At 42.3% G+C, this 133615-nt stretch overlaps 4 protein-coding genes across 12 annotated transcripts; 2 read left to right on the plus strand and 2 right to left on the minus strand.

The window, feature by feature from the left end:
• Positions 1-13056: 13056 nt before the first annotated feature.
• mgmt (O-6-methylguanine-DNA methyltransferase) lies at positions 13057-32433 on the plus strand. The gene is made up of 5 exons (XM_071523379.1): positions 13057-13099; positions 15265-15413; positions 24211-24371; positions 28869-29008; positions 31901-32433. Exons 1-5 carry the CDS (start codon positions 13088-13090, stop codon positions 32027-32029), a joined length of 591 nt encoding a protein of 196 aa, XP_071379480.1. The 5' UTR covers positions 13057-13087; the 3' UTR covers positions 32030-32433.
• A 9512-nt stretch (positions 32434-41945) lies between these two features.
• Positions 41946-109875, minus strand: ebf3b (EBF transcription factor 3b). Of its 8 annotated transcripts, none has more exons than XM_071523365.1 (16): positions 109166-109875; positions 108721-108877; positions 108363-108426; positions 107995-108050; positions 106025-106098; positions 104257-104325; positions 69306-69387; positions 67081-67198; positions 62226-62356; positions 61827-61953; positions 50656-50744; positions 45554-45619; positions 45194-45365; positions 44530-44715; positions 44002-44091; positions 41946-42598 (listed from the first exon to the last, which is right to left on the minus strand). In XM_071523365.1, the coding sequence occupies exons 1-16, from the start codon at positions 109294-109296 to the stop codon at positions 42567-42569; spliced, it is 1644 nt and encodes a 547-aa protein (XP_071379466.1). In that variant the 5' UTR covers positions 109297-109875; the 3' UTR covers positions 41946-42566. The 8 variants fall into 8 exon arrangements, with proteins under 8 accessions (XP_071379466.1, XP_071379462.1, XP_071379465.1 ...); XM_071523361.1 differs by having other exon boundaries at positions 43924-44091; XM_071523364.1 differs by having other exon boundaries at positions 62226-62359.
• A 13321-nt stretch (positions 109876-123196) lies between these two features.
• LOC139647473 (serine/threonine-protein phosphatase 2A 55 kDa regulatory subunit B delta isoform) lies at positions 123197-126694 on the plus strand. Of its 2 annotated transcripts, none has more exons than XM_071523370.1 (10): positions 123197-123346; positions 123541-123615; positions 124154-124251; positions 124388-124553; positions 124678-124790; positions 124891-125068; positions 125209-125373; positions 125609-125778; positions 126138-126229; positions 126399-126694. In XM_071523370.1, exons 1-10 carry the CDS (start codon positions 123340-123342, stop codon positions 126676-126678), a joined length of 1344 nt encoding a protein of 447 aa, XP_071379471.1. In that variant the 5' UTR covers positions 123197-123339; the 3' UTR covers positions 126679-126694. The 2 variants fall into 2 exon arrangements, with proteins under 2 accessions (XP_071379471.1, XP_071379472.1); XM_071523371.1 differs by having other exon boundaries at positions 123340-123390; positions 123567-123615.
• Positions 126695-126840: 146 nt separating this feature from the next.
• bnip4 (BCL2 interacting protein 4) lies at positions 126841-131809 on the minus strand. Its single transcript, XM_071523372.1, has 6 exons — positions 131668-131809; positions 131011-131176; positions 130800-130860; positions 130486-130592; positions 129972-130121; positions 126841-128890 (listed from the first exon to the last, which is right to left on the minus strand). Exons 1-6 carry the CDS (start codon positions 131708-131710, stop codon positions 128848-128850), a joined length of 570 nt encoding a protein of 189 aa, XP_071379473.1. The 5' UTR covers positions 131711-131809; the 3' UTR covers positions 126841-128847.
• Between the last annotated feature and the right edge of the window lie 1806 nt (positions 131810-133615).

Here is a 133615-nt window from a genome sequence, read left to right on the forward strand (position 1 = left end):
AGCCTAATGAGGATAACATCGGGAGGCGTACTACTGCAAACATTATACATATAGAGACTATATGTATAGAGAAAATGGTTCAATATTAAACCTGAGTGCCAGAGAAGCGGGTACAACGTTAAGCTGCATGACCAAACCTGCAGTACAAAGGAAGAGCAGAGTTTCATAGTGTGGTTGATCAGCAGGGAGCAAAAGCCAATGTCCAGTAAAGTGCCCATCCTTGTCTTTTTGCCGCACATTTACTCTCAGACAGCTGATGCCCAGTACCTGTAAGGCCACCCATTCACTATTAAAGTCTTCCCTCAGCACCCCACAGTTTGGACAGTTTGGGGGCTCGGCAGGGGTGTGTGTCCATCTGTGTGTGGCTGCATGCTTGTGTGGTTGAGTGCTTGTGTGTGCGTGCATGTGTGCTGCATGCATTGTGTATGCGTGTGCATGAGAGTGGGGGTTTATGTTGCGGGGGGGGTGCAGCGGAGTTGGAAGGTGTTAAAAGTAGGAGTGCTGGTGGTGGTGGGGGGTGGCTCTTATTTGGCTGGGTGTAAAAAAATGCCCCCAGGTCTCCTGATGGAAGAGACAGGTATTAGCTCTGAGACCTCCATAGTCCCAGCTTGCCATTAGTTTCCTCTCCAGCTGCACCAGGATCCGGACTATGAATCTGCCATGGCTGGTCATTCATCAGTTTCACAGTCCGCACCAGCACACACACACATTCCAATAACAACACTGTGAAATAGTGAGTGAGTGAGTGAGTAAGAGGAAGAGAGGAAGAGAGAGAGAGAGAGAGAGAGAGAGAGAGAGAGAGAGAGAGAGAGAGAGAGAGAGAGAGAGTAAAAGTGTGAGAAAAATATCTTGTCATACAGAGACTTTTACTTCAGCAAGTGTGTATGACCACTACATACTGTACCTCTGACTCAAATGGGGGGTTACCAGTCCAGAGAGAGTGAGTGTGTGTGTGTATGTGTGTGTGTGTGTGTGTGTGTGTGTGTGTGTACGTGTGTTTGTGCACAAGCATGCATGCCGAAAAAGCACTGTGCTCAAATGTTTGTCTGTGCCTGATTGTGTACATATGTGGGTGCAGTCTTCCACAAAGAGGTGATGAGACATGATATAAATTAAAGCGGGGTTCTGCTCGCTGCCGTTTCGCACAGTTGAGCGCTACCCCCGATCCCACAGAGTGATGTGGAACTTCCTGTCAAACAGGAAGCGTTTAAATGTTGGCTGGAGAATTATGGAATTGCCTGTGGAAACATATTGGGGGAGGTCAAACGGAGAGGTCAGCACTCCAAGACTTTCCATGTCAAGGTCTTCTCTCGTCAGACCCTTCAAGTCTTCCTACTTAACCGCTTTTGTTTGCTTTAATAATAATATTCTGTGATTGGAAATCAAGCAGTGCAAAAAATTTCTGTGACATCATCGCTGACTACAACTCCATCTGCTGAAATTATGAAATTTACACAACTGTTATTGTTGCCGTTCGCAGTATTTCTTCCTGTATCAAAACAGGGAAAGTATGTGAAAACAAAACGAATCAATGGAAATATTCTGTTTCATCCGGAGGACCTACCAAAAGAACCTTTTTTTTTTCCTGCCCTGGGTGAGCGAAGGCCACTAGCTCTGTCATGTAGTGTATATGCTAACTCAAAAGGAAGGACAGGTCCTTGCGATTCGGTCGCTTGGGTTGATGTGACCAGGACATGGCCATGGCAGCAGTGAAAGCCCGGTTGAGCCATAGTGACACGTCGTCTCCATCCATCTTCAGTCTGAAACATTTTACGCTAACTGACAGAGCGTGGCGCTTGCTTACCCACCTCCCAGAGGAAATAGTCCAGACTGGTGTCTTCTTGACATGCACTAAAGAGTGAGCAGTCCAGAGGTCCAGAGGGGCATTGTGTATTCAGTCCAAGACGAAAGGTTAGATCCTCTGAAAAGAAAGAATAGTTCAGTATATATTGTTGAAAGTGACAATGACTTTTTTTTCAGTGTGATATTCATGCGAATAAACAATTCAGGCAGTCCTTTCAGGTTTTTTTGTTGTTGTTGTTGTTATTGTGCACAGTGAGCATGTGCAGGTATATGTGTGTATCTATATGTGAGTGTGTATCTCCTGTTTTGATCATGGTTTCATATTAAAAGGTAGATAAATTTTACATTCTGTTTGAATTATCAAAATGTAATGCCATAATGATATATGTGAAAAATATGTACAGTATATATGAAAAGAATAATAATCTAAAGTTTACATTTATTATATATTTTTCAGACATATTTTGGTAATTCAAGCAAGATGTTTAAATATTCAGAATTAAAATATTCCAGTACAGATAAACCCTGCTCACTGACATACTGAATTTTGTCTACAGTTCTGTTCATATGCTGTATCTCGGTCAGGTACCAAAAAAAAGGGGGGGAGGTAGAAAAGGAGAATTGAGCAGTGGCTGTAGTAATAAATCACAGGATCGCTGGTGACATTCATACAATACGGATACAGTGTTAACTCAATGAGTCGGACAGCCCTAGCCTGTTCCTCCATCCTGACCTTGCCTCCCTGTCGTAATCAATCATGTTGGCACGGCACACACGCTCCTTATTTATTATTACTCTGGACCCGCATGTACAGTAAACAATGAGTAGAATACATTGGAAAGAGTGAGAGACTGGGGTGCTATTATAAGAGAGGAGGTAAAGGTCCGGTGGAATAACCGGGGGGCATATGTGTCCGGCTGGCTGGTTAAAAGACTACTGAATAGGACGGTGAGCAGCCACCGTGGCCAATAGTCGGCTGTAACGTGTAGAAATGACCAATACTAAGTGCTCATTCCACCAAAAAGGTTACGGTATTGTCACCAGTTAAAATTTACGAGCAGTGCCGTTGATATTGTGATACAGCATAGTGTGATGTCTGTGTACTGCACTGTATTTGCCCCCACATAGTGAAGGGTTGTAACCGTGATATCTGGACCCCTACACTTTTCTGAGCAGATTTATAAGGCAATGCGGCGTTAAAACTGTTTTAATTTATTTCCAAGATCACATGAAGAAACCGCCAGACGGACGGTCAACAGAGGCTACATAGGCTACAGATTTCAGACTATTCTATGCCTTTTGACTGATTGCTTTTAAGAAATATTTTAATTTTACTTCAGTTATTCTCAGGTAGCAGGTGTATATCCTGAGTGCCAGACCATTTTCTTTGTACAACTAACAGCTTATAAAACCAGTGTAAATTAGCAATGACCCAATGTGAAGCCTTCATAACACCGCCATAACAGTCCGTGAAAGCCGGCCAAGCCAGACGTCATACAGCCCCATATGTAGCCTATGCAGGGGGCCTGTCTTGGCAACAAAACAGGGCCCCCATGTACAGCAGAGGGCCCCTCAACTCCTCATGAAGGATGGCTGGCTACGAGGAGGGCCGAGGGGGAGTCAGTTTAAAACACATACCATATGCAGTTAGGAAGAGCCTCATTTATCAGCCCCTGAAATTCCTGGGTTTTTACACCTCAGACCCCCCAGCACTTTCTCTCCTCCCCCAGGGGTTAGCCACCTCCTAACTGTACAACACAGATGACAGGTCGCTGAGACCTGGCTTTAACTGCGGACCGCAGCTCTGATTTGTCTCTGCATTGAAATAAGGGATGGATTATGTGAGTAATATAGTGGCTGGCTGTACAACAATAAGTACTTAAAATAAATATGACATGCAGTGAATTGTAATCATGTTGATTCATCTAAGACTGTCAAGTAAATTCATCGTCTTTTTCTTGTGTCTTGATAGGTTAATTCTATTTTATTAGACTAGTCTTGTAAAGTCCATCAAGCTCTCTTGTCTCTTTTGCCCTTCTTCTACCCTTCCTGTCCAAGCTCTTCTTCGCAGTTGGACATCATCTGGCCCGTGAATGGCACATTGTTATGCTCGTTCCTCAGTGGCCGGCTGAGCAGATGCCATGTGCAGCCACAACAGTAGTCCCAGCACAAGGCTGGTAGCTCACATTCAACACAAGGCTGTAAATTACATCCCATGAACACACAAACACTCTCTGCGCTCAACTGCGTTTCAGCAGTTTAGAGCACCATTTGAGGAAAGCATATCCTGATTTTGTTTGAGAGAACACCAGTTTCAGGCAGTGGGGGGAAGTGGCCCCGCGGCGCACGACCGTGGCCCAGACGAAGAGATCACGCACGGACAGCTGGGCTTTGAACTTCTTACCCCTGCGTTCCTGGGGTCAACAGCTTGGTGGCCGCAAGGGTCGACCAGCAGTAAGAGGCCGTCTTCTAGTGAACTGCCGGACTTGTTTTGACTGGGTCCCTGTGGCACGATTACCTCATGGTAGCTGGAGGTGGTACTCTTTGGAGGGATCAGGTGAAGCAGGATTTAGAAATAACATTTACATTATATGAATGGGCATTTCTGTGGTATATGGTGAGTAGAATATGCTACAAATAGCTTGCAGAATTAAACAAAGTTTGTTCAAATGAAGACTTAAAAACAATTACAAAAGACCTGCCAGTGATATGAGCATTTATCTGAACAAAACTTCAAACAAAATCATGGAGTTAAGCTCACTAGAGGTACAGTAAATAACACTATAGATCTAAGATGAGACACAATAAAGAATGATTTGTTATGGTCTTGGGAAATACATGGCTCAAAATCCAATCAAACATATCACCAAAGTCTGTTTGAGGAAGAATCATCCTTGTTGCTACTCGCTACAGACAATATTTACACACTCAAATCCCACGTCTAGTCAACGGATGCATAGTGGCTCGCTAAGATATATGGGTTACTTTATTCATAGCACTTCAATTACAAAATCATGTATTGGGGGAAGAATAAATTAATAATAAAACCCCCCTATCTGAACTTCTAATATTTTGCTTGGCGAAGGGAAACGAATTACCCTTTTCAGAACTGATGATGTATTACTAGCGTTTGATCCTTGGAGGTTTCACCATGCTCACATTCATTACTTTCAAGTGCTGAGGTGTATCTGCAATTAGAAGCACCTTGCAGTGGATTTCTGACACTCCCGCAGACTTGAAACACCAGATCATAGAATCATCACAGCATTATACTGCAGGAGAGGGGACGGTGTCTCCTTCGAATGGAGGCGAAGATGGGGGGTGGTGGTGTGGCGGTGGTGGGGGGCTTAATTTAACCATGTGCCCGTAAGTGAGGGGAGCCGGTAAGCAAATGAGGACCTTTCATTAAATCAAAGGTGATTTTTGTTCTGCTAATGGGCGCCCCAAAAATCTAGTACAGCAGCGAAACATGTGATCATTCTCGGTGGAGCCTGCTGTACCGCTGCAGACCGGTCAGGGCTATTCTTATTACAGTATGCATAATGTAATGAGCATGCTTGTTTAATTTAATCACACTGAGTGGACTGTGTTAGTATTTCTTTGAAATGACAACGCCATACAAGCATGTGGTCTGATAAGAAAGGGAATAAATAATACAATCACTCACCCGCCTTGTACGGTTAATGCACTTGCTATTTCACAAATGGTAGCCATTTACATGGTATGGTGGGTTCGTACTATGGAGTAGTCATGTGGCCCTCTGCAGTGTTTTTTTTTTCCCCACCATAGGGCTCAATTTTACATTTGACTGCTCAACTCTCAAATGTCTTTAGAATTATTGTCCTCAAGAATCGCTATCATCCTCAAGTCTTCCGCTGATTGGTCATGACAGGGCCAAAATGGCCACCGTGGTGAAACACCTCAGAGAAGCAAAGGAAGTTTAGCCAAAAAACACGCTGAGCCATTATGTTAAAGTAAACGACAGCACTTCCTAATGTCATTTGGCAGTGCTAGCACTCAGCAATTAGGGCCTCTCTTAATGCGACGCTGGGAGCATTTCTCCTCAAGGTTAGCGCCTCATTTCCCCACGATGGGTCTGCGGGGCCGCACCAGATGCATTGTGGGAGCTGGGGGGCACGAGTTAGGACAGGTGTCCGCCACCTTGGATATCTCCCCTCACAGCTGGCACCAGCTGGCACCCCCAGTGCCCCATCCGGACGGTCTGCTCTCCCTTCTCTGTGGAGGAGGAGGGGGAAGGGGGAGGGGGGGCATGTCAAGGGCAGACCTGGTACAAGCTCACTCACAGGGCACCCATGCCATGACATGACCTGGCCACTAGGGGACCTGCCAGCAGTGAGGGGTAGGAGTAATGTGGTGCAGCCGTGCCCGTTTGGAGACCTGCTCCAGCATCCCTAATGGACCGGCAATGATGAGGCCCAGCAGTGCCAGAGGGTCAGAGGCAGCTTCTGTGGAGGACGCTGCTCTGCCCACCAGAGAGCAGAGGATGTCATGTCTGAAGGTGGTCTCTCCGGATGCAGAGCAACCATTTTGCCGAGAGGTGAATGGGAGAAGAATCTTTGAATTACTGAATTACAGCGGGGTATAAGTATAAATTGAGAGAAAAAAAGATAGAGAGAGAAAGAGAGACAGAGAGAGATGTTGCATATATTGTATATATTATACTATATATACACACAAAAAGATAATATATTTTCTGCCTAAAATGGCATAAACACAGAGAGCAGTGCAGGGTTAAGACAAATTATGAATGTAAACTGGCTGAATTGTCTCCAGTCAGGAGAAATCACTGCACATTATAAGCACATTATGTCCCAGGCAATACCACACAGTGGTTCCCTACTCATGATGTGAGTTAATTCACTTAATATGTCTTTAATGGGGAAAGGCTTTTCTCTGTATAAAATGGTTTCCACACTGACCATTATCTGAAATCAAGCCTAATGATGGCTACGGTTTATGATAATGACCATTATCACAGAGACCACCATCATGTCTGCCAAATGATCAAATGATCTTGCATTTCTTACTTGCATTCTGAATTCGTTAGTCATGTAAATTTCAAAGCCCTTGATGAACCCCCCACCCAACCCCTCCACCACCTTTCCCTTCACACCCTCCTGCTGTATAATATTAGAAATGTGCTGCTTTTGCTACTATGTTTCAGTCCTTATATTGGATCAAGGCTGCTTTTTGAAGTTATTAGCATAAAGTGTATTGACATTGCCCTCGTCAGTTCTTAATGAAAGATAAAAAATTTAAAAAAACATGCATAGTCTCATAGTCTCCATAGTTAACATAGTCCTTAGCTTCAGCACATATAGGTAACTGAGAGGCAGTAATAATAATTTGTAATAACACACGCTGGCTCTTGGTGTCTGATGCCACATGGATCCTTTGAAGTGCAGACTGTTGATTACTGTAAATGAGAGCTGTTTCAGGGTGGATTGTGGGTAATTATATGCAGTGCACCCCAGGGAGCAGTGCTAGGACCCAGGGGACAGCGGTTCCACAGGAGAGTGAAGCACAGACAGAGCAACACATGCTGGGCCACCGATTCCCAGCATGAAACAAGTCAACAGGCCTGTCTTTTATTTCTAATGTCTGTGATTTACATGAAAGAACCACTGTCACCCAACCGCAACAAAGTGTTGTATACTGCAGCATGATTGACAGGATTTCATATTTCATATGTTCCTGCTCCCCACCCCCTCCCCAACAACTTAGTGCAATGATGATGATTGCAGCATTATAGCACAGAACATATTATCATTTTAGCTGCTATGCGATGCAACTCATCTTTATGTGGCATGTGGTTTGGATGGCAGTTTTACTCAATGTTTGATATTTGCCTTAACAGGGTATTTTATATTTGTTAGTCTAATTTAAATTAATAATATAAAAATATAAGAAAAGAGGATAGCCCATGGTTCTATTTTTTAAACAACCATCAAACGCAAGGAGAAAGAAAAACAAACAAAATTAAGATTTCATAAGTATATGTTTTATAATTGTCCTTATCTATCACATATACATTGAAAATTGAATTCAAATTAGGATGCAATGTGAGGCAAAGTTTCCAATCATGCTGGGAGCCCCGCAATCTCTTTCTCTTCACTTGAGCTCATTTCTCCACTAATGACTTTGCCCTCTGATGCAAGCCAAGGGATCGTCAAAGGTCCTTGAAACAAAAAGGGAAATATAGCAATTACTGGGACTTTCATCGGCAAGAAAGAGATTAAAAACCCTGTGGTTGTATAAGCACCCGGGTAGCAAACCCAGATTTGTTTCGCTATTAAACGTATATTCAAGCACTGCACTGAGATGTTATTCATCATAAACGTGTTCCTCCTTTCATTACCTTCATTCATTTTTTTTCTTGGATGATAATAGAATCAAATGTATTATGTATTACTAATCACATGATAAAAGCCTTTGGTGCTAGTAATGCATGTAGATTCCAAAATGCTGCGCATGTACAAGAAAAGTCATTGCCTTTTTAACAGTGGCCTGAGGGAATGGAATTGTCCCTTAGCCTCCATAACCATTGACACAAAAGGTCCCCAAACAATTTCAAATTACTACTTTATTTCTCTCTCTTATATAATCCACCCACATTATTAAATCTACCACCTTCTGGGACTTTACTGATACAATAATATTACAGTGCTAAGATGTTTACATTCGAGACTGCCAGCTTTACTTGTTATAAACATGTATGCCCTTAGGACTTGTACAATACGTATGCATACTACTTGGCCTAAATGAGGCACAGGTCATTTTGTTTTTAAGAGGGGTCAATATTACCTCAAGCAAGAGGCCAAGGCCAACAGCAGAACCTGACTGAGCAGAAAATGGCTCCTGATACTCACAGATGAGATCTATTATACATTAAACATGCATGTAAATATTCACTAGTCAGACCATTCAAATGGAAAATATGGTTTAGGTCAAAGGTCTATGAAAATGTTGTCTCCAGAGGAAGTCCCCCTAGAATAGAGGCAATGATGATAACAGGGCGAAACACCCATAGGGGACTAGGGAGAACATTAAGAGTTGTTTTACATGTTTGACTGTGGGACAGCGATGATACCGCAGAGATAAATGATGGGCACTTATCAGACCGGACTGACCTGGAGTTATGTACCATAGCTAATGGAATGTTACGCTCCCATCAATTATATACACCCAGGCTGAATTACAATGCATTAATGTCCAATAAGGTTTTCTAAATAATTTTGTTGAAGCGTTTTATCATTCATTAAGTTTATGAATAAAATACAGCACGAATATTTTGAATCCTAGAATAGGTATCATAAAGGTGTGGTGCTATTTGAATGCAGCAATACTAATCCTTATTGAAATCCTTATTGAAACCTATGAATAGCAAAGCACAAAAGGTACAGAATAATACGCAAACGTCAGTTTTATTAGCAGTTTGTCTCGCTGACAGGATCACATGGCTTGAAAATTATTTCATCATGTTCAAGTCCAACTGTGGGACTATGGTGTTATCTTCTATTTTTGTCTCTCTCGGCCGTATATTTCAGAGGCCAGGAACAATGTAGTCTGACAGACATATTCTTTATGAGGGGCTCGTGGTCTCTCTAATTTGACACAGTTGTCAGAGATAAAGCTCCTTAGAGAGTGTGGCCATGCTCTGGGTAAGAATGGGGATTAAATTAACACCCCCACCTTCACATCCTCTGACCCCAATACTGGAGAATAAAACATACATGGTGACTCACTTCAACACCGCACGTCCTCCTTCCAACTTCATTTTTTTAATGCTTGTGATTTTATTGCTAAATAAAACAATAATGCACTGCTTAATAATGTCCAGCTTCTTATTAGTGAAATCATTATTTAAAGACAGTTCTGAAAATTGACCAAGAACAATGACAAGCATGGGGATAATTTGGATAAAATCCAAAAGAATGATTATATCAAGAAACAATGCTGTTAATCAACAGCCAGCTTTACTGTAAATGTGTCCAATGAGAGAGAAATGAACAGCTTACACAATGTAACAATATACTCCCTCTCCTTGGTAGTTTCCTATCAAATGACCCAAGCACGTAAAATCAAATCAACACTGGAATGGATCATATCAAATTCTAATGAAAACATAATGTGCTCTTAAAATGTGTGTTGGCCCGGCAGCCAGTCATCCAGAGAGTCTCCCCCAGATGACGTGATGAATAGGGAACACCGATGGAATATGCATCAAAGTCGAGCTCATGATTTATGTAATAGCAGTCACTTGGACACTGATTAGCTGCTCTGTCAAGCGTGTAATACGAGAGGCACAACCCCTGGTTTATCAGTCATTTATCTGAAGTGCGTCCTGATATTATCACTGGATCCTAATGTCATCATTATGCCGCACAGCATGTGCGGGCCAGTGTGTCACGGTGCCGGCGACACTGCCTGTCAGGAGTTCAAGCCTCTTCATTTGCAAAGTGCTCAGACATTCATAGCACTATGTCAACAGTAAAATAGAGAAGCCACATCATATCAGAGATGGAGGGACAGAGGCACACAGGCACACTAAATAAGTGGGCACTAGAGGGTACAGAAAAATTTTGTCACGTCTTTGTGGTCGGGGCATTTCTTATATGATGATCAGGCTAATTCTGTTGAGAGGAATGGAATAACAAAGTGTCAAAGCACAAAGAACAAAATAACAGGTCGCTTTTGGGTTTTTTTCAGGACTGCTTCATGGTTTGATTTAGGGGAACAGACATAACATCTACTGTACACCGGGTATACACAATGAGAACACCCAGACCTCCTCGATGTGCAATGTGAGGCCCGCAGAGCCATTTCTCCTGATTAAAATGCACACTCACACACACCACTGTGTGAGAGGATGGTGGTTGTTCAGTCTGTCAGGACTTTCCTGCTCTCCTAGAGAATATCTGATATCATAAATGACTTCTACTCCTCCCACGCCAACATGAGAGTGAGATTGCGAACACAGGAAGAGGGAGACAGACAGACAGTATATGACTGAGCTATGACAATCATACATTAGCGGATGGGCAAAATTGCTCATAAACAATTTCTGTCATTATGAAAAAAGTTAGGGTTGTTATTCTCACAAACATCTGGTGCTATACACTAAAAGGAAGCTGTGCACTGTATAAGTCTATCAACACCTCACACAAACAAAAATAGTGAGGGAAACTGAACAGGAAAAGGAGCTCTTTGAGTCTCAAACAAAAGATATCAGCCTTGCTGCCAACACAGACAGGGCACCACACCTTGGCAATGATGCTGCTCACAATCAAAGGAACAGTCGTCATCAGTGGAACTGTGTTTTTAAAGGATATCTTAAAAAGATTGAAAATATGTGTCATTATGGAAAACAATTGAGTCTGGAGCCTTTGGTATACCAGCTAGGCATGTCATTCACACGCACTTCAGGCTGCGTATTTCACCCCACCATGGCCAAAGTATTTCCTGTTTTTATCAAATATTTGCTCTCGTTTGAATAAATATATATCACTGTGTATTGAAAACATAAAATGTGTGAGATTTGAAAAACAGCTTTAAAGTGACAATAGTGTCAGAGATTAATACAAAATAAAAATTACATTAAAAAAACGAAATCAAAAGCTGTCTTTGAATGTGTTTGATACTGCACATTTGAGCCACTTTTTCTTTGCTTAATGCAATAAAGTAAACAGCAGAAATATCCACTATTACTACCAGAGCTTAACATATGATAATTGTATGGCCACTGAAAATGCAGTATTAAAATGATTTCAAACAGTATGGCCCAGAAGATCCAGCAGAGGGGGCTGCTTACTGCAATCATATGCTGATTAATTGAGCTTGATTCTCCCCATGCTGTGAACATAAGTTGTCCCACACTGTAGGCTACATGTTGGTATGTGGGTAAAGGTTACAAGGCTTTACCTAAGTCACCTTTTACCACAGGTAGCCCTTCACATCATTTTTGATGAACATTAAGAAAACAGTGATTTTCTTATTATCCCTCATCAAGCCTAAATCAAACTAGGTTATGTTCATTTTTATTAATTGTGCATGTTCCTCTCTAATTAGCTAATGAGAGACAAAAAGCAGGTTTAGAGCAGCAAAATGCAAATGACTCTTAGAAAATAGCACAAAAAAGTAAATGGCAAGGCTGAGAATCATCCTTCATTGAAATGTCAGAGATAAATGGCTCAAATGTCACATCAATTAAAACGGGGGACAGTTAGTAGTTCATTAAAGAGAGAGCCATATTGCACCGTCGGGTACCGTTGCCAACCCTTACTATCTGGGGCAGACTGGCAGCGGGTCCAGATGGCACGGAAATCCTCACAGATTTCAAAATGGTCTCTGCAGGGGTGGCGTTTTCTCCCCCGCTCCCACCCTCACCACTGAGATGGGGTGTGGGCCACAGGCCCATGCCGGCCTACACATTCCAAACAGAGGCATGCAAAGAACTGAAGGCACCATGCAAGTAAAAATAAAGCTACAGGACAAAACAAACTTCTAAAATAATAGATTACTGCTGCCACACATTTGGTCAATGTGACTGTGAAGTATAATGTTTCAAGTAAACCTATGACTACACCAGGCAACATATGCCAACTTTCTCTCCTTTTAAGCTACATGGACTGATAAAACTAGTAAAGTAATTGTATACAGCATTAGTACAGATTTCTGCATAGTTCATAATAATATACTGACTTTATTGATTGTTGGCACATAAGATCTTATTGGTTGTTAGCCAATAAAATACTTTCTTCTGCAAAGGTTTGCAAACCTTTTCCTGCTTGGGACCCCTAAACAGCTGAAGAGCTCATTTGAGAAGCTGTCACTGGAGAGAGCTGCATGTGATTTAATACAGAAATGGTAACTGTCTTTTCTATAGGTGGAAAGATAACAGTGGATGCGTTGAAATTAATGATCAATCATTATATCCATTATCATACTTTTTTCATACTGTAAAAACTCCAAGCAAATCAAATATCTAAATCACCACTATTACTATTCTTCAGTTTACTGGGGACCCCCTGAAGGACCCCAAATCCCAACTTGAGACCTAAAGGCATTAGACAAACCTCCTCTCTGTCTCTGCCAGGGGAGGAGCGAAGACTTCTTTTCTGACCAATTACAGAGCGAGAGCGGACTTTTGCCTCTTGCGATTGGCCGCCTCAACCACGTTGTCGGGAGAAACAGGAAAAGATTTCCCTTCACATTGTTTTGCAAAATGAAGAGAAGACGACGGCAACTCACAGATACCGTGCGGATGCTATACACTGTAAGATGTAGGCTGCATAAACGGTGTTACATGTCTTAAAAATAGCGGACATAATCTGCAGTTAAGGAAACAAGACGTATATTTTTAAGCAGGCGAATTTAACAAAACGGTAATTTACCCAGTGATGCTGATTGTTTTTAACCAAATCTTTTTGATGTTGTGAATTTAGGCCAGAGGTTATACAGATGTTAAACCTGACGCCTTCTTAGAGGTTAATCCTCAAACTGTACGTCAGCCATGGCCTTTTCGCATAACGTGAGGAGTTGTCTCTGCACGAGGAGTTCAGTAGAGTTTTAACTACTAAACACACTCAACATGCACAGCAGCGGCGACCTTCGTGCCCGTTTCACTCCGCATGTTCTTCATTCAAAATTCAGTTGAGCAAAATTCCCGACCACGGGAGCACAAATTGTCTAGTTGAAGACGACACGTGTTGCATTTTCACACTTGCGCAGTGAGCTTTTCACTCAATCAATCACGCGCGGGCTTGACCGATAACCAGTCAGGTGATAGACGGGGACGATGCTGCCGCCACACTGACGTCGCCCAAGACGAGTTGGGAATGTCGGTGTAATGAATAAAAAGTGGGGATATTTGCTCTTCTCCACCGTGGGAACATTGGAGGGGCCGGTGGTCACAAGGAGAAGTCACTTAGACCAGTCGGGGAAACGTCTACTCCACAGAAAACAACAGAAAAAGATGGTAGCATTATTTTTAATCAGCGTAGACTATTAGCCGAGGCCATTATTGCCAAAGTCCATTATTCTATCTAGGTCTATTACCACCTTGCTAAATGGTAGGCGCTGTGTTCAGCGCTTATCCAAAGTGCACTGTACCATTGTTTGGCTCACAAACTCTCGCCTTCATTGTAAATTCAGGCAAACCCCCCACTGAATACAGTGGGAGCTGCAGGAGTATAAACTAGAAGTTGAACCAGACGCATTTGTGATTGCACACCATATAGGCTTACAATGGGCAGATGTGGTGTAGGCTATGTGTGTGTGTTTGTCTCCTAGTGCGCGCGTGTGTGTGTGTGGGGTGGGAGGTGCAAATTAAAGATCAAATGAAATACTGTAAATGCATTACTACTTTATAACACATTATCTTTGTTTGTCTTTATGAAATATGTGATCAGCACCACCTTCATCCCACTACCGACTTTGCTTTATTTTTTGGGGATTTTCTTGCACTTTCAAATTGACTGATTAACTGGTACAAAGGATTATGTGTATAATATAATGTGTATAAATTAAGTTGTAAGTGCACTTTGAAACTTACAATTTTTGGTATGTTTATTTTGCTAATAAACATTGGAGCTAAAGGGACCTTTTTAGAATTTGAATATTGCAGAGGTTATTTTCCTCCAGAAAGTGCTAAACACCACAACTCTGTTTAAATACACTCACAAATAATATATGCAAAAAAATGCTGCTTTAAATTTTGGTGGATTAAGAGGTCAAATAAAATCCAAAAATAGGGCTATTGTATAGGTAGCCTATAGCCAGTTTTCAGGTCAGAGTTCCAGAAAGGAATGATTCCTTGGTTGAAACCCTTACAATCAATGTGACCTTTATTTATTATAACCCCCATCTCTCAAAAACTCACATATAACATAGTCAATCATCTCTCCTTCCCTCAAAGTAAAAATAAAAAAGAAACTGCTGTCTGGTTATTGCCAGTATCCATCTCAGTCGTCAGAAAAGCTGCACGTTTTTGCTGTTGTTAAGGGCTGGAAACCAGAATCCCATCGGAGTTGCACCCTAAGGAACAAATTTAATGCTAGAAAAACATCCCGGCCATCAACCAAAAATGACGGATTGAAAATAATGTCGAGCTATCTTGGGAATCCCCCACCAGACAAGGGAACAGACTGCATTGTTTTTCTCATTTATGTGATATATAGAACAGAAAGGGGGAAAAAATGGGCGATTTATTGGTTAGATAGGCGTATTCTTTTCCATGCACAAAAGAAATATTGGATAGTAATGTAGGGATCAAGTCAAATCATGACATTGTTTGGAGGCTAGGTGTTCAAATATGTAACTCATCATCTGGCGGTGGCCCGCTAGGTTTTCAATAGATCATTCAATGCAAATAGTGTGGGAAATTCTGAAAGTTACCACATGAATATGTCAATGAACGCAGTGTAATTTGTGCTCCCTTAGCAGGGCAGTGAGATGAAGAAGCCGAGGGAGAGCCAGTGCACTCAGAAGACCATCTCATTGCTGAGCCCCCTGGGGAAGATCCAAGTCAGTGGATGTGAGAATGGTGTGCACACCATCCAGATCCTAATGGATGTCGCACCTGCTGAAAGGTACTGTACAACAGCCGGGCTGGTGACGTGATAAACAAAGGTGTGAAATTTACAGGCAGACAGAATCCACTCCCGTGATGGAGTGCCACCATTCCTCATCGGAAGCAGGGCATTTTTGTAGATCCCACAAGAAATATCCTGGAGAAAGTTGGGCAAATATGAGCAGGCACTAGAAATATGAGGGGCACTAGAATACAGTTGGGCTTGAAATTAGATTTCTGATGGCATGTGGTTGTGATTCTTCCAGCAGTATATTTGAAATTTCAGAAAAATAACTTGTTTATTATCCACAAGGGAGTTGATTAGAGCTCAAGTCTGTAGGGTCAGCAAAGGCCATGGGGAGCATGGTCTGTTCTTTCCTGTTTATTTATGTTTCTTCCAAGTTGTACACAGTAGTTTTGAGTGTCAACCAACACTCAGAAATCTAATATGTGATTGCATTTCATGCCCTCCCCATCCTTCAAAATTGTTAGAATGTTGACAGTTTTACTGAAGCGATTGGAACTGATTAAAATCAGCATTAATAAGTACTTATTCCTTATTTTTACAGGTCCACATCCTACATCTCAGATTAGTTTTGATTAGATTGAAATTAAATATCCATGTATCGCAGATTCGCATTTGATAAACTTGAATGGTTTGGGAAATTAAACCATTTTCAAATGCACCCGGATAGGAAGTTATCCTTTTGAAAATGTATGGCAAATTCTAATTTATGGAAACCCATTAATGACCTTGTATATTATACCTCAACATGTGTTTCCTTCTTGACTGTCTGCTATTTCCTAAAATTCATCAAGCAGTAAAAACATTCCACTTGTTGTTAATGAGTTGAAGTGAGAAAATTAATAATATGGAATTTTGATTATGGAAGATGTCCTGTAACCATGCGCAAGCACCTTTCTCCGTCTCCTTCTGAACAGGGTTTAATTTGTGTGTTCAGGTTCAGTAGGAATATGCAAATGAATTTAATGATTCGCATCAGTAGATCATTTCTCAGTTTAATATCATTTGCTATGTCGGTCATAAGTGTAGTTTCGATTACATTGCTCTCTGTATGTTCTCAAAGGTGTGAGCTAGAAATCATTAAACAAAATGTTTAGATTTTATCATGACCAGTTGAATATAATGTTATTGTCACAGGACAGGAAAACTATAGCCAGCTCAGATATATGGAGTAACGCAATGTAAACAGGCATTAAGGGAGGCGAGATAAAGTGACAAAATATAGGCTTATCTTTGCAACCGGCTTTACATGTAGATCTCACAAAAGCCTGCCTGTAGCAGTAATAGTTCAGATCAGCCATTTCCATTGATTTATTTATGACATACTAAACAAGGCTCTTTCCAGCTTTGGATGTGGTGTGATATAGGCTTAGGAAGTCAGTGTGATAAATGATCTCTGAGAGCATATTTTGAATAAAGGCAACAGATAATGTCTATGCATAACATACAGGCAGACCTAGATATCTAGAAGTGAGTCAAAGCTTTGAAAGCTTAGATGACTGTGTTTGCTTTCTGTGTTTTCAAAATTCACTCTCGGTTGGTGCCGAACAGCAGGAGCAGCAACAAAAGCATTCATGGCATTGATAGATAGTTATTGATAAATGCCATTATAGCTACATAAACGCCCTTGAAGCATTGCTTACACACCATGACCGTCAGCTCTTTCTAATAGAAACGTCTCAAGCCCCTTTTGCTTCCTAACTGATCTTAGGAACATTTCCTGAAATCAACCTCCTCTGCCAGTCTAACGACAGCCCTGAAGGCACCATCAGATGAACAAATTCATTACATCTCAACAACCCCTGTTGGGGCCCTACGCACCAGCCTCCCTGTTAACCAGCTTCCCCCCTTAGTTTAGCATGGCCACAGCGTTCACAGAAAAATGATACGCATTTTGTTTACAGGAGATTACTATTATCTGAAATATGATGCTTCTTGCCTCTTTCACACAGAGTACAGACACATAATACAGAGGAAATCATAGAGCACTTTTTTATTAGGGTGAAAAATGAAAAAAGGGCTGGACTCCTGCCCCGAGACATTTTGTGAGCATATTATTTTACAATGCTTTGATCAATTTGTCTGTCAAGCTAGCTGAGATGTGGGGGAGCTGGAAAAAAGCAATTTAGCTTGTGAGGTCCTCAATAGAAATGTACTACAGGAGCCTGTGTATGACATGTTGCATTAGAACCTGAGTAGCCTTTATTGCCTGATAATGTCGCAAGGCAATGCTGATATCAATCACTCTTTAACAGCCAGTATGATGTGTTTTTATGAAAAAAAAATAATGCATGAAGCATTTTTCAGAAAATAATTGATTTAATTCAGAGATATGGGATTTCTGTTTTTAACAACATAAAAATATTGTAGTGGAAAAAACAGGCACAAAATGTGTTAGAAGCTAAAAATGGTTAAGAATAAGCTCTTTGCATATGCTCCTATAGAAAATTGTAATTAATATTACACGGATAAACAATAAACATTCTGTCTCATTTGCATATAGATATAAACAATGTATTTGTGCATCTGAATTCCCAGCACACATGGGTCATGTGATCTGCCTAAAATCCTAAGTGGCTAAAACCGAAAATTATCATTATATTTCCCAGGCCATAAATCCGCCTTTTTTCTCTGACACAAAGCCTTATAAATCTGTGTCTGATTTTTCACATTGCACATTGTTTTTAGTTAATGATTTTCATCTGTTTGTTGTTCCTGTGATAGCGGGGAAATGTACCATATGCTCCGGCAAAAGACAAATGATTAGCAAATGAAATTCTGGACAGCTGTCTGACTGAAAGCGTTTGGTTGATAGCATTCTGCTACCATAATTAGCTTAAGCTTTGGGTTAATTAACTTTCTACCTGGATATGCATAATAATAGCATTCTGCAGAAAGCCAAGGAGCTTCCAGTATATCAGCAGCAAAGGCTGGCTTTTTATTTTGTATTTCGGCAGCATATTTCAATTTCAAGAGGCGATTTAGCTCGGGAGCATCGTCAAATATTGTAGATTTTACTCCCCAAGCCAGATAATTCTGAAACAATAGGGGTGTATTATGTGGCAGAAATGCCATTTCTGAATGTAATTAAAGCGGATGAAAGCAATCACCGATTTTTAAACGCTTTTGTCTAGCATGAGGCCTACTTGTAAAAAAAATACCCATCAAGAGGAGAAAAGAGGCAGGAGAACCCCCAAGTCCTTATATAAGAGGCCTTTGAGACTGAAGTGAAGTACAACAGTAATTAGTCTTTTGTATGAATTTGCTGGCCATGGTCATGATTAGTTAAGCATATGAGAGGACTGCAGGACTGCATTGCTCTTAAGAAGGAGGGTGTTAAAGTCTATTTATCACCAGTTATCCTCACAGCTTTCCATTATCACTGACAACACTGGATGGGGCCTGAGAACAGCCTAATTGTTCTGAGGTGGAGTGTTTTTGTGTCGAACCCGTCACCCCAGTCACATTGGCATTCATAAGCAGCCAGCCATTTTCCATCTATCTAGCCCTAATACCCAAGCTGTCACAACAGCTTTTACACACTACCAACACTAGTGTGAAATATCTGAGGTGATGCATTTATCGTTTTCTCACACTCACGTAGCGTTGTGAATCAATGTCCTGGTTCACACTGAATTGCAGTATGGTAAATGTGTTTCCTGTTCGGGGGCCTGTTTACGTGATGTGCTCACACACCGGGAACCATATCAACAACTTATTTCCCTCTTTTTTTTCTCCCATTTCTCTCTCTCTCTCTCTCTCTCTCTCGCTCTCTCTGTCTCTCACTCTCTCGTATTCAGTTGAAGGCATAATTTTAATTAATTTAGATGTGCTTTATTTTGATATTGTTTTAACATATATATATATATGGACACAGTTATGCCCTAAATAAACTGCTTACGATTGTAACTAAACTGTAGCAGTTGTAACTAAAGTGCTATGTCATACAAATGCTGAGACATTGAATGCAATCATCAATAAAGTAGGGGGAGAGTTTTTGACATAGTCCCTTTAGAAATGATATGAATTATTCATTGTGCAATGATATTCAGATGATTTTTGTGCTATTTTTTACTGCGGCCTTAGGATTGTGTTTTGCATGTTATGAAGTGTAGTACTCAGCTGCGTATTCATTAAGGTGCTGCTCCCACTGGCCCTTGGACCCATCTGTGCTCTATGTTTATGCCTCCGTCTCCCGGGACCGTCCCAATCAGGCTGCATGTGCCATTTCCTGTGTAAACCAACACCTGTGTAACACACTACCTGTAAACCGCCCCACGCAGACGAGACGCTGACATTCACTCATTCCTCAGATGAAAATTTGCAAATGTTGTGATTTCTGAAACGGAACCTCCAGGGTGATGATGAGCGTCGAGCGAGCGATGCCGCTCGGAGTAGAGAGGCAGCTAAAAGCAGCTACTGCATTTTTTCCGCCGTCTGCCGAGAAGTTTACAGCGTGAGGGTTGTGCTAGTTTGTTTCAGAACTTGATTGGATTCTATATCTGCAACATGCAGAAGTGTACAGTGTGTTACATACTAAGGCAATATGCAGAGAGATGATTCCGCTCTGACATCTTGGAGAGGAGTACGAGTCAATTATGCCCAAGTGTTGTTCTTGCTTATCTTCCTGCGGCACCAAACAAGGATTTAGTCAAGGATTTAGGGGTGAGGGGGCGGTGGTGGGGATCATGGTAAGCGGTTCACAACAAAACACTCAAAACTCTTGGGAGCGGGCACTGATTTAAAAATAAATTACAGAAGACGAAGCGCTAACACTCAAGGGCCCTCAGCAGTGCTGGCGTACACAGGTGAAGATTAGCCTCCTCGCTAATCAGAGGAACAAGGCAGTAATTTGCTCTGAACACAGACAGTAATTAGGACTTGGTGACACTGGATTCCCATAATGCCTTTGTGCTTGACGTGGTCAAATTTTGACAGAGGCTATCCATGCAGGGTCACTGTCCCCCCAGTCTCTCGGCCCTCTTCAGTTGAGGCTCTAAAAGGTCCCTGCAGTTACAGGGGATCCCTAATGTACTTTATGCCTCCCTCACTGGCTCCTTACCATTCGAGTAATTGGAATCTCTTACTGTGGCACTTGAGAATAGAGGCTAAAAACGCTATTTGAAACTGCTCAGTAGTCTGTTGTAGATAAACATTGCTGTGTCGGGGTGTGGATACACTACATAATGGAGTAAGAGTTAAGGCTCTCGTAATACATGCCTTCACTGACTCCTGTGGCTAGCCAGTTGGGAGAAGACCTAATTGTTGTGTGCTTTGTTGCCTACTCTGCAGTATTTTACCACCACCTTTATGTATTGGATTGAGTGTTGTGGCCTCTTTGGTGGACATTCGCTAATAAGAGTTGTTGGATGTCTAGAGAGCGGTTAATCTGGCCCCTGTTGTTTTTATTCTGAAATACGGGAACACAGAACGGGGCGCTGCAGAACGGAATAGGAAGCATTCCTTACAGCTTACCACTCCAAAAGCTCTCGACTTTAGTGCTGCAGTAGCTAGATAGGCATCTGAATGATCTTCAAATGGTTGAACGAGCTGCACTGAGCAAGTGGCTTACAATTGTATCACAGCCTTTGGCTCAGAGACCATCAGAATCTTGACATTCATAGAGACATGCTGTATTTTTTTCCCTTTTTAGACAGTCATTTTAGGCTTTTTTCATGCTCTCTTGAGTCTTTGACGTCTCTGAGTTAAGTATCTGTGGCTATAAGGCTGAGGAAAATATTGGACTGGTCTTGGCCTTTTCTATTTCATCCTCTGACCCGCCATGTTACCCATGATCGGTGAAGGAGAACTCTGGCAGGCAGTGTCAAAAGTGACAGCCGATCGAGTTAGGATGAGCGCCATCACGCTTCACAGGATGGAGGCATGAGTTCTGAGTTTTTCCCCTTTTTGTGCACTATACCATTACACCCTTCGCCAGATTGCTATGATTCCTTTCAATTAGATCTTGTGGTTAACCTGTTTCATTCTTATGTCTGAAGTTGATAGAAAAAGTCATACTGAAGAATTGTGCAACTAGAGACACGGAATATGCCAAAAGAAATTGACAAAATCAATGTCAGCTTTTTTTCCCCCCTTTATTTTCCCTTATACAGCATTGCTCATCTCCTTTTCCTTTTGTCTCTTTTGATTGTTTCTTCCAGGATGAATGAAATAACCCCCGAACAGTTATAGAAATGCTTAATTCATTCTTTATATTAGAGTTAGAAAATAGGTAGAACTCCAAATGACTCCCACTTTACACAGCAATGATTTATGGTAATTGGAAATTGATTGTGACAGGAGCACAATATTAGAAATTTTCTCAAATCACAATCTTCTATCAAGGGAAATATTCTTTTTACTGCAGCAAATGCTACCTAGTTTAGAATTAGTTTCTTATTTCCTTACCTGTGATAAAATACTGAATGCCTACAGGATAATGAAAATAGTATTATTCTAACCAGTCAAAAGATAGGTTAATAAAAAAACATTTCTTTATCATTTAGTGAAACACAATTATTCAACACATTTAAAAAAAAAAAAAAAACTGTTTATGATTGATATTGTTTATAATTGCTGGTTTTCACACACAGGGAAAAATCACAAAGCATTGCAATCATCTCAAGACAATATGAATATTGCCTCTCCTTTGAGAGTTTTATTGTAATTGGACTGACATTTATTAGACATCTCTAATCTCTCACTTCAAGGGCACAATTTCTAATCTGCCAATTTGGTTTCTATAAAGATCATATGATGCAGGTTGATTTGTGCTTTGTTGCAGCAACACTAGAAACATTGCCAATGCAGGAGCTAAACCTCCGCTGCCCAACTGCTCTTTAAAAACAATCCCCTGTTGCAGCCAGTGGTGACAGACTTCAGCGAAACTGATGTTGTTCCATTTTTTTTGTGTTGTTTACTGGCCATAACATGTACTGCATTGCATTAACTTTTACTACTGTCAATGTTGTATCACTCAAACACCTTTAAAGTGGGAGCATCCATAACGGAGGACTGAGGGGAGGAAAATTAGCCACAGTGACAAGTCTGAAGTGTGAGTTGGAGGTCAAAGGTGCCAAGCCTTAAGCAAAGGTGCTCTACCCTTTGTCCGGTAGATTGTAAGGGCCTGCGGGTCCAACAGGAACATTTCCACACACAATATCCCCGAGCTGTCAGTGTGCAGCGGCTGGAACATCCTCTCAGAGAGAAAGAGGGGGTGTGGAGGGGTAGAGGTGGTGGTGGGGGGCGGGGGGGGGGGGGGGGGGGGTTGTAGAGAGGGAACAGTGGCCTGAAGATCCTTGCTGAGAGAAAGAGAGGTGGGGGGATGGTGTGTGGGGGGGTAGGTGGTGGGGAGCCAAAAGAGCTGGAGTGGGAGGATAGAGAAATAGAGAGGGGGAAATGAGGAGGGAGAGCTGGGGGAGGAGAGAGGGAGGGGGGGATAGAAAGGAGAGACAATGACAAGTAGGGGCTGGCTGGGCACTCACCCATGCCGACAGGGATTGCCATGAGCCATGGCCATTGTTTGAGCGGGTCTCAGCACAGGACCGCTGGTGGGTTTCCGAGTTTTCACCACTCAACTATAAACTGCAGTGTGGTTTATTTAGAAATGAGAGTATTTACACCTTTTACTGTATTTACACCCACTGTTAAATGGCACCCAGGAGATTTCCATCACACAGCCACAAACTAGCGGGCGGAGTGGTTCCCTGAAAAACTGACCTGCTCAGTCATAACACTCCAGTAAACCTCAGCTTCACATGTCCAATATAAAATGTTGCTCAAACTGTGACCTGCAGAAGTGTAAAAACACTTAGGGCCATGTTGACTGAATGTATTAAGGCAAGGAGGAGAGAGACGGTCTGTGTGTTTAACAAAGTAAATGTCTATTATTAATACCATACAGGATAAGCCAATTTTGAAAAAAGGGCACTTAAATGGTGATATTATTTATTTATAAGTCCTGTACACCAGTTAATGGAATTGGCGGCCTGCTTTAGATCCACAACACAGCTTGAGGTCCACTTTACAGTAATGCACATGCTAAGAGAGGACCTTCCCAGTAGGGTCTTTAAGTGTCAAATATGGGTCAGTCTGCTTGCATTGACCTGGGGGGTGGTCAGCAGCGGAGAGAAATTCAGCTGTTAAGTGATGCCAACTCAACCATGGGCAAATTCCTCCAAGCATCTACTCATGCTAAGATGCACGTCCAAGTGCAGTTCTTTGCTGGCTGGCACCACTCTGGCCAAAAAAAATCCATTTATTCTCATCATGAACTATAAACTAGACCCAAGCAGAGTTGAAACTGTTGTTACGCTTTGCTTTTAACTTTTCTGTAACAGCTGCAAGACTTTTGAAAACAGTTTTTCAAAAACTGGTTCTGGTTCCTCAAAGTTGTTTGAAGTAATATGTTAACACCATTTCTGATGACCTGACAATGTTTTCTTTCATACTTTATCACACCATACTTCATATAAATAGATCTACTGTAACAAATGTCAGGATTACTGTTGTTATATTTTCTTGAACTTCTTTCTATCTTTCACAGCTCTGAAACTTGTCACAGCGCCGTGACATGAGCCATGCCTAAATGTATAACTTCTGATTTTAAACACGTCTTGATTAACACCTCTTGTTTCACTCAGCAAATTATGTCATCTTGCATCTGTGTCACTCATGGCATGTTATTACACTCTTGTGACATATTTTAGCACTGTTCAACCAAGAATTCTTTATTATGATTACTTCTCTGATCCCCACCCCACCTCCCCAACCCGCATTATATCCCTCGCAGGAGTGACGAGGCCCCCTTGAGCTGTGTGGTCAACGATAGCCCGGCAGAAATGAGCCCTGAGTTGCAGCGCTGCGTTGAATGGCTCCAGGCGTACTTCAGTGAGCCACAGACCATTGGGAGTCTCCCGCTCCCTGCCTTTCACCACCCCGCCCTGCAAGGAGGTCTGTCATGGATAAATATTTGCAGAGCCATGACTGGGATCAGGCTTTCACTCTTAATTGTCAGTTACATCACTTACACTCACTGGCTCACTGTGTTATAATGAAGTATTTTATGGCTGAGGGAGAGAGCGCGCGAGAGGGGAAGGAGAGGCTGGGAGAGCGAGAGCGGGGAAAAGCGAGCGAGTGGGTGAGCGAGCGAGCGAAAGAGAGAGAACAGAACACAGAGCTGTAACTTGGTTCAGTAATCTGTGGCAGCTCTTACCACGCGTGTTAGTCTTGGCAAGCTTTTCCATGATTCTTGGCACATTCTTTGAAACTGATCGAATTCCACTCTTGACATTTTCAGACAGGAAGCTTTTTTTTAATGAGAACATGTGAATGGTAGTAAAGTTTGAATGAGCTTATTGTTGGCTTGACCAGTCACCTACGGCAAGTAAAATGAAAGAACCCCAAAAACGGACAATTAGTGTCCTTTCAACTGGTACTTGTGACACAGAGTGTATAATTGAGGGCATTGAGGGAAATTTGAGGTATTAATTATTAGCTACCCTTGCATTTTTTGGGTCAAGGAAGCAAGCAATAACTCAGGCCTACAACTCATTTTCGAAATCATAAACTTCCAGAGTTCACACCGTTTTCAAAACAATTACAGGCTATTTCTTTATTACACCGAAACGCTTATTGCATTTTAACTTTAAATTTTTCAGAACTCATTTAGAGGGGAAAGCACACCTACACTGAAAAATAACTCTAATATATGCATTTAACAATTGTGCTTCTCTTCCCCTGCAATCAGGTCTTAGTTGCTCTCTAATTTCATGCAGATCTGCAGTGCTTGAGTGATGGCATTTTCAATGAGCAGGTACTCCATTGAGACCCTGTATACAGCTATGAGTCCCACGCTCCCGCAAAGGCAATGCAGAAATACATCAGGACCAATTACGATATCAACTTTCAGTGTGATTCCCTTCGCCACCAAGTGCTTGTGTACCAGCCCCAGGCTCTTTCAAATCGCATCTCATCTGAAGTCTTTGGGGTTTTAATTAAATTTCAGGATAGATGGAATTCTTCATTAGTACCTGATCTGAATAGGTGATTGTGCTGCGTTCCACCCCTCTCCCTCGCCTGTTGTTTTGGGGCTCAGTAAATACAGGGTTTAGGGTTGGATTGCTCTCAGTAGTCAGAACCATAGGCCATGCCAGTATAAAAATGTTAAATGTGAGCATCAAGAGTATTCGTCTTTTGAGGGAAGAAAATAGAGATTTTTTTTTTTTTTTGTTGTTGATTCACAAATATTAAGGATTAGGTTTTCCCTCACTGCTGCACAAATTCCTAGTCAGTCTAGTCATGCAGCCGGTGCCTGCATGGGAAAAAAATACAAGTTTAATCAGGTCATTACAATCTATGACAACCAACTTTTGTTTGCTCAGTTATCTTGTGGGAGAACCTGAATGCGACAGCGCTCTCACAGCACTTGTCATGTAATATTGAGTTGTGACCTTCACTTGAAGTGTTGCCATGTTTATTTACACGTTTCTGACAAAACAAGCCACTTTTCATATTAGCTGTCACGATATAGCCGAGCAACAGAGGTGACATGAAAGGAGATGTGAGGCGCACTTTTCTATACCCGGACTGTCATGCGCAACAACATCACATGCAAGTTTGGTCGTCAGAGGTAGAGGAACGGTGAGTGTGTGCGTGTGCTGTGCTCCTGTGTGTGTGCGTGTGTGTGTGTGTGTGTGTGTGTGTGCATGCGTGTGTGTGCGTGTGTGTGTGCGTGCGCTCACATTCGCCTCCTCAAAAAAACACAGACACCATCGTGGGTTCTTAAAACGATGCATATTCTTATCTCATTAATTATACATCCATATGTAACAGACGAGAGGATCTTAGTCTCGGTAAGCGGCACAGGGAATGTGTGGGGAGGGGGCCAGGCAAAGGGGGGGAAGGGCGCTCTTCAAAGCCCAAATGACTGTGTTCCTGCAGGAGCCTGAACCTCCCTCTGTGCACAGCGCAGGGTGAGATGAGACACTCACCAGGACTCGCCCCTGTGATGTGGAGAGGAATTAGGGAAATGAACGTTTTCAGAATATCGAATAATCAGAGAATCATCAGCACCCCGTCAGCCTTCAAAAGTATGGATCCCTCAAGACTCAAGAGACACTTTGACTGGGAGTCAAAGTCTTCCCTCCCATTAGACACAAAGGATAATGAGGTAGCTGCATTTCCACTATTGTCTTTTTATTCTCACAACTATGTATGAGGTGACTGTCAGTAGGAAGTCATCTCTCCAAATCATACTATATCATTAGCGAGGCCAGCGGAATTCAATTTATTTTTTTATTCTTTTATTATTATTTTTTTTATTTCCAAATTGGCCTTCTATACAAAATTATGAGCAAATCAATCATACATGTCAATATCTTCTTAATCATAAGATCCATTCGATTTTAGTCTGGGTCAATCCGGCCTCGGCAGTGGCCCCCATCACCTGGCCTCATGGCAGGTAATGACCTGTGACATAATTATGGGATGTCTGTAAACATGTAAGTGGTTCCTCTCAACTTTTATTTAAACAATTGACACCGCTGCACCCCTATCTAAAGAGGGGCCTGACCCCAGACACACCATATTAGGCTCTTTATGAAGTATGGGGCTAGGGGACTGCTCTCCAAATCATTGCTGGTCACCTCAAGTGACCCGCATGGAATCCCTGTCACTAACGCTGATGAGGGCAAAGTTCTTTAACCTCTGTACTCCTGGATAAAACCGCAGACACTTGTTTTTGTCCAGAACCGCTGGAGATCCGAAGACGAAGAAATCCGAAGAAAAAACTGTTCCGGATTTGTATAAGATACATACAGTATTGTAGCTTGTTGCTCGGCCTGCTTCTTGGTAAAAATGCAGTGTCTGCCGGTGTGACATTGACTTTTGTTGTTTGTCAATAATGTTTGCATCAACAGGGATTTGTCATACCCATAGTCTGGGCATGTTGTCATTTACCCACCAGCGACACAGCGATATCAATATGTACCACACACATCATGTGGCCAAATCCATGCTTTATGAGGGAGAATAATGCATAAAAGAAATTTCAGGGGTGTATCTTATCTCCTCATAACATTAAGTCTGTCTGCGTAAGAACCCGTCATCTCGTTGACAGCGTGATTATTACCTGAAAAATTATTAAACAGTACCTACGGGCCTTGTTCAAGACAAAGAACTCACATGGGTGCGCATCAATCAAATCTATCCCCTTTAGGTTTTACACTTATTCCCCCCAGTTTAGGCAAATTGCCTTGTTCGCGTGGCTTTGTGTAGCGGAGAGTGACTATAAGGTAGCGAGGGAGCCTGGGGAGCAAAGGATGTTCACTCTGTAGAAGAGAGACAGGGGTGTGACATGTTTTCACACAATGCCAATTTAGAGGGATTTCACATAGATCACTTGTCATGTGCTCTCTTAGACCATATAAATGAGAGAGAATGGGAGATCACTAATTGAATTTTCATGACTGAGTACATGTATATACTAGAAGAATTTCACCCCCTCTTGATAACGAGACTATTGTTCCCCATCTTGTTCACTGTGCAAAAGTGTTGTTCGCTTGCTACACAAGTGCAGTGCATTGGGTGCCTAAGGTTTAGAGACGTTCGCTTCAAATACGTTTCCTTTTCTTAGCAATCAGAGCTGTACAAACATGCCTCTCAGTCACTGCCTGGTAATCCAGAAAAAGATAATGCTACTGCTAAAGTGCTAATGAAATCAAAGCCGTTAATGTGGTCGGTTAAGCTGCGGATGATTTGAAGAATTCCACCATTTAAGTGAAGATGATATAATGAATCTACTCTGAATAGAAAGCAATTAAAAGGACAAATTGGTCTGATTAACCTCAAAGTCATCCCACTGCCACAAATGGTGTGCAACATTCAAATTATTATTATTAAAAATCTGGAGCAGATTTGCAGTCGTTTTGGCCTCTCTTAATCCTTTTAAATGAAGGAGCGAACTTTTTTAATTTTAGCTGTGACCTTTCAAAGCATAACCTAGATTTTTCTGCTATAGAAATAATATTCTCACTTCAGCTACTGTACCATGTTAATGCCATTTCTAAGGTCAAATTGAGGAATTTTATTATGTATTTAGTCGTTTAATGAGTGCTGTGAGGAAAAGGAGGGAGTCGGACAGCCTTGTGTTCAAGTCATTCTGATAAGGAAGTGGATCTCACAAACATCATTACTGTATAAAAGAAAATCAAAGCTATTTATTGTATATATATTCATTTGTTGATGTCTCAAACTTGATTTTAATTCAGAACACTGTAGTTTATTTCAAGGGAGTATGCTTCACAGTTCGCCTTGTTGTCATCAGCCACTCAATCAGTTGTCTGGGTATGATTGATTAAATGAGGGACTGCTTTCTCTTCCTCTGTTCTCTCCTTCCCTCTCTCTCTCCCTCTCTCTCTCTCTCTCTCTGTCCTCTGCTTTCTGGCGTAGATGTGTTCACCAGCCGCGTGTTGCAGATACTTCTGAGGGATGTGAAGTTTGGAGAAACGGTCTCGTACAAACGTCTCGCTGAGATGGCGGGAAACCCCAGGGCGGTACGAGCAGTGGGAGGGGCCATGAGGAGGAACCCGGTGAGTTCAGCTGACATTGATTGACAGGCTTCTCGCTTACTTACTTTATTTTCTCACATAGAGAGGGTAATAGTCTTTGTTTTGTTACTTGATTTTGATGGCTACTGCATCTGACCTTACGTTTTGTGTGTGGACATAATGGTACTTAAATTAAGTTAATCAGTAAGTTAATAGAGGCAATCAAAAAGCAATTAAAAAAGTAGTCCGACAGGAGAAAACATGGCATCAGACATTAACATTTTTCAATCTTATATAGATTAATTGAACTCTTCACATAAGTATTTAATATCTAAACATGAGTTGATTTTTAAGTTTTACGTTTGCATTGTTTATAAACATTGAATTAATCAAGATCTGTATTTTAGGTTAGATGTTGGATATGAAAGTTTGGTATAAACAGTTTATACCTATAAAACCCAGTAATGAAGTACTCAAAAATTTCAGATTTGGATATTTGAGTTTTCGTCTGCAATAACCAAATAAGAGCCCTCAAGGATATGATATCTAATCTATACTGTTGGTGCATTTAAACATATGTGATAGTGAAATAATCACTTTGCATTGAAAATATGCCAGCAGTGAAAATATACAGTATGATTTTCAGCCCGGTTAATACCTATAAAACTCAGTAATGATGTACTCAAAAATTTCAGATTTGGACATTGGAGTTTTCCTCTGCAATAACTAAATATATGAAAATATACGAGAAGGGAAAATACACTAAACAATTTTGAGCCCGTCCCTTTTGTTCCGGTCTTACTGTAGATGTTAGCTCCAAATCTCTGGTTCTTGTAGGAAACCTGGCCTGCATCATTTTGCCCATGATTCCACTGTGTACAAAATGGAGGGCTAGAGGGCAAGCGGTGTGTCTTCTTTTGATCAAACCCTTTGATCAAAGCCCGTTTAGCTCTGCCCATGTAGTGCTGTGGGCACCACCGGTGTGCTGTGTGAGGCAAAGCACAGCACTTCTGCAGGAATGGAACCAGTGAGATGTTAGTACCGTTTCTTTCCTCTGACAGTCTTTTTGTGATTTAAATAAACATATATACACCCCATTGGAAGGAAGGAATTTATAATAGAGTATATACAGGAGACAAACCACAATACAGCAATTTATAGGTGACTATATTTTAATGATAAACTTTACACTGTACTTTATAGATTACATTAGCCAGTGGCATTGCTTCTGGATGGATGTATAATATTTCTCAGGCTCATGTTTTACAGACATTTCTTTCCATTCGTCAGGGAGGCTGGGAGCCTGAGCCCTCAGCTCCTGATACAGATCCAGAGTCAGATTGTCAGTGTCAATTACTTGTCAGTAGCGCTGCTACACTTGGGCTTCAGCTGTGAAAAGCTCAGTGTGCTCAATCGATCCTCGCCTCTCTGTGGCACTTCTTCTTCACCAGGATTTGAGTATTGATAAGCCTAGTGTAGTGCTCTTTTCCCCCCAAGTGAAGAGGCAGATCCGAAGGCCTTGAGGGTACCCTGCTCTCCCTCCAAACCCGGGGAACAGTATTGATCCGAATACTCGAGCAGTATTTCTCTGTCTGCAAGGTTAATCTGGGGCTCGGAAAGTTTTATTGCTGTTGATATGGGAGTGGGTTTAATGATGGATTTGAACTGAAACACACTGGATGTCCAACTTTTATAAAAGGCTAGAGGTGCAGCCATCAAGTCAGGATAACAGTCAATTCTGGACTCGCTCAGTTAAATTGGAACTGTGTAGTTACAATACAATACAGTGATTGTTGTGATGTTTTGCACTATAACAAGCACAAGCAAAGCAAGTGTACGATGATGAGGGCAACATTTAGAATATTTTGAAAGAAATAATTGCTGTAATGCACTCAAACCATTGCCACTATTCTTGTTCTGTATTCACAATGATCGAAGTGTTTTAGGCTTGCTTGTTTAATCTTTCTCCAGCCATTTAGTTTACAAAGAACTCGGGACCCCCCTGGCAGTCGTCTGCAACAAGAGTAAACGCTCCACCGACTTCCTCTTTTTAATGATCACAGGGTTATCAGATCTTAATGTTGACACCCTCTCGATTGAATATTCATCCTGCTGGTGTTTTTGCCCATTAATTTTTGATTGCTTCTTTGCTTTACACTATTAAAGAGTAAAAAACATTTATACCCAAAGACTGAGCTATCACCCTGAATGTGGATTTGTGCAGGATCAAACCAGACACTTCTGGCATGGCATTTTTTTTTTTTCAAGCAGTGCATGAACATAAAAAGCAAAAAAGAAATGTGCAGATTCACATTTTCATACACGTTGGTTGCTTTTATGTCATAACATTTATGTGGTAAATCAGGGATTTTTCCATACATAATACATATTTAGTATCAAGGCCTCAAACAGTTGCGTTGCTCAGACAATGAACGTCAACCTGAGAATATCAACATGTAAAACAGTTGATTTTTAAAGCCCCAATCTCTATTGTTTTTTTATTCACTTATCATTAATCTACTAAGACATCATAGTTAGGTGGTAACAGTATGCATTGATTCATTTTGAAATTTGAAATTTTAGGACTTGTAGACTGCAAATAAACTTTTTGCAACCTGCTTATTCAATTGCAAATCAGAATGCTATTTTATGTATTTTATGTCTATTTTATGTAAATCTTTACAAATATTGCAAAAGCCATGTGGGTTCAGTCATAAACTGCCAGTCATAGAGCTCCAATCTCATTTTTTGGGGATTTTCTATGCTGTGATGTTACATTTTAATTAATAATTGTTCCTTTAAGAAGAAACAGAGATAGATAAGCATTTCAAAAGTGGTCTTGTATGTATCTGGACCCGTGTTTGTGTAATATTTGCAATACCGGCACTTTTTTTTTTTTGCCTTTACAATTGAATTACTTTCTCTCTTTGCCAGGTTCCTCTGCTCATCCCCTGCCACCGAGTCATTTCTAGCAGTGGACAGAGTGGGCCGTACATGGGCGGCAAGGGCGACCATCTCAAACAATGGCTGCTCACCCATGAGAGGCAGAGAGGGGAAGGCTAAAGCATGACAGAGCCCAACTGTCCTTCATTCAGTACACACACACACACACACACATACACCCACACAAGGCCAGTTTTTTTTATTGCACAAAACAGGGCCATAAAGTTTAGCGTGCTTGGCACACACTGTGGAACAACTGGAGCTACTTGTAAATATTCAGTTTATACTCCTTTTTTTAAATCTAAGAATAGAGATGCTGCATAGTTAATGTGATACAGAGTTGTTGCAGAATTAGAATGTACAAAAATAACTTAAACAGAGAACAGTAGGAATTACAAACATATGCTCCCGTGGGTCTCAGTTCCGTTTGCCAGATATTGCTGGAATGGTTTTTCTAAAGAATTATTATTCCCTTAAAAATATGTCTCTTGCACTGTTGTTGTTTTTTTTTTTTTTTTTTTTTTTTTTTTCCTAAGCAGAATTAGTCTTTGTACCTCTCGCTGGTTATTTAATTTCCTGCCAAGTGAATGCTTTGTTCAACATCCAGTGATAAAGGCTCTGAATTTTACTGCTACAAAGCTTTGTTGTGAGGCATTTGTTTTGTCTTCATTTAGATCTCATTGTTTGCTCTTGCCTTATAATTCACCTAGAGTGTGACGCTGTATGCATTATATACTGTGTTTTTGTTATATTGTAATTATTGAAATAAATACATCTCATTATGTCAAATCTTACCTGGTCAGCATTTTAATTATATCTAATTTTAAAATTGGTTTCAGGGGTAGTTTTCTTTCTGTTCAGCTCCAATCTCCAAATTAATTATGCTGTATGTCTTCTCTCTTCACTCCAATACAGTATGTCAGAGCTCCTTCCTTTATTTCTGAGTAGTGTTTTCCATTAGAGGGCAGTACAGAACGGGAAACAGAAATCAACATTTCAACCTTGAATTCTTCCTGCACATTTAATCTATAACTTAAATGTTTATATATTATTTCATTTTTATCGTAACCCCTGCTTGATCCCTTTGACATGAATTATTCTTTCTCAGAGAGACCATGCGAAGAGGGCAGCCACAGTGCTGCGTGTTCCAAAAAAAAAATAATTTGTTGGAATTTAATGTGTCCTGCAATACTTTTTCCCTCATTCCTTCACACTGACCTATTGTAACACTGGCAGTTCGCTCATTTTTGGTTTCTTTACTAAATCCGTGATTCTCCTCACTTTCTAGTGCAGTTCCAGAGTGACCCACACTTGCCCACAGTTATTCCTCTTCTGCACAGCCCAGGTAGCCTAATAATCCACCCTCCAAAAATAACCTCGACTCTAACCTTTACAGAACCAATTCAATTGGCCTACTCACTGAATACATTTGAACTGTGCTGCATTTTTGAATTTCTTATCCTATCAGCTCGGTGCGGATGTCTGCCGTGCTGCTGGACTCACTTACTCTGCCATTGGAGCACCATTCCAGCATAGATGTTGAGGCAGCAGACAGGCAGATGAAGAATGAGACTCAGTCTGTGGTTTCACAGAGGGCTAATGATGCCTGTGGTGACTACAGGCTACAGTCAGCCCCCTAACGAAGGGAGCTGTGACACAGCCACAAGGGGTCCCATTTAAGGCAGGCGCACTCTGAAGTGCACTGTAAGCACCCTCCTTGTTTTTTTGCTCGTGGCTAAGTAAATTTTATGGAATGCTGTGAATTTAGCAACCAAAGATACTGATGTCTGTAGAGTTCTGTAGAGGGTTGATGTTGAAAAACAAGTCCAGCATCAAAGCTTCAGACGCACTGCCAGTAATTGGCCATGTAATTGCTTAGGTATCCAAGGAATCTCTTCAAAATAATTCCAGCCTTTTTTTTCTATATTATTATATTATGTTATATTACTTCTATATTATTATTATTGTTGTTGTTATTATTATTACTATTATTATTATTATTATTAGTACTAGTATTATTATTATTGTTATCATTATTGTTATTTCTGTTTGATTTTGTGGTTGTATTTCACCATGTGTACCACTTCCGTATCATGCTGGCTCAGAGATAAAAAGGAATTAGATTAAAGAGGCTGAGACGATCTCATCATCCGCACTGTTAATCTCTGTGAAACCTTTAATTTTGGCCTAATATCTGCTTCCATTTCAGAGAGCGAGACTACATGCGTGCGCGTGCACGTGCGCGCGCCTGTGTGAGCGTGTGCGTATGCGTGTTCGTGTGTGCACATGTGTGCATGTGTATGTCCATATGTGTGTGGGTGAAGTGGATGATATTGAGTCTGACTTCATAAATCACCCAGACACTGATAAACTCCCCATGCACCCACACACCGCTAATGGGCAACCCTTAAGGAGTGTGAGTGTCTCGTGCGGCGTTTGATTCAACATTTATTAACCCCCTCACACACACACTCACTCTCACATACGACACACACACTCAGTTGAGCCCCAGAAAGAGCAAGGATATGGTTGGTGGCATTCACACCGTTAGTGCGGGGTTTTGACCTGGCCAGGCTGTATTAATCATGGCTGATAGTAGTAAGATACATTTTAGCTTATACAGCCACAACAACAACCGCCGCATTTCCTACCCTTAGTTTCCTTCTCATAAGTTATATCCTGCCTCCAACTCCCCACTTCCCATCTCATATCCTGGCACCCCTTCTCATTATTTGCAATTTTTCTGCCCCCACATCAAATACAAACACACTCTGTGCCTCCATCTCTTGCAGTCATCTTGGTCTTCATACATCTCGACTCATAAGTCTCGCATTATCACAACCTGCACCCCTCGGTACAAGTCGCAGGCTTACAGGCAATACTACAGAAGTTAATCCTGCAGCCACATCAGTAATTCTTAAATGGCTGCTTTCATTCATGCGCTTCCTAACCTTAGCAGAAGTTTGTATGCTGAAAAGAGAGAGAGAAAAAAAAATAACAGTGAAACTTTTTGGAACATATTAACTCAGCCGCAAGCAGCGCAATGCTGCTGGGAAGCCATAGGAGTATCCGCCATGCAGATAGGCAGTGTCCAACAGTCAGACAGACATAGGGATAGATAGCTAGATAGACAGACATTAGACTGGGGCTTGGCTGCGCTATCAGGTTTCCTCCCCCTCTGTCTGTCTGCCGGGACAGCCTGGCCTCGGAGGCCCTGACACCAAGGCACCACGCAGCCAGCCACGACAGCTGCCACAGCAGCATCTAATACCAACACACTCCACGCTACACCATGACTACAAAGAGAAATATCATTTCAAACATGGCATACTTTGATGCTCTTGTAATGATCTTTGTGTTTTGAGAGAGAGGGAGGACAGAGGATTCATATGGTGCTTTTTGTTTCTTTTTAGAACAAAGAGACCCCCCTCCAAATGAGCCAGTCTAGGACACTACTGATGAGAGAGAACAGCATTAAATCAGAGTAAAAGAAACCCTGAGAGGTATCAGCGTGTGTGTGTGTGTGTATGTGTGTTGTATGTGTGTGTGTGTGTGTGTGTGTGCATGTGTTCACGTTGGTAACCTTGTGTCAGTGTGTCATTGTAACCTTATGAACTCAAGTGTTGGTCTGGGGCTCTCTAATTAGGAACGGCTGATGAGCGGCCATACGTTACGTGAGACTGAGCGCCGGTGAGTGTGTATTCCTTCATGTATCAATCTATGACCGTAGCGCAGTTGTCAGCGTGGTAAGGAGAGTGTCTCGGACTGGAGAAAGTGCAGGTCTAGCCTTGGTCATGTTGACGAAGGGGCGGCACTTCAGAGGCTCCAGGACCCCATGGCACCAGTCTCCCCAGTCCCCCAGACAGACTGGGAGCATCTGGGCTCTGTCAGCGCCTCTGGCCCCCGCAGACTCCGATCTATATGACGGGGAGAGGAGTGGATTGGATCAGGGAGAGGGAAAATATGAGCCTCGTTGCCAGATTCTTCAGCCTTGTGCGAAATGCATGCTTTGCCCGTTAGAATGTAATGTGTGTGTGTGTGTGTGTGTGAGTGTGTATGATTGCATTAAGGTCTGATAACAGGTCATAGTGATTAATTTTGTATGACGTGAGATGGGGTTATCGATTGGTGACAAATGTTGGAAAAGTCCTCTCATGAATTGTCTAATTAAGTCTTAATCAAAAGTGCGCAGCTAAAAATACACAAAGCCTGTCACGTTATGAGCAAAACATCACGATGGATAAAGATTAGATTGATAGATATCATTCCAGAGATTCCTTATGAAAGCCCACAATGATTTGATCAAGTGGATATAGTTCCTTAGCTATGCCACATGGAAAGTGATACACAGACTTGCCAAGACTAATTAATCCATACACTAAATTAGGAATATAAATTGCGGTCCCAATTTAACAGGGTCAGTTTTAACTTCTCCCTTTACACTTTATTTAACCATGTAGGAGAAAAAAAAGGCCCTATCAATGTGCTTCGCTTATTATGATTGACGATTGATGATTAAGTCCTCCAGCCGACACACACCACCAAAGCCGGTGAGTTGGAATTGGATGTGACACATACACAGTTCTGCGTGTTAGGTAATTCGTTGACGAGGGGCCAAATTCATTTATGGAACAGCGGTATTGGCAGGCATGGACACTCTCTGCAAAAACAACGATAATCACAGAGGTTTGGCGCGGCGTGACAAGGACTCTTCAGGGAAAGGCCCTTACACGCTGCTTTGTTGGCCATTCCTCCCTAAGATGGAGGGAAACATCCGCCACTGTTCTCAAGATGAGAGTGGCTTAGAGCGAGAGAAAAGAGGTTTATGTAAGGTGTGGATGATGTTTAAAGGGCTTAATTAGAATTTGTTGGGTGTGTTATTATGGGATAGCTCATGGTTTGATTTGATATCAGGAGTACAATCTAAAATAGTGCAGGTTGCTTTAATGACATTTCTATAAATACTAATTTTTGTATAGCCTAGACATTATTTGTATTTGGGAAGCGAGTGGATTTTTTTAATGTGGAATTGATGAAATAAAGGCTCTGATAAATCCTCTGTAATGAAACATAAGGGGGACCCTGTCTCAAGCCATTTAATCTCTTTTCACATTCTCCATTTTTTCTGCTAATGAGCCTTATTGACAATCAAACAGAAGCTGTCATCCCCCAGGATGCAACACTCCCAGACCCTGCGTGTTTGTCATAGTGTCCTGGCAATCAGAGCTGCCTGCAAGACCAGGCTGGCAGTTAGTGGTTCTCACAGCAGCGCTGCCTGAAAATGGCACACTTCCTGTAGAGTTGCAGCTGCCACCTCTGCTACTTCCATTACTTTCTATAGCATGCAGATGTTGTATCAACATTCCCCGCCAAGGGGACTGCAATAACTGTGAGATTCATGCCATGTTTCAGAGGCACGTCAATTTCTCAAGTGGCACAATTAAAGAGGGAAATACAGTACCAGGTTTTTCGCAGGCGCTGAAATCGGAAAAGGGCTTTTTCACTTTTTTTTTTCCAAAGGGGGCTGTTTCATAAGGGTTCAGAAATCCACCCGATTTTTACTGCCCTTTTCCTGAGTTGAGCTGTTCTGTGAGCCTTTGTGCGGCAGACCTGTCGTGACCCACAGCGGATATGGAAATGGGGCTAAGGTTTTATGGGCCAAACGGATTGGACACAGTCAAGCTCAGGGGGCATGAATATTGGATGTTATTTCTGCTCCCTTTTTTATGTAATCCATTGCCAATACATTATTAATAGATGATATCATATCCAGAACTACTGGACAAAGCACTACAGAGGGGTGCTATGAAAGGAGCTCTATGTGGTTGAGACTGTGGCAGAAAATACAGTTCAAGTGATATTATTTTATCACTGTAGCCTAACACTCTCTGACCAGGCGCTTCTTTACAGTGTACTTTTTGGACTAAGTGAAGTTCATAGAAGGAAAATATGGTTTATACTGTATCTGTACCAAGGGTAAATCCTGCATTTGTGGGTTTGAAATGCACTGAAACATTGATGAAGTATCAAATGACACCCAAATACAAGTTTAATGGATTTCGAAGCACTGGGATACTTTGCTCATCCTTCGTGACTGCAGTGAGTGAAGTGGAAATCTTGTCGAGGATCTAGAGTTTTCCTTGCAAAGCTGACTCCCAGTGTACAGTAGCTGGGGAACAGTGTCTTATCTGATGTACTGATTCACAGACAGGAGACTGTGCTAATGTGGAACTGTTAAAAAAAAAAAAGGTCAGATTCCCTGTTTTGATTCAAATGTGGAACTGTCAAAAAAAAAAAAAAAAAAAGGTCAGACGCCCTGTTTTGATTCATTGTCATCTGAAAGTTAAAGTTACGATCTAGTCTAGTTGTGTAGTTGTGTAGTTTTACGACACACAGTAGCAGTATCCTACTCATGTATAATCTCCAACTTCATGGGAGTCGCAGCTGCTTTTTCCTGCACAAAATACATCACTCAGCGGTTGCACAAATCCTTTCTGTCCAAGAGCAAATCCTTAAAAAGTACTTCTCAGCACTGACCAAGGAGTAGAGAAGAAAAACTATTGTCCACCTTTTAGTTTTACGGGCTGCCCTATCTTGATATGGTACACATATGGGCACAAAGGTATTACATCAACGCCCATGAAAGTGAACATATAAGCTGCTCAATAAGACTTACATAGGGAGTGGATGCGTAAGGTAATATTCTCTTTTAAGGTCAGTTTGAATTGTTTTTCCTCATGGGAAACGGCAGATTGATAAAGACCAAACAAAACCCCTTTTCTGAATGCTTGTCCTCCATGGCCTCAATGAAGGTTTCATTCCTTTATATCATCCAGCCCAATTCCCAGCATGCACGGCCATTGTGGCTCTTTCAACTGGAGCTCTCCATTGACTGGCTCATTGTCCAGCCAGTCTTTTGTGTGCGCTATCACCGGAGCACAATCTTTCACCTGAACAGCATAGGAGCACAGCCTGGATATGGTCACGTAAAGCAACTGAGTCACCCATGTAGATGCCAGGCTGCAAAATTAACACTGCGCTAATGAAGAAATATTTATTATGTATATCAACTTTTATCAATCTCCGGCGATGCTCGGTATTAATATGGTTATTAGTCATGTTCAGGCAGTCAACATTGAACAGAGGTGTTCAATATTACTGTTCAAGCTTATATTATTGAGAGGAGGTTTTTTGAAATATAACAATGCATGAGCAGATGTTTGAAGCTTGGCCCTCGGCAACACAAGGCTAGTTAAGATCGATATTGCTTTCAATATTTCTTTCCTTTGACAGATAACCAGTACTGAGGAAAGTCTTGATAAGAGTGGCAACATATGGATGTGGTGAGCCTCGCTCTCTTTTGATTGCGTGACCCCTTGACCTTTGCCTGTGTTTGAGAGAGGCAGCCACATGGTATGGTGGGGGTCTGTCAGGCCCTGGTTATGGGGCATTATTGACCCAGGATTTATAAATATTTAATGCACACATTAAGATCATGGTGGAGGGTGGCCATTAGAGTTCTCCAATAAAGAGGCTCTCACGATGATTGAGTGGTGTGGCAGAGCCAGAGGCTGGTCATTGGGTACAGAGAAACCTGGTGAGGCAATATACCACCGGCCTGCCAGACCTTGGAGTCTTCAACACTGGCAATAACTGGGCATGCTTGCCAACTCTGAGTGTACTTTTATATTTAGGCTTTATTCTTATGTTTCTCTGTACATTATTTTTGCTGTGCAGTTGGCTGTTGCCTCTGTTTCTACAAGGATAGTGGCAAGAAATACAGTTTCCACGGTTGCTTTTATAGGATAGTTAAGACTAAATAGACATACAATTGGATACTGGTGTATGTCCTTGCTTAAGCTAGATTTTGTCATTGAATAATAAAGACAACAGTAAGCAAGGCAATAGATCCAAACCTGTGTATGTGTATCTGAAACAGATAATGCAATGTCAGGAAGCAGATGTGTGGCTATTGTTATCAGACACATTGGATTATCGAGGGAATGATTTGAAGCACAAGGCGATTGCAGTCGAAAATTAAATCGCTCTTTGAGTGTATCTGCCCCTTGCGCTATCAGCGGCTCCTGCACTATCTTATGCGCCATGAGATCTATGCATACTGGTTGACATAATAAGCTGTGATATGCTGATTGCTACTCAAGTTGCCTTCGTTTAATTGTGCATTAAAGGGAGAGGTGGCCACGGACAATGTTGCCTTGATGAGAAATTGACATTTTGTGACCTGCTCTCCACGACCACTCAGGATGCCAGATAAGATGTTCAGTTGTTTTTAAGGAGAACCACTATTCTTCCCTCTAGCACTCCTATCCTTCTGTTTGACCCACTTGATGAGTATAGATTTCACAGTGGCCCCCCTTTCAGCTCTCAAACTATAAGAGGTTCAAAACGATACCAGCCCTTATAGACAAAGGATAACCTTGCTCTTTCAATGTATTGATTCTTTATTAACTAGGTGGCTTAATGCAATGAAATGAGGGATTTGAATGAGCCCCATTTGGGGTGCTTTGAAGAAAAAGCTTGCACCGTTTATGAAAGACTACAATGAACCTTTGAAGCACCACAGATGCAGGATATGCCGATACAGAGAGCAGTAGGAATATGTCACAATGTCAGAGTGCTTTGCTTAAAGAATATGAGTAAGAGCAGTTTTCATTTTTTATGGATATTACACTTTCCACAGGTTTCAAACAGTTATCTCTATGGTAAAGTCTAAACACTACTACTTACAGACGAATCACAGGTTTGTCCTCAGAAGTTTCTACTGTCTTTTTTGTCCTGATTCAGTCTTGCCAGTTTGTCTGCCAGCCAAACGGTACTTAAAACTGAAGAAGTCCACAGTTGAGGAACTATTGTGTTTTTACTGAAAATTTTAATAAAACATCACTTATTCATTTCTGTTTCCATTCCAAATGTTGACATTTTAAATTTTCTTCCCTGTAAACACATTTAAGCTATGTGGCAGAGTCATAAGTGGTGAGTAAAAATGACTTCTATACATTCTACAAAACAGAAAAAAATACAACCACAAATGGAGTGTTTTTTTTCTCCAAGGTTGTCCCTCATGCACATTAGTCTCTATTGGATCTTAACAACTATCATATGGGTCACAAACAATTTATTTGACAATACAACCAACAAAGTTTTCTCCAAAATGGTCTGTATAGATAATTTAAAATCAATATAAAAATAAACAATGAAGTTTGACTTCCCCTTTAAAAAATGGACAGAGAGTCTTGACAGAGTAACACAAATTTGAGGATACACATGAAATATATGCACATTGCATTTCATCAAATACAAAAAGAAAACAAATGAAGGCAACAGTTCTTGGCTGAATTATCTGTGCTGCATCACTATATTAAGGGCATGACGATTAATACATACATAATGAAAAGCAATATACAAAATTTCAGAGATAAATACATTATTTATAGTTGATATGTTACAAAATTTCCCTCAGTGAGCGCAAGTGTGTATTTGAACAGAAATATGACAATGAACTACTATACTCCTACATTCTCAATGGATTTTAATTTTGTTTTTTAAATGTTTTTTGTTGATCTAAAAGAACATGAAAAAGACAGATGTATAAATATTTAGCACAAGTTTGGCAATATCACAATAGTCTACAATTTTTTAACCACATATAAAACACATAAGGGAATTGGAGCTAGAAGGAGGAGACTGCTCCTCATCAACAAGAAACAGACTTCACAGTAGCCTAGGAATGCATTAATATACAGTGCTAGCAAAAAAGTTGAAAAACATGGCAAAACACACTTGCTTAAAAGGAAGCTCTAGACATGGAAGTACATCATTTTCATCAACAGAGCAGAGTGTTTTGTACACGTCAGTGTGCTTGTTGAATCAAAGAGAATTGTTTTTTTTGTTTTTTTTTACTTTTGAAGATGATTTCTAGCTACAATAAATTACAAAATTTAAGTTAAAATGCAGGAATGAAACATGATACAACCTTACCCACCCAGCCCCACCCCTTTAACTTGTATTTGTTGTACTTTATGATCAATTTTCTACATTATATATCTCATATATTTTCCAGTTGAAATTCAAACTTTCTTGGCCCCTGTGTATTTTTCTCACACATAAAAATACAAAAAGTCACATTATAAAGACACACAACTGTTGTGACTCTATTAAAAGAGAGTTGAAACAGAAAACAATTTCTGAGGCAAACAAGTTCATCGGCAAATGTACTGTACATCAGTGTTTTTACTTTACAACCAAATGGTGAGTCCACAGAGTCCCTTCCAGTATTGAATGTACGGTTGATTGGACATATCCAAGGCCAAAGCACAACCCAACAGGTATACAAAATAAACACTTCATCATCCTGTGTCCTCTTCAAGGGTGATAAAATGGGAAAAAAACAAAAATAAACAAAAATCCCTCAGAGAAAAAAATATTGTTCCTCATGAAATCCTTTTCTGGAGGTTGTGAAAGTCATTTAAAAGAAAAAAAAAAAAATCATTTCTTTCTTTTCTTTCTTTTTTTTCTTCATCTTTAAAAACAGAGTAAGCGGTTGACTATACATTACACCAGCGTTTCGCTGTGTGCTAAGGGAGTGTCCTGTGAAGTGGTAGTGTGTAGACTGGTGCTTGAGATGACAAAAGTGCATTTACATAGGAGGGACAACCAGGCCGGACATGGCTGCAAAAAAAAGAGAGAGAAATAACAGATTAGTTTGTTGGGTAAAAACAGGTATGGATATTTACATGAAAAATTCTGCAAATAACGTTATAATTCTGTGAGTGTGTGTGTGTGTGTGTGTGTGTGTGTGTGTGTGTGTGTGTGTGTGTGTGTGTGTGTGTGTGTTTGTGCGCGTGTGTGTATGTGCATGTGACGCTGTGCGAGTGCATGAATATATGCCTTAATGTGCCTGTTTGCGTGTGTGCCTGTGAGTGTTTGCCGTGTCCGCCAGCCTGCCGGCGCACGTCTTCCTAACGGGGCGAGTTTGAAAACCTCCCTCCTGCTCTGACATTTCAGCCCCCAGCACGCCAGTCTTGCTATGTGTGATATTTCTCCTGGCGTTGGGGTAATGGCAAACAGTGGCCCAGACTCCCAGGAGACACGGCCGTGGTGACGGCAGAGCAACAACACGGTCACTTCCCACAATGCCACAGCGCTACAGTACTAGACGCTCCTCACACTCCCCTCACACTCCTTCCTTCCTTCTCTCCCTTTACTCCCTTCATCTCTTTATCCTCAATTCCCCGATACTGTACAGCGCATTAGTCCTACATTTTCGCATTCCCCAAGTCCTATTTCTGTGTCATTATCCAAGAGAGATTAGGCAAGATCAAAGGTAGCTTCCGTTATTTTACCAAGACCATCTGCTTAGGATATCATTAGCAACTGTACCTCACCCTGAGAGTTTATATATTCAGTATTTTCACACGTTTTAACAATTAGGCGACTAGTGAAGTGCTGGGATGATATATTATTATATTGCTCTGAGTATATTTGTAGAGTCATGGTTGAAATGCTTTTAAGTTTGCCAGCGCAGATGATGGCAAGGCATTGCTCATTAATTTCTGCACAACATGTATTAATAAGTATGAACGTGTAGCAAGATGAACTTTAATTTCCCACTTCATTAAGCCCAATGTTATTAATCTTGGGGCACACACTACAGCTAAGCTTGTTTTCAAAGCAATCATGTTGGTCATGACACATGAAAAACCTAATAAACATAATTACTAAAACAATTCTGGGAAGGTGTTTTCCTACGACATCAGAGAAGATCATTTGTATGAAAGGGCAACAAGGATGTATGTTTGTGTTATGTGTTTGCATAGATGTGCGACTACACTAGAGTGCAAGTGTGCACTCACGTACTTGCGTGTGTGTGTGTGTGTGTGTGTGTGTAAATACATGCTTGTATCGCTATGTAAGTGTACGTGTGTCTGAGTGTGAACAGAAAGGTGTAAATTGGCCTGTCAAAATGAATATATTTGTAATGATTAGTCCCTCACCAAACCGGACAGAGGCCTGAGCAGCGGTATCTGACCAGTAGTCCGTAGGGAAGGGATGAGGGGGTGAGGGGGGCTCACCTTGCAGTCCGTTGCCGTTGGCGCTGGTGCAGGAGGGGGGTGGGGAGGCCTGGGGTCGGACCACAGGGGCGAAGGCGCTCTTTTGTTTAACTGCGGAGACGATAGGGAAGGGAAGGGAAGGAGGGAGGGGGAGAGCGAGAACGTGCTGTGAGTAGTGCTACAGAGGGAGAGGGCAGTTAAGGTAAGGCTGGGATAGTATTACTGCCAAGGGGGATACATGATCAGTACTCACATGGCATTACAGGCCTCTACCATCAACATCTTGTCCAGTTGAACAAATACAGGTGGCATATGGTAAAATATACATAAAAAGGAATATTTCTTGTATTTTGAGCTGCACGGGTGCTCTCCGAAACACTAAAACTAAACAAGTTCCCATAAATGAATAGTAATATATCGTCATCATCAATAATGTTATAACCCTGCCATAAATGATTCATAGCAGCGGAAATGAATGTGGGAACCGCTGGAATTAAATCCGCGGCAGCTTACTACTACTATACTGTGTGATAGTGGCGGGCTACTCACTTCCATATGGGGAGTTGGCAGAGGATCCGTTGAGGAACCCAGGGGAGCTTGGCACTCCCAGGTTCATGCCGGCATTGCCGTAGCCATTCATGCTGTTGCTGACGGTGTTGTAGCTGGACTGCTGCGGGGTGCTGCTGGAGATGTAGCCCCGGGGGGAAACACTGCTGGTGTTCCGGCTGTAGCCCACTGAGGAAAACCGGTGGAAGATGGAGAGGAGGAAATTCATTCATTGTTTCCTTCAGTATTTACCAGGGAAATATTCACTGATAGTGGTAAATGATAATGGAAATTGACTGCTGCAACCCATAGGGCTTCCCAAACTTTTTCATATCAAGGACCCCCAAATAATCAGCATATACTATATCATGGACCAACAATTTTTAAAATTATGTCCTAAAATTTCAGTACCTAGTAAGGATTTAATACAGAACTGTATAACTGTCTATATTGTAGGTGGGGATGGGGCAGTGAAACCTCTGTTAAAAAAAAAAAATCCCCATCCATGTTCTCATTGTGCTAACGTCTAGTGAGCGAAAGAAAAGCCAAATCTAACTATTTCTCATTTTGCCGGGGACCCCCTGGAATCCCCTCAAGGACCCCCGGAGGTCCCTGGACCCCACTTTGGGAAGCGCTGAGTTATGGAGCCATACCCCATATCACATACCTTGGTCGTTCCCTTGTGACTCAGACACATTGACTGCTAGCTGGCTGCTGAAGGAGTTGACTCCCATCATGCCGTGGGAGGCTGTGTTAGCGAGAGAGGGGATCTGGTTGTGGTTGCGGGGAACGCTGTACAGGGCCTCGGCTATGTCAGCTGCCCTCTTCAGGATGATCTCCTGAGAAGCGGCACAGAGAAGGCAGAGGTTTTGTTATTTATGGTTTTCTGTTGCCACACTTTGCTTTGATACACGGTTTGTGAATATAGTGGTGAAAATGCCCTGAATCGGTGAATTTTCAATGGTTTCTTATTTGGCAATGAACCAGAATGATAAGCATGTGAGTATGTAGGTGTGTGGATACAGACCTGATTGTTGTGAGGCATTCCATACAGGGCTTCGACAAGATCAGCCGCTCTCTTCAGTAACACCTCCTGATGGGCAAAGCAGGAATAGCCAGTGTTAAGACCTAAACAGATTATGTTTGAAGCCCCAGCGGAGCGTACAGTAACAAACACTTAAATATCACAATCGCCATTACACAGTAGGTCGTGGTGAGCTTTAGCAATGTTTACGTATCCGACCGCCTAAATAAAAGCCACCCTGATTTAAGAGGCACCACTTCTGCCTTCATACAGCGCTTACTACTTTGCTCCTTCCAACCATGCGGAGCAGTGAATAATGTTCCCTATCTTAATTAAACTGGCATAGTCCTTTAAAAACAACACCTCACCCCTGATTCTGGGCCTCACGTTTGCTCCAGAGTTCAGCGCTGAGTCCCCTCTCTTCAGAACAATAAAGTGAATTAGCTCTGGGTTAATCTAGTTCTGTTGTAATGACATTAAGGAATTTTTCAATTAACCTCTTTGACTGGCTGTTGCAAAGGACTTCACAAATGACTTCCCATCCAGCAAGAGCTGGGTGCTTGTGCCTTGGGGACACGGATGCTCAGGATGTGGTCTTATCCATGTCTGCATGCTTGCCCCCGCTTGACAATGCGGATTAGCTGTGTTGCTTTGGCTCTTAACACTGAAAATGAGTTGGCCCTGGATCCTGTTCCCCCCACTCCGTTTCAAGCTTTCAGCTAGGTGGGGTTTGGCCCGTTTGTGTGTCTTTATCTGCTCTTTGAATTGAGCACTTACAATTAAATCCCTCTCAAGGAACCAGACTGCTCTCTTTGTTTTCTATAATACAGAAGGCAATATGCTCTATGAAAACCCTCTCCCCCATTTAGAGTGCATTTAATCTGACAAAGGCAAGTTGCAGACATGGCTGTTGCGTGTGTTTTTAAAATGCTCGCTTGTTGTCACCTGCTGTAGAGCAGAGATTTGTCGACTCTGCTGTCAGAACCCTGGTTAAAAGCAATGCAAATCTGTCACCAGAAACATCTCAGATGGTGCTTGTTTTCTTCCCACATTCGCTGTGTTTTCTTTTGCGGGCCTCAGTAATTTGTCTGAAGTGTTCCATCACTTGGCAATAGCAGTGTGGGATTAAGACGGCAGCTGCCGTAAATGAATGTAAACACAGCCTTCGCGCCTTCAAACAGCGGCCTCCAAGACTTGGCCTGCATTTCCAAGGCGTAGCGTATGGGGTGTGTATGGAGTGTGTGTATGGGCCCTTTCATCCTGAGGAGCATATCTACCACAGTCCTTGATTTATCAAGATGAATCACTGTAGAAGCCACTTCTAGCGTATGCCATGCTCTCTTATAGAAACATATCGCTTAATCCACCCCAAGTTACCGGATGGGTGGCTCTTAGAATGGGCATTTACCTCTGAAATTGGTGTGTATGCTCAACGTTGCATGCATCTAGTTTGCATACAAATAAAGAATTATGGTTGTCGTGAGGCAGGTAGACTAAATGAGAGGACCAGCTGTCTTGATGTGTTCTCATCAGGCAGAACAGATTTCTCTCTCCCTTGCTGAGTGAGATAAAGTGGTTTTCTTTCTTTTTTTCTGCAGTTAATAATTACCAATAATCTATTCTATCATATTTCAAGATCTCCTACATGGCTCTCAATTTTAAACAACAATTAAAGCAATTAAGATTGTCGCGTTCGCAAGCCATGTTTCATTCTCTGTAAAACGTCCTCTCCCTCCTTGTCCATATGGTACTTTGCTGCAGCGACATAAGGACAGCTTGGAAAAAGGAGGAGAGAAAACGATATTGCCTCTCATCCTTAATCTGTCGTTTACCGCGTGGTGTCTTAACTAACCAAGCCGACTCGCAAGGCTATGCTTAAGTGGCAACCTAGTCATATCCGAGGATGATGAGAAGTGCTGCACCCAATCAACGAAGAAGTTTGTTTTCTTCTGACGAGACGCTTTCACGCGTATCAGATCACGCTGTGAATACGATTAACACGGAATAGTGTTCTGAGGGCATTTCCATGTAAATCTCGATACTACTCCAGCATAAGTGTAATTGGCTTTCTTGTCATGGAGACATATCAGAACACACCATGTTAAATTGAAACAATTAAAGGCCTCAAATGATCTCTGTTGTTCTGTGACAAATGCGTGACAGATTTCTGCTATTGTTTGTCTTGCTTTGCATAAAGGTCTCGTGTTCAACAACTGTTTAAATGGGACTGCTCAGATGACAGATCACCTAGGATTCAGAGGCTGTTTTCTTTTACCTTACTGCTGAGAAAAATGAGAGAAACCCATGACAAATGATGTGTTATTAAAAATGTCTAACAATAAGGTTATGTGGTCTAAAAGAGCCCAAATGTGATACTTCAAGCACTAGATTAGCACGGATGTTGTATTTATATTATCACAGTTAATAAAAGAGGGCCTAGGTTATGTAGCTTGGAGTGCTAATGCCATTATAAAACTGTAAGGCAATTACTCTGTTAGCTCTAGCCTGAGGTAATGAATGCATTTAGAAGCATAGGGCCATTAGATGAAGGTACTTCAAAGAGCACAGGAAGAGAGATTCATTTAAATACATGGGTAATTGCTTGACATGAACACATTTGTAATATTTTCTCCTTGTGGATTACACAAAGAATTGGAAAAGAATGGGCTTATGCTCATTTTGGGAGGAAAGAAAAGAATCCAAAGCAATCAGCTTAATAATAAAACAATATTGGGTTTCCACTTTTAATTTCATAATGAATCTAATTTGTTACAGAAGAGAGAAATTGAGTGTGATATAATGTGATATCCAGTCTATTTGTCCATTACTGCCAGAGGGCACAAAATGGTATTATAAATTGTCTTTTTTATATTATGAATAGAAAATTGTTTTATAACAAGATCTTAAAAAGGAGGGTGAATTCCAAAGTCTCTCTTCACTTAACGCGATGCCCGCAAACCAATCTCCTTTCTCATCACTTGACTGCTCACACTTATTACTTTCATATTCACCCTGGACTTTGCATTGAATTTTTATATCTCCACTCCTCCCACAGGGTCAGACTGTCATCTACGATGTTGTCTTAGAATTACGAGGTAAACTTCAATCAGAGGCAGCTTCCCCCCTTTTTTCTCTGTGTAGCAACAATATTAGCGTGCATCCCTTGCTATCCATGAGCACTCCCATATTGGCTTTCTGTCTCCTTACAATTACCACGTGTCTTACTGGTCCCAGGGAGAAGGCTGGTGGAAATCAATAGCGCAGTAATATTATCAACTGGAGGGTGAAGTCATTGGGGGGGAGGGGGGAGGGGGGGGTGTAGAGGCGGTGAGTGGGCTCGGTGTCGATTTGCCTTTCTGCTAATGCACACCGCGCGTCCTCCAGTTTTATCTTCTTTTTATAGAGTCTCCCTACCTCACCTGCACCCTGTAATGGCTGTTCTCTATATGCTGTTTCTGTTCTCATTCCAAACGTACATGCCAGCCTCAGCCTGCCGCGGGCTGTTTTATTGGGAATGTGCTTTTGACCCCGAGAGCCGACCCTCAGATGGCAAGCTTAACAATGACGAATCACTTGGTGGGATCATTTACATGCCCCCTGAACCCCATATTTGGGTCCATTAGAGAGCAAATCAAATATTTATGTTGTTTATTGGAAGTGCAGGGTTTCATCTCACTCTGTGATTGTTTCATGCAAAGGCTGGGAGACCTTGCTATATTAAGTATACACACACCCAGGAAACTAATCTTGGGTTCAGTGTCAAAATCTGTCCCACAGCCAAAGACGCTTTGAATTCAAAGGAAGAAGTCAGGCTTCTGTGTAATAAAGCTATGTTTAACATTATTGCTCTCTTTGTTCATACGCTGTAGATTTTGCAAAGACACTCTGACTTACAAAATTGAAAGAGTGTAGCTAGATTGACCGGCGATGCCCGCTGAGACGCAGAAAGTCATGTGGATATTAAAGGTAAGTGTACTTTACCTTTTGGTCTACGTTTACAGTTGAAATTAGAGTAACATTTCATGTCTAGGTGTTGTTTTCTGTCTCCATGGGGACCGAGTCTAATTGAAACACTTCATATACTGAACCAGGGACTGACTGTGATGTCGTATTTCTTCAAATTGACTTGGTCAAACGTCTATAGCTTCCACACAGTCTGTTCTTTATTAAATTGTCCGTTGGACGTTAATGATATTGCTGTGTTGCATGCTGGGATTTAATAGATAAGGTCTTTAAAGGTTTTATGGTATTATTAAAACTCTGAGGTGGTCACCACTTTACTACATGCCAAGGGGTTTTGAACAAACTAATCAGTCATATTATTACACTTGACGCATCTGGAATGCCACTCACCAAAATGGGTGCTAGCAGGGTAGCAATTAGTGAAAACAAAGATAGATTTTATCAATAGGAACCAGAAAGAGTAAGAGAATCAAAGGGTTTCTGCAGGGAAAAAAATAGTTGTGTGGCTTAGTTTTCATATTCAAGTCCACAAATATGACAACCTATTTATGTGCCACACCAGTACGTTTAAAAATGAAGGGGCTTTCAACTCCTTCACCGAGGTTCAAAAGAAAACAATAAGAAAGCCAAAGCATAATAACATGCAGTCTTTGTCTATTAGCCACACTAAGACTAGGGGGTTTACGGCACAGGGTTCTGTAAACAAAAGATTAAACCAAATCGAGCTGTAGAAAATGAAAGGAAAACATGAGTGGGGTAATGAGGGTGCAGACGTCGTTTCTGACCAGATTACCATCTCCACAGACTACTGGAGAGGAAAACGCCTGATTGAGCTATTTTACCACACAGAGAGTTTACGCCTCTCTCCCCACACAAAACCAATACCATTACCACACTGGTTAGTGGGTAAGCCACATATGTGAAGCAAAGCTGTTAGGGTTTGGGGGTCACAGTGTTCTGCTTTGATGGTAATGTTGTGTTGTTTACTTGTCACATTCAGAGCATTAAGGCATTATTTCAACTGTTTGTTACATGACTTCTGTTTTGAATGCTGCAGATTGTGAAAGCTTTTAACGGAGGCCACACATTTACAGTAAAGTGTTATCCTGTGTGTTTCTATGGAGAGGAGACACTGCACTGACCTTTGGTAACCTCTCCGGATCACCTGGGTGCCTGGGGATGACCTTCTGCAGCCTCTGGAAACCATAGTCGATGGTAGGCTCGTTCAGGGCTGAAAGGAAGGAAAGAAGGGAAAAAAAAGAAAAATTAGAAATGTTTCATGACTAATTTTGCCGGAGACAGGAAGAAACTAATTGAGAAATCTGTTAGAGTTTACTGTACAAAAGTCATTTCAGAATGCCTAATTTCAAAGAAATCTCAGGGGTGAGCCGATGTTTTATGAAACAGAAGCGGCTCGGGGGGCCAGCCGTGGAAAATGACATGGGTTCCTCTGACACTTGTGTCACCAAGTGTTATTCCATTAACAGCCGTGATGACCTACATCAGTCTGAGAATCCTTCAGAGGGACCCTCCCCCTTTTTATCTGCTTGAGAATATTGACTACAGCAAACTACATAGCAGGGGTCTTTTAATCTAACAGAGCTTTAATAATCTGTGAAAGGCTGTCCACACATTGATCTACAGTAAGTTGCTGTCATTTCACCCTTCTGCACCAACTGTACTGCAACACTGGGCCTGTGAAATACGGCAGCGGATCCCACGGAGCCATTAATCTCTCCCACCCCTCAAATAGTAATCTGGGGCATGAGGCATATTGGGCGATGAATCAGAGGCACAAAGTAAATGAATCATAACCCAGACTTTGGTGAGAGCAGGGCGTTTTATGTCTGACAGTCCTAATGGGTAATTGAAGGCTTCCTTACAGCTCCGCCTGATTCTAAACAATCATGTGTACAGCCATAGGCAGGACAGGCAAGGGAGGGAGGGCAGAGGAGAGAAGGAGGGGAGGAGGGGAGGAGGGGAGGAAAGGAGGAGAGCGGTGTAAAGGGGGAAGGAACGACTTAATAGAGAACATCACTTCTCAATGTAGATATCATTTTCAGGAGAGTAACTCCGCCGAGCGAGGCGCTTCATAAATCAATGGCTTTCTATGGAGACTAATAAGAGCTGCCTGCCTCTATTCATTGTTCAGCCTGTAATTTGGCCCATCACTCATTACTCAGCATGTAATTTCAGCATTAACACCGCACAGCTCGCTGAACCTGCTGAACACCAGAGAACGTGAAGGCAGGCGAACGCCCCACACACACAGGCGGGCGGGCGGGCAGGCAGGCAGGCAGGCAGGCAGGCAGGGCCACTGAAGCACAAGCCAGGGAGCCACGGCAGACACAGCGGAGGAAAAGAATCACTTATATCTCTCACTCTTTCTTTTGTTCTCTCTCGTCCACATAAATGCACATGCAGGCATGCTCGCACACACTAAACACACAGACACACACACAAACATACAGTACTCATGTACTCACACTCACACGCACAATCAAACACATGCACTACTTGTGAAAAAACCTGAATACAGTAATTGCTAGCTCGACTGTGATCAAGTGGAGCAATTATGTGTTCAAGCATGGACAATGCAGCGTACTAATCAATAGCAAGGATCTAGCTTGCACATACAGTGGTATTCAGCCCTATTGGCCACACACACCTGAATAAACCCCACGCCACAACAACATACACCCCAGGAAATCTGATTTGACATGTCATCATGCATCCTGAAAACGACAAAGGTCTGCTTGGGAACGTGGGGGAACGCCATCTTCTCCTTAATAAAGGATTGATCTGCAGTATTGATCGTACATGACAAGGCTGTAGCAAGGAATTTGCCCTCTTTCTTTTGTTATTTCCACCCCCTTTCTTATCTATGCACTCTGGCAGTCCCATGCATTTGTACACGGGCACGCGCGCGAGCGTGCGCATGTGCGTATGTGTGTGAGCGCGCGCGGCCGCCCGAGTGAGAGTATGTGCATGGTAGCCCTGCCAGACCCCGCTGCTCAGTGTGATGTAAATTGTGTATGTGTAAAAAGCACTCCATAATCAGGCCATCCATCATCAGAGGCTGTCAGTGGGCTCTCTCAGGGTGATACATCACGCTCTCCTGTCCTCTGCCTCAGCTGGGGCCTACACAACCCGCCGGGCATGCTGGGAACGCAGCCGGAGAGACGTACAGTACAGGACGAGACCTAGGTTGGAAGAGGTGTACTGTTTGATGTGCCTTTCCAATGATAATGATGCCCTACTGTAAATGCAGAAGCAAGAATTTTGATTAATGTTTTTTGGAGGGTAGGATATCCAGTACTCAAAAATGCAGTAAAAAACAGTTTAAATTGGATTTTATCAGCAGTTTTGATTTACTGATTTGAATCCTTTAATCCCCATTTGTTTTTAATTACTGAATAGGAGTTTTTACTTTTTATATAATAAAAGTGCTTACACAGGGGGAATGAAGTGTGTCAAAGAGAATACAAAATATCTAAAATGGTAATGGTCGAGTACTGCGTCTAAGTCTCTGTTTAGAACGTGGCTCAAGGTTCTGGGACGGCGGTCGGACTATCCGGCATGATCTCCACATGTCGACATGTCGCCATCTCATCTATCATGGAGATGATCTTTGTAACAACCCCGGCGTAATGAAATTGGTGACACAGACCGCCATCTGCTATTGATTTCATGCAAATGCTTTTGACAGCTGATGGAGACTTGCATTAGCGCTAAACGGTGCTGTCAGTTGATGAGTTGACAGTTTTGTAGTCATAGCATGTACACTCGCGCAGACAGACACAGACAATGTCAATAATCCTATAAGAGCTGCTGATGATATATACTTAGCACTTATATTCATTCTGGACAATAAATGTATGATGTGCTACAGTATTCATTGCATTGCTTCACATGGATTTAAGTGGATTTATTTTTTTTTTAAAGCAGAGATTTTCTTTCATTTGCTCTGTTTTTACAAGGGTCATTTGGACTGCTCTTTTTACACCACTTCTCTCACACCACACACACTTCCAGTAGCCTGTCCCCCCCCCCCCCCCCCACTTTCCTTTCACTCCCACTCCTATCCCGCGACCCTGTGTCTTTTTTAAACCCTCTAACATCTTTCTGTTCCAACTTCACACTCTGTCCTAAACTTTGCTCTCTTCCAAAGATATAACAGGCAAATCTAGCTCTGTGATGCCCTTGCATGACTCCATGCATGCCAAATTTAGTTTGGCCCTCCTCGTCCTTCCAACACAATACGGTGAGGGAGGGGGTGGGGGGGGTGGAAGGAGTGTGCCCCCCCCCCCTCCCCCCCCTGCAAGGGTTCTCAGTCGCCGCAAGGAAACATGAAACCCTCCACACACATCCCATAAATCCTGCACTGGGTGGGGAGTCTAGCTGAGGGGAGGAGGGACTGAGGTAGGTGGGGGAAAGGAGGGGTGGGGGTGGGGGGTGGGGGGGGGTCGCTGGCACGTTCCAGTCACGCCCGCTTCCCGGCCCGCGGCCAATCAATACCACTTTCCTGTTTTAGAGGCGGGTAATTATGAGGTGGAGAGATTGTGTGACCTCTCACCCCTGCTGCATTACTCGCCTGATATTAAGATAAATTGCCTGATTTTGGGTAAACATATGCTGCAATTCAAACTGTCAGCACTGGTTTGCTCAGGGATAATTTGTATTGATCTCCTGGCTTCTTCCCCATTTTGCTTACTGACCTCATGGATAATTAGAGAAAAAGAGACACGGGGAGGTAAGGCAGGGCTTGCATTTGAATACTTTGCAGGAGAGATGAAGAGAGCGCGGGGGGGCAGAGCGAACGTTATGGACTAATAGAATTTTCATTTTCTCTCATCTTCTGTTCAGCTTTAGACAGGTTAGATGTTTTGTTCAATTACATCACTTATATCTTTTTCCCTGCTCATGTTACATGTAAGGAGATATAATTGTTCATGGATTTGTTTCCATGGTTTCATTTCAGAGATGATTAGAATTTAACAAAAGCAGTGAGACAACAAAGTGACAGCAAACATGTTTCAATTGAACCAGCTGACAGCTAAAGGGTAAGAATTATTGCCACATTTGAATAAAATGAACATGGTAACTGATTTCTCGACAAAGGAACAGATCCACTGAAGAGTGCGCTCTTTCTTCATGGAGGTTTGGAGGAAAATTTTATGAATATTTCAGTAATTTCCTCACTCTAGAGAGTGAATGATCATGTTTCAGAATATGAAGAAATGGAATGCATGACTTGGTGTGCAGCTGTGACCATATCATTTCCCATTTTGAATATCACACACGCGCGCACGCACACACACAAACGAACACACACACACACACACACACACATGGCAAGGCTTCAGTGGAATTCCTGTGCCTGGAATGTGCACTTCCCGATCTTATTTTGATCTAACGCCTTAATCTACTCTGTCGTCCTTCTTTGCCACTAACACATTTTCTCTGAGAGCTCCTTTAGCAGCCCCACCCGAGCCACTTTGCTTAAAATGTAGAGTGGATGGCGCATACATGGCATCTGAGTGTGGTCTGCTGCTCCTTCTCCATGTTCTCTAGAAATAGGACATGAGTAACCGCTCTACAGGAACAGTGTAACATGGCCGACGTTGGCAGATAGAAGTGCTTACATGGCAATACACCACTGTGTGCCCTCAGTCTATGGAAGTGGATTGAACACATGTATTGACTTACAGTATCGGGGTATAAACATAGGGAAATGTTTGAGCAAAGCAGTAAATTTAAGGGAAATTGTTCCTTGTTAAGTCTATGGGCTTGAATGGAAGCTTGCACAGAGCACTAGCATTCCTGCCAGCCATTACAGCTTATTACGATAACTCTATCTTTCCAGGAGATAAAAACCTAGCCTTGTTGCCATTTGCCAGCTATTACTTTCGCTAATTATACTTAACTGCTTCGAGCTTATCTCCACTCCTCCTACACCATTGAGCAGTTATTTTTTTCTTTCCCCTTAACACAAATTAGAGGTGGAGTGGGAGTTGGAAAGGGGGAGACAGATAAACAGCACAGGCAGAAGTTCATTCAAGTGTTATTGCATTTGTGACTTGTCAAACAGTCTAACCGAAGCCTTCTAGGCACCTGCAGTCTGTTAGATGGATGAAGGTCACAATAGCATCACCACACATAATCACCTCGTCTTGCTGATGTATAGTTTTGACCAGTTCAGTGGAGACAGAGGAAAAGCCAATTTCATCCAAGGGTTACTGTCAGTAGTTAAACTTGTATACAGTACATACTCAGAAGGCAAGATATTCAGAAGTCATGCTGCTGCTCCACAGTATATATTATATACTCCTGTGTTGAGAGAATAGAAAACATGCATGCAGATGTAGAGACCATCTTTAAAACCAAACCAAGCCAAATTGGAATTTTCACAGCAAACCCACGCAAAGCAAACCTCAACTGTTTTAACACTGACCATATCATCTCCATCCACTGCAGCCAGTTATCACTGAGTGATTCCATCTCCAGCAGTCTCAAGATGAACAGGAAATTAAAATTTCAAAGATCTGCAGTTAAGATAAATCAATGGAGACAGATCAATGTTCATTGAAATTTCATGAACTTTGAGCCAATACAGATGAAAAAACCTCGACAGTTACAGTCTCCAGCAGATATTGCTCCTGCAACAGATAAAATGTAATTAACACGGTTAAAAGGGAGCGATGTTACAGATTGCACATCCATAATTTCAAACTCCCTCATATTGGTCGTATTATTAGAAAGGGCCGAAGACACCTGTTCAATCCTCTTAGATGACATCTAAAGTATGTGTGCCACTTCTCTAAGGACGTCGGTGGACTTTCACACATTACCGGCCAACAGAAATCAAATGGGTTCCCTTCACAGCTGATTGCAGGCGCAAATTAATATTGTAAAATGAAGATCAATACATGGACGGGGCACAGATCGATGACGGCTAAATTACGGCCGCGTTTTCCCCCTCATTCAAGATGAGTTGTGTTTTCCTCTCAAAGTCAATACCGTGCAGCCTCCCTCATTCATTTCTCAATAAACTTGCCGATGAATTTCAATCAAAATGCGGCAGTGGAGGAGGGATAGAGGAGAGGGGGATGAGGGGTGGAGTTCTTTTAAAGCCCGTTGGGTGTGGAACATACTGAAAATGGGGCAAGAAGGGGAGGTACAGGGAGAGGGAGGAGGGGAGAGATCCTCGTCTATCAAGAGCCCCCCCTCCCCGCCTCCTCCGTCTATCTTTCTTGTGGCAGAGGACTGATGCTGTGACTTCGTGAGGACAATCCATTTAAAGAGCCATTACAAAACAGACCTCTAACAATACAGTGGGACAAAAAGTGGGTCCAATTAAAATTAAATCAATGAATACCATCCTTACAGAAAAAAAAAAAAACACACACACCCATACTTTCATTTTTCTCTTGAAAGATACCCACAATACATTTCACAGAGAGGTATAATGGGTAAAATACATGCTCAACTGCAAGTACTTATTTCAATCAATTTCCCGGAGCTGGATTTCACAGGTCACTTGCTGATAACACGCTGTGGAATAATGCCACAGTGTGCTTCTCAAAGCCTACCTGACAAGCTGCCTGACAGTGGGGGAGTTCGAGCACGTGTCACGTCAGCCCTCTAATTGGACACAAGGACCTTCCTCCGTGGAACCTTGTCGCGCTCCACACAAGCTCACAAGGCCTTCAAAACCAAACCCATCTAACTTGGCAACGAGTGTCTGCTCCACTCCTGCGGAGCTAGTGCTAAATACCAGAGTCGTAATGAGACAGGCAGGTATGGCGATGCGGCTAGGATAACATGCTTTGACACATGCTAAAACTGTTGTGCCAACCGGTTACAACCCACTTGACTGTGGCGATGACATTTGTAAATGCCTATTTCATCCTTACTTGTTGGAGCGGTTCATACTGTAGGGTGAATTACCACAAATCTGCAGAAGATTACTAGGCTAAAATGTTGCTACAGTTTATTGCCAATGCATAAGGATTTTTAAATATACAGTGTGGTCTTTGGGCCTTATATAGCAGTATTTGGCGTGTGTTTTTAAGTCCTCTTCTAAGGCTGATCTGTTTACATACCTCCGTGAATGCCTTTGATTATAGCATATCTTTGCTGTAGGTCACACCCCGTCGCTGACCAGCAACCACTGGCGTACCAAACCCAACCCTGCAGGACAGGAAATGAAAAGGAAGCTCTCCATCTGATCAGCTTCTGAGTCTGGGACTTCAAAGTGCTGCTTGACGGCGGGGCGGGGGGGAGACGTAAGGATAGGCCCGATACACAGGCTGAGCGACACAGGGCCCTATCTGATGTGCTCCGATAGAGACGTCTGTGGTTGTTTACTTTTTTTTTTTTTTTTTTTGGTCAAGGACTACATAATCTTTTTTTGTGTAAAAGGAAGTTTAATTTTGGATTGGAGGGCTGGATATCACTATTTATATCTCTATGCTGTGCAAGAAAGTTGGCAGTTTAAAGTTTAGGTGGAAATCGACTGTACATGCATATTGTATTAGACATAGAAACAATATATCCTTTGAAAAAAAATGTTAACATTAATAAGTGAGTAAGTAACTAGTAGATGAAGCTTAAATAAAAAAGGACCTTACTTCTGCACTATCAACATCTTCCTTTTCCATCCCTTACACGGCTGACATTTCTTGATCTCCACCAGTATTGAGTGAAGCACACATGACCCCTTTGTCCTTATGTTGATGAATGACTGCCTCATACCCATTTTGTCAGATTTTGGTGCAGTGGAGTCGATAGCGTCACCTTGACAAGGAAAGTTTGTGATCCATCAGCCCTCAAGGCTGTCTGGCCTCAACTAAGGCCTGGCAAGAGCAGCTCACTGTATGGGGCATCTGCTCCATCCAAAATCCTTCACCCAGTGTGCTGCGATCCTGTGAGGTCGAACGAGTGGCTCTTGTTACTGCCGCTTTACAGAGGAAAGGAAAAAAAAAAAAAAAACACTTGACTTGTACTAATAGCTGAGAAGCCATGCTGGTCACCAAAGGTCTGAAGACGAAGCACCCTGTCAGTGCCCAGCTTGGGAAATTAGCAAATAATGTTCCCTTCCCCCTGACAAATGTGTGACAGCTCGCCTTCGCCAATCATTCTCTCCTAACGTTATGATGCATGTCCCGGATCCCCACTAGAGGATACAGGCGAAGTTTACTGACCCTCAATTTACCCATGACAAATGGGGTCCCGGTAAATGTGCGTTTTCTGGGGCGCGGAAGGGGTTCATTTTAAGCAATCCTGGTTATATGGATGTCACTGATTAGGATAAATAGTGGCTGAGTGTGTTAGGACTGCTAGCAGAACCATATTACCAAGGGCCTGCATCGCTGCCCCTGGAGGGGAGCTCTCATGGAAACTTGGCCAAGATAGAAAACCAAAAGCTCTGATGCAATTAGGTGCTTAAATTGGATAAATTGTGTGGTCAAAGTTTTTATTTATGATTTACTCTTTCATACAGTACTGTAACTATGTGGTAAAGAGGTTACAATGCAACAAATGAGGTTGCAAATGGAGGCTTTTTGTATATAAAAAGTGTCCAATCAAACAAGCACGTACTCTCTGCAGTGCTTAATAAAGTGTAAAGTATAATAATGTATTGACTCAGGTACAGCTAGGACTTCTCCTTTTGATTTTCTACAACCTTGCTGACAGTTGGTTCTACCAGCTGTCTTGACCAATGGATAACCAATACATGGATTAGACGGAGGACAAGCTAGCTCCAAGGGACAACACTTTGTTGGAAGGTAAAAGGTATAGACTGTATCGCAAAATAGCTACCATGTCATGCCTTTAAAAATGTGCCAATTAAAGTACAGATATAAACTCCTTGAAACAGTCTGTAAACTACAGTCCACTGAAGTTTTATATAGTGTGTCTGTGTGTCTCATTAGTGTTTTAAACATTCAATACAGTCAATGCCTACAGGATTATTTGATATGCACTACAGGGTGCTCTCTCTCTGAGAATGGATTGTGAGTTTTGGAGCAGTTCCAGGGTACTAACCCGAGTGAGGACGTGTCCCTCCGCTGTTCGAATCGACTGCAGTCTCCTCTATGTTGACTCTTGGTAATTTGTGATAATTTCTTAAATTGAGCGAGTTAAATCTCCACAATTAGGGTGGTGGTGCAAGAGTCAACATGAAAAAAAGGTCTAAAAAGGCGCTCCTCTCAAGGCAAGCTCTCAAGTCATGCTTGAAGCATATGCTTTGATAACTAGACCTTTGATATGCACATGTTGCTCTCCTTTAAGACACCGGAACATTCTGTGCCTTTCAGACAGCGCCATGTCACTACATGCCCTTTTTGGCCCGTGCCATTTGCTATTGTAACTCTTGGTCATTTCTAATCTATTTGAGTAGCTCATGTAACGTTTGTTCAAGTGCTGTGAGACAGAAGGAAGGGAGTTATACGGTTTGCAATTAGCCATTTCACTCTTAAATACATGATCCAATCTCTTTTGCACTCAATGCAAGCTTCATCAGCCTGTTCACATTTAGAGAGAGGTAGCTAACATCCTATCGCCTAGCAATTACTGTACATATGGAATCAGTAGTACCTAATTCTATCGTTATGCATCCTGCTCCCTCTAACGTTTCATTCTCTCAAGCGTCGACCCTTGTACAATCAGGGTGAGCCACACAGGGAATAGCAGAGCGGAGGAGCCGGACCTGTCTATTGGTGACTTTCTCTTTTAATTCACCGCACTAATCAATTGTACCACCGTTGCCTCCCGGGGTAATTGTATCTTTATACTAACTGGAAGTGAGTAGGAACCCGGGGAAGACAGAGAGGAAGAATGGGGAAAAAAAAAAATCAACAAAGATAGAGAGAAGGGGACACGTTTCCCCAGTAAAACCTGATGGTAATCATCCCAATCCGCTTAGCCTGTGTGACTAATGGGGTCTGTTCTTAAGGGACCTGGCACTTTCACCGGGGTGCTATAGAAGCCATTAATGTCTTAACTTATACACCTTCTCAGGGCTCTGCACTAACACATTTACACACACACACACACAGACACACACCCGCACACCCACACACAGAGTCACACACGCATACACCACACTTGCACACACACGGTTTGTCACTCACACACACATATACATCACGCTTGCGCACACACACTCACACGCAAACACACACTCACACACACACACACTTACGCAGCACACTACACTCTTGTTTCATTATCCCGGTGCCTTGTTGGCCTCTGCTCCGCTCCTGCTAGGGAGGTTAAATGCAGGAGAGCTGGGCCAGACTGCACGGTTGGAGGAGAAGGGGACGGATGGCTGGGGGGGCGGCGGTAGAGGTTTGGGGAGCAGGAGGGTGAGGGGTGGGGGGGGGGACTTGATGAGAAACAGCTGCCCCAGGATGGAGGGGTCTGGGTGGGGGTTTAGGAGGGGGTCCAGCCCCCACTTTGCAATTCTGCTGTGCTCAAGGCCAGGGCTGCACCGGAGGCCTGGGGGTGCTGGGGGAAGTGAGAGTGCTGCGACGCGCCCCCCGTTTCATTCTGCCCATCAGAGTTGGAACAGACAGAGGCTTCCAGGTCAGACAGGCTGTGACCTCCGCAACCTCTGTCTCCTCACCAATGATGACAGATAAGACCACCACTTCCTTCTGTTAGCCAAGATAATCAGATCCCTTACTTATAGTGTGACATACACACTCTCTCTCACACACATACACGCTCTCCCTCTCCTCTGTTTCGCTGCACTTTTTCTTCCCTCTCTCTCCCGTGCATTCATATGAACCGCACTTCAACGCACCCACACACACAGACATACTCGCAGACACACACATGCATGTAACCTAGATATTGCTTTTCTAATCTGATTCATAAAAAATGAAACCACATTTTGCCTTACAAAATCAGCAAATTAACAGAAAGCATTATCTATCTCACAACAGGGTAGATAAAGAGAATTGGCAGAATGAGTTATCCTGACAGCTTGAGTTTAACAGAGCTTGGCAGCGCCCCTGTATAATGGCAGGTCAGGGAGGGGGGTGGGGGGTGGGGGGGGGTCGAGTTGCACTTGTAGAAGCCCCTCCGCGAAACACCTTTTAGCTAGCCGTGCAGATCTCACACATTTAACATTCCAGCAAGCAGGGCCCTGGTTAGTTCATTATTAGCGCCTGGACGCGGGGCTGAGGGCTCCATCCAGAGAGAGGGAGGAAAGGGAGGGGCACAGGAGGAGCCCCCAGCCTGCAGAGAGAGAGAGAGAGCGAGCGACAGACGGATAGAGAGGAAGAGAACATTTTTGACTCACCAGTATAGACGAATCTCCCAGGGGCACCTTTGCAGAACTGCTTGGACTTGTAGGACAGCGTGACTTCCACAACACCGGGGATGTGCCGAGGTGGGGTCTGCACTCGGATGGCGTGGGGAGTTATCAGCTGGATTAGGGAGGAAAGGAAAATAAATAATGAGCTTCTCCAATCTAACAAGCTACAGAAGAAGTAGATCTGTAATGTTATTGCTGCTGGCTAGAAATTTTTGTTTAGTCTCTTTTGAGTAAAATAGATTTTCTAAACTAAAACGAGCTGCATTCCTGACATGCCGGCTCTATTTCAGTCAAAGTTATAGTACAGAGAGAGAATAATGAAATCTTGCATCATCAAATTGCACTGAATCCAAATAGCATATTTCAACATTTTAGACATTATACCTCGCTCCATACGAGCATGGTCCCGAACACGACTTGCAGGCCATCAAAGAAGTTGTCCCCTATGATGATGACAGTGGCTCCTCCAGTGGTCCATCCCTCACTGGGACTGATGGCCTTGATGCACGGGGTGGCTGCTTATCCAAGACAAAGAGAAGAGCAAATTCAGCACCTCGGCTTCCACATTCAGGCCCATGTCTCTTTCCACACAGACATATCACTGCATCACCTCCACGTTCAGCCCTCCATGTCTCTCTCACAAAGACATATCATGGAAATTACCCCTGGAAAAAAAATGATGGATTTGTCCTTTAAGGCATGAGAATCAAAATCATTTATCAGCGCGCTGGAGTGGTGTAGTTAAGCAGACCCTTCAAATGGTCCACTTCACAAAGGCTAAACGCCAGGCTCGCCAGGAAAATGATTTGATGGAGCAAATTATGTGTCAGGGCAAATGTAGCTATCAGAATTGATTAAGCATGCACCCGCATGTACAGTAAAATTTCAAAGTTGAACACATCTTAAATGAGTCAAGAACACCGGCTGTTAAAGTGGAAATGACAAGCTAAAGCTTTGCTGGTTCATGTTATTTCATTACCTTTGTTCTGCATATACAGTACAATGCAGGCACATTGCTCAGAGTGTAGTTTCAGGTTTCATAACGTGAAATGCACTCATGAATTATTCAGATTTCGTTTTTTTTTTTCTTTCTTTTTGTGATCGATTCAATCCATTTCATATTGTTTATTACAATGCTTTTCATCTGGCATGACTTCTGCTACATAGCTCTGCCATTCATCAACAGTCCGGGTTGTTATTATAATCTAATTTGAGTGATCTGGTGCCTCACGTTCACTGTCATTTGATGCATTACCTTAATATGGTGCTCAGCACAACACCGTGTTTACAACAGAAATAGCATGACAGCTAGCCATAAAATAGCAATATCAAATTTAATCTATTTCCATCAATATCTTTTAATACACTATGAATTGTGCATGTTTTTCCTACTCCTCAAAATGTGCGCAGCTATTTCAGCAAGTTCCTTTTCTTTACAAGCTCAGTTCTAAACCTTTATTATCCTTTCCATCCAGTAAGTAAATCACAGTCGGCCATTGTTGTATGGATCACCTCAGACAAGACATCTCCCTTTGTTTGCCTTGCTGTTGGGTCTGTTCAGGTCATGTTTGCTCTCTCTCCCTGCCCATAAAGTGCACACACACACATTGGTACTACAGGGAATCTGACTTTAACAGGCGCTGTTGACTTCATGCTAATCACCTCGTACAGATTTTCATTTGTGAGGCCTGGAGGAGTGACATTTGCTTTCCTTAATTGCGAAGCGGAGCGTCTGAAAGAGGACCAACCCTCTATGGGCATGCTGGGCCCCCTCTAAGGGCCTGACCTTCATCAGTGCGGACGATTACGGCAAATAATTCACCCTTCAAAATTACTGTAAACAAATTGACTTTGGGGATGAGAGAGAGGGGGGCAGGAAGGAGGAGGAGGAGGCAAGAAGAGGGCCTGATGGTGACGGTGACTGTTGGGGGGCAGCTGCAGCCTGAAACCTACGACACGCATACAGAATCACACACACGCAAACACACACACACACACAGAGACACACACACACACACACACACACACACACACACACACAAACACAGACGCACCACCTCGGAAATCCCAAAGCCCCCCTCCCACACACAGAAGGACCCATGGAGAGGCAGCGACTGAGGCCCTAAGCCGTCCACCCTTCTGCCTAAAAATTTGCATATGTCTCAATGCACAGACAGAGAGGGGAGCATGTGCTGAATGGGGACCGTGGCGAAGTGGATTACACAGTCAGCGCAGGCGATCTGATGATAGACACGCACAATGCCCCCTCAGCAGATGATAGGCATCATGAGGAGTGGACGGATGAGGATGGCAAGAGCCGGCCTGCATCACCAAGTCACCACAAACTTTGGACTACAGCGGGGGAAATTCACTTTATCTGATTGCAGATGTTATTGGCTATGTGTATTTTTTTGTGTTAAAAAAGTGTTATCCTAAGTTTTTTTTTTGTCTTGAAGTGCTGCTGAGTTGTGTAATGACCCCATGGCAGCCGATCTGTGATCAGTCCCGATCTTTTCTCCTCTAGTTAAGGTTAGCTGTGGAGTACGTCGAAACTGATCCAAGATCTGAGCGGAGGAGGTCCCGGCTCTAGTATTGAGACGCTCAAACAGGTCTGATGTGGCCCCGCGAAGCCGTCCTTTGTTCTGCCTGCTGAAATGTGTTGTAATTGTGCTGTGGGATGTCCAGATGGTCGGCTGATAGTGCAGCTGATGGGATTATACCTTTTACCTCTCCCTGGGCCATCTGTTCCCTTTGACTCTCTCTCTCTCTCTCTCTCTCTCTCTCTCTCTCTCTACTCTTACTCTCTCTCTCTCTCTCTCTCTCTCCTTCTCTCTCTCCCTTTCTCCTCTCCTTTCCCCCCTTCTTTTCTCCCTCTCTTTCTTCCTCTTAGGCCCAGCAGTCTGGATTCACTTGTCTTTATTGCATAAACCCTAACAGCATTACAGCCACTTGGCATGCAAATGAGGCAGGCGCTGCAGGCTCTATGCTGAGTCTCCTATATTGTCTGGGGCTCTATAATGGCGGAACTGAGCTAAGGAACGTGTGGGGTGTGTGTGTGTGTCAGTGTGTATGTGTGTGAGAGAGAGAGTGAGAGAGAGAGAGAGAGAGAGAGAGAGAAAGAGAGAGTGTGTTGGGGTGGGTGTCTGCATGTGTGGGGGGTGATGCTGTGTCTGAAAGACTAGGCTATTTGTGAGCATGTTTATGCACCTTTGAGCCTGAATCTATACATGTTTGAGTGACAGGCAGCCACAAAGCACATTCGTGTCTGAATGCATAATATGCTTGTTGTGTGACAGTACACACAAGCGAACAAAAATGCCACATGGTGAGATTCAGTCTGTCATCCATGGGCTATCCCCTCTCAGTGCCAATAGGGGGCAGCACCTCTTGATCAATGTGAGGCAGTCAAATGCAAGTGCAGGATGAACTGAGAGGAAGGATGCCTCTCTGTTTCAGGCGCACAGTCACTCAGCCAGCCACATATCTGAGGCTTCTCACCCAGTGAACTCCCAAGGAAGAATGTGTTGCTAATTTAAAGCACGCTGTCTGTCTGCCTGCTCGTTGTCAAAGCACTATGGAGGGCATGGCTAGAATTACGTTTTATGACCGAGTATCCTGTTCTCCTGTGTCACTTCTATGACTGTTTGTTAAAGGTGACTCAAACAAAGCAAGCTAGCGCTGTCGATGCATGTTAAATTAGTTTGTTATGGAGTTGAGCCCGGAGAAGAAAAAAAAAAAAAAAAAAAGACTTATCAGAGCATACGCGATTGAGCAGAGGGAAGGTGTATTAAAGTTATTAGACAAAGACATGTTCAACTGGGCGGTTGACAATAGCTTCCTTTCTTGCTTTACGGGGCGTCACTCTGGTGCTTTGAAGAGTGTGGTGAAGAGGAGAAGAAAAGGATGGGTTGGGGTAACCTGTAAAGAACACACACACACGCACACACACACGCACGCACACACACACACGCACACACAAAACACAGGGGGTCCCGTGGGACCGGGGGAACATGGAGGCGAGGGCTCAACCTCTTTAATTGCTCTCCTCATTAAGAAACTGGTTGCTAGGCGATCCACACCTATCGTGTCATAAACGTGAGACACACAAACAGAACGTCAGCGAACATAATGACTTTGGTGCTCGGGGCAGGACTTTAATTATTTGATTTTGTTCTCCAGTAGAGGAGTCATTAATAAAGACAAAAACAAATAGATTAGCTTTTTCCCCCACTAGGACTGGAGTGCACCGAGATATATTAATTGTCTAGTCTTTTTTTTTTTTTATTAGTCGTTGTTGTATTAAACATTACATTTGCTTTTGGTGATAGAACCATTAATGCCCATTAATGTGTAGAGAAGGTTGTTTTAGTCAGTGGTGTATATAAACTGTTTGCCCAGCTGTAATTGGCTCTTGAAATCTGAAGATAAGCAATTTGCACAATTGGCCCTACTCAGTTCTCTCTTTTTTTTTCCTATAATCTTTCAGCTGTGTGTGCTCCCATCTGCGAGTGGAGGCCACCAGGGTCATAAGGTTATGTTTAGTGCATTTTACTTTTTGGATTTCCCATGGTTTGGTGGTCCTTCTTCTCTCTCTTTTGGCTGAGCAGGCAATCAGTCTATCATATGGAATCAGTTGGAAGAAAAACAGTAAGTTCTGTTTTTCTCATACAGCCCCCCTCCACACACACACACACACACACACACACACACACACACACTCACACACCCTCACCCCACCCTTCCCTCCTCCTCTCTTTCTCCCTTTCTCCTTCCTCCCCCCTGTTTCAGCTCTCTCACAGCTAAATCTGCAGAACCCAATGACAGGAAATTGACCTCACAGCCAAATTCTTCAGCAATTTGATCATGTTTCACAAAGGTTTTTTTTACGACAAATGTAAGTGCAATTAGCATTGGAAGATTGGAAATAGTATAGCATTTTTTATTTTGTTTAAGGAGGAGTATTATCATCATAATTCTTGATATTAAAATGATAAATACACTGAGTAATGCATACTATTTCCAGTCAAAATACAACAAGGTGTGAGGGAGGCAAAAAGCAACTTAAAAAGTATAATGAAAGTGATGGAGGAACAAAGAATACTAAAAAAAACTACGACCAACTAGGTCTATGGATTGTAGAGTGAGAGGATGTTTGAAGGAAAATGGGAGGAGAAAAAGGAGCGTAGGAAATTATAAGATGTAAAAATGTGCCTACCATTCTCCAGATAAGGAGGCGTACCTTCTGAAGGGTCGAGTCTGCGAGCCCTTCGCCCATGCTTGGAATTGTTGTGTACGAACATGTTGTCAGAGACAGCCAAGACATGGCCGTCCACATTGACAGTCGTCGATACGACAACCTGCAACAAGATTGAAGGCGGAACATGTTATTTAGTACGATTAAAACAAAGAATTCTGGAAAATTATTTTACAGTTTCACTCAGTGAATAAATGTTATGAGGGTGGATATGGGATGCATGTTTTAGAAATTCTATCCAGGTACATGCTCGTGTGCTATTGATTACTATCGTCAAACCTTTTGAAGTGGTTATTCTCTTTGGACATATCGCATTACAGTTACCCTTCCTCTCAGCTATTGTGTTTTTGCTTTTGGTGTCTTGCATTTGTGTACAGCTAATTGACTTTTCAATCACTCAAATACCATTTCCGTTTACCCACTCTACCAACTGTCATCATAACCGAAGCTCAGAATTATTGATCAGCTTGTCCATCTATTTGAGGGTGGAAGGCCTCCCTTTTAAAATATTACTGGAGTCATTAGCAACTGAACCGTACTCCATCCCATCACTCAACAAACATTTTACTAGGATCAGATTCCAAGCCACACTCCATATTTCATAATGCTTATTTTTGTTGTTGTTTTTTGGCTACCACATCTCCAAACAGTGGGCCGCATGTGAATGGCCAAAGTGTTTCTGAGCCGGAAACAGAGAGCCCCTCTCAGGTTTGCTTCGCCGGTAAGTGACCTCGGAGTAGCAGTGGAATTTAGGGGGGCGCTTTTTTGGTTGGTTTGGGGAGGGTGGGGGTGTAGAGGGAGGAGGGGAGAGAAGGGGAAGTGAAAGAGCTCCATTCTTGTGAGCAGGTTCAGAGCTGGGCCAAGCTGAGGATGATGGATTGGGCCCTCTCTGGCCTCCAGCTGGTTTTGGGGGGTAATAAGTGGAGTGGAAGGCATGCAGAATACACAACCTTGGCCAGAGAAACACCTATAGTGGAGCATCTGGGAAATCTATTTGGGAAAAAATGGAATACTAACTGTTGGATCGAAGACAAGAGATGATCGCCAAAGATCCCCCTTCATGCCAGAGCTAACAATAATGCAAAATCTGGTCTAGGTTTGCTGCCTTTTTGATTCAATATAAACATTTCAATTTCACAAATTCAGAGAAGCCGCAACGTGGTGGGAGTCACTTTCTTCTATTCCTTTTGGCACAAAGAAGTGAGGGGTGAAAGCCCTCAGTGGCTGTCATGCATCAGTCCAGATTCACCCTGAGGGAAGATTGGAGGAGGCAGGGGAGGTCTGCTGGTGGTGACATCAGGAGGGGACACCCTGTCTTGTCTGTTTCATGTCCGGGCTTCCTCCTGGAGGATGCTGGGTCTTGTGTCTATCACAGAACACGGCTGGCAGTGATGGACGCCCTCCCACAGTTTGCCGTGAGCCAGATAGGACAAACCTCACTAAACTCTCACTCTCTCACCTTGACCTACTGGACTGCTTCTGGTGAAAATGTCTGGGTGGGATGGATGGATGGATAAATGGATCAACAGGGGGATCATTAATTTCAAGGCTTAACTACTTGACATATTAGGAGAGAGAGGGTTAAGGAACCACAAAAATGTGCTTACTGGTCATGTCATTTTGTCAGGGCGCACTTCTAAAATGGTTTTCTTTGGCTATACAGAGAATTGCGTGTGTGTGTGTGTAAGAGAGAGAGAGGGATAGAGAGAGACAGAGAGAGACATTGTGCATGCATGTTTCAGTCTGCATGTGTGTGTGTGTGCGCGCGTATGAGTAGGCATGTGTTTCCGCTGCCAGACAGACCCTGAGTTAACACTGTTGTTACATGTGGTTGGATCCTCCTCCCCTCTGTGCCAAGGCTCAGAAAGCTGTCAGGAACACAATTGATAGCACCTCTTAAATCCTATATCCTTATTTGTGTCAGATGGTATTCCCTAATAAATATTCTGTACATGTGTTCCGCATAGCAGAGGACACAAAATCTCTCGCTCTCTCTCTCACTCCGTCTTGGCCTTCTTTAATGCCAATAATAGAATTGTATTCATATGTGAGAGTGTGCGAGTGTGCGGTTGTGCGTACGGTACGGCTGTGCGCGCGTGTGTGTGTGTGTGTGTGAGAGAGAGAGAGAGACAGAGAGAGAGAGAGAGAGAAATAGAGAGGGAGAAAGAAAGAGAAAGAGAGAGAGTGTGTCTGAAATAGATTTTAGTCACCTGGAATCTGCGCATGTCTCGTGGATTTCCTGCATTCTTCAGACAGTTCTGATTGCACTTGAGGAAGAACTTTAGGAAGAATCTGAAACAGAGCACAAAACAAAACCAAAAATCATTAACTTTGCCCTTTAAGTAATTAAACGTTAAAACTCGTAGAGCATTTGAATTATTCTTAAACATTAACACATGCACACAGCAGTTCCATTAATCCAGTCAGTCAGAAACAAACTTTCAACTCCACATCTCACAACATCAAACCAAGGGACACTTCCACTATTTCGGTATCGGAGGCGACGGTATATTTATTATTCCCACCGAATCTATAGCATCAATCTCTTTGTCATCCCATCCGCTCACCTGAGTTCATGGGTCTTTCCCAACACCCATCTGCCACTAACATACAGGAAGTCACTTGATATTCCACCCACCTCTTTAATCCCAGGACACCCCCTGTGCAATTAAAGTTCTCCTGTTCAATAGGGAGGCAAATGAGGCCCACCTGTGACCAGGTCTTGTTTGAAGAGCATCAGGGATAAAGGACCTAACAAGGTGAGAGCGCGCCACAAAACTTATAGTCCTGTCAGGCAATTAGGCGGACACTCCTGGGACCACCGTATGCCACACACACACACAGACAGACCTGCACGCATATGCACACACACACCCATGCACACACTAGTGGGTGGGTGAGGCAATTATGCCACAAATTACAACCTGGCTAATCGTCTCTGAACAAATGTCACGTCTGAGTGAGATCTGGGGTTGGTTAGTTTGCGAGCCGTCTCTCCCTCTCTCTCTCTCTCTCTCTTTCTCTGTCTCGCTCTCTGTCTCTCTCTCTTTCTCTCTCTCAGATCTCAGGGAATTTATTGATAATGCCTTGTATCGAGAGCTGTATTTCAAACGTAGCCTTGGTTTGTTTGGGTAGATACAATAAAATAGTAAAAGAAGAAGATTAACGACAACAGCAACAAGAAAAATTGTGCCAGAGGTAGCCTATTGTCTAAAATCTGACACAACCACGCAGAACAAACAATGAAACTGACTCATCTTTTTTGCAAATTCTCCCCACAGAATCATGACTGATGGTTCCTTAGCTTTCTCCAATTCATTATAAATACAGAGGAGTTTATTTTTCATCACCCTCACACTAGGATTACTACATGTGCAATACTGTGGTTTCCATTGTAATACTAACTTGGCTCACAGTATCACAGCCACTCATTGGATTACCATAGATTGCACCATAGATTGCATGGCCATTTTATTCAGCTAAATACAGTGGCTTGTGTGGCCTGTGAGGACACTTTCACAACACTTAAGACTTCTCGTTCGCTCAGTGGGATCCTGGCCAGGCCATAAATCAGAGTCTGAAATGACCCCCCTAACCCTGGCCACATTAACACATGCACTGGTCATTTAGAAGCGTTCTTCGATAGACTCCAATACCTTGTGCTCCGCTGAGGGCCCAGGAGAGAGAGGAGAGGTGAGAAAATATTTTCACTCCACATCCAAGGCGCTTTGGCTCGGACATCAATAAAAGACGTTTTAACCCATGCCAGAATGCTGATTGCCTGTCGGTGTGTGGTGAGGCCATAAAAAACCTGACTTGTCATTAGTGCATTTCGCTTGATTGTGTTCAGTGTGTTTTCGGGTTGCATCTGTTGGCTGATCATCAAAATGACCATTATGTACTCTAATTCCCTGACCCTGTTTTTATTTCCCCAAAGAGTCATAATGTAGAGCAGCAGACATCTGCGGAAAGCAGACCTGAAATACGACTTTTATTTGTCTGTCGCCTCTCATACAGATTGGGTAAAGCTAGTGTGTGTTTGAGTGTGAGTGTGTGTGAGTGTGTGTGTGTGTATGTGTGAGCGCATGTCTGCACACGCATCGACATGTGCATGCGTGCATGTGAGTATGTGTGTGTACACGCATCACCCATTGCTAGACAATTTATGTCAGAGAAAGAGATAGAATACATTTCCTAGGCAATGCATTGACTTCATAAAAGAAACACATTACTTTCAGAGTTAGTCTCCTCTCTTTTCTGGGATACTTTAATGCTTTTACATACTGTTTCTACTACAGTGAAACCAAAAGTTAAGAAACAATAAACAGAAGAAATTGAGTGCCCACGCTATCATAAACTAGCTCCTTTATGTTTACTGTTATGAAGGCAATTAAGCACAATTTCCCCGCTAAAAAGATAAGCTTAATTTTCATAGTCCACAGCAGTGGCAGTGCTATAGCATCCATTACATTTGAGTTGGTTAAGATTCTCCATGAGCACGGTGCAAATTGGTCCTTGGTGAAAAGGAGAGCAATTAAGACAAGGCCCCTCTCTCTCTCTTTTACTTCTTAAATATCTACAGAAGTTTGTGCTGGTGTTTTGGCACGCACGGAGACAAAAGGAGGTTGTTTAATTGTTTTTTAATGGGATATCAAGTCGTCGCTGCCATTAGATGTTGGCAATGGAGGGCAAAGGGGGATAGAGAGAAAGAATGAACTGCAATTAGGTTTGATTAAAGCTATCCTTCTCAATAATCAGCTGTTCTGACAGGACAGGGGGACCCTGGTGGCCGCTGAGATGGAGGAAGGTGTTGAGTGATATTAAGGCCAATGAAGGGGATATTAACATGGCTAATTAAAGCTCTTCCAAAGCCGGGAGAGGAGGCTCTCAGTGGACCGCACTGGATGAAATAATCGGCCAAGGCAGCTATCAGTTGGAGGAGAGAGAGCGGGAAGGGGTGGGGTGCAGTCCATCTGAGGGATGGGGGGACGGAGGGAGGGATGGTGGGATAGAGGGAGGCGTGGAGGAAAACTATGAAGTGTGAAGAAAGACAAAGAGGAAGAAAGAGACAGGCATATAGAGATAGACTTACAGGGCAGCCATGGAAGCTCATTTTGACACCAACCCTCTCTCTCTCTACATGTCTGAAGACTGCCAGTATAACTAAGACCTGACATCAGCTTTTATCTCCGACAGCTAGTCGTACAGGTCCACAAATCAACGTTAAAACAATCCTGCTCATGCCTAGGTCTAAGGCAATTAATACGATTCTCCTGTAGTACCTCCATGCTCGCCCACTGCCGAAGCTACTAATCATGCCATAATGATTTCTCTCCCTCTGGTCAAAGGGGAAATAGATTGTCTCTTTAGTAATGCAGCAGGCTCTGCGCCTTCCACTCCCTGGCTTCACAGACCCGGTAATTGAGGAGAAAAAGGCCGACTTTGGCACTTTGACTGATTTGAGGGCTGCTAGACCCTCTTATCTTTACTCTGATCATTTTAGGCTGACACTCAAAGGAAGACCCATCGCCCTAATTCTAGCTCACCCTCTCCCATCATCAAACGGAAGGGGGAATAGAAAAAAAAAAGAAAAAGAAAAAAACAAACAGGCGAGGTGAGGAAAGCCTTCCCTCATTTAAGTGGCCAACTTAATTGCTGGGTTGATGTCACTCATGCATAAATGTCCAGCCCTTTGATTTGAGTGAAGAGGGCAAATAAGGATAATGTTGTATTATTAAGGAGGCTCCACTGTCACATCAGCGGAGGCTATGTGTAATTGTCTATTTGAACAATTTCATTCATTGTTTTATCCATTTATTATCTCTTCTTCTTTTTTTATTTTACATTAAATTGTATGAGCAAAATATGCAAATTATTTCTATTCTCTAATTTCTCAAATTACACACTTTAAAGATTTTTTTTTTCTTCTTCAGTGGTACACCTTGTTCTAATTGCACAATGAGCTGCCCCATATTTGTTTAGGACCGTTACACAATACACTGACAGATGGCCATAGTATCTGTAAGAGTCAGGTATTGACAACCCTAAGCTCCTGATTGGTGCCCCGGCACTAATGACTAGCATGCAGTGTCCACAGCCGGCAGCCATGACAGTGAGGTCATCCGTTGCAGGGCGGTGAGTATCGATCACCACCCAGCTCCAGCCCATCAGGCCCCAGCTGCCTCCCAGACTCAATGGGCCCCTGTTACAGGAGCCCTGTAAGAAACGGCTCCCAACACCAGACTACAATCTGCTGACACCAGATCTCTGCGCTGAGATAGTAGTACACGGGTCAATAGCGTATCGGATTTCCAAAACGCCGGGGTCTTAATGTCAAGCCTCCTGCCTTCCCTACCTACTGCTCCAGTTATTAGGCACTCCACTGAACTGCATTCAGATCCCTGTTGTGACAAGGCGGAGCAGGTAAAACGAGAAATAGAGACACTTATAGATCTTAATCTTCCTGAACACTTATTTATGCAACTGAGTGGGCTTGATATATCAACCAGTTAAGTCCCTGGGAGGCCGAGCCGAGCTGCGCGGCCATTTCTGTCGTATTCTGGTTCGCCGCTGTCTGCTCTCGTCAAGCAGAGCTGTTTTTCTCGCCTTAGCTGAAGTAAACCACAGCACATTAACAATATTTGCTCTACCCCTGTACAAGCGCCGAGGGACCAGACCCACAGATCCTATCACTTCTTTATCAGGGAACAAGTGCCTCACTATCCAACCTTATTGGGTTTGGAAGATTAACCCTTTCCACTCATGGGCTCTACCCATCTCCTCCGAGAGCAGGGAGGCAGATGTCACAGTGATTATTATTGTTCAACATCACATATCGCGCCGACACGTCTTGTAGAATTTATTGGGTATTTCCGAGGCTTTCTTTTATTTTTATTTTTTTATTTTTTTTGCAGCTGCCATAGTCAGTTGATTTTGTTTGTTTCATATTTCATATTTTTGTTGGTGGTGTGTGTGCATTGCGTGGGTGTCACAAATAATTAATGTGCTCCCGCTGCACCTTCAGATGTAGCTGTGTCCCTCCATTCATCCCTCTTTACCCTCTTCTCCACCACCCCACCCCCCACCCCCCCTTTCTCTCTAATGGGCAGAGTGGCATTGACATTATTTCACTTGAGGATCCCCCACTCTGTCAATCCCTCTTCATTTACTCCATGGCTACAGAACTCATTATGGTACCTCTTCCTCCTTCTCTCTCTCTCTCCTCTCTCTCTGTCTTTCTCTCTCACCCTCTCATTCTCTCACTCATTCTCTTCACCTTTTGTCTTGCTGCTCTCTCTCTCTCTCTCACCGGACACTGTTAGTTTCTTACTTAAGAGAATCGCTCGTCTTCACAAATGGTTTCACGTCAAACCCACTCCCGGCCAGCCCCCACTGACTCCCTTCAGGCTTCGGCACAGGTTTACTGTAACAGATTAGACGAAGACTCAGTGCTCCTGCTAACTATCCATCACTTGCTAACAGTGGACTAGGGCTGTGTGCTTTATGCAGCTTTTAGCTCCAGCCCGCCACATACTGCATGTTTAGCCCCAAGCTCTCTCCCTCTGCCTCTCCCATCCCCTCACATCAAGATACTGCTGAGGCTGTGTACTGTTGCACGCTGTTCTTTGTTTTACTCCGAATACGGCTTTTCTCCGCCACGGCTTTGAACACAATATAATAAGACACAAAACATAAATAATTCTGCGTTGTTTTGTCTTCTGTGGCCCTATTGTAAAAATGAATCAAACACTGGTTGCCGCTATAGAGCCAACATCATTTACATCCCAACTGGAATTCATAAATATTATCGCATCATCACCGGCGCGGTAAAAACTGTGTGATGATTATTGATAATGACTACGACAGTCTCAACGATGTCGGTCACAAGGTTGCTGACATTACAAAAATAATCACGTACATCAACAATACAGTTCTCCAGAATATTTACTCTGCTCACCAGCTGGATGGGAGAAAGGTATCTCCAGGTTATTTTTGCACAGGGGGAGAAATATGGTGCTTTGATTACTGGTTAGCATTGGAGCTTGGGGCCTTGAGGAAATACCAGTCAGCACCTCCCTGCACTGGTGAGATGGAAGATAAGCATATGTTGGAGTAGCGGGCCTGGGTGAATAGTAGTATTTAGGGTGTTGGACGTGGGGTGCCTGGAAGGCCCCAGAGCCAGTCTACAATGAGAGCCATACAGCGGCGTCTCTCCCCTGCCCTCTGCTCTCCTGTGGCACCTTGGAGTGATCAGACCCAGGCAGACGCAGAGGAACGCAGCTGTACAGGGAAGGCCAGCAGGGGGGCTTTGACCATTTACTGACAGGCATGCTGGATCCAGCAGGACGGTGGGGGGTTGTTTGTGTGTGTGTGTGTGTGTGTGTGTGTGTGTGTGTGTGTGTGTATCCAGACGGTGTGCATACATGCGTGTGTGTGCGTGTGTACATATTTGCGCGCGTATGTGTTACGTAGGCCTGTGAGTCAGTGGTTTTGCTGTGTGTCCATGCATGCACAAATGTATGCGAGTGTACTTCTACATCATATTATTACTAATGTATAATACATACATCTAAAGTGGCTGTCAGGACTGGTCAGTCATCATAAAACATGAGGCAGCCACTCTGACACCGCTGCCACATTAACACTTTCTCAAAAAAAAAAAAAAAAAGAAAAAACACCTACTGTGGGCTGTCATGTAGGCAGGGGGGATAGAGACAGAAAGACACAGAGCGGGTCGGTGCTTAAAGCTAACAGGTAACCTTTCTGTGCACCTAGGACAAAGGCAGGGGGAAAAAGAAAATGTCAAATTAAGAGAGGCCAGGCAGAGAGACGTGGCTGCCATATTTGTGTGAAAGCCCAGTGCTGTTGGCAGCAGAGATGGCTGCTTTCTGATTCATCTGGGGCCGTATGGCAAAGCTTTGTCAGTCTGTGCGAGGTATAAATAATTCAGGGTGAGAGATGGCAATTACAGGGCCCTGCACAACCAAAATGAATATTTTATAAGGACTAAAACTGCCCTGGAATGAATCACACACATGGAGTCACACACACATACACACACACACACACACACATACACACAACCATAAGTGAATATGTGCACACGCACACACGTAAGCTCATATGCACACACAAACGCGCACAAACACACTCACACACAAAGGTAGCACATATGAACCCTTAGCACAGCTGTTGTACTGTTGACAATATCACTATTATATTGTATAAACCCTTGTATAATAGGTTAATAATTTGTAATATACTTGCACATTTGATTTATTATATTGCTTGGTTGAAGGTGTAAAAGCATATTTATTGTTTTCAATTTTGTTATTGTATTGTTTTGTTGTTAAAAAAAAAAAGGTTTTACATTGTAAACAAATATGCATTTTTTAGGTTTTAGTTAACTATCTACTCTTTATTAGCTTAGCAGCATGTAGCCTGTAAGAAATAAATTAGCAAAAAAGTGATGTCAATATATAGTAAAGGCCTACACACAAAGCAGCCTCCTGAGACCCAGAGCCTTTACTTTTGACCCTGTAAATATGGTCTTTGTGTGAGAGCAGGGGGGGGAAAAAAGCAAAATGCTAATGGGAAAAGATTAAACCCAAAAGCCGCCTGGAGCATTTACCTCTAAAGGGTTTTGTCTGTCAGGTTTCCTGCAAAACTCTGTCTTTATAATTCTGAGACAAAAAATAACATTGTTCCCCAGTCCTGAGGAGCGCAGCAGCTTGGTTGAATGGCCATTGTGTGGGCCTAGCTAATGATACCTTAGCCTTTGTGAGAGGGAGGCCAGGTAGGTCTGTGACATCAGCGCCACACAAGTGCTTCTCTGTCCGGATGTTTAGGGAAGGATTTCGTCCGTGGTGGGAAAAAGGTATAGAGAATAAACAGACCCTGTTTTTGTACCAGCGTTTCAAACCCCTCCGTCTAAGGTGGGGGTATTATAAGAATAGAATATTCCACTCAAAATAAATCTTTATTTTAAATCATCAAAATTACTTCTAATTATGTGGATTTAATGTACGTGCGCTGACTTGTTGTACATTTACTTAAGCCGTGAATGATGTAATTCCAAGAGTCTCTTTTTTCCTTTTTTTTTTATTTTAGAGGGAGTGTGGGCGTATTATTTGTCAGTCCAAAGGGAAGATGGCAACCCTCTGAGGGAGGAGAGACCCCAAGCATGAAGACACAGATCGCGTGTGTTGGAAAAAGTGACAGCAAGGCAAATGCTAAGAGAAAGCTGCTTCCTTACCGAACCGCACACTGTTAGCGATATAGCTAGCTGTTGTGAAGGCAGCTGACAAACCCATAGCGTGGCATGTCTCGCCCCGTTTGTGAGTTTTCAAAGACTGTGATTTGCAAATAACATGAGTCTCTGGGCATAGACTGGGCATGTAAGTACGGTGAATAAAGCCCCCCTGCTCTGCTGAGGGAAACCCTTACTTGTCAGCTCAGTTCTTTGTCAGGAACCTGACAGATAAATAGACAGTGTTTTGCCGCTCACTCCTCCTGCCTTATGTACACAGAGGCGTGTGTCTGCTTCCACATACAGGTTGACTTGCTTTAGGGGAGGAATTTGTTGAAAGACACCCCACTGCTTCGCAGGGCAATGACTGAAAATATTGTGGGCCACTTCAGACAGCCTCAAACAACAAACAATGGGGGTTGATGTGTAACCAGATAAAACACAGATCGAGTAGCTGGGTATAAGCACCACTACAGGGCTTATTTTTCATGCAAATTACTACTAATGAGCTTCCTGAAATCTGACTAATTATATCAAAGTGATTTCTTTAATTAGTTTGTAATAATTCCTCGCATAAACATCATAGTAAACAGATTAAGCTATATAAAAATATCAATTTGTCACACTTTATACAAGATGCTGTGAGGTTGAAGCTAATGTCGCTTCTCCAAAATGCCAGCGCAAACATTTATTAAAGAATTAAATATGTACTTAGAGAATGTTTGGTAACATTAAGAAAGCATATCTTTTGCAAATTTGTCATGGCCTCTCCATAAGGGCCTCTGTGAGTTATAGCGGAGAAGCCTCTGAAAGAATAAGAAACAACCATGAAGTGAGAGGAATGACTTGCTTCCCCATATGTAAGTTTATTATACAATATTATAATATAAAATACTCTTATCACTAGTATTAAAATATTGCATGAATATCCAACTAAAACACACAAAGACCTAGTGTTCGGCAGTAATCAGGCATCACAGAGTATACCACAGAATGACTGGAAATACTGTGTGTCAAGTCCAAATACCTATTTGAAAAATAACAGATGCTTTCAGAAAAGATAAGAAATTGCATTTATCTACCACTTTGCACCTCTTGCTAAGCCAACAACATTCCACAAACCCCTAAAGAGTAAAAATATCTAATATACTACCAGTCACAAGAGAACTCATCTGACTACCGATCTTTCTGATACCCTCAATCTGCACTGAGATGGATTAAACATTCAATTTGTTACTCGCCAGACCACCACCTAGGTTCACCACTTACCATACAAATGGAAAACACGCTAGTAATCTATTAGCCTGCTTGGCCTGACACTGTATTATGTTGTATTTGTATTATATTTACTTCAGGGAAATTACGATTCAAGTCATATTTATCTTCATGTGGAAATGTGTGTCTAAATGGAAATCACCTTTAGTGCGAGGGTGGATGCAGAGCAATACTAATGTGATCCATGAACCGTGCGATTTAGTCACCCTCTATGGATGCACTATGGGCTGATTCTACATATTAAACATGCTCTCCCCCTGTTAAAGCCCGTACCCAGAGCCCCCGATGCTGTTTGATAATTATTACGCTTACATTACAACACAAGACCTTGCCTGTGGAGCTGCAAGAGCCGCCCCTTCCCCATAAACACACACACATACGCACACACACATACCACGCGCGCGCGCACGCACGCACACACACACACACACACACACACCCTTTGTCATATACAGTAGTAAACAGCTTCCCAGTAAGCTGTTTGCACTTCACTGCCCGCTCTAGGAAATAAAAACAAAGAGCAAATTGGGGGGTTTTGCGTCTCAGTGAATAAATAAGGTTGTTTTACTCACAGAATCCATTACCTTTTAAAACATGTGCCTAATGCGTTGAGCCTTTTCATTTTACAAACAAAGCCTAAATTAAGAATTAAATACATTCGTATTTAGATAACGGCATTAGCTTTATGACATCAATGTGAAAGAGTTGGACACCATCCATATCATTCCCATGCTTCCATTGTCACGTTAAATTGCAATATTAATCCTGGCTGAGACCAAGGTACTGTAGCTTTTATGCAGTACACTTGAATTATGCTATTGAAGTAATTGATAGTGATTCAGTCGTTGAAGGTACTAATCCCATGATTCAGTTCTTCTCTCTCAGTGCCATTTACCTCCAGATGTTTAGAGTTTGGGGTAATCAATAAAGAGGGAATAAAGATTGGCATTCACAATACTCCCCTTGACAAGCTCCAGCCGAATGTTTGTCAAGCAAATTAAACACACTTAGACTTTTCACCTGCTCCTACAACGACACCACATATGGCCGTGAAGTTAAAAATAAGAAACTGTGCATACATTACCATGCATAATGCACAACTCCCTCCATTTAATATGCAAATTTTGTAAAATATTACTGAATACCTTCTGTTCGGAATGAATAAATTTGAATTGCAATTAGAATAATCTTGTATAATTAATGAAAACTGTCAATTTTGGTTCCGAAGTAATTTGATTAGCATGTTGATAGGACACTTATCAAGTTCAGTAAACTGTTAGATTAAGAAGATGAAAAAAAAGATTCTAAGGATATTTTTCTCAACGGCTCTGACATTTTCCCTTGGCATTGTAAACAAAGACAGTAGCTGGCAAACTTCCTGAATCGAGGGGCGCGAGAGGGAGGGTGGAGAAAGAGAAAAAGAGAAATAGAGAAGAGGACAGAGATAGAGAGCCTCTTGAGATAATCTGCGAATCTCAGTCCACAGATGAAAAGGAGTCTATCGTCAAGGCTCCTGAGTGAGCTACTCATCTCTGCCCTATGCTCTCCAGCTAAACCCAAGTTTATGGGATTTATCTCTTGAACCATTTGTAGTTTTCACATCACATGATGATTTAAAAACAGCACACAGCTTTTCTAAATGTTTGGAGGCTATAAATGTAGAGTTCTCGAGTAAAACCCACAGAACTGATCTCACTCTCTACAATTCATCTGAGAGTAGCTATCTATTAACGATCAACAAATTGATGTACGCCATTGTTGTATTGTATAAAACAGTACCATCTGTACTGTCTACAGATGAACAGAGCTAGTGACCTCCTTTTCCCCTCTCTTTCTCTGCTCATTAGCTATCCTGAACCTCTTTCTCTCCTGCTTTCAGTTTTCAAACCCCCAAATGAGACCTAAATCGCTTGCAATACAGGTTAGCTTGAGGGAGGGGGGGCAAACATCTGTCGCACTAGGTACCCGCACGCAGCTCGGGGTATCTCCTGCGAGGAACTTTGGGGATGTTTAATTCATAAACGCTGTCATCCATGTAAACCTCCTGATTTCATAATGACTAACTCTTGGTGGTTTAATTAATTTAATAATGCCTTTCAGAAGCCATAAATGAAAGGGTCTCTGAAGTGGTGCATTAATTAGCCAGCGCCGATGCTAGCCCTGTCAGACTGGTGGCTGTCAAAACGCAGGGCAAAGCGGAGAATGGGCACAGCTGACGTCCCAGGGTCAGAGGTCATGCCAATCATGCTCCTCACCACACTTAATGAGTCATAATTTGTGTCTAGTATACACATGTATTAGGGTCAACCTGTGGTCATGTCCATAATTCTCCCCCCTTGCTAGACTACATGAAAATAACTGGCGGGCGACAAGGTAGTTACATTCTCGGTAATAAGCAGTGGCACGGCCACATTATGTTGCGACTTGTATTTACATGGTAACCACCTCTGAAAGTAGAATTCATCAGAGCTTTGCCTTCACCTTGTTTGAGCCGATGCCGCCGCTCTCTGCATCCCAGCATTTTGCTTTAATTACAATGTTATGACTTACTTGCTCACAAGGTTATAACATAGAATAAATCAAACTTCATTAAAAGTCTCAGCAACTCAACGCATGAGCACACAAAATCATCACAGAACCAACCAGATTATATTCCAAACTAACTCCATGCATCTCATAAGGAGGTTGTTTTCCTTTTTCATATTTCATAAATATGAACCAGGGAGGCTTGTGTCTGTGCCTGTCCATTTATTACCATAAAAATCAGCTGACTGAAGTATCTCACTATCTGTGGAGGCAATTAACTGTTTTGAGAGAATGCGTAATACGGGACTTTGTAATGGTATCATTTGGAGTCAAGGCACAGATGCGCCGTGCGGAGCCATACTGTAATTAGAGAGAAACGCTGTACAGGTTTTCCACTAATTAGCAAATTATGCTGAAAATAGCATCAAGCTAATTAACAGTTATTATGGCATTTTTGAAAGTATGACTTTAATTAGCAAAGTCCTGACGCAGGCAATTTCAAACTCGTCTCCGAGAAGATGAGGAAGAAAAGAAAAAAAAAAAAAACATGGGGCATGATCAAGAAGATACCCAGATTATTATGATGCCGTCAAAAACTAAAAGAAGGGAGAAAAAAAAACAGGAGGAGAAAGAGAGAGACTGAGTGAGTGAGTGAGAGAGGGAAGGGAGGAGGAGGAGGACTGGGGGGGGGTAAAGCTTTTGTGTGTTGTGTCTGAATCTCCATCCAAATGAGGGGACATGTGTGCTGTGCCACGTTGCCAAGAGGAGCCCTGAGCCGTGTGCCCAGTGTCAGGTGGCAGCGGCTCACCCCTCAGCTACCAGGCGAAGACGAGAGTGAGCTCAGCTGGTGCCCACAGCCACTCACTTATTCTACTCCGCTGCACATTAAAGGAGCCCTCGAGTGGAGCCAAGCAACGCCAGCCAGCCAACCTGACAACAACACTGCACCTCCTCCTCCTCTCCAACAGTTTCTCCCAGCTCTTGCCGGGACCCACCTCGGTCCTAATGATGGTCGGTGACAGCAGATACACCGGAAGAATTCTGCATCCTCTCAGTTTAAGAAAATTACCAGAAAGAAAACATCTTTTCATCCATTTTGGAAATGCGGTGGAGAATAATTGCTGTTGGGGGCAACGCCATTCATTAACCTCACAATTGTTGATACAATGGATAAGAGTGAGTATTTAAGTGTTTTGTGGAAAGCTGTGTTTTTAAAGGCACCTGTGCAGAAGCTTTGAAGGGAGGAAGTGTCACCAATGGAAGTGGGGAAGAGAGGAAAAGAGGAGTGGAAGAGATGGAGGAAGAGAGGGAAGAGAGGAGAGAAGGAGAGGGGTGGACTGGAGGGTCTTTGAAGGCCCAGTGTGTGAGAGAGAACAGAAGTGTGCCTAGCCCCAGGCAGCCTACGGCTCAGGCCCATTAGCTAGACTGACCTTGCCCGCGCCTTTGTCTTTGTGCTCTCCTCCCGCTGCTTCCCCTTCTCAAGCATTCCCTTTTTGTTGTCTCCGAGCGAGATTGGGAAGGGGGCCATAGCTTTCAGCTTTCTCCACCTCCCAACCCCCATCTACCCCCCCATACATCCCCCCCACTCCCACCCCTTGCCTGGAGCTTGTGCCCCAGAGGGCTCGGTACAGTGACACCCCTAGCCGGTGGCCACCTCTGCCCCGATGAGAACTTGGCTGGAATAGTCAGCGCCCCGAAGACCCCCAGAGAAAAAGGCTCCATATCGGGGGGCCCAAATCACGGCGCTGCAGGCCCCACATACGTGCACCCACTCTGGGCAGCCTGCCTCTTTATTGCCTGCCTCTCATTTGAGAGGATGGAGCCTGGCTGCCAAGTTTTGACACCGCCACATATGGCCTCCTCCATCAATCGGACTAATCAAGCATCAAGGGGAGGCAGGACCAGCTTAATTGCCAGCCAGATATAGCTGCTCTCACTTGACACGCAACCTGAAATAGATACAGGTCTGAGGAGACCTGACAGAAGATAAATGAATATGGCCATTGTTCTAATAATTATATCAAAATGCACTTCTTTACAATTTCTGTAACTCTGCTACTGCTGCCATTACTATGATAACTGTTTAAAGTTAGAATATAAATAGTAGGTAACGCAATACATACTACTATTTCAATGTTACACATTGCAAATCAACACTATTGCAAATATTGCCTTAATATAGCATCATCTACTCATTAAAATGTGGATTATGTTCACATTTGTAATGTTTGGTACCTCGGGTTAGAGAAGTGTACAGTAAGTTGTTGGGAGGGTTTTTTTTCCCATGCAGGCTGCAGTGCTCTGCTCCTCCAGAGTCCTTGAGGCGTTCTGTCTGCCTCTGCCTGCCTCTCTCAACTTCCTGTTTCCCTGCACCCCCCACTGGGGTAGCAGCCACGGAATAACTTAGCACACGGAATGAGCAGGAGAGATCAACAGCAGTCATCCATTCATCTTGAGTTTCTCCTGTCACTCTCTCTTTCCGTTTGTAAACACTGAGGGTCTGTGGTCAGAATGGCCTTTTGTCCACTGTGTTTTTCTGCGTCCCTCTCTTATTCACTTCAAAGGTAACAAGTGACAGATGTCTGTCTTCTCTGCGGTCTTAAATACTAAGGCTCCGCGATAGCATCTGGGCTGAATGTCAAACTGTGAATCTTCCCTAAGAATGTACTGTGGTTATGCCAAGCTCATTGTTATTTATGTCAGGGACACAGCCTACAGAAGTATTTAAGATACGCCCTGTAGCTCGCAGCAGGCTACTCTTGAGGGGTGCGTATGTAAAAATGATGGACAAAAAATTACGAGAAAAAAAGGAAAATTAAAATAAAGGAAGTACTGCAAAGGATAAAGTCAATGGATGAATAGTTCAATTAGCTCCATATCAAGATTTCCTCGTGGGCTTGCAACTTCCCATAGATTCTGACTCTGCGTGAATCAATTCAGCCACAGGAGATGATCAATCATACCTGCTTCAAAAAAAAAGGAGAAAAAAAAGAAATATAACATGTCAAATTAGAAGTTTATTTGGATTAAAGGGTTTCTTGGAGTTGCGGGAACTAAAAAATGGCAAAGGTGGTGGCATTTTGAGCTTGTAATCACAGCACGGTGCAATGTTTATTTAACTTTACTCGTCTCCATCTCTGCCTGCTTTCGGTATTTACATGTTTAATTGAGAAGTGTGCTGCCGGTTTCTTCTGCCCATCTGCCGAGTCCCTTCCTCTTATCAGGCTCATTCCTCAAACTGACAGCTCTCCTTTTCTGCATATCTCTCTTTCACTCCCGTGCCACTGCACTACTAACTCCTTTTTCTCCCCTTCCCTCTCCCTCTTCAATCTGTCACAGCCGGTTATGAGTAATGACAATGCATTTTCACCCAAATCAAACCAATAAGTAGAAATATGCACAAGGAGCCTCGAAAGAAAATATCATGTTGTTGTCTGCATGAGACACACAACTGCGCTAAAGGGTATCGCGTCATGAAACTCTCTCTTCTGTGGTCCGGGATTTTTTTTTTCCCACGTCTAAATCACCGCCTGTCAGACGCAACATGTGTGTCATTGTATCCCCATCAGCGTGTTTCATTGTACACACTACCACCTCTGAAGAGCTGCCTCTTATCAGTCGAGTGTCAGAAAGCCCCCTGCACCACCACCTCCTCCCCGCTGCCTTTCTAAATGCTTTTCTATTAAGAGCAGTGTTGTGTCCCTCTGATAGCGGCAGCTCCTCCACTTCATCATTCATAATCCCAATGGGCATCAATGGACTCTATAGCCTCGCCATCCACACCAAAGGCTTTGTCATTCAGTGCCAGTGAAAACAACCTAAATGAGAGTGAGAATCTGAGTATTCACTCAAAGGGACCAGGAAGTGGCCCAATAGGCCAAAGCACTCCAGTCATGAATAGTCCACTTTACTGCAAGGCATTGGCAAAGGTACCTGCCGATGGTTGGAGGGGCTTTCGGTCTGGTTTCATCCTCCTTGAATTTAACTAAATGGCTTACTTGAACATATGGACGGCATCTTATGAAGTGTAAAATGATACTACTCGTCTGCTTTGTCTTTTGAATGCTGTTCTATTTTAGCTAACTACACGGTATGACAAAAAAAAAAAAGAATATTCCCTGAGGTAGACAAATGCTCTGAAAATCAAGAAATGAGAGGCATATAGGAAAACAAGAAGGAGGAAAAATACCCACTGCTCTACATCATAGCACCGGTGTAGTCTAACTTTCACCGGCTCAAAAAGTCTGAAATTATGTTCCCGCCCTTCCCAGCATGCAGAAGTCCCGCTGGGGGCCTCAATGTGATCAGCAGCATCCCCACCACGTCTCCTCATTATTGAGTAAATAGGTTTGGGCATGTCCTCAGTAAACAAAGCCAAGACTGACAGTTAAGGGAGAGAGGGGAGTGGGAGGCAGCCTCGTTCCCAATTAGAGTCGCCTCAGGCAAAACTTTAAAGAGGAGATCAATCCTACAGATCGCTAAACTGATCCTGTCACAGGCTGGGGATATTTAAACTGTGGCGCAGAGCAGAGCAGAGCGGTGCAGGGCAGTTCTCAGTACAGTTTGACTGTGTGTGCTAATGACTTGGGGGTAGGCTCTCTCACCAGGACACACACCCCACAGCGAGGCGGCCGTGATTGACGGGTGAAATCGGACCTCAGCTGCAGTTCTCGGCACAGTAGGGGCCAGATGGGGAAATAGTGATTTGCGTTTTTTAGTATGCAGCTCCTACACGCACGGATATTCCCTAATTGTCTCCCTTACTTACCTGTGAAGCTGTTTCCCATCACAGATGCAGAGTACATTTCAAATTAACCCAGAATGTTTTGATTTTTTTTTTTCTCAACCTACACCTTTGAAGCAGACTTATTAAAATTTGCCAGTGGGGCTCATCCCTGTCCATCTACTCGAGGTGAAAAGTTAGTTCTCACTGATGTTGAGGCAAAATAAAGGGACTAACATGAGGTGAATGAAGCTGGAGTGGTGGGGATGACAAGTGAGTTTAATCGCATTGTCAATTCATGACATCCTGCTAAAGCAGCAGATACTGTATCTTTGACTACAAGTGAGTCGCTGGCAGACTCCAACTCCCAGGCACACATGGGTAATGTGTAATGAGCTACTAGGCACTCTGCAACTGCAGAGGAACTGAACATTTAAATGAGCGAATGATGCATTATGTATATCACTGAGGTTCCTGTGCAGGAATTAATCATGATCATAAAAGCCAAAGACAAAACAACATGCTGAGGCCATTGCTAAATTGTTGTGATCTAATGCAAAACAAATTCATTTTTCATGCCATTAAAGATAAAGAAAATCTTAAAAGGTTTGGTTTTGCTTGTCTGCGTCTCTTATTGAGAGTCATTCACTTTCAACTTTATTTGCGGATTATTGTAAATCCCCGGTACAAATCATATCATGAAATCATGTAGCTGGGACATTGGATGTGTTCTGCTAATGCTCAAGGAAGATCCCCTGAGGGAGCCATTGAGTGGGGGAGAAAGGGAAAGAAGAGAGAGAGAGAGGAAGGAGAGAGACAGATAGATAGAGAGAGAGACAGAGGGAGAGAGAGTTACAGGATGGGGAAGGGAGGGAAGGGTAGGAAAGAAAGACGGAGAGGAGGGGAGGGCGGCAGCAGTCAAGCTGCACTTTATCCTGACAGATCTCCTTTACACACTAATTTCCTTGTTAAAGAAGAGAAAATGGCACTCAATCCGGAGAAATCCTTTTCTCCTGGAGCAGGCCTGTCAGCTGAGGGATGAGTGGATACAAGCAGAGCTTTCCTCCTCAGGCTAGCTCCCCCTGGCACACAGCAGCTAGGCTACAGCTCACAGCAGAGCTCTCTATCTATAGCCATAATTAATACACCATCGGAATATAATGAACCATACCATGATACATGGATTTCAGTGGGTGCTGTCGACAGCATTCATTTAACTGCTCGCTGGAAATCAAATGTGAAGTGAATTGATTTTTTGATCATGTCATCTCCATCACAAATGGCAAACAAATCGTGTACAACCATTTCACGCTCAGTTGTTGTGTATAAACATTCCCCATGACAAAATGGCAAGGCCTCCATCATTCACAATTGCCACGTTATCAGCAAAGACGTTAATATCCAACGAGGCACATCCTTCAGTGCAACATATTTATCATAGAATGTGCAATCCTCCAAAGTGTATTAGCTTGGATTTGAAAAAAGAAGCAAAGAAAAGCCTCTTTTATTTTAAGTCAGGGGTGTTAGCTGTTCAGTCTGCATGTTCTCATCTCCCAAGATTACTATTCGCAGGGTGTGTGTCAAGACTACTTTTCAGAAATCTCGGTAACAATTCAGATGCGATCGATAAGGAGTGACAGTTTATTCTAAGGCTTAGCACAGACCAAGAAAGGAACGGCTCAAGCATCAAGTTGAGAGGAATGAATTTGTTTTGTATTTGATTTTTCCATTAAATTTATCACCACTTTAACTCTCCCCCTTTTTTCTCTCTCCTTCTTTTTCTGCCTCTCATTCTGTCCCTCTCTTCCTTCCTCCCTCCCTCCTTCCCTCTCTCTGTCACTCACATCAACAACAAGGCTGTAAACGGCTGTCAATTTCTCCTCTCTGATTTCCATGTCTTCACTTTCATCCATTTTTGATTGCTTCACACCCTACACCTATGATGCTTTCAGTGCTCATCTGTGACCTTGTGAGATGATGGGGTAAATTATAAAATAAATGTTGAGAGGCAGAGCACTGCTGCCCTTTATAACACTTCATCATATCTGCTGTGGACGGAAAATAGTTGAGAAACATTTTCTTACAAAATTGCCTAATGCTGGTTTGGCACAAAATCATATGGTAAATCTATTACCACTTTGTCAAGAGAAACCACTTGAGGTTTCCTGCAGTGTAGCAGTGGGCAAAGTGGGAAACTATAACACTGAAACTACTGTCCGATTCCTCTTATTAAAGTGTTTTCAAAATCGTCTCCCTCTTCAGATTTAAGGGTCATTGAGAAAGCCAATCAGAGGGACAGGCCAGTCAGAAAGCCAGCGGCGTGAACAGGACAGGAACCAGCTGATGAAATTCATCCATACTTCTCACTTATGATGACATGATTGATTTTCCCTCAGAGTGCTCAAATGTAGGATTGTCTTCCTACCCCCATCTCCTCCTCCATCCCGCCTCAATCTGCCCACCCACCCGCCAAGCCAACAGCTAATGGATAAAGCCTCTGTCTGTCTCAGGCATGGCGGAGAGTTGACGAGTGGAAGAACAACTGCAACGAATGAAGGGTGAAATCTGAGAGTGCAATTTTCCGTCTGTCAATCTCCCTTCAAGAGAACAAGTTGACCACCAATCAGCGGAGTCGATTCAGGGCTGGCGGTTGATGGGAGCGTTTTGAGTGACAGCGTCATGTCACTACATTAACAGAGCAATGAAAGACATAAAAAGGATTTTTTTTGAAGGGTCCAGCGAGTTATTTGATTTTTTGGTATGTGATTTGGGGGGTTGGGACCATACTTTTCTGCCTTAACAAATGAACAAACTGACAGGTTAATGCATAACATATCACTCTCTATAATTCATGGTTCTGAATTTGGGAGACTCCTATCATCTACTAGGTGCTTCAAAATACAACCAATTAAACTTTACTTAATTATTAAAGGTAGAAAGTGAGGGAGAAACATGCCTTAAAAACTCTTGCTTGCAGTCAATTACGATAAAACTTTAATGAGCCTGGATAGAGAGCCATAAAAACTGATAGCCCCTCCGTCATGAATTATATATCCATATCGATTTTGTTTCTTTGCCATAAGAATTGCAGGTAATCGTATGTTACCACATGTAAAGTGCACTTCCCTAGCGAGGATAAATATTAACTATCAAATATATATGAGGTGTGTGTGCATTTATGACCAAGCTCATGTAGAAAATGAAGAGCAGAGATGTCGAGGCAAGGGCCATTGGGAATGGATGAAGGGTGCCATATCTGACAGTAAGAGAGACCCTTAGCGGTGTTGGCTTGATATGTTACCTAGTTAGCGTCACAGAGAGAGGAATAAATAGTTCTTTATTATTTGTGGTTGCCATCATGTCTCTCCTAATAGACAGGCTATACTGAGTTTAAACCACATTATCCTCTGCGAGACCATCGCAATTACTCTTGAGAGCAGGGTCTGATGTGTGGATAAGGCAGGTCGCCCATGTCTTAATGAACACAAACAATGTGAAATGGAGGAAGGAGCAGTGGGGGGAAGGCTAATGGCAGGGGAGGGCTTGTTTTAATAGAGACAGCACTAAGTTGTTTGCTATGATCTATGCTGACTCTGAGAACGCTGAAAACCCCCAATGTTAGTTTGTAGAGATCTTTTTTTCATGATCCCATTACCGAACCCTTTCCTCTGCTTTTCGCCGGTGAACAGCAGGCACAAATCCTGTTTAGTGGATCGCCATTTGTGGACTTGTGTATCTTGCTGTCATTGTCACAGAGGCCTGTCTTGTTGGACACTCGTAAGGTGAAAGGGCACCAAACCGGATCACCGTGACACCCAGAGAGAGCGTTATCCCCAGCACAAATGGCTCAGCGCTGGGTTAATTGATAAACTGCCGCTCCACTTCATTAGTCAGACAGACCAGGCTTAACGAACGAACACAGAGAGAGTGTCACTCTGAATATGTTAATCATGACTGGCCATTACGGGGCTCTCCCCTCTTCATCCTTGTCTCAATCTCTGGTAAACTACAGAGAGGAGAGTTGGGCACTCACTTCAGACTCTGTGTACGCTTGTATCATCCGAGGCTATTTATCAATGACTGAAGAAAAAACGGGAGATGGACAGACACAAGAGTGGTGCTTGGTGTTATTGAATATAAATATATAATAACCATGTAAAAAATGCATCATTTGGCCTTTTCACAAAGGCAGTTGTAATATAGCGTTAGGTGAGCACTGTACTTGACGTACACACTGGAGGTGAGGGTGTCAGGGGAGAGCTCGCTGGAGCGAGAGGAGGTTTTATTGTTGCCCAGCCCTTCCGCTTAAGTGCACATGGCTGGGAGGAAGCCGGGACCTCCAGCTCTGACCTCTGCGCATGTATATTTAATAGGCCATCAGTTGGCCGGGGCAGCGCTCTGATCAGGATTCAGAGAGGGGCTTTGAACACCCCTGTGTATTCCTGAGCGTGCAGCCTCAAGCTGCTCTCCCCAGCTGTGTCAATCCGACAGCACTGTTACAGGCACCCAGACAAGGCGCTGGGCACTACACTGCTATCGCCTAATGACTACAGAAAAAAAAAGCAAAACAAACACAAAAACAATAACATTTGGCGTATGGAGCTCTGCTACCATCTAATGAGTGGCTTTAAAAAGTGAAAAATAACGCCAGCTGATATACTGTAGGGCTTGTGGGATGTGTTTGGATTACATCAGCTACATTGTACAATGCTGTGTTTCCCTTAATAATAACAAAAAGGCAATCTCACGGTGACTGCACTGCACACGCCGGTAACGATTGCAGAAACAAGGTGGCAAACACAGAAGTGCCACTCGTGTGTCTTTTCTTCTAACAAGGTATCACTACACTTTGAATCAAATCGCCTGTGTGTGTGTGTGTGAGCGTGTGTGAGCATATGTGTGTCACAGTGCACGCACGTGTGTGTGTGTGTGCGTGTGTGTGTGGGCAGCTTAACGAGGGCGGTTCATTTGACAGGCAATTAGTTTGCGGAGCTGCTATTGACAGCCCCTGTGCTTGTGTTTGTTCAACAGCTCTGGGTGAGTTCCACGCTCCCTGGGCTACGTGACAAAGCACCTCCGACAGGGAGCTCCTGATCTCCACCGAGGCTCGGAGGCTCGCTCTGTGAGGGGGGTGGATATGTGACAGCCTGGTGGAGAGAAGAGAGGAGAGAGAAGGGGGAGAGATACAAAACCCACCAGGGTCTATTAGGGGGTTGTTGCAAGTTAATGTAGCTACAACCCACTTTTTTGTGTCGTATTTTGAAAGGCCTGAGCAATGATGTTGTCATTTGTTGTTTGATTGTGGGGATAGCGGAGGGTAATCTTAGGAGACACACAGGCTCTCACACTACATGCGCACACATAAAAATGCAGAAAGAGACGAGACAAGGAGGTGGGGTAGAGCTAGAGGGAGATAGAGGAGAGGAAAAATATAACAAGATCCAAACACTCTTTTATCCTCGAAAATCCCATATTCTAATGCAAGGGCCCATCCCTCTTTTAGTTGCAACCGTTTCGTTTGTAGAGCCAAGCTCCAATCAATATCATTATTTTCACAGAGGATCGAAGCGCCTTCACCGAGTTAATGGGGGATTGAGGTGGTAAACGTTTACCCTCTCACTGTCAGCAGTGCAGTGGTCCATAGTGGGGCCCAGATGACAGCACTGGCCCCACTGTGGACACACTGTGTGGAGATGTCCTGTGGGTAGACAGGCTGCATGGACTGTCAACCGCCTGCCATGCCCTAGATGGCCTAACACATCAGCCACTTGAGTTAGAGCAGCAGCATGGGCTTTGACTTCTGCTTCTCAGAAACAAACCGGCCAGCACAGCCACTAGCATTACTGCACTGTATGCCATTGTTATTGTTGATATAAGAGAAACTGTTAACCAGAAAATACACTTTGGTTAGTCTGTATTATTTTAACCAAATGGTCCAACTTAGTGCAGAAGTAAATGTGCTGTTTAATTAAGAAAAATAGCAAATAACATGCTGCATTAACATAAAACATTATTTTTGGTCACTGCTAGCTGTCTTACTATGGATCAGCTGTTCCATTGGATTTTTGGGAAATGAAGACTAATCTGCAGCTGGCAACGGCGAAGCAAATTCTCTCGTATAGCAGCATATGCTAAATAGCTCTTCAAGCACGCAGATGCATTGCTGTAAAATACCTCTCCTGTCTGGGTATCTGCGTCTCCCAGATGGGTCCCAAGCTGTGCCAAACCGCATCTCGTCAACAGCTATGAACTATGGCATCACATGACCACGGGAGATACGGGGAGTCCTTTTCTGTCTCGCCTTGGCACAACGTGGTCAACCGATGCATCATCAAGCCTACACTCTGTCTGTCAAAATGGAGGTAACTCACAGAGCAGAGCAGAGCGCCTTTTACGCTCTGAGTGCTGAAACTTCTATTCAATGAACAGGAGAATAGAGCAAGAGTTTTGTCAGGTTTTTTTTTTCAGTTTGGAAAAAAGACTAATCAGCAAAGAGTTAGAGTTGATTTGGGTTTGCATGAGGGTGTGACAGAGTAGTGAGAGATTTCATGGGACGTTGCCCCATGATTCATTGAGTTATTGGTTTCCGCCCTGTTTTAATCGCTGGCGGGCCCGAGCCAAAAAATCTCGGAGGATTCCGGAGAGCTCTTTTCTCCACCATTCAGCAGAATGGAATTTGGTGTGCAAGTGCCTCACGTCATTCGAGGCGTCCTTCACAGCTTCGGGGGCCCTAATTCAAACCACATGGAGGCCAGCGTCCGGTTACGGACCTCTGCAAAAAGGACACACTCCCATTGGCTGCTCCAGGATGGGAAATGGGGTGTCTCGATGGAGAAAGATAACAAACACATCTAAGTAGGAGTCACAACATAGCCAAAGCACACACACATTCTCATGCATAAATATACATACACATGTACATACACGGAGACATATACAAATATACGTGCATATACACAAATACACACACAGACTGTGAAGCGTACACTTATGGGCCTGCAAAGGCTGTTTGCTTGACATGATGGAAGAATGAGCAGCAGGCTCTGTAATATTGCTCCTATTCTTCATTGACAAGCATATATATTTTTTGCTGTTCCCAACTGACTTTGCAGCGCTGAACTCCATTTATGAATTATCTGACATATTTCCTGCTATTTTTTTGACAGGAGTACTCAGAGGAAATTTCAAGGCACCTTTCTCCTGACAAGTAGAAATATCAATATTTGAATAAATTGCAGATTTGGATCTCCTCACATGGATGCTCTCCAGCAAGTGTGTGTGTGTGTGTGTGTATGGCTGCATGAATGCGTGTGTGTGTGTGTGTTTGTGTGTGTGAGTGAGGGGAATGGGAAGGGGTTTGTTTCATTCTGTTACCACGGTCTTATCCCCCTGAGCCCGCAGGCAGAAATCTGTATGCAGCATTTCATTAGGAGAGAGCTCGACTGAGTGACATGTGAAGCACACCTCGCCGTCGACCTGATGAAGTTTACTTCTCTCAAACGACAAAAAGCCACTTTGTAGACTAGCCCTTTTTTCCACAGAGGAAGAGAGGGGGTGATGGCTGAGCACCAATAAAAGAATCATGAATGTTGTTTCACAAAATGACAGGCCTATCTGTACACAAATATTTCTCTTCGAGAAAAATGTAAGCTTCAGAGCTTTTTTCTTTCTAAAGTGGAGACTATGTGGCTTGTTAGAACTGACAGTGTTCAAAATATGATCATCTAAATTCTAAGCATGGAGGAAAGCAGCTGATAGGAAACAAAAAAAAGGGAAAAATAGAAACCAAAGGAGCTATTCTTCTTATCTTACAAGAGTGGCAAGTGTTATGTGAGGAAAGTATCATTTCACCCAGTGAACTAAATAATTTACAAACAAATACAGGATTGTGCTACAATGTTGATAAATACACCGTCTCTGTATGAGAGGTCAATGTCAAGCATCCATAACACTCAGCGCTGTCTTCTCAAAGCTCCTGGTGTTACGTATGAGAGACTCCTGCCTATCTGTCTCACTCTGTTTAGCTGCAGTAGCTGCCATGCTGTCTGCATGTCTGCTGTTGCCGCTGATAGATCACTCTCCTGCCCACCCCTTAAACCTGCCCCCCTCCCTGCCCCTCCCCACCATCATTTCAGGGAGCCTGAGAAATGGCTTAGCCATGTGAGGTTACTCAGGTACCAAAAAGGCTGTGACCCTGTGACCCCTAGAGCCGACCTTCCTGACCCTAACGTCATACTTTCTCCCTCTCCAACAGAAAACAAAAACAAATCTTATCATGCGCCTCCGCGGCTCTAAGAAAAAAAGAGCCCTTATATCAATGTGGTTCTTTGACAATCATCTATCCACATGACCTGTGATTTCTCCGACAGGGTCTGCTTGACACTTACAACAGAGAGGTGACGGCGTGCGGGTTGTCCATCTCGCTCCGCCTGCCCTTATCTCCTCTGCTCTCCATCTCTCTCCTCACTCCTCCTTGTGTGCACAACTTAATAAGCAAGCAAGGGGTAGATTCCCATTATGGAAACCCTGGAAAAGGGCCCGGACATTTTCCCCCATATCTGGGATCTCCATCTGGAGAAGGCACTCTCTCTCTCTCTCTCTCTGCCCCCCTTGTCCAATCTCTGTGTGTGTTCTGGTGAGCCTATGCTGCAGAGATGGCTTTCACTCTCCACTGGCTACAATGAGATTGGCCCACCAGGTTGACTCTATTCGAATCGACAACCCATTTCAATAACGTAACAAAACAGAACAGAGTGGTGATGTTGAATAAAACATTTTCTGAGGAGTGGCCAGGGGGCAAGATGGGGGTCTTAAACTATCTAAATCTCTAACATAATGGAATGCTGTAGCATAAACATACATAAATCTAGGTATGACACATAAATAATCTGTCACATATTCATTCAATAATAGCATGCAACCTGATTTGTTTTAAAATGCTTCACCCTTCATATTTACCCCTACCTTAACCCTCTGTTGTCCCTCAAAGCATGTCTGTGTCACTGCTATCAGATCAATTATGGCTGCCTCATAACCAGAGGATATGGTTAACAGACTAATAAAGATTACACTGAGGTCAGCAAGTCACTAATCCCAGACGTTATTAGTAAAAACAAAGCCTACAGATTTACGCCATGCACCTCATCGCATCTGAGTGCCTTTGCACGTGCACAGGGTCCGAACATAATACGGTGTGACTTAAACCATACAATGAGAAGAGAAAATAAATACGCTAAGAGCAGCAGGGGTGGACCGGGCCAGGCCTCTGCGGACCTATGTCATCACTCCCTCTGGTCTCGGCTGCGCTCCCCACCCGAGGGGAAGGGCCCAATGATTACGGGGGCTCAGCTTCCCTCTAAGAAAGCAAACCGGAGCTGCAGTCCAAACAAGGCCGAGCCAGCAGCGAGGGAGCGCTGCTACACCAGGCGGCTCGGGTTTACCGTCGCCTCCGACCTGGCTGGCCCCCGGGCTTGCATTAGTCCCCCAGCCCAGCCTCTCCAGGACAAACAAACAACCACACTTACACAGTCAGGGACGAGCAGCGAGGCAGGGAGAGCTGGTGCCACCAGCGCTGTGTGGAGGGGAACCTGACCCAATTGGATTTGCTTTATCACACCATATAATGACTCCCAGACTGGCCTGTTGCAATGGTAGAAAATAAAAGATTAAAAAAAAAAAAAATCAGCCTGCCTGCCATTCTGAGTTCGGCCCAAAATGGGCAGCTCCCCAAAACAGATGGGGAGGCATCTCAAAAATGTTCTCTGCCCCTGGGGACATGTGGTTTTCCCCATCATTATATAACTGTAAACTCCTGGATGTCAGAGATTGGGGGATAATAACTTTCAGATGTTGGCAGCCCGGGCCAACGCTGGGACCTGCTGGATGGGAACGGTTATTTGGCAGAGAGGAGGAAGTCCGAGAAGATTAGGACTAAGATGTGACAGGGAGAAAAGTGGATCTGGACCGGAGCTGAATGGGTCGCCCTGCTATTCTCCAGTGTGTTCTGCGCTGCGCTGGGCCCTAATGGTGACCGTGTGGGAGGCAGAGGCCCCGTATGTGTGTGAGGGTGGGAGCGGCCAATTAATATCAAAACCACAGGAAGCCATGTCATTCGTGTTAACACGCAGAAATCAAGCTAAAGTGCACATGGTTGATCCAGCACTTTTTAGCATTCCTTTCAATTTTCAGATAGATTTGATATGACAGTTTTAGCGCTCCCCGTGCAGTGCAGATGTGCCACTAATTCGAAAACGGACACGCCTCCTTCAATAAATGAGTCCTTATAGAAGTGTCATCCCGTTTTTTATTGGTTTGTCTCACATGGCTGGAGAGGATCACTGTTCAGTGCGGCCGTTGTTGCTCTTGATGGGACACCACCATGTGGTCAAGGTTTTGCCATTTAAACTCACACTCATGAAATGAAATATCTCCTCACATATTGTTTATGTCTGTTGGTCACTGCATGGTAAAAGCACAACCTTGCTTTTTCTTTTTTTTTTTTTTTTTCTTTTAAAGTATCGAACGCGGTGCTGAACAAGCAGAGGAGTGTTTTTTATTGTAAATCAATACTGATCGATCGGCAGCCTGGGTGTTGAATATGGATCAATATCACACCAGGCTGTGGAGGAGATCTGGATTTCAATTGGCAAGAGGAGCCCGCAGCAGGTTTCCATCAAGCGGTAATTCAAGACATGGGAACATAAGTCAGATGGATTGATATAGACTAGCCAGGACCTTTCTTGCCACTGAACCAGCACAAGGAAATTTCTGTCATATATCATTAACGCAGTTGGGGGCAGGTATAAAAAAAAAAGTGCGTGGGGGGGGGCAGAGTACCTCAATGACCCACGATGCAGAAGGTTGGTCAAACATTAAATAAATACTCCATTATTAGCATGACTCTCAGATTAGTCTATGATGAACAGCAAAGTGAAGGGAGCCCAACTAACTCATCCACTAAAATAGATGATGAGGCTCTACTCTCAGTACACACACACACACACACACACACACACACACACACACACACACACAACCACACACACACACACACACACACACACACACACACACACACACACACACACACACACACACACACACACACACACACACACCCCAGTGTGGTCATGTTCTGTGGGACTTCTGGTACTGATTATGCAGAGGTCAGCTTGAGATTCATACTGTAAGCTGTTATTAATTTACTCAACAAATGTCCTGGAGAAAACTGGTGAATGGTGAAATATTTTCATTTGGACTTATCATTATACTTGATCTTTATTAAAGCCGCATATTTGTTTTATTTAAGCACCAGAACAAAATACATTATATAATTTAACAGCATACAAATGTTGCCAAAGTGCACTGAGGGTGTGTATATGTTAAAAAAGCAGGTCACCTCGTACATTCATCAATTGTTTGTGATTCCTGGACAGAGGGGCACTGTTCCAAATGACAGCATTGTAAAACAATAAAAACAGAGCTATAGTTAGAAATAACTTGTCACTTTTAATAAATGACACTGGTTCAGGGCTCTTTCTCAGGGGCTTCTCCTCCGATACATCCCAGGCACCCCTGGGGCCAACGGAGCAGCCAGCAGACCAGCTCGTTTCCCCGAGGTAACTGATGACCCTATCCCTGAATTCCCCCATCTTTGTCCTGTGACCTCACACCAGCGGGAGCAGGACCATGTCCGATGAAATCCTCAGACTGCTTCCCATCCTAATCTTGCCCGTGTCACACTACAAATTGCTACATTCAGAAAATGGAAATAGATTGAGGTGGAGATGGAGGGAGGGACTGACGGAGGTAGGGAAAGAGGGAAGGAAGGGAGGGGAGGGGGAGCGGAGGAGTGTGCATCGACAACCAGTCCCCTAAGAAAAATACTTGAGGAAAGAACGACTCGGGAGATCCCGACAAGGAATCACATCTCAGCGAACATATTGATCTGATTTACAAAACCTCCACTCTAATGCGAAACAAATGGCGTGGGCGTGAACTGGTACTTAACCATAAAACCCCAGCATTACTCCGTCTCCGATGAAATACCACATATATCCCTCACCAGGGCCTAATGTGCTGTTTTACGGCCAGATACGACTGAGGTTGACCCAACAGTTTGTTTGACAATTAGGGGGAACCTAATAAGGATTGAATGGGAGTGAGAACATGCCAAGAGAAAGAAAGGAGACCCTTTTTCAAAAGAAAAAATGGCTGAAAAAACATTGGTCTGAGTGACCTAAATGTGATTCACAGAATCAGGAGCTGTTTGAAAAGCTCTTGCGTCATTAATGCTTTAAGAAACCAAACAACATCTTCAAAACAGCTACAGAGTTTAATTATAAAGGAGAGCTGTTAAATATTTGAGGAAGAGTAGCATATTTTATTTAGTTTAGATTTAATTTCAATAATGTAAGATTTTTACCATGTGGTCTTATTGCAGCAGTGTGTCGTGGAAAAGTGAATAAATCTTAATAGATTGTTTTCTTTCATAATATTAAAATAAATCATTTGCATTGCGCCGCAGCCGGGTTTAAATCACATTAACGCTCTGCTCTACCAAGTCAATGAATGCAACTGAAGACAGTAAACTTTAGCAACACATAAAAACACACCAAAAAAAATCTCTGATAACCTTTTCTCTTCAGCATGCATGTGTGTGTGTGTGTGTGTGTGTGTGTGTGTGTGTGTGTGTGTGTGTGTGTGTGTGTGTGTGTGTGTGTGTGTGTGTGTGTGTGTGTGTGTGTGCGTATATACAAGGGCCAGTGTTGCTCTTGGCCCGGCATTCATCCCATCACCCCAGCTCTGGCCTTGTTTCTGTCAGCAGTGAACCAGGGGAGTAAAGAGTGGGGGGGGTGGAGAGAGGGGGAGAGAGCAAGAGAGGGAGAGGAAGAGAGGGAAAGAGAGGAGGGGGGGCGGGGGGGTGAAGGGGGGGGAGGGGTTGTCTCCACGGACAGATGGACTGCTCTTTCTCAACACATGTGGAACCATGTTTCGTCTTTCACTGCCGTCAAGCTGGAGCCGAATCCGTCGCTCTGTTGGCCCGCGCCACTCTTTCGTACTGCACACCTCTCTCTTTAGCACACCGCGCACACACACACGCGCGCACAAACATGCGCACACATATACATGCCTATACGTGCACGCACACACACACGCGCACACACACACACACACCACACAAACATCTCCTTCTTTCTCTGCACACATGTTAAAGTCATCACCCCTGCTCAGCGCTAGTAAAACACAACACCCCCGGCTTCTCTGCTGTTGTCAAGTCTTGCCATTAGCTGATGCCACTGGGGAATCCTACCCTAGTGAGGTGGGTCTCCCTCGGGAACGCCAGGCACCACGTTACGTTCAGCCGCCACTCATGTGAACCCAAACATGAGAGCATAATTTGGAAAATATCATTTATACTGTGCGTCTTTGTACGTGTCTTGACATTTACAAACTGCGATAAAACCGACATGAGGGAGGAGGGAATAGAAAACAGGGCGAGAATAATTTGAGGTAATGTTTTGCTTAGTGAACAGTATTACCCAATCCTGGATGTTGGAGCACTGGGAAGGAGGTTCTGGCTCCGGGGCTGCAGAGAGGGTCTGGGTTTCATTTTTCGGCAAGTGCAAGCCAACGGAGAGCTGCCAAGTACAGCTTTCGCTCTCAACACTTCCTGCTCTTCCTACTCTGGCTCAGGAGGAGACAGGCTTCACTCAAACATCACGTCGGCCCAGGCAGGGGTGGCCGGTTTATTCTCCCATTTCTCAATGGGTGTCAAAAACTCACATCTGTCACATGAATTACACCGAAAACAGCCGTAAATAAAACGCTGAGATGGAAATATTAAGGCACGAACAAAAGGTGTGTGTGTGTGCATGTGTCGTGTGCGTGTGTGTAAAGAGCGAGAAAAAGAGAGCATTTCCCATACAAGGAAACTGCTTTAATCGACTTCGCTGTAAAGTCTCAAAACCACAGCCAGCGCGCGTCCAACCGCTCAACAGTATAACATAAAATATCCAGAAGGAACACCTGCAGCAATCAACTCTCAATAACAACAACAGAACACTTTTGTGACCCCTCCGCTGCATCGTTCCCACTTACGGATGGTAGGAGCACAATGATAGATTAACACTACCTACTGTGTGCCATCTTAATTGCCCCTCAGCAGATGCAGTGAAAACATATCATTTAGGTACTTCATAAACAGACCCCTCTTAGCAGGTTATCAAGACAGTGACTCGCTGAAAACACGCCCTCTTTTCCAACGCTGATGTGCAATTAAAATGGTTTTAGAAATCCTCTTTGACAGTCCAGGGCTTAGCCAAAAATGTAAATGACATTAAAGGAGACAATGAATTTAATTTTGTTTAATGTCCCCTTTCGCTGATTCTCATTTACATCACATTTCCACATAAAGGGCTGACCTTATAAATACTGGCATTTGTTCAGCTTTTGGAGGTAATCACGGTTTTGCAAAAACCAGATGGGAGCACACAAATTTTCCGATTTGTTTCTTAGAAGGCAGAGGAAACCACATGTGAGACATTCTAAGGCTGCAGTCTTTTGTTTCTGGTAAACAACTCGACAACAAGTCAAGTGCACTCTGGGAAATGACCTCGTAGGTGTTCCATAAATGAACGATAACGCAAAGTCATTTAGTAAATACAGGCTCACTAATGAGGGACATAACGAAAAGCTAAGCAAAATTTACATTAGGCCAAAATTTAATTGCATTAACACACGAACAGGTGCGGTGAGGCCTTTATAAATGAGCTAAATGAATAAAAGCCTCCCACAGCACAACCATGTGTGCTGACCAAAAAAAAGAGACAAGGGAAAAAATAAGGGGAAAAACAAGTCAATGTCATGAATTATTCAGTGGCTGGGCTGCACTCCAAAGGTCAGTGCCCTTTGACCTTTGTGACAGGAAGTGAAAGGGAGTGCCGTAGCTGCTAGAATAAATGGAGCTGACATGTTTAGATCTGGTCCAGAATCCGTTTCTGAATGGCAGCGTAAATTGACACTGGATGTTAAGCTGTATGAACATACATTAAATTCAAAATTCATGTATGGGTAGCATGCACATTGATAGCACGCTCTCTCTCTCCCAGGTCTCCTTGCATAAATTGCTGCAGCTTCTCAGTGTAAAGTGTGACCTTTGAACCCTGACATGCAGAATGAGTCATTTTCTCTCCTCTTTCAACAACATGTGCTTTCTTATTACAAAATCCATGTGTAAGCCGGAACAATGTATCTAATCTTTCACACAAGAGAGGACAAAGTCAATATGTAAGAGAGTGAAGACAGATACCAGGCCTGGAGAGTCATCACAAATTGAGTTATGTTTGGCTATACACTACATATACTGTAAATGGGGAAACCATTTAATCAGATAATCACTATAACTCTAAAGTCTGAATAAACTTACACTCCCACTTACTTTAAGACGTCATTAGCTTAAAGATGTGACATCTGTACCGCTGCTTGTTTCATAAAGGGAAGATATGATTGCAACCAACAGCAAAGAGCTGTGGTCATAGCAATAGTGATACAATTAGTCACTGGATGAAATCAGTGTCTCTTTTGTTTTACGCACAAGCCAACAGACTCCCCGACATTTTAATTTCCTGATTTGATGTGGGAAGGAAAAAAAATTTGCGCGCTCACACTATTGAAAGACAATAGACTTTTCTTTTACAGAGTAAAAGATGAACTGGCTTTCCCCAAAGATATTGAAATTTGCGTCATGACACATATAAACACACACAAATGCAACAAAAATAGGGCCTTTCTTCATCCAAAAATGAGTATGAATAATGCAAGGGCATCAAATGTAAGTGTTGAAATATTTAAAGACCAAGCAGTGCTGAAACTTTGTGACAGCTGTTGGGCCTATATCTAACCAACTTTTTTTTAAAGAGAATCCTTCCTCTTCAAAAATCTGAGTGAAATTCTGTATCAAAACGCTGAGAGAAAATAGGGTAAACAGATGTCTGGCTTGACCGCAGGAAAATAGGACACATTTGGAATGATAAGTTTCCCAAACTCCGTTGGATATGCCAGATCCATGGGAACGCCAGTTAATGTCTTGCTAGATGCCAGCTAGCTGTGTGCGCTTTCCCCTCATACCATCTGGGAAAATGTTACAGCGAATGAACGCCATCAATGATTCACTCCAAATCTGTTTCTTAAGGTTCGGCCATGCTACTGTTTCTCTAGGAAATGTGGCAGTGCTAGCTGGTTTTCATACTGTAATTGTAGACAGATGAGACATGCCTGATTCAACAATCAAACCTCTCCTCTAGGTTTATGTCACTCAACTATGTTCTACTCAATTGGAAATAATCAGTTTCTGCCAGCAGCAACCGCAGCACAGGTGCCTCTAATGATGTGCATGAGAAAATGACAGATGTAACAGAAACGGCTGTAAAACATGGAGGCTTTAACTAAAAGCTTACCCATATGCACAGCGGGAATAGTTAAGTAATTGCAGTAAATAGTCTTACGTAGTAAGCCTACAGTGTGCTGGTCATGTCAGTAACTCTCGCTAAACCCTGCAACCTTTCACAACCGCCCCTCTCTGCAAGCCTCCTTCAGTCACTGGGAACCTGTGTGGGTCTGTTAGGGTGAGCTGACGGGCTCATAGTTACGACATGGAGACAATGGGAGGGTCTAATGAGGAACATATGCTTTTGTGTTTCAACAGAGCCGCTCATTGTGCAAGGAAAGGGATACTCTACTCCTATTCAGACTCGTCACAATGAAAATCTGAGCCCTCCCTGAGCCAGTTGAGCTTACAATATCCATCCGCTTCTTTTTTCCCTGTTCTTTTTTTTCCCACCCCTCTTCTTGACTTTAATTCTCCATGCATTCATTTTGCTTATTGTACTTATGTTACATGTTTTGTCCCGCAGATTGAAGAACAATGGTGTGCGAAACTCTAAGCAGTAAAAGGCAGCAGAGCAATACAAAGCAAACATGAAAGCAGCGGAAATTAGACAAACAAAAGTACACGTCTCAAGTTATATGTTAATGTGCACACTATCATCCCTTCACTAAATGCACCTGACTAATAAATTAAGCAATCCACTTAGTAACAGATATAGCAAAAAAAAAGAGCTCTATCCCTATATTGTCCTTAACACTTCAGTACTTTTCCGACGTGTATGATACACTCAGACTGTCAAAAAGAAATATAAACATTCTCCTAGAGCATAACCAACAGCATAAACAACACAAGTAGCATGCGTGCGTGCGCGTGTATGCGTGTGGGTGTCTGTCTGTCTGTGTCTTTGTCTGTGTGTGTGTATCTGTGTACGTCTATGTGTGTGTCTGTGTGCGTTGAGTTCAGACAGCAGTAGCTCTGGTAATCCATCCAGGCTCCCAGGGCAGCCAGCTCCTACTTCCTGATGCATGAGAAGCCGCTGGAGTGGAGTGGCGGCAACAACTGCTCAGCCCTATTTGATTACTAATAAGAGAGTTGTCCCCTCTGTCAGATACCAGGCATTCTCCACTAAGCAAACAGTGATTCCGGCTAGTCAAACATTAGCATTGCTGTCTCTCCCCACTACGTGGTGAGAGTTACATTGAGATCGACGCTGAAAATACACCCCCTACCTCACCCCCATACCCCCCCCCCCCCCCCCCCAACCCCAATCCCTCACCCAACTGCCCAAACATATTCAGTCAGAGGTGATTGAGGAGACCGGAATGTATAGTTACACGGTGTGAGAGAAATGTCAATGCCTAAAAAGAAGGGCATTTATTCTCCCTTTTTAGAGTATGATGAAGGTAATACCAGTGTGGCATCTGTAACCTCCCTGGCGGTTCAGAACAAAACAGCCGGCATAAAATGTTTATCCCTTCTAAAACGAAACTTTAACAGCGTCTAGCTCACAGCTAACTTGAGAGAAGGAAACAGTCAATGAAAAACAACTATTGACAGTGTAAGCATCACTGCCGTAAACAAAGAAGGGAAGCCAGCCAAATAAACGTGAAGTTGCCTAAGCTAATTAGGAGTATTCCCAGCATGATCCTCTAGTGATTGAACCACCTGTGATTGAACAAACCCTATCCAGGTGGTGACCGCCCCTCAGAGCACAGGTACCTGGGAAAGACGCCCCTCAGCCACTCACACACAATCACCCACAGTTCCCACACTGTGGGCTATAAGGTGCAAGTCAGCCCAACTGGGCAGTCTAGCACACCGGGAGGGAACTCATTTGTTCATTGGCTCATCCATTTGCCTGCTCATTCAATCACTCGTCTGAATTCTCACTCACTCATTCACTCACTCACTCGCTCATTCACTTACTCACTCACTCACCCACTCACTCACTCACCAACACAGGTCACAAAGCAGAAAAAGCTGCAAGCAAAGGAGGCCTACCTGTCAATGATCACAGGGTCTGATGGAGTCTCGTTCCTGTTTCCACAGCTTTTCTTGTCACAGCATCGGCTGGGAAAAGAGATAGAGTGTTTCAGACCAAACAATACTTTGCTAAATAGATAAAAAAAATTAAATAATACACACAAATACGCATACATTTATGAACCGCCTTGTAGCGGTTTTGATATAGCAAAAAAAATAAATAAAAAAATTGCCATGAGATTTCCTCCACCCAATCTATCCATTCCATTGATGCTGATTGCTGATAAAAATGGTGAAAACAACATGTTGTGTTGTTTGGCTTAGTGTTGGAGGGGAGGGGAGTGGGGATTGGGCCAGGAGGCAGGGGAGTCACTTTTCACAGCTTCAGCTTTTGTTTACCTCTAATTGCCAAGCTGCTATTTCTGAGGGAGATGCAAGGTGCCACCCTCAACCAATATTTCTGCAGGGCATTTATCAATTATGGCCTCAAAAGCACTAATCTATCTCCCACCACATGTTTCAACCATCTCCTCCCTAAGCCTATAGCTAGCTGCCTCCAGTTCTTTGATTGGAACTTGAATCAAAACTGCTAAAATAAACAAATACATCATTCCAGCTTCCATTTGAAATGAAAACATAAATGTATGCGAATAAGATTGATTAACGGCATATGGTAAAGAAAGAAAAACAAAGACTTTGCGCAAAGCTACTGTCAGTCAACCACATGCTATTTAAATGTGTCTGATTTCATGACTGTTGTAGTAATAATAGAGATGAGTTTATAAAGTGCTGCAAAGTATTAGAGTAATAATATAATTCAAAGAATAACGTTTTATAGGTCTAAAAATAAAAGAAGATTGTCAGAGGATTATTATTATGCTCTTATTATTATGTATGCCTTCTGGTCTGATAATAGGCAGTAGTTCAAGTAGTTCTTTATTCTACAGCAAAACGCACTTCCCCAGTGACAAAAAAATATTACCTCTCGAGCACAAGCATATTCAATGTGTCACAAATAAGTGATGGATGCATGTATAAATTGAGCGTGAGTGATGAGTTTATGCATGGAAAAAGACAAATCATTCTCAGCTCTCATGCTGCACTTGCTCTCAACCAGTAACTTGAACAATGCACCGGTGCAACAAAGGAGAGGTTAACCGACAGTATCCGAATTCAATGTTCACAAAGCTCATGCTGAGCTCAACAATAACAACAAAAGACGTTTTTCCTTTTAGTATCAATGACACCGCTGAATAGCAGCGGAATATGAGAGGTTGAGATTTATGTGGTTAAATGACGCTAAAAGGCTGGCTGATCACTGATGACAGGTGGGATCAACCGAGAACTGACTCTGTGCGAAAAGAAAAAAAAAACTGATAGATATCATGAGATATCTGTGCATAACTTAATAGATAACACGTGGTGTCTTGCGGGCCTACATGGTGGCATAGGGTTGTGTGAGAGAAAAAAATATATAACGTGTGTGTACTTCTATTATTGATTGTTTATAATACATCCAATAACCCTTACCTAAAAAAGAGTGATGGCATGATTTTAGGGCATTTTCACTGTCATATCCAAGCATTCATATTCATATCAAAGTCATATAATGTCGTGGCAAAGTTTGAAATGATAGCAGCCCCTTTTCTGGGGCTGCTGAAGGACTTTCACTGCAGGACAGTCAACTATAAGTTTGGATCATATCATGAGTGGCAAAACTTATTGAGGGAAGGGAATGACTTTTTGCCTATATCTGCAAAATGGATACAGACAAAATAATGCTTACCTGCACATAATTTCATGAGTAAGAAGAACTCTGCACATTTCAGGATTCTTGTCCTGGCCCTCATAAATTATCGCCTTTGAAAAAAAATTGAGATGGAAATAAAGCGATTAATCCACAAGAGAAAACACAGTCATCTCTTCAGCCCATATCATTCCTAGAAATTCAAAATGAAAGAACTAAAAACAATTACACTATCAATTCTACTACTTCAAAGCTTTGCGCTTAATAAAATAAATGAATGCATGAATGCCCATGATGTTAGGCCAACACAATATCTTAGATGAATGCAAAAGGCTATGTAATAAATATAGTGAAAAAAATAGCTGCAGTCACCCAGTGTTACTATAAATAATATTTATATCAACATCAACATCATCCACACCAACAACACAACAATAACAAAAACTACTACTACTACTAATAATAATAATAATAGTAGTAGTAACAATAATAATAATAATAACAACAATAATGATGATGATGATGATAATAACAATGATGATAATAAGAAATTATAGATTTTGTTTTCTTATTTTCTTATAGCTAAATAATATCCAATAGCTAAGACACACATAGAGAGAGAAAGAGAGAGAGAGAGAGAGAGAGAGAGAGAGAGAGATTTCATGAGGAGAGATCCAATAGAAGTGTCATCAATATGCTTATAATCTGGGGATATTTGGGGGAAAGTGTTAATGGGCAATCTGTTGTTTATTTTGAGCCGCTAACAATGATCTTTCTGTGGATAAAAAGCGGTGTCTGGCGGTACGGTTGAGTAATTTTTGAGCATTGGCTGAAACAGATGGCGTGGAGCTATCAGTTCTGCCGCTCTTCTCTCCCTCCCTCGATCCCTCCCTCCTTCTTCCTATTCTAAGGATAGACACTTTACTCCCTCGTACTGAACCAGCACCAAGTGTACTAGCAAGCATCATTATAAATAAAACACTTCAAAAACAAAAAAATAATAAATTACATGTTTTTGTATTTTTTTTTTCTTTGCTTTGTTTTTTATTGCCATCCATAAATTCTTGCACGCGGGCTGTCGGTCTATAGAGAGAGTGACTTTGAAAAAGTGACATAAATGAAGCAGCTCGCATCATATCCTCGCTGTGAAAAGCTGTCCAACTTGACCTGATGTATCTTTTTTTTTTCTTTTTTTTTTTGCCTTTGCTGGGCACCAGGCGATTATCTATATTGGTTTGATTTATGTCGCTATTTGCAGCTGTAGAAACAGAAATCCATAAATTGCTTGTTCTGCGTCATTGACTCGGATCATTCGCGCAGGAATGCTGTGTGTGACCAGTGGCCCAGGCTGCACGGCTCTATTCAGATGGCTCTGCCTTAACCCTCCGTTTAATAACAAAAACAGACGTGGAGGGCTGAAATAAGGCTGCCTGAATTTATAACATCAATTATAATAGGGTTTGCTCACCTATGCGTTGGGTTAAAATGTGCATAAGGCGTCAATAACAGTGTGTGCGCTGGGCTGCAGGTTAAAAGTCACACTCAATGTGTGTGTGTCTGTTTGGAAGGGAGTGGAATGCACCTTTGCAAAAATATTCATATTTATAATTATAAATATATAGGTTGTGCAAATAATAAAAATACTATTTAGAATGTTGCCTCTGACTCTGTTCAGGAGAGTCAAATCAGATAGAGCAGACCTGCTGTTCAAAATTTAATGTGGACAAACTAAGCCTAAAGAAGGCTAAACCTCTGCAGAGCAAACTGGACTTTAGAGTCCTGCAATATGATATGGCCAAACGTAAACAGTTAAAATGGAAGCTGTCTCTCCTTGTTACAGCAGTAATTTGATTTTATTTGTAGCACGGCTGCATTTTGCAAGCAAATGTGAAAAACCGTGTGGGATTTCATGGGTGACAATTTGCACGGCGTGTTAAGATTTGCACAAGTGAAGTGTAGATGTGAGCAGGACTGGACTGTGCATGAAGACAAGTGTAACAGCAGCTTACCTGCTTCGTCATGGAATCGATTAACCGTATGTAAAGATCCTGTTCTGTTCTGACGCCTGGGGAGGAAAAAGAAGAAGAGTTGTTAGGATGAGAATTTTTAACAATTGCAGGCTATAAAGGAGAAAGAGAAAACTCCAAAGAATTTCAGTTTTACACCAGTTAAGTTTATCAATCTGTCAGATAAAGTATAAAGAGTTTAAAGTCTTTTGAAATCAATGTAATTAATTATTGACTATTATTATTATTAGTATTATTATTAGTTGTAGTATTATTATTAGTAGAATTATTATATTTGGTTTTATGCATGCAGATACTAATGTTTTATATATTGCCTATGCTTGCAGGACAATAATGACTGTTTTACTCACCATTGCTGTACAATAACTGTAGTTTGTAATGTATCCCATTGTTAGTTTTTTCACTGTTTGGTTCCTGCAGGAGACAACAGTTAGTGAAAATCAACATCCACAAAAAAAACTGTATCATTTTCACATATCTGTCAGTTGGAAAAATAAATATTCATAGCACATGTGCAAAAGAAGAAAATCAGCCTTATTAGTTCATATACAACCACTCTCTTGTCATCAACGAATTGAGTTTAAAAAAAAAAATCAATATTACACGTGACTCCCCCTTAGTAACCCGTTGCCATTTCAAAGAACATAATTTCAATACATGTGCAGATTATGAACAGGAGGTGCATGTATTCTTAAATACACGGCTTACTTTTTCTTTCTCCACAAAGTCCACAAAAGCTGTCCTTTCGATCTCCACGGGCTGACCCTGTCTGTCATACAGCGCCAGGACGAAATGGAAAAAATTGGATTTTCTGAGGTTGGAAGGGGGCTGCTTTTCATAATGTGCCCGTGCCAAGCCGACACCGCTGCGGGGAGAAAACAAGAGACCATCTCGGTTAAGTACCGGACACCGGGGATACTAGATGATGGAGAAGCTGATGAAAACATTGGAGATGCAGAGGCACGCTTGAGTACGGGGGAGATTTCTTGATTTGTCACAATAATGGGTAATCTGATGTAATGAAAGAAGGGAAAGCCGAAGGGGGGGCATTTATTGGGAGACCGTAATTGATACAGAGTATTGAGGGGATTGAGGGGTCGATATGATGAGGAGGGAATGCGTGAGAAAAATCAGATGCTTTTGGCATGCGTACCTTTGGGCGGCTGTGTTTGCATCCACCACCCCAGCTGTGTGCATCCAGGAGCGGACCGAGTTCAGTCCACCCAGCGGTTCCTCCTTCATCGTCGTCCCACCCCGCGGTATAGTTTCCTGAATCCCAAACATTTAGGACAATTTGCGTGAAAAGAGCCTCCTGCGAAATTAGGGAAATAAACGTCCAAGCGTGTTATCCTTCAGGGTTTTTTTTCACAGGATAAGTAGCGAGAGCCGATTCAGACTTGCGAGGGAAAACCCGGTCCACAGGTCTTGCCTCCCTCTTCAGTCCGTCCGATGTGAACAATTCTCAAAGTGCTGTACTTAGTTAGAGTGGTATCCACAGACTGGAAAAGTGAATTGTTCAATAGACAAGATTTTTTTGTGTTTCTATTGTTCCTCTTTGTTTTTTCTTTTCTCTCTCTCTCTTTTTTTTTTTTTTTTTTTGGCTATTCACAGAAAAATCGATGGCAGTTGTTTGTGTTTGTGGGTGATGCTGCTCTCAAAGTGCCCACATCCCTGAAGCACCGCATCCAAAACCTTCAGGACTTCTTGTTGAATAAAAAACCCACTCCTGAAAAGGTGCTGCTGCTTCTCCACAAGACAAACACAGGCAAAGGCTGATCACCAGTGGAGGTGTTCCTAGTACACAGGAGAGGTGGATAAGGGGCCCTTTCGCGTCGTGCAGGATGGATGGGAACATGCAAAACTAAGCCCTCTTTCCCCGAGGACTGAAATCTTTCCCGGGAGCCAAAACTCTAAACCCACGGGAGAGGCGCTGTCAGAATATGACGCTGAAGGGGCGTGGTTTTGACCATACATGGAGCTCTGACGGTTCCTGTCAGGCAGTGGCGCTCCACTATACGGGTACAGCCCTATAGTGCAGCAACCTGAGAACACTCATTCGCTCCACTTTTCCTCTTGCTTAGGCCCTATATGTGGTGAGTTTGATTTTTTTAATGATATGGAAAATTCAACGAGGTGTAACCATCACACATATTCAGGCAAAAAAAAAAAAAAAAAAAAAAGATTAAAAAAAAAGAGAAACAATAACTCGGAATTAAGAAATTGTCAAAGCTTAGGCTATTATTTTTAGCTGGCCTAATGAATGCAAATTTCGTGATTGGTTTGATTATATTAGATTACAACTAGTATTTATATATTCTTTCGATTAAATTTCTTTATTATGGCACAACATTGACATGTTATGACAGTCTGTTCACTAATGTAACGAAAGCATCTCAATAGCCCTGTGAATACATAGGCCATAAATCATATTTCAGCAATGGCAGATCATTTCTTCATAAAATTGATATATATTTTTATTGTGTTTTTCAACTGTACGCTATGATATAATATTTTACTTGTCATCAAAAATGATATTTCAAGTAATTGAGCTTAGAGACTATGGGAAGATTAATTTACTACATTAACTTTTTCGTTGACATTTTTCAACAAAAGTTGATTGCCTTTCACTTGATTCGCTGTGTATTGCAGGGCAAATAATTTATCATCATATCCTTAATTAGGCTATTACGGTAACTTTAAAATAAAGTTTGTAAATCAGACATTTATTCTTAACCTCCACGTTATTAATGTCCAACTACTGTATATCATTCACTTCAGGATACAATTTATTTAAAAAATGTCAGATTCTCTGACCTCTTTGTAGAGGCTAAAAATCAGAGCCACAGTGTCTCATGACATTAAACAAACTTCAGGAAATCCATGGTTTGGTGTCTTCCTTATTTCATGCACGTCCTGTAAAATCAGTAATAATCAGAAACATCTTAATCATTTTTAAAGAGCCAACAGCCTACATGTCCGAATCTGTACGAGAGGGGCAAGCAACCAATTCGGTTCATTAGTGGTGAAAAGGAGGAGAGGATGGAGGGAGAGAGGGGAGGGTGCGAGCAAGAGAGATGTGTGCTATATCCTGAGCAATCTATCTAGCTGGTGCTGAGGGTTAATAGCTGCTGCCAAAGATAAGTGAATTATAAGCTGTTGCTTTCACCTCTACAAAATCTATTGCCAAATTGCCTAGTCACAAAATGAGGGCGAGAACAAAATATTTTTTATCATTTAAAAGTATGTTACAATTTCTGGAAAATATAAAAAAAGACTCCAAGGATGTCTCTTTGTTGATATTTTAGCATGTTTTACTCTTAGGTGAAACAAACCGAGACGTGCCTAGTGTAATTTTTTTGTCTGTTCTACCGAGATTGCAAATATCTTTTTTGCACAGAACTCACTACGGTTTTTGCACACAGTTTCAAGTCGTTTATTAGAACTTAACCCCTGATTACACGCACCAAGGCGATTTAAATCTGATTATCAAATTAGGAGACTTTGAGACAAATCCTCTTAGATCTGATACTGTTGACTGGAGAGGGAAAATGGATCTCCACACCCGTCACGTAGGTAACGATGCTGTCCTGAAAGGGAGTTTTAAACCGTATTTGACAACAAATGCAGCTGCCCCGCTATTTCAGAAGATATTAGAGGAAAATGAATGCAAATCTGTGTGCAGGAGCCATCTGGACGTGGAGAGAGGGAGTCAGCTGCTCCACACAGAGGCGCGGAGCCTGAATCCGTCTCGGCTCATTCTGTGGGATCATCTGCGTGGTGGGCTTACACCGTGGAAAATGCGCTCTCCATCATTAGGTGAAATGTTAGTATCACACGTTCAAAATAAAGGAAATGCTGATCCCCTGTTTGTTTTAGTGAATGCATGCATGAAAACTTTGCACGGGCGTGGAATTAGGATATTAGTCACATTTTGCCATTTCTCACTTAAAGCAGCCCGTGTCTCTCAACACACTGGAGGTAAGTGGTGGTTGACAAGCAGGGAAACAAGTGCAAACTATTTGATTGTTCTCTGCATCTTGACCATACTGCCTGCAGCCTTATGCCAGCTTTAATGACCGGTTGATGACACAGAGGCCTGCTATCTTATTCTTCTATTCAATGGCCACAAAGAGTGAACCCCCAAAGATGCGGGCCTAACCCCTGATATAAAACCAAACTCCTCGGGACGCGTGGCTCTCAATAAAAATGTACACGGTGACTTCCAAGACCTCCCGTCTCGACGGGACGAGCCTCCTCCGTATTGAGGGTGACGTCTTCTTTTTTGTGCGAATTTACGGGGCGAGGCCCTCATGATCTCCTTAAATTTGCATGTAAATGGCGACATCAGCCTATACGCGTGCCAGGGGCCAGCGGGCCTCCCAGATGTCAAGGCAAAGTCAATCAGCCGGCCGCTGCCCAGCTGTCCATCGATGCACTTTATTGGGACAACACTTTCATTATGCTCACCTGCATTGTTTTTAAAAGGATTGATTGGCAAAAGGGGGAGAAAAAAAAATCTTATTAGCACTATCAAGCAAGTTCGCTCTCGGCGCATCATAGGGATTGTTTTAAAGTGATCTTTTTTCGATTAAATATTTATCAAATGCATACGCCTACAGTTATGCATCTTTTCCAAATTTCATATGCAGTCGTAGCCTAGTTATGGTTGTTTATAGTAACTCAATTCACATTATTTATTCCATTGTTTAGACTTGTGATATTTTGTTTAGGTGACTGAACTGGATGTTTTGTGCTTTTTTAACAGGACCAATTATGTAGGAGGATTCTTTTCTTTTTTCCTTTATTTTTTTTGGACATTGCAGGCTGCCCTCCTCTTTGCAGGACACTGATTTACTGTGAGCTGCCCGCTTTACTTTGTTTTTACACTGCTGTCACTTGTAGCTTTATTTCAAAAGACAGACCAAGTGTTTCCTCAGACAGAGAGTTAAAGGTAATTCAGGACTAATTCTTCTAAATGAAATTAGAAAAATGTTTGATTAGACAATAGCCTGCAACTGTCTGCAAACTTTGCTTCCCGAAACTATTCATATTAGGCCTAATTAATGCACGTCGGATATTCGATATGGCATATTCAAATACCATATTCAAATACAGTTTACACGTTGTTGTTGTTGTTTTTTTTGTTGTTTCTTTTAATAATAAGAGGAAAATATCAATGACCTAAGATGCCAGAGTGAGATCAATCATGTAGGCTATTCGTGTCAAATCGTTATAGCTGATAGACGGACAGCGCCCCTCGTTGGTTACAGTTGAGATCATTGTGTCGATATGAGACAGCTGTTGTCTTCAGTGACAAGATAGCTAAATCTCAACATAGGTTTATTTAACACCCCCCCGCCCCAGCCCACCCCCCCGCAAAAAAAAAAGCAGCCAAAATGCCGGCCAAATTATTTCAAATCACACTCACAATAATTCATTTGTGACGGGAGAATATTGTATTATATTTTTAGACAAAAAAAAACAAAAACACGTTAAATGAAGGATTAATGAGAGCAGAGCGTTTTATTCTTTCCCACATATCTTCACAAAATGTCTTAATAGTAATTTACCATACAAAATAGATTATTATTATTATTATTATTACCATTATTATTATTATTATTATTATTATTATCATCATTATTATACAATCCCCATTTCTATATTTTTGAAATTGCATTTTATGCTGGGTTGTCTGAAATAAATGCACACATTTTGTGACACCCAGCCCGTGTGACCTCACGTTTCGTCACTAACTTCTGTCAGAGTGCTCATGTTAATTGTGTGCAGTGGTGAGTTCTGTCAAGGGCATTGCCCGTGCGCACAATTTGCATTTCCATTCTGCTGTGGAAATGATGAGAGAGTTTCTGCGCGGTTTAGAGCCTCGCGGCGCAGTCTGTGGGCGAATTACATTTAAAGAAGGCGAGAGAAATTAAATAAGAAACCGAGACCACTTCAGGGCTATTAACATCTAAAATATCCCCTGGAAATTTAGACCAAAATACACATGACCATACCCCAGGATACCATCGCTCTTACAGACCGGCTTCATTGTGTCCATCACTGTTTTGTAGACCTATCTGAAATTCTTTATTTAAAAAAAAAAGTTGTCACGTCGCCTTGCATTGCCCGGTGATGTTGATGGAACTAAAGTAAAATAAATGTGATCACGCAGCCCTAAATTGAACCATAGGCCAATTTCCCTATTGGCCTCCTATGGCCAAACGGACTATGCACGACGAGTGCAAAAATCTATCATTAAAGTAATTTAAAAAACTCATCAGTAAGTATAACATAGTCACATGTTGCGTTAAAGTGGCCTTCTGAAATCTGAGACAAGTGCTCTAACCTTGTCGTTTTTACAGCACGTTTTGTGTTTGCATGACCAAAGGGAGCAGCCTTTGCCTCAACACCCAGGAGAACTTTAATTTGCCCGTTGACCCTTCGGATTGAGCTATCGCCAACCTATGGTGATATTGCCCCACCTACAGGAGTCCTATAATTCTCAAGTTATTTAAATCAAAATAGATGTTTTCCTGCACGCCTGTTGTTGCAGTGCCTTTAATTTACTTAGATTGCCGTCATAAAGGTGATACAGGCTTGATGGAGGCAAGGTGTCTCATATATCAACAACTTAGTGCAATTCATTACCACTCTACTGCTACATTCTGGTGTTAGTGAGAGATCCTTATTAATATTGAACTGTGTTACTATTAACAGAAATGTTAATTATGATGTCAAGACAGAGAGAGAGTCAAGGTGAAAGCAGCACAGCAATAGCTAAAAATAATCCATGCCAGCTAGAGTACAGTATGATCCTGCAGAGGAGTGTTACTGGCAAGGGACCTTTTTGCTGCAACAAAGAGGTGGAAAAGAGGAAGTAAATGAATTAGAGTACAAGCCAGATTTTGTCTTTGTTTCATCCACACTTGTCCTGTCCCTATTTTCCAACCTCTCCCTTTTCCTTGCTATTGGAAGTGGTGCAAATTGTATAATGCTGGTCTTTGTTCTACAGAGTCAAGCCACATGAATAGCCGTCCTGAGCACACACAAAAACACACTGACAAACTGATCATCTTAAAAAAGCAACGCCCTGGTGCTCACTTGGCCTACTTTCCACGGCAGCACTGGGACGTGGGAAGAGGAATAGAATTCAGGGGAGGATGTTCTTGCACTCTGGGAAACATTCAGTATAGCAAGTGTGATGCACATAAACATAGCCTTTGCATTGTCAACCTTAGACCGCATTTGCCCCAGATAACTAGTCCCTGTGCTAGACTATTCTCTTTGACTTTGCAATTGAAATCCTGAGAAGATTATGCCAAAGCTAAAAGAGGCAAACTCCAGGGTGGGATTTCAATTGTCAATTCCTGTTGGATTTTATAGCATTATGACATATAGTACACCATCTGTTATGCTCTCTGTTACTAGGTCTATGTCTGCACAAATGGAGTCGACAGTGTGAACATCATTACCAATATGACCTGTGGTTTTGAATGGACAGCACTATTTAATTGCCAATATTCTTTTGTAATATAATCTTTAACATATATTCAGATGTATGGCTGAGCATGGGGGGGTCTCCAGGTTACAGAACATGAGGGAACATTGGCTAGGTGCAGTAAAGTAACCACTCCTAACTTTAGCTAAACAGACTTTCCCAAGCGCTAGCTAATCTGGGGCTTCTATGTACACCGCCTAACCAAATGTCGACATCTGTGAGGGTGTGCATAAAGAAAAGCCCCTCAGAGAAACGGGGGATAATAATCTTAGTTCCCCTCACCTTCAGCTTGCCCATAGGGGTTTAAAAGGGAGATGAAGAAATCCTATGTAAACATGCCAAGTCAAATTTTCACTTGAAATGTGACATCGAGGCAAAGGGCAACCTTGGTGCATCTCTAATGTGGTTCCATTACCTGAGTTTTCACTGCCCCTGGATGTAAACAATTGATGTATTCAGTCCATGGTGCGAGCACTGACTCACTGAGCACACTTTATATCTTTGAACACTTCTTCATCCACAACTGTACTTTACGCTTAGTGCATAGGTGAAGCGCCCTAAGAAGTCAACAGAAAGCTTGTATACAATGAGAATCTCTGTACTCAATAGCTTCCATGAAAGTGAGTTTTGCTCTCCTGAGAAACATACAAAGTTTGAGCATCTGTTCCATCATGTAGTCTTTGTTGAGAAATTAAATATTGAACTGATCTAGTGTACCATGAATGTTTCACTCACATAGTGATTAGACAGACTGGAGAGGCAAGACATTGCGGCACTTTACACTCTACTTTAATTTACTGTATTTGTTGTTCTTGCCTTTAAGTGTTTTTTACACCAGATTATATTGTTGTTGCGGAAAATGGTCTTTAATGTTGTTTAAATTAGGTTTAACATGCATGTATAAGTCAAACACACACACACACAGACATGCAAATTTATATGCACACACGTGTATAGGCGTTAACGCAAACACACAAACACACACACACATCCAGCATACAGAATGGGTGTAACGAGTGTAGTCCGACAAATATCTATACAGCAGGTTAATGAAAAGAGAGATGAGGTTTTTGGCTTTGTGATTCCATTATGAAGTTGAAATGTGAAATCTGTTCTTACACTGATACATTATGTACAATAAATAAAATAACCACAAAAAAACTGCCTAAATACTGACTGAAATTGTTTTCCTTGTTTGCAATTAAAATGCACCTCAATATAAAGGACGTCTCATTTCTCACTGCATTGTTCTTTGCTCCAAATCAACAATTGTCTAACAAGAGTGAAATCGTAATCATGTTTTTTGACATTAACATTTTCGATTAGAGAAGCAGACCAAGGTAACATGCACGCAGGAGAAGGAAACGGTATCATCACAGAGATCATAAAATGGTGTCGTGAGTAGTCTTTTGTCCGGGACCATAGGAGAGTTCTGTTGCTAAAGGGAAGGACAAAAGCAGAAGGCGCCACGGGTATAAGGTTCCCCTGAGCAACAATGCTGAAAGTTTCAACTTGCAGCACATGGGTGTAACTTTAACTGGAATACTGTGGATCAAAGACTCACAAACAAAGTGGGTGGAAATGCTGGAGGAGTGTCTGTGCTCAAGTAAAGGACAGGTTCACTAGAGAGAAAGAGGGAGAGACCATTTATGAAACACAGACCAGGCAATCATGGTTAATTACTGAGACTGTGTTTTGTGAACTCAAAGGGGAACATGGTTCAATTAACACAATTGATATGTTTCATACACTTAATTTGATAAAAAAAAAAAATACATTGACAAACTCTGCTTATCAAATATAAAATAAATGTACAATTAAATTAAAATGAACAAATAAGACCATCGTAATTTCCTCCTTGATTCACCCACACTTTATAGAGAGGATGATGTAGATTTTGCACACACTGTATTGCATCTCAAACATTAATTTCACACTCCTAACATCTTTTCGAGAGTGGAAGAATTATTCTGTTCTGGTTCTTTAAATGAGAAACACAGCCTTGAAATTTGTGGGGCTTAAGGCAACTCATCAGGTTAGATCAGTACAATGTGGATGTGTAACCTTTACACTGCAGTTGAACCTGCGCATACAAGTGTTATGAAAGGTCCCTGTGGCGCTCTGCTCTTCTGACATGGATTTGAAGACTTGCCACTTTATTAGCTGCTAAGCCCCCAATACTTGTTCTATATAGTGGAGGCCTATGTTATGAGCCAGGATCTCATTGTCTAGCGTTATTAGAGGAAGAGTCTGCAGCACTCTCCTATCCCCCCCAGAGAATAGACTGACTGTTTGAAGGGAAGCTACAAGTGCAATTTAACCCATCTTATTTACAATATGATCTGTTACAAGGACATCATTGCAGCAAGGATTCACATCTAATATATTTCCTCAATGTGATTCTTTTCTGTTTTCATTGATTCAGGAGAGTATATTTTGTTTGATGTTCACTTGAGCTTTCAAAAATCTCAGAATCTATCACGTCAGAGTCGACTTGGAGATTTAGAGCAAACTCTGGCGATCTACGTGTTATAGTTGTGAAATGGCTCATGCCAATTCTTATCAGTAGTTTCACATAAATTTCATCTGCTAGACTATGGCAATTAAAACATGCACACATCTGCTGTGCTTAAAAGTCAAAACAGTTTATTCCTAATTATGAGTGAATATGAAATTCTTCATGATGCAACTACTTATCAACATAGGTTCAGCTTGTGGAAAACGAGCAGTTCATAATCATCACTTGTATCAGCAGTAAACACCAATTTTTCCAAAATGGAAATGTTCTATTGGCTTTGAATAATAAGTGCCATAGTGCCATCTAGTGTACAAATTTGCACACTGAAGAATGACAGTCCCTTTGACTACATGTATGTAAAATGTATGTATAGGATCTTATGATAGAAGCACAAATTTAAAAAAAAAAAAAAAAGAGCAGGTGAAGGATAGTGTAGCATGTACACTGACCTCTCATATGTGTGCCTCAATGTAAGGTTTAACTACACTGACTGACCACACAGACAATTTCCACCCAGAGGGGAAATAAACAAGCAGACTGAGGTTTGTCATAGAAGCTAAGTCTTTGACAACCCTCAGTTGTGGAAAGCCGCAAGGATAATCTCCGTCAGACAATGAGACGATGTTGAAGGCTATGCATGCAAATTATACTCTGCCATCTAAATTACAAAGACATATACAGATCTCAAATCATCAGGCCTCATATCTCACTCATCGCGCCTCCTGGCTCTCAGGCTGCCAGAGGATGCTATAGAAACAACACAACAAAAATAATAAGAAAAAACACAGGAGCCAAACAAGAGTCCTGAATAATTGATTGTGTTTGTCTTTGCTGTTGTGTGTATGTGTGTGTGTGTGTGTGTGTGTGTGTGTGTGTGTGTGAAGTGCTTGTGTGTGAGTCAAGTCTGAGGGTCTGGACAGAGCTCATGCCCCTGAGCAGACCAGACGCATCCACTGGCCAATGGTTTGTGTTAAAAACTGACTGACCGACCAAACATGGGGGAAGGTTATGTTTGTGTGTAAAGGTCCAAAGGCATAAGCATGTGTATGGGTATTTATGTGTATAAATGTGTTATAAATTGAAATTGAGATAGGTGTTGTGTAGATAATTGTGATGTTTGATTTTGCCAAAACAAAGCTATAGTTGTGAACATGATGAGTTCATGTTAAAATCACACCCAGGACTGTGAATTGTTTTTGTGTTCAGTTTTATGAGATTAAAATGAAGCGAAAGATTTCAGAGATAACAAATGCTTGTTGTTAAAAGGCTCAGGAATAGCTATGTTGTAAGATGTTAAAAAGTCAATATACCTTCATTTTGTCTGTGCTGGTAATGAGCCATATTTTCTGGGGAAAATGGCTGCTTCTCCGGAGGCACCATGTCTACTGAATGTGGCCCTGATCCTGGATAAAACAGAAGGCTCACCAATCAATCTCTCCAGGTTGCCCACAGCCAGAGAAAGCAGCTGCACCACATGTTTGCCTTGCGCGATAGCGACAAGTTAACATACGGGCAGCACAGTAACCATCCACAAGCAGCCTCTAGCTGTCTTATAATGAATTCCCACAGGGATGGGGAACTATCAGAGTCAGTGGTGTTACTGGAGGCTCGGAATAAAGTCAACACCTCTCCTTATACCTGATGAAGCTACGGCACAGCAGCACACACACACACACAGCCACAGCCACAACACTGAAGCTGTAAAAATGTGAAAAATCCAATGTACACAACAATTAAGCTGTAAAATCTGTTAAATCACAAATTAGGCTCAAGTCAAATGTTTCTCCTTCACACTGTGATGTTGAACAGAAACAGTTTTTTTATGTTTTAATGGTGCACCGTTAAACAAGGCAGCAATTCTCTATAGTCTTAACAAAAAAGGGTTATATATAGTAACATACGTATATAGTAACAGAAAGTCATTGTTTCGGCTTGCACAAAAGACCCTTTTTGATGCTATACAAAAGCCTTTGAGAATGTATGAAATATTCCAAATCAGCTCTGTCAAAAATCTCCATTACATAATGCATTCTTTATTCTGGCTTGCCCATTATTATTTTATCTCTAGACAGTATGGTGGAGACTTAACACTTTGAGATCAAGAAGTGTTCGAAGTTACCCCACAGAAAGATGTATGCACTGCCTCATCAGAAAACTGTAAAATTTGTCTCAGTCAGTCAGAGGTAGAAACTATCAAAACAGTGAAACATCTGAAGAAACATTTGGGGCTGTATGAAACCACCAGGTGCTACATGGAACCACAAATGGTTCTTCATTTAGAAGTAAAGGACCCTTTAGAGCTTCAAGTGGCTCTTAAAATAATGATGGCTCTATAAAGCACTGGTGGGCCATCTATTTCTTAAAGTAGCATCAGCATATGTACTAGAAATCAGGTTGATTACACAAAAAGGTGTTAAGTGCTTCCTCCCCCTTACTTTAACAAATTCCCTCTAATGTTTAGGGAGGTAAACTAATTTCAAAGGCACTATTCATCAGTAAATTAGCGCATACCTGTAAAATTAATCAATTTTAATTGCACAAATAAAAAATTGCCTTGTGAATCCAGTATAATCTCCTTTTTATTTCTATGCATAGTTTGTCATCAGAGCAAGGTGTTCTATTCATATAATGCCAGCAGAGAACTTTTTAATACTGCAGTGCTTCAGTTTAGCCCAAAACGCTGGCAACCGAACAGGAACAAGTAGGCTAACATTCTGTATATGTTTTTATATTATAGATACATTGGGAAAATAAATCTTAAAATAACAGCTACACTTTTGGTCACAAGTTAGTCGCTCTAACCTTCGGGCTAGTGCTTCTCCCCGAGGGAGATGGTGTGAATGATGAGAGGGATGTGGAGCAGGGGAGATACCAGGAGAGAAGGTTTTGGCGAGATCTGATCTAGGTCTTTCGGGGCACATCCCTATTTATTCACTTGCCACCTCCAGGACAGTGTGCAGATGCAGAAAAACAAATAAAGCAACCAAAGCACCACAGACACAAAATTACCACTATGCAGTAGTTATCCAGAGCCACAACCCATCATCAGGACAACTGAAAGTCAACAAGAATAATTAACTACCGTAACTTCAGTAACACATGTGACCTGTAACATGTAGGTCAAAGAATTGTGTTCAAATTCCCTAGAATTTTTAAGGTTTCTAAGAACAAGAAGAATATAAAAGCAACTAGGTAAACATGGGACCTCATTTCTCTCTCAATGGAATGAATGGTGTGTTTCTGTAAACTGGTACTCAAAAGAGCACATCCCTGGTTATTCTGTTTTACTCATTGAACTGTGGCCCAGATATTCCATATTCTCACACTTCATCAGCATTTACCAAATCTTTCTGGAATGTCACTTTCTAAATTGCACAATCAGCCCTTCTGGGCTTATCCCTCTCCTCCCATTCCCTGGCAACTCCCAGCCTTGAGAGAATGCTGTTTACAGATGCAAAACAAACATAAAAATAAAACAACTACCACAGCGCTAACATCAAATTGTGTGGAATATTTTGCACCACGTTTTTATCCCCCACTTGAAGAAGACAACGGCTCTTTTTACAAAATGATTGATAGCCTAAAATGAAATGAAATTATTAAAGGATATAAGGTACCATAAGCACTTCACAAAATGATAGCAGATTTACAGAGTGAATCCTCCATATTTTAGAGTATTTTGAATGACGTACCAGAATATATATTTTGTGTTTTGGAAAATAACGAATTCTCAAAAGCAAATATAATAGGGATAGGCAGAATTACCTTTGCATTGGAATTCACTTTTATTATCCTACAGCAAGTCAAAGGCTACTTGCACATTCTTCACAGAAGCCTTTGTACCATGCATATCTTTCACTATGGTAAATCAATATTTTTTTCAGAAATTTCAGATAACTTCAACGGCTATATTACACAGAGTGTAATTCAGAATTTGTTTCTTTGCATATTCCTCTGAGACACACATACATTATACAGGCATTTCATTTCATATCAAAGGGGTCAGAGTGCAGCGTGGCCCTGGAGCAGGAAGGAGCTGAGTGCCTTGCTCAAGGACATTTTGACAGGTACACTGGTTGTTATGGGGATCAAACCTATGACCACTCTGACGCCTTCAGGTTTTATGCTTTATGCATACCAACGAGGCTTGTAGGCACCAATCTCCAAAAGTAACGGCAACAATGATAGTTCTGTGACTTTTGCAAAATTTCACAATTTACTTGAATCACTTGGGAGTTTTGAGACTCCCAAACTTTGGGAAATTTTATGCTTGACATCTATATGGTAGGCAGTTTGTAGGAATGGCCTACTGAGTAGTTGATTTCTAATTCTTACAGTTCAAAAATTCATACGACAAAACAAAAATTTTGCATTTTGACTGTACACCAAAGGTGTTTGCTTGTTTGCTTACTTAGTATCTTATGAGGACAGGTCATGAAGGTCAGACAAAAGGAAAAAAAAGCCTCTTTAGTGTCAGTGAGATTAAGTGGACTATATGACAACAACAACAATAGTCAGTTTGGTTTGCTCCTGTTTAGGTGCAATATTCACTCCCAACCAAAAACTTAAGTGGATCTTCATTATTTCCCCACTAGATGTCACCCTCTGACCACATAACTGAAGGGGGCATTTTATCCTAGGTGCCTCATGTTTTTGAGTTACAAAGCATCACACACATTATATACAACATCAACAATCACCTAGGAAGCAATCAAAAAGTTTAATAATGACAAATTTTGGAAATGGAAGTTATTGTTTTTTCCATCTCTACAAGGACATAGCCATATTCTGCAAATGTCACTCATAATAAATACCAAGAGCATTAACGCTTACTTTAAGCAATAATGACTGTTAAAGCAATGCTTTTTTGGTTTTTCTTTTTTCTTTCTTTCTTTTTTTTCATTTTAATCTAAATACCCATTAAGATATGCAGTTGTTATTGGGCGACTACATCCATGAGATGGTAGCTGAATTTGTTTTAATGGGCTTAATGAGCAGCTATTGGTTAATATGTAATGTAATACAATAAAGTTGAATGGATAGAAAATACAGAGTAAATGCAAATTTTTAGAAAAAAGATGCTCAGGAGGATGGATGGAGCCAGGATGTGGCATGTGTGCATGACGTCATTTGTCCATGTACTGTGCGCCATTTTGGAAGAAAAAAATCACGGATAATTTCCGTGGTCTTGACAGATCTGGACCCGAGTCCTCACACTGATTGTGGATGTTATCTATTTCCCTAAGCAAGTTGCATTGGCTGAATAGATATTGCAAGCTGTGTACAGCAAGAGCTGCTAAATGAAGCAATGGCGGGTAAGCTACTTTTGAAGCCAGGAAAAGGATCCACCTCACTTGGTGTGTGTGATGGCCTGAATCTGCAAGTTAGCTAGCCAACGTTAGCGCTGGATAGCTAAGTTGCTAGTTGTCAAACTGTGTCACTGTCAGGTCATTTTATCACCAAACGAAATGTTTATCCGATACAAACTAACACGGTGTTCTGTTTATAGGAGTTGCAGGTGGAAATGATTTTCAGTGGTGTTTCTCTCAAGTGAAAGGGGCGATAGATGAAGATGTTGCGGAAGGTAAGTAGCTAACGTTAGCTTGGCGGCTAGGCTAAAACGTTAGGTAGCTAGCTAGCTGGTTCTGATGATGATGCTGTGTGGGCATCTTCTCGTGAGATGCACGATAGCTAGATGGTCACACAGCTTTTAATATAGTTCGACTGTGGAAAATGACGGAGGTCTAATTGCGGATTCCTTGCACAAAACATCCTTTTATGTCTAAATTACAGTCCGTTTGCTAGCTAGCTGTGAGCTAGCTGGTAGCTAAGCTATTAAAGGGGAGCGACCGTGTCCATGACGTCAATGTGCTGCGTCCATAAATTGTCGAGTGACATCATGCTTGTTTTCATGAATTGGTACATAAATGGGTCTACCTGTTTACGCGATATTTGTGTGCGTAAGGTATCATGTAGCTGTATTACTGTTTGCTGGACAAGCTGTCCCATTGGCCACACATTCAGTTTGCAGTCAGTCATAATGGCACAGCATTAGCTGTCATTACAGTAATCATCATGAATGCTGAGCAATTTGGTAAAGTCTGACTTTTATCTGTTTTCAGCTGACATAATCTCAACAGTTGAATTCAACTATTCTGGAGAATTACTTGCTACTGGAGATAAAGGAGGCAGAGTAGTGATATTTCAGCATGAACAGGAGGTAAGTTTTATATTGAATGGAAAGTGACTATCTTCATCAACAGTGTGATGTCAGTTGTGCTGTGGTATAGTCTAGTGACTGGTGTTTTGGTGTATATATAGCATTGTGCCTTATGTTTTGCACATCTTTCTTTCAGTCTAAGAATCGTCCACACCTGCGTGGGGAGTACAACGTCTATAGCACTTTTCAGAGTCATGAGCCAGAATTTGACTATTTGAAAAGTTTAGAAATCGAGGAAAAGATAAATAAAATAAGATGGCTACCCCAACAAAATGCTGCTCACTTTCTACTTTCGACAAATGGTAGGAACTTTGTTTTCCATCTGTCTTGAACATTTGTATATATCAAGTGTTAACTGCAAGACATACATATCACACAATTGTTCCTCACCTTTACAATCTATGTATCTTATCTGTTTTTGTTCAGATAAAACTATCAAATTGTGGAAAATAAGTGAAAGGGATAAACGGGCAGAGGGATACAACCTGAAAGATGAAGATGGACGACTCAGAGACCCCTTTAGAATCACCTCTTTACGGGTATGATTCATCATACCTCAGACCATTCTCCTTTCTGAAAATGGCTTTGAAAGTTACTGAAACAAATATTTTCTCTTAATGGCGCATTTTGTATTTTCAGGTACCAGTGCTGATGCCAATGGATCTCATGGTAGAAGCAAGCCCACGGAGGATCTTTGCAAATGCGCACACCTATCACATTAATTCCATTTCTGTAAATAGTGATCATGAAACGTACCTCTCCGCAGATGACCTAAGAATAAATCTATGGCACTTGGAAATCACAGACAGAAGTTTTAGTATCCTTTTTCTGCAACAGATAGCAGAACTTAATCTTAAGATATGTGGCTTATTATGGGCGCAAATTGTTTGCATTCTGTGCTGACTTTAAACCTAAGGGCACTTGTTTCAAAACAGTTCCTTAACAGTGTGTTTCCAGATATTGTAGACATCAAGCCTGCCAACATGGAGGAACTGACAGAAGTAATCACAGCTGCTGAGTGCCATCCACACCAATGCAATGTATTTGTGTACAGCAGTAGCAAAGGCACCATCCGCCTGTGTGACATGCGAGCAGCAGCACTCTGCGATAGGCACTCAAAGTGTAAGTACATCCAGCAAGTATGAAGTGTAAAGAAAGCGTTAATTTGTAATAGGAGGCTGTTGCAGTTTTTCTTTTACTTGCTAACATACCAATAAGGATTTCTTTATTTGGTTTCATTTACCAGTTAATATTCAGTGCTAAGAATGATTTTAAAAACTCTGACTTTGAAATATATTGTAACAGCATGTGATTGTATTTATATCAACTGCCATTGTGAGGATGTTTCTGTTTTCAGTCTTTGAGGAGCCTGAGGATCCAAGCAGCAGGTCCTTTTTCTCTGAGATCATCTCCTCCATCTCGGACGTGAAGTTCAGTCACAGCGGACGCTACATGATGACACGTGACTACCTCTCCGTCAAAGTTTGGGACCTCAACATGGAGAACAGGCCAGTGGAGACGTATCAGGTGAATATGCTACATATTAATATGATATCCGGTGACTTCACACATTACCGACGTTAAACCCTGTGTGAGGCCAACTAGAACTAAGCCTGAAAGAGCTTGGAAAAATTCCCTCTCTGATTCCACTCAACTTAAAATCTCATTTTACATAGACTGAATAGTTGCCCAGTGGTAAAGTCCTTTGGCTATGTGGCTTCCATCATGCAGTGACACCAACACATTGGGCGCAAGTAAAATATTTGGGCCAAGTATTGAGTATGGTGGTTAAGTCCTTTTACACATTATGTGACTTCCACCATACACAGATACAAACACATTGGCACGAGTGAAATATTTAGGCTAAGTATTGTGTTTTGTTTCAGGTCCATGAATACCTTCGCAGTAAGCTCTGCTCCTTGTATGAAAATGACTGCATCTTTGACAAATTTGAGTGCTGCTGGAATGGCAGTGACAGGTAAGCATCTTTGCTGTACCAGGTTGTGTTTCACTTCTTACTGGCCTGTGTTCTGTATTTCCTTTATTTTCTCATACTTTTGGACTGGATTATAGATTTTTTTTTTGCCTGTGACACCAAGGTTTTATGGCAAGTAAACAGCATTCTTTTCTTTTCCTTTCTCCCTCAGTGCCATCATGACCGGCTCCTACAACAACTTCTTCCGAATGTTTGACCGCAACACCAGGCGGGACATCACACTGGAGGCGTCCAGGGAGAGCAGCAAACCACGGGCCACCCTCAAGCCACGCAAGGTGTCCACTGGTGGCAAGAGGAAGAAGGATGAGATCAGCGTGGACAGCCTGGACTTCAACAAGAAGATCCTCCATACTGCCTGGCACCCCAAAGATAACGTGATTGCTGTGGCGGCCACCAACAACTTGTACATTTTCCAGGACAAAATCAACTAGAAGATTTGGGGCTCCAGAGGATAGGGCTTTTACCGTACCTGTGTAGTTAAGCCTACTACTTGTCTATCTGTATAAGAAGAAACAGCCTCGTTGTCCTCCTGGTGAAGAATTCGAAAGCACGTGTCTACTTTTTTTGCCACAGGAGGTTGATCCATAGGCCTGTTTTATTTTGAGTCTGAGCTTAGGTTGTTTTTGCCTTTGGCATCAGGGCAATCAACATGCCCCCTGACCCAGAAAGCCCAACTCGGGTCTAATTGACGGAATGGCACTCCCTAGAGGTCAAACTCTTGAACGTTGGTGTTTGTGTTGACATTTTAAGCCTTCATTTCATGATTTAACGACCGAACTCTTGGAAGCCCTAAAAATGACGTCTTGTCAAAGTTGTAACACCATTGCAAAGATTTTGGGCCCATCTGAAACATGGATTGATGGCCAATAAGCCTAACTGTAACATTCCCCCATTGGCCATGTATTCAGGCCAAACTACTGGTGGCAGAGGTCATGAATTTGGAAAGTGGACTTATTTCTTTTCTTCCCCTCCCTCCTATTACTTTACCCCAGTCAATACGGTGACATAATTTCACTGACTGTATCTACTCAAGTACACCTTGTCATCCACATAATAAAAGAAACTAAAACTACAGATGTGTTTTTAAATTTAGAAGTATGTATTAAAACATGTTGTTCTTTATTGCTTTGCATGTTTTTATGTTGTAGAGAGGTGGAAAAATGTCCAGTCACACCACTGTCTTTTGAGCAGATCTCAAGCAATCTTGTTAAGGAAATACTATTTGGGGCTATAAGTTTCAGAACCACTGTTGGAGACAACCGATGTGTTTGTGTCAAGACATTTATTTCTAGTTTTTGACCATGTTTTAGGATGCAGGCTGGAAACTACATGGCACAAGATGGGGCCCAGGACAAAGGGAATCTGCAGCCTTAATACCTACTTCTATCAGTGACAGCTACAAGTTATGTCCCCAAACGTTTTACAAACCTCATGTGCATTATTTTTAAATCCTATTTTATAGAGTTATGTCCTCATATACTGCTGCTATATGTGGCTGTCTATGAATACACATTAAGAGGAGGAAAATTGCACACCATACAGTTTATGTGATAGAGTGCCTCCAACTCATGTAATAAGTAGGAAATTCAGACAGGCCTCATACATGTGCCCTTATTCATTTATTAGGGATGTCACTCAAATTTTAACTGCGTATTGCAAATGTGGATCTTATCTCTCTAGTTGTGAATGCAGAAATGAAGGTTGACTACACAAAACATATACTGATGACATTAAAACAAACACATAATAATGCATTGTCTTTGTCCATTGATTCCTAACATGGTGGCAATGTATTCACTTGTTTATTATTTTGACCAAAGTTCAATAAAATCATAATTGTGTTCATCTGCATGTGGTCTTTTATCTTTGATGGTTATACAGGCATCATGTTCTTGTTTGGTGTGTAAATACAGCAGGGCCATAGAAAATGATAATTGGAATCACATGGTTACAATCTTTATTTTGTCTTGAGAAAAAGAAAACAGCACATGGACCATAATTGTGTTGAATAAGCTACCGTATTCACATTTTTTTTTATAATATCTGTCAGTGTTCCTCTGGCATGTTGCATTTGAACAAGTTGAGCAGTCATTAATGGAGGCAATCACTTAAACACTAGGCTAATAATGATCCCTTGGGCATAGAAAAAAAATACTACAAGTCAAAAACCGTAATTTGCTTTCATCAACAGCCCATGTGTAAAAGAAACCAGACATATACGAGAATCAACTGACAGCAGTTATATTTAAAGCGACAGTGATTTTTCATTGTGAAATGAACAAGGCATGGCATGTCAGTTCCCAAAACGTGCAGATTTAAGGAGCAGGAAGCAGCAACAGTCATCACCAGGCCAGGGTGGGGACTACAGCAAGGAACAGAAGATCGGTCATTGTTGTCTACATAAGCAAGTAGTCACAGCAGTAAGACACAATGACTGATCCTTGGTGCTCCATGCTAGCATGAGTGACATGGGGGGCAATCAACCACATTGGAGTGTGTCACATGGACACATCTCCCTTGATCTTCAGAAAGTCCCATTTTAAGGCATGCCAAGCTGGTCACATCAATGTGACAGGTGTCACAACACATCACCATCCCGCTCAGTAGGTGTTGTGAGAGGTCAGGCGCTTCCCAATGTATATCCTAAGAGGAGAGGGACAAACAAAGAAAATAATTAAGATGGTGCTGGTCACAAGATGTAGAATAAATTACACTATCTGCAGGTGTCATTTCTCTAAAAAGATGCATTACCAAAACTGTGCTATTATGCTTGACTGAATAATACTAAAAGTAGAGGTTCATCTGTGTTATTTTAAGATCCAAATAGAGCCAATTATCACTTAGTTTCCTCACTAGAAAAAATACCTGTAATGATGACCTGTAATCTTTGCATTTGATAGAGGTTTATGGAAGTACCATCAGGGTTTATTTAGGGATTGGCATCCCTCCCTTATGAAATTTCTGTTGTTTTTATATTTTTACTTTTAAACAGAATAAATATTTTGGATGTCCTGCATTTTAAGTAAAATATCCTAATTTTTGAAAACAATGTCATAGCGGAGGCCAAACTATCTAATCAGTTCTCCAACTAATTTGTGGGATGAACTGTGAAATGATAATGCAATCTTATTCCACGCTGATCATTTTCAGGCAGATTAACACTCTTCAACAGCTGAATGGCTTGAAAAAACCATGCAGGACTTTAGCGATTGGTGGAAAGTGCCATGTAAGGCGGGACTTCTGATGTAAACAAACCCAACTTCTCAGGTGAAAGTGAACGTGTGCTGATTTGCAAAAGCAGAACTTGTCGGTCAGGTACTACTTTTCATTCACAAATAAAATGTAGGCTACATTGTATGATTTTATACTACTATTTTATGCTTACACCTTCAACCCATAAATCTCCTCCATGGATTACGTTACTACACATCTCTGAAGTTGATGAGCGATATCATAAATGTGATTGAATGGCATCTACAAGGTAGGGAGCACCAGTTTGATTTTAGCTAATTGTGTGATAATGGCATGTAAACATCCACAGCAATTTTGTAAGGGAGAGAGGCCAAACTGGAAAATTAGGCCAACTTTCATCAACAACAGAGGAATCCTTTAAGGGGTTCTTCAAGGATCCTAAAGAAAGAACCCCCCACGGGTTCCTTGAAGCCTTTTTTACGTTTTAAAGTGCATGGCCAAAGTTAGATAGAGTTTAAACAATGCTACTTACCCTAGGCCAACAGCAAGTATGTGAGAAATGATTAACGAGGGAAGGAAAATCTTCAGAAAGTCAGCTGAGAGAACGCCTCCCTTTTTCATGACGCTGGTGTTCCTAATGCTGAGAGAGGTCGAACGCTTGGGGTGCTTCAGCAGGAACTCCCTACAGAGGGGCACATCAATTTTTAATTCATTTGAATTCATTAAAATAAATGAGTGCCTGTCTAATGTCATAACATTAACACCTCCACTCTCACACAGACGGAATCTGAAATTCCATTAATTACAGTTACAAATCACTGCGTAAAATAAACGTAGATGTTTTAGGTTAATCTGATGAAAGGTTTAATAAAGTCCTATGGCTGTTAACTCTGGTAGTGATTATTATACTTTTTATTTTTCTAGCGGTAACCTTTTTGCCTGTGATTATACCTTGATATAATTATGTTAACTAAGTTAATTCCATTGAAATTACACAAACGTCCCTCCAAACACTCAGAGCTACAAAATCAGCAGAGGTTACATACTTTGGTGGATTGTTCTCAGGTCGACTGGACCAGTCCCAGATCCAGTCAGCATTTTTCTTCATCAGGTTCTCGACTTCCCGTCTTCTCTCTTGGAAGTCTTCATCTGACTAAAAAAACACCAAATGCGGATAATTAGCTACTGTTAGTGCTCACCCAATGTTCTCATGGCCTAAACCATTCAAAACAACAAACTCCCTTACAAAACAGCATGTGGGCTATGTAATAAAACCAAGCTAAATGACCTAGACTTAATCTAAGAACATATTAACCATGTGGCACATTTTCGTACAGGTCAGTAGTCACAATGAATATACCTGCGAGCTGTTTCCCTCTGAGCCTCTCCACAGAAGAAGGGGGGTCTGTGCTCTTAGCGGGCTATTGTAAGGCAGACAACACCACACAAAGGAAACTTTGAAACATGAAACATTTAAGACTGGATTTAAGACAGGATAAGACAGGATTTTATCAACAATTCACAATCTGCTTAACAGAATATACATCTGAATATACACCTAAATCACAAACCTGTTGCACTGTGAGCTTCCTTTGGAGCTGCTCCTGCCCGACTCATGCTGTGCATCCAGCAGCATTTTCTCCATGTCACCCTCCAGACTGGATGCAGGTATTTGTTCCTGGCTTCCATGAGGGCTCGGACCCCGAGAGCCTGCAAAGTGAAGCTCAACCCAGGAACCTGAAAACAAATCAACTGCATAGTCTTGACTCACATACACAACTCGTTTGGTATCCAGATAAGAGCGAGTACAGTGTTACTGGCAGTGTTATAAATACAGGGAGAGCAGGGATTGACAGATAAGGCTGTAACAATAACGGGACACGTACTGGCCTTGAAAGCCTTTTGCAACGTTAGTCAAATGAGCGTGATTAGCTGACGATTAGATGATAGGTTCTAGCTAGATGAGCTATTCTCTTGTAGGGATCTCCAAACAAGGATGTTTCCCAAACGTCTTGTAAATCGACAAGCTAAAATAGTTATAAATAGCGTCTATATAATAGTAGCATTAGCGTCGATCTAGCTAGCTACCCGACTCCCCAGACCAGACTGTTTACAGAGCCATCTGATTTTGTAACGTCGTGTTTTCCTCAACTATCTGCTAATGTTAGCATTAAAGCTGGCGAGTTATCCGCTGCTCTGTCATATATATATATATATAAATATATTACCTTGCAAGCTCTCGTCAGATGCAGTGTCCTTTGGAAGCGACATCGTGGTGATATAAACTTTTGGGTCAACTCGTTACGCAGTTTAAATGCGTGAATTTAAGCGAAATGGTGGCGAAATCTGTTATAACCAGCTGGAGCTCCAACTACCACAATAACAATGACGCAATGTTCTGTTTATCTAAAATGTGATTGGCTCTGAAAAGAGGGCAGGCACTGTACGTACACTCAGCTCCTGTCTGCCCAATCACACACACAAACACACACTTCTTGACCAACTTCCTTCACATTGTTTTGCTGTCAGCTGACATGCTATCTTCCTTTTAACCAATCTTTATTTTCACAAAATCTGACATTTAGCCCAGGCTCGATTCTGTGCATTCCCTACTTATGGTACCTTGTCGTTTTAAATTACTTTTTGAAGCACTTTAACTGATTTGTCTGCAGATGGCAGTGATGGCTCATAATTTTCTCTGTCTCCCTCTTTCCAGGGCCATGTTAGAGCAATGTACTCTTCTCACTGTACTTTCTGGACGGTCTCTTGCAGTGAGTCTTTGCATGTCTCTGTCCTGTATGTGTCAGTAGGCCTAAGAAGGTGTACCCAAATGTGATTAAATAAATGTAATTCTGGTTAAAAAAATTTGCATGGATCATGACCAGAGGAACAGAGAAACATGGTATTAACTGCGTTCCTAATGACTCAAATTCACTTAATTTCTTCAAACCCAGAGTAACAAATGAGAGTAATAAATTAAACCTTAGGCCTCTTATAAAAAAAAAAAAAATCCTGTGGAGACAATTCCATTTCGGATCAGTGTGATGAAGCAGGGTGTTAGGAAGAAAAATGAAGAGGTGTTTATATTGGCATGAGATATACCCAGAGGTGCTGTATTTTGACAAGGTAAAACAGATTCACTTATTGCTTATGATTTCTTCAAGAAGTGACATCAAATTAGAAGCTGTCAAAATTAATTATGTTCCGCACACTAGCTACCATGGAGATTAGTATGGCTGATTGTTCTTGCAAAATTAAATCACATCTGCAACTAAGGGGGGGGGGGGGGGGGGCTGTAATCATTCTTCTCCTTTCTAGTAGCCTACGGTTTACAGTGGAGTATGGCGCTCACATTATTTCACAACCAAAATAAATTACTTTGGTATCCTGGGTTAGCAAAAATGTTTCTCCTGCAGTTGTCCTCCTTGCAACAAATGAGCCTGAACAAATAAGCAATATGAGATTCTGTTTAGGCTTGCAATCTTGTTTGGGTCTTATTTTCTGTAACCATTTATATAAAGATTTTTATCTCATACTGTAAGTCATTGTCTAGGATCATATCCTCCCTTTTGTCATACAGTTGAGTGAACATTATATATAGAGGGTCTGAAAGAGGCACATATTGATTAAGCAAGGAATGGAGAGAGCCATTTGAAATTCTCTTCACTCTAGCAGTGAAGAAAAAATACCTTTGTCGCACTGCACCACATTACTCCTTCATCAGTTGAAAATTCACCAGTAAACCAACTAAGATAGATCAGAGTAGGCTAGACACTTTACAGATTATGGCATTATGAGCGTCGGTAATCACCATTTCCCAATATCAGAGAGAATGACATAGTGTATGGAACTGTAAAAAAGTTAAAAAGAAAAAAGTATGGTCTGCTTCATAAAATAGTAATGTGTTATGTTAGTCATGACATGTTTTGGAGATATAAAAAAAAGACGATAGAGACCTTACAGGATGAATACTTGAGTTTAAACATATACTGCTAATAGGCTACTTTAAGAGGACAAAAATGATTAGATATTTCCTCAAGAGTAAGTGACCTTTATGAAAGGTTACAGAAGATTAAAATATGAATCTAATCATGGCATAATATTCCAATAGCCAAACCTCTTGTTGAAACCATTATTTTCAGCACTTTGGTGACGAATGCCGTACAACATGCGTTA

The sequence above is a fragment of the Centroberyx affinis genome, unplaced genomic scaffold (genome assembly GCF_046629955.1).
Source record: "Centroberyx affinis isolate AG114_WGS23_722 - 3 ecotype Tasmania unplaced genomic scaffold, CSIRO-AGI_Caff_v1 ptg001083l_1, whole genome shotgun sequence".
NCBI lineage: Eukaryota > Metazoa > Chordata > Actinopteri > Beryciformes > Berycidae > Centroberyx > Centroberyx affinis.

Excerpts from the sequence above, each read along its gene's own strand:
- mgmt (XM_071523379.1), top strand. Across the intron at positions 24,372-28,868 it reads CCACCCCGCCCTGCAAGGAG|ATGTGTTCACCAGCCGCGTG; the intron begins GTCTGTCATGGA and ends TTTCTGGCGTAG. Across the intron at positions 29,009-31,900 it reads GGGCCATGAGGAGGAACCCG|GTTCCTCTGCTCATCCCCTG; the intron begins GTGAGTTCAGCT and ends TCTCTTTGCCAG.
- ebf3b (XM_071523358.1), bottom strand. The coding sequence starts at position 109,296 with ATGTTTGGGATTCAGGAAACTATACCGCGGGGTGGGACGACGATGAAG. Across the intron at positions 69,388-104,256 it reads GACCCTGTGATCATTGACAG|ATTCTTCCTAAAGTTCTTCC; the intron begins GTAGGCCTCCTT and ends GCTCTGTTTCAG. Across the intron at positions 50,745-61,826 it reads TGGGAGATTCGTCTATACTG|CCCTGAACGAGCCTACCATC; the intron begins GTGAGTCAAAAA and ends CCTTCCTTTCAG.
- LOC139647473 (XM_071523371.1), top strand. The coding sequence starts at position 123,340 with ATGGCGGGTAAGCTACTTTTGAAGCCAGGAAAAGGATCCACCTCACTT. Across the intron at positions 123,616-124,153 it reads AGATGAAGATGTTGCGGAAG|CTGACATAATCTCAACAGTT; the intron begins GTAAGTAGCTAA and ends ATCTGTTTTCAG. Across the intron at positions 124,554-124,677 it reads CTTTCTACTTTCGACAAATG|ATAAAACTATCAAATTGTGG; the intron begins GTAGGAACTTTG and ends GTTTTTGTTCAG.
- bnip4 (XM_071523372.1), bottom strand. The coding sequence starts at position 131,710 with ATGTCGCTTCCAAAGGACACTGCATCTGACGAGAGCTTGCAAG. Across the intron at positions 130,861-131,010 it reads GGAAGCTCACAGTGCAACAG|CCCGCTAAGAGCACAGACCC; the intron begins GTTTGTGATTTA and ends GCCTTACAATAG. Across the intron at positions 130,593-130,799 it reads CAGAGGGAAACAGCTCGCAG|TCAGATGAAGACTTCCAAGA; the intron begins GTATATTCATTG and ends GTGTTTTTTTAG.